We start from the raw sequence: 119,371 nt of genomic DNA, 5'->3' as shown, positions 1-119,371 counted from the left end.
TTATCAGATAACTTTCATATTACTGCTGGCCAAAATGGGCTTTGATGACCCGGCGCCTTCCAGCAATAACATCCGGCCATATAATAAAAGAATTCGCTGTACCAGCTTAAACCTGCCTGATGGTTTGTAATAATAATAACAATAAATGTAATAATGAAAATAATAATAAAAAACAACATAATATAGTACAATGAATTATATAGAGTAGAAGAAAATCGATTTCAAAGTACCACTACTTTTTTTAGTGTAAACTACGATTAAACATGGAAAATCTTCAGAAATGTGTGAAATTGGGTAAGGTTAGGTTTTTTCGGATCAACATTTTTTTAAACAGAAACCAGTGTAATGTTGATTTCTCAAGTACTAGATTGTATAGCGATCGAGTACTATTTATTTTGGATACTGTATTTGTTATTTCCAGACATTTGAAAAATGGTATCAAACCAAGCTTAATGCTCTATTCTGAATAAGCGGGAAATTTCGAAAAATGAACTAAGATCAACATTACCACCTCAGAGTAAAAACTTTTTCTTCAACTTCTACTATGATCTTTCAAATGAATTTGCCCGTTTTCATAAGAAATTGTTGAAAAGGTGGAGTAATTAGAAATTTTCCTACACGCCTAAAAATAGTTACTCAAAAATGAGTAAGATCCCACTCATCTATAGAAAAAGTGGAACAACTCTAATTTAGAGTAACTCCTTTGTTACTCAAATTTGAGTTCTTCCACTGGAAACGATTTTTGGGTAAAATCTACTCATTTACTGAGTAATGCTTTATTTGCCCATGTGCCAAAAATAGAGTAATTAGTTAAATTCTAAATGAAATTTTATTCCACATATACCAAATTTGCGTAAAATTGCTCCTCTTTTAAATTGTATTGTATTAAAATATTTAGTAATTGACACGCAACACATAAAATAATCATACTGTGTTTATTTATTATTCCGTTTACAATTGATTTTTAACTTCGAGATATCATATCAAGTGGCGATCGCTTGGGGTAGTGTGTCAATCGTAGCTTAACACACATGTCAGTACTTCTCAGACAACAAATCAGACACTTGTTCCTCATAAATGCCACACTTGAGCATATTTGTTTCCATTCTGAAGCACAGTACGGATCCCTTCTGGACACAATAACTGCGTCGATGGCACAACCAAGAGGACAGTCTAAAAATTGTGGTTTTTACAGACACAACACCGTTTGTGTTAAGGGACTCTTCAAATACGCGATCTCACTAACAAAAAATAGAACCTGTTGCTACAAATGGTTATTACAACTTTTAGAGTAAGAGTTACTCATTAGTATTGATGGTAACTACTCAATTTTTGACGTTTCCATGTATCATTTGAAAATGAGTAACTAGTACTCAAACTCTGAGTAACTTTTTCTAAGCGTGCACGCTTATTTGTGGCTACCCAAAATTGAGTCAAAAGTTACCCAATTTCGCAAAAACTATACCTACCCAAAATTGAGTAGAATAGGTATTACGCAATTTTGGGTAAATACGTTTTTCGCAAAATTTGAGTAGAAATTACTCGTTTTTGTTGACACTTGTAAGCGAGTGGAAATTACTCATTTTTTCATTGAATATGGATAGATTTTACGTCTCTATGATTTCTCAACAACTAAAAAGAAAACTAATAGTTTTACAAATTTTCATTTAATTTCAGACGCAGTATTGTCTTCAAATTGTTTAGTTTTATGAAATAATTTCTGTTTTCACATAAGTAGAGCTTAAGCACTCCGGCAATTTTATGCACCGTTTTTTGAGCTGTATGTTTTTTTCGTTTTGTAAATTACAATCGTGAAGAATTTTCACTAGTGTTGGAATTTGTATGACGAAGACGGAGAACGTTTTAAAATATATGTCTACAGCATTTCTGATAGAACTGTTTTTTAACACAACAACACCATCAACAATGACACAGTATGATCCAATTTTAAACGTTTCAGCATCACAAACTAGATGCGGGACTCTATTTGCAGATACCAAGTAATCAGTCAGGTTCTGAAAAATCATGTAGTTGATTGAATAGCGCCTAGTGGATTGATAATTTCGTCTTAATACCTGAGTCCACTGTATGACCGGAGAAAATAGTAGCTCCTCTGGAAAATTCCAGGTCTCCGATCCGGATTTGTTGATCCCTTTTTAGACAAACTTGCAAAAATACAGAGAAATCCTCGCAGAAGCTAGCTCTACTTACCAACTAGAGCCTCATACGACTCACTGTCCCCTAGATCTCTGATTTTTTCCATTTTGAGCAACTTTAAGTCTTCAAAATTTCAAACATGAAAATGTCGGATGAAGCTAATTCTACTCAGTGAAAGTTTTATATTTTACTCATTTTTTGACAGCTGGTTACAGTTTTCGAAAATGAGTACTTTTGATTCAGCCACTGAGTACCCACAAGTAAGCGTGTGTACCGATTTGACAGCTCTTGCTAAGAGTACACTCAGAAAAATGTTATGGTACCAGTCACTATATCAGGGATCATTTTGACCATGCGAGTGTAGTGGTTTTCAGCCGACAATTCAATCAGGTGATTTCAACAATGGTCAAGTTCATTTTTACTGTATGAGGCTTTGCCTTTTGAGCAGTAATATTGAACAGAATATTGTCTGAATAACTATTACCAATATGATGGTTAGCGTAACCACAATTGCATTTTTTACATTATTCTTTTTGTTATAACCAGAGCCATGGTATTTTTGACTTTTCACTTCTAGTTATTTCGAAACTCAAAATAATGGTTGATTCGACAATATTGAATGTCAGAAAAATATGCGCAAATGTTTAAATGTTAAATGAATTTAAAATCCTACTAAGTACTAGAAAAATAAAAAAAATTGTTAATGATCTGTTTTATTTTCGAATCAAATTTTATAATATTGCCCATGTTGAAGTAACGTGTTACTGCTTGCGTGGACGCATCGGAGTGACATCGAGCATCGTAGTAGTCATATTGAGGTGTGGATCGGAACGGACCGTCGTACCGCCACCGCACCGCTACTGATTCCACTGCTAATGTTTGCCCAGTTCAGATAGCAAGTTTCCAACGGGATATTTCACTCAGGGTCCTCATCAGGAAGGAATCCTCATGCTGCGATGGCAGGTGCATCGAGTCGTAGTCGGAAACGGTGCGTTTTCACGTCCGCTGGTCGACATAATCTGTCTGGAACTGGGAACTGTCACTTCAGTTCATGTGGTGACATCAGTTCAATGCTGCATCACTCATTACGGCGTTGTCTGTTGAAAGGTTGATGATTGACGTAGAAGCATTACTGGTTGCAGTTGCTGATCCAGGAATCTAGATCACTATCCGGTGAAGTATTTCCCGGAACAAGAATGAGCAGCTAGAACGATATCAACAGCCGAGTCAAGAAGTAAACTTCAATATCTGTTAGATTACCGCACTGAGATATCTTGCTACTTCTCGTGTCATAAAGAGCTTATGTTGTTCCCCCGCGGCCTATAATTGATTAATTTTTCGTATACAAGACGTCCATTTACATAACGATTCGACTTGACTGAAAACAAGTTGAAAAGTTCAATTTCAACGACGGAAACGAGTATGACTATAAAACTTAAAAATGCAATTATGCACAATCACAAAATACAAAAACTTTGCATCCATCACTCCAGTTTTGTTATACACTTACAAAATTTTCAGCCATACTGAAACTTTTTTATGCCGATGAAAAAATAGATGCGTTTATTGACAGTTTGTATAGTCAGTCTCAATAAAATACATAGTCGGTTGAAAAGCACTATACGGTCATGTAGTTATCACATGGATTCTGTTCATATGAACAATATGAATAGTGTTTTCAAACTTCACAATCTTCTAGCCAACTATATATGTACTCATGGTAACATTTGTACATTGTAAAGAAGAACATACTGACATGGTGGCAGTAACTACTTCTCTTCTCAAATTTATCATGAGCGATTTCACCTTCCTTGTGATGGTTATTTTATCTATTTGTTCTTAGTTTTGAGATGACAACCATTGTTAGAATGACCATACCAGAAAAGTCATAAAAACAAATAGTCTTCTCAAGTTGTAGTTTTTGTTATCTAGTACTTTATACAATACAGATAATGAATAATCTCATATCATGGTCGTAGTTACTATTTAAGTATATAGTTGAAATGACCATGATAAACAGGTTACGGCTACTATAGTATTTTTCTCAGTGTATCATCTTTAAGCAAGCAGCGCCTCTACATTTCAGTTTTGCGACAATATGCCAATGTGGTACAGATTAGAGATGCCATTAGCGGCCCTTACACGATCATTAAAAGTGTCATTACTAAAAAGTAATGACACTTTTAATGATCGTGTAAGGTCTACGAGTTCAGTAATGACACGAGTAATGATGGAATTTCGGATTTTCCATCATTACCAACATTATTTCTTCTTCTTATTTTTTTTATGGAAGTGCTGAATATCTTTAGAACTATACGCGAAAAAATGACAAAGTGTAGATTTAAATTGTTGATATTTCATTAATCTTAACGTTTCAATGGCAAATCAAATTTATTTTCAACTAAACGAAAATAAAAATATTGTTATTGCTATTGCTGGAGTAGTTACAAATACTCATCAATAATAATGAACGTGTAATGCTAAAAAGTAATGATGTACACTAATGCAGTAATGACGAGCGTATGAGCAGAAGTGTCATTACTTAGTAATGACACTTTTAATGATCGTGTAAGGGCCGTTATTTATACAGATTTATCTGTATTATACAGATTTTTACATGCGCATACAGATTTAATTCAGAGTACAGATTTTATACAGATTTCCTCAATTTAATACAGATTTATACAGATCTCACAATAAGTAAGAAAGAAAAAAATTTACTTTTCTGTCTGAGCTATCTTTTAGTTTTTGATTCCAGTGACGATATAAAAGTCTATCAATCAAAAGACAAATCATAAATTAATATGATCTGTGAAATCCATTTATATTATAATTTGAAACCATTTTGAACTGATATTCAATTTTTTTTCAATGACTGAGTGGAAACATATATTGGAGAAGCCAAATGAATGAAAAACTAACAGAAAAGATGATTTATTGGAAAAAGATACGCTCAGAGACAGTACTTTATTCAAGGAAGTAATGGCATCATGAAACTTTGTTGTAAAACTGAGAGTTGTATGGACCGACTTGACGTTGCATATTGGGCGTTGAAATTCCATGTCAAATTATAAACTCATCAATTTCAAACTAGATAAATATATGGAATTACAATTCAAGTGTGGATAAAAAAAACTATGAAACTTCGATGTTGAATATTCTTGTCAGCCCGGCAATGACTGATTGAATCTACAACCACAATCTATTGGAATAACATATTTTAGCATCATTTTGTTGTAAGAATTTCATTTTATTAGGGAATACAGATTAATACATGTTTTTTATACAAAGAATACTGATTTTCTATGAAAATATCTGGCATCTCTGGTACAGATAGATTTTTGCGCCGAATACAGATTTTTGGAAAAATGACCTGGCAACGCTGATTGATACAGTCCAATTTGTGCTGTTGAGTATAAAGTTAATGATAAATCATTCAATTTTCATTTTATTAAAGGAAAATGGCATCGACTGTAGAATCTGCTCGCGAGAAAGCATTACAAGAATACCGTAAAAAATTATTAGAGCATAAGGAAGTGGAATCCAGATTAAAAGAATGTAAGTTGTTTATTTTTTGCTTCCAAAATGGAGGTTAGATACAGAAGAATGACTTGCCAGTCACTACAGTTAAGTTGGTTACTTTTTTTTTTAGTGAGAGAATCATTAAAAGAGTTAACGAAGCAATTCGATAAATCGGAAAATGATTTGAAGGCTCTTCAAAGTGTTGGTCAAATTGTAGGCGAGGTTTTGAAACAACTGACCGAAGATAAATTTATTGTGAAAGCCACTAATGGTCCTCGTTATGTCGTAGGATGTCGTCGACAATTGGATAAAACTAAACTAAAATCTGGAACTCGTGTTGCATTGGACATGACAACTTTAACGATAATGAGATATCTACCACGTGAAGTAGATCCTCTTGTTTATAATATGTCTCATGAAGATCCAGGCGAGGTCACATATTCTGCAATTGGTGGTTTATCAGAACAAATTCGAGAACTGCGAGAAGTAATAGAACTTCCTTTACTTAATCCTGAATTATTTTTACGTGTGGGCATCACTCCGCCAAAAGGATGCTTACTTTATGGGCCACCCGGAACTGGGAAAACCCTTCTGGCACGAGCCGTGGCTTCACAATTGGATGCCAACTTTTTAAAAGTAGTATCATCTGCCATCGTAGATAAGTATATTGGAGAATCTGCTCGTTTGATACGAGAAATGTTCAATTACGCTCGAGATCATCAACCATGCATCATTTTTATGGACGAGATTGATGCTATTGGTGGAAGACGTTTCTCTGAGGGTACTTCAGCTGATCGAGAGATCCAACGCACATTAATGGAACTACTTAATCAAATGGATGGATTTGACTCTCTCGGTCAGGTCAAGATGATTATGGCCACTAACAGACCCGATACATTAGATCCAGCTCTATTGCGACCAGGTCGTTTAGATAGAAAAATAGAAATTCCTCTACCCAATGAACAAGCCAGGTGAGCCAATTTTTGATCCAAAATTCTTTCTTCCTCGTAAGCATTTTATTTTGTGAAAATGTTAAGAACAATACATAGAAACCTTTAGCAGAAAAGTATAGCACTGAATGCTTCTTTTTAATCACCCCGATTCTGTATTTCGTTGGAATCGGATTATTTCGATCGAATGTAAAAATTTGTATTCTGTAATTCGATCGAATGATGCTTTTATATGAAAAACTCAAACTCGATCGAGATACAGAATGCAAAATTCCGTATACGAACGGAATAATCCGATTCGAACGAAATACAGGATCGGGGCAAATGTTATTTCTCTTTACTAACTTTTTTTTCCAATAGATTGGAGATTTTGAAAATTCATGCTGCACCGATAGCAAAACACGGGGACATCGACTATGAAGCTGTAGTCAAACTTTCTGATAACTTCAACGGAGCTGATTTGCGTAATGTTTGCACAGAAGCTGGACTATTCGCGATACGGGCCGAACGGGAGTATGTAATTCAGGAGGATTTCATGAAAGCTGTTCGCAAGGTAGCCGATAACAAACGCTTGGAGAGCAAGTTGGATTACAAGCCAGTGTGAATAACTTCTGCAGAAATGAAAATGTTTGATTATATTTCTGCAATACTAATAAAATTATCTTAATCAATTGCGTGTACAACACTCAAAATTTGAGAAAAATTTTGTTAAAATTCTTTATTGGTGTCATCAATTCTCTTTCGTTTACGTTCGAGATAAACCTTAATATTATCAAATTTTTTCTTAAACAGAGAGGAGACTTTATCAGTGTACGGAAAATGTTCCTTGTTTAAATTACTAAGTATATGCTCACTTGAGAAATCATTATTGTCTACGCTGAACTTGTTTTTTTCGCGATCAAATTTATACTTTTTCAGCGACGCTTCAGAAGTGTCTGCATTTATTATCTGTGCAATTAAGTTGTTATGATCATCGAGCGTTAAAGCAGTATAAATATTTTTTTCCGTAGTTTTCAGATCCTGGATAAATTCGCATTGCAAATTGTTTTCAGTGGTTATTCTGTACACGGCTAATGTATTTGGCTTGTAGCAAAGAATGACTACCAATGTATATCCATCGTCTAAATGTTTGGTCGCCAGTCTAATACCTGGTAATTTTAATTGTTTTTGAAGCAATTCCTTCCCTGTTCTATATTCCCATATACGTAGCGTTTCATCTCCTGACAGAGAAAGTAACATTGTATCATTTTGGGTGTCTAGAAACTTCAAATCAGAGACAAATTCGGTGTGTCCAAGACAAAATGTTTGAATAGTATGACATTGAGGATATTTAGTCACACGTATTTTCTCATCTCTTTCGCTGGTTACAATCAGGCTAAAACAAAAGAAATTATTTTAGACAACACTCTATTCAAAATAAAAAATATGTACCTATCATCTGAATTGACAAGTATGGCAAGCACCTGACTCATATGACCTAAGATCCACCGACCTGGTTTGGTTATATTCTCGCAATCATACTCGTAACAATCGCCGCTTTTATCGCATACAATAACAAATCTACCACCGGCTGAAAATTGCATACAACTTGAAGCTCTTGCAACTAGTCGCCGTGATAATAATTTAAGACATTCAGGTCCATCAAAATTTTCAATTTTGTAAAGAAACAATGATTTGTCGCTTGTCACTATAGCCAATAAAGATTTGTTTTCGTGCACTTCCAGCGAGGTAATAATATTCAACCCGCCACTTAATTCGATTTGCTGATCTATATCCTCTCGAGGATGTTTTTCATTATTCCCATCGAAATATTTAAGTGGGCGCCCTTTTTCATACGGAGATGAAAAATCTATCATATGAGACCAACTTGTTGTCTCGTTTAAATAACAAATTTTATCGTTGAAAGCAGATATCAATGAATTTCCAAAAAGTTTCAATAACGACATTATTGTGAAATAAGAGAAGACCTGACAACTGGCTTCTTATTCTTCCTTCCGAATCATCCTTCTCGTCATTTTCGCCCTGTGGAATAAATACCTACGTATCGGCTACAGTGTAGCCATATTTACCGATTTTTTAATAACTATGCTAGGAAAAAAATATTACATTTAAATTTGTAGACTTTAGGTTTTTGATTTGAAAAAACATGAAAAATGTTTTGGTGAATGCATTTCTTTATTATGGACCTTATTACCGTTCTCACTTCCACTTTCACATTCACTTCACTTACATGTCACTTCACTTGATTTTACCTATTACCGGTATCACGCATAGCGAAGTGATCACTGTGGTATAAAAAACTATTTTTTTCAACAAAATGTTGGTGGCGTGATGTTCATAATGACATCAAGTTCATTCAAGTAATTACTTTTATCTCTGAAGCGACTTCCGTAATAAGGACCTACATTCACTTCACTTGATTTCCACCGTGAAGTGATACTCATAATAAGGGTCACAGTCACTTCACTTGGTGTTCACCGTGTGGTGACACCGGTAATAAGGGCCTATATATTAATGCTTAAAAACAATTGTTTGAGTTTTGATGACAAAACCGCAAAATCGAATCCACAGTTGACGTATTACCGGATCTTTTGGAAACCGGAAAAAGTCAGGTTTGGATAGAAATGTTTAGTGCGACCACAGTGTGGAAAACAACAGTTCATTCTTCTCGTAAAACTAAACACACTTTCGAGTTTACACTAATTTAACAAATCTTTTTGGTTACACTTTAATTCACGAAAAGGAAAAACGGCTTGATGTCTATTTTAATTACACAGTGTTATAAACATTTATTACCAATGACATTACCAAACACTATAAACATTTATTACCAATGAGATTGAAAAAAGTGGAACATTCTCCGAAAATTTTCATTTTCATTGGTGAGCTAAAATTATACACGCTGCCAAAAAATTACCTAATTTTAAGTACTTTTCACTCAATAGAGGGGTTGTGTGCAGGAAGCCAATTTTGGGTAAAATGGGTTTTACTTATTTTTGAGTAAAAGCATCAATAGTACTGATTAGGTAGAAACTACGCAAGCGATATAAAAATCAACTTGGGTAATTTGATTTCAGTTTTCGTTCGATGGTTTGAAAAATAAAACACAAACAATAAAGTCAACTATGATTACTTTATTTATTTAATATTTATCTTTTTACATATTTCAACAATGTAATTATGTTCAGATGGTTTGTTACCGTTACATTTACAAAATTCAGAATGAGTAATAAAATTAAATCACACTTATGGGAATTCATATTCATTGTACTTTGCAATTGGAGCTGCAACAGTATTAAATCTACAGACTATATAATTGAGGCTGCTCTATTGTTGACCGATAGTTTCTGCGATGCAACACACAAAATTTTTTCACCCAACAGCAACTTATTGAAGTAAACTACACTGTTGAGTGAAAACTACTCAATCGATACAGTACTTTTCACCCAACAATTAAAAACATGCTTGATTACTTCATGTTAGGTGAATTTAAGTCAACCGTTGGGTTTTTTTTGGCAGCGTGTACATTTTAATAAACTTGTTTCCTGATTTTCTTTATACTTGGCATCATTGCTCGCGTACCCTGCAAAAGTTTTTTCTTTTCACAATGTGCAGGTAGCAACATCAAAATCAGCCAATCAGAAACTGGTCCATTTGAAACAAAAGCAGCCAGATGTCAGGCCTTGTCTTAGATGTAAACAAACGTTGCTTTCGAACATTTTATCGATGCAGTGTTAGAAGAAGTCGATGAAATAAAAAAGACTTCACTTCAAAGTGAACTGCTAACTACACTGAAATGAAAATCTTATTTATATTCATTAGATTTGTCATATAAATCATATGCAGAATATAATTCATAGAAATTATATGGAAACTTATATTCTTTATTTAATGTGTACGTCAAATCTAAATGGACGTTATCATAATGAAAGTTATAAAAATATCCTATATAATTTATATGGAAATCCGATGGAAGTCGTAAATCGTACTGCTTGAAGCTGAAGAAATAGTTGTGTCCCCGATATTCATCAACTGCTCCAGACCATTTTTTTTCAGGAAGTTCCGCATCTCAATGTAATTTCAAATCGCTGACAAGACAGCTCATCCAACTTCGTTCAAGGATATGCGTTAACGGACCATGAAATATATATCCGGTACATTTCATTGCTCTATCTGTGTAGTAAGATTCATTTTTATTTTCAGTCTCGGGATCTCACTTCTCTTTCGCAAATATCATGAGGTGCTCCCTTACCGAACGGAATACTAGTAAAGCTTGAATTCTCAAAGAAAAGTAGTAGTTGGCGATTATCTGCTATTCGTATGAGCTCCATTGAAAGTTATATATATATATATATATATATATATATATATATATATATATATATATATATATATATATATATATATATATATATATATATATATATATATATATATATATATATATATATATATATATATATATATATATATATATATATATATATATATATATATATATATATATATATATATAAATTTTATAAAACTAGTCATATGGTATATATGAACCTATCTAAATAAAATCGAAGTGAATATAATATGCGCTTCATAAATTGTTCCAATGTATGTTGTGCGGATATCTAGTAATGGTTATAAGACGCGCCAATAAATTTGACTCAGACTGGAAATTTCATTCGTTATATGGAAATCCTGTAAAAATAACGTTAAGAAGAGTTTTATGTTTCATAAGATTATCTCATATATGACATGATGTTGAACACATCTTGTAACTATTATTGGAAATGCTAATAGTGCAAAATCATTAGAATATCATATAATGTGAAAAAGAAAATTTAGCTCAGTGTAGAACAGACGTGAGTTTATTGGAACATCCAGCCTCCTGTCACGCCGCCATTTTTATGAGACTGAAATCGGAGCATCAAAAATCCAACAAGTAGGCTGCTTCTATCGTAAATAAACAATCAGTGATCGAACAAATTCCAAATATCCTTGTTAGTTTATTCTAAACTTTGAGTTTTATGGTAGATTTCTCTCAATTTGTCACAAAAGTTTTGTCGTTTTATCGCGAATACAACATGAAGTGCTTTGTTCCATCTTTTGGAAATGATTTTCATTGTAGAAATAAATCAGACACGAACTGTGTATCGAAACATCGTTTTCCAAAAAATCTGTACAGTCGCAATTTGTGGCTACAAGCTATTGGGAAAGCTGAAAATCGAAATTTTATGGTAAAAAATACTAATTTCGAATCAGCTAGAATCTGCTCAAAACATTTTCCTGTGAACTGCTATTATGAAATAAAAAATGGAAAAAGACTGTTGCAATCAGCGATACCTCAAATTTTTGGTGGTAGAATGCATCAACTGTACGCAATCATACTATATAATATTTAGAGTAAAAATATTAATTGTATCTTTTGTTCTAATAAAGTGAGTTTCTCATATCCGACCAAAATTTGGTAGATAATGTTGCGGAGTCAAGAAATTTTCCCCTTGTTCGACCTCGAAGGTGCAAACGAAATGAAGAGGAATCGCAGGCTGTGATTAGAGTAAAGTCTAAACTTCTGAACGCTCGAAAAATTGTGAAACGCCTTAGAGCACAAAACAAGCGTTTACGGGACAAGGTTAATAGCATTGAGGAGCTTCTGAACAACCTTCATTCAAAGCGTCTCGTTTCCGAGACCACAAAATCTAAACTACAGGTTGTTCATTCACAAAACTGTAATTGTCTGAAATAATACTGAACAGTTTGTGCTTTTCAGAATACATTCTCTAACGATTTCTTTCAAGAGTTGAGCCTTCGTAAGGCACGCCAACCATACTCTGAAAAACTTCGAAGGTTTGCAACCACATTGCATTTTTATTCGCCAAAGGCCTACGCCTACGTTCGTCAAACGTTTCGGAACTCGCTACCCCATCCACGATCGATAATTCGATGGTATGCCAACACGGATGGCGAGCCTGGTATTACCGCAGAAGCATTGGCTGCATTAAAAAGAAAATCGGAAGAAATGCTACTGCAAAGTAAACCACTCCTTTGCTGTTTGGTAATGGATGAAATGGCTATCCGACAGCAAGTTCAATGGAACGAACGTTCTGGACAACTCGATGGAATCGTGCAATGTGTTACACGAATCGGAGGTGATGATTCTGCCACAGCCGCTAAAGAAGCTCTAGTGTTTATGGTAACCGGGGTACAAGAAGCGTGGAAAGTACCGATTGGGTATTTTTTCATAGACGGTTTGACCACAGACTAACAGACAAGACACTCAAATTAGATTCTTTAACCATATAAACGGTCATTTCGAATATTCCTTTAGTTGGGACAGTACTCGCATATGTTATGATGGCGCCACGTTACCCTATCAAATACATCGTGTCTGTCATCTAGACTGTGTTTATTTTTTGTCGTGAATACGACTTACTTTACTATGGGGTGCCTTTTCAAAATTAGCCATATGGAAGAATGGGCAGAACTTAATCGTGAATATCTCGACTTGTATTAATGGTAGCAACATAATTCTTTCATTATTTCACCACCATATGATCAGGAATTCAGGATAATATTTTGAACAGTGTGCGATAACCACAAACAACTCAAAAATTAAGTTTTCTTGAAATTTGAAAACAACGCGGAAAACTTTATACTTTCGCTTGGGTTTTTCGCGCAAGGACGACGATTTTGAGATAGTCAGGCACATATCTTCAACTGAATGCGTATAAAAGGGGAACCGTGGTGAAAATCGATCATTTCTTTTCGTGCGTTCGATGGGAGCAGACGTCGTGGGAGTTAAGCCTTCAACCAGCAGCGACGGAGAGAGCGCCTTTTGCGTGGTTAAAACCTCAAACGCTCAGGTAGCAACTTTCATTCGCTTGCTGGCCTTCAAGGCGAGCAGACTGCCATCGCGAGAGTTAAACCATCAACCAGCAGCGACGGAGAGAGCGCCTTTTGCGTGGTTAAAACCTCAAACGCTCAGGTAGCAACTTTCATTCGCTTGCTGGCCTTCAAGGCGAGCAGACTGCCATCGCGAGAGTTAAACCATCAACCAGCAGCGACGGAGAGAGCGCCTTTTGCGTGGTTAAAACCTCAAACGCTCAGGTAGCAGCTTTCATTCGCTTGCTGGCTTTCAAGGCGAGCAGACTGCCATCGCGAGAGTTAAACCATCAACCAGCAGCGAAGGAGAGAGCGCCTTCTGCGTGGTTAAAAGCACAAACGCTCAGGTAGCAACTTTCATTCGCTTGCTGGCCTTCAAGGCGAGCAGACTGCCATCGCGAGAGTTAAACCATCAACCAGCAGCGACGGAGAGAGCGCTTTTTGCGTGGTTAAAACCTCAAACACTCAGGTAGCAACTTTCATTCGCTTGCTGGCCTTCAAGGCGAGCAGACTGCCATCGCGAGAGTTAAACCATCAACCAGCAGCGACGGAGAGAGCGCCTTTTGCGTGGTTAAAACCTCAAACGCTCAGGTAGCAGCTTTCATTCGCTTGCTGGCTTTCAAGGCGAGCAGACTGCCGTCGCGAGAGTTAAACCATCAACCAGCAGCGAAGGAGAGAGCGCCTTTTGCGTGGTTAAAACCTCAAACGCTCAGGTAGCAACTTTCATTCGCTTGCTGGCCTTCAAGGCGAGCAGACTGCCATCGCGAGAGTTAAACCATCAGCGACGGAGAGAGCACCTGCCATCATTTGGTTTTCGGTAGTCGTAACGAGAAGTTCAATTTTCAGATTTTAGCTCCGCAATATAGGTTTAGAATTCAGAGCCTGCGTGCTGAAACTGTATTCCGGAACTAATTTGAGTTTCGAAATTGCAATTCTAGAATTGAAACTGGATTCTGAGTCTGTTATTGGTTCTAAATTTAGTTCTTGAACTCAGGATCCAGTTCTTTATTCCAGACTTCTTCTATTCGGTTCTTTTTAGAACCATAATAATACTCCTAAAGAATTATGCGGAAATTTACTTTACTGTACTCTATAAAACCCATTCTGGTAGTCATGGCAAAAAATCGTCTTCATGTTTTAGAGCTTAGTTCTGGAATATGGGTTTAGAATTCAGAGTCTGCGTGCTGAACTAACTCAAATCGTCACCATTTTTTTATTATAAAGAACTATACTGCTTTTTTCATAGTATTTAAGTGCGTTTCAGAATGTTTAATGTAACTAATCTGTAATTTAGTCTAGGCGCATCGTTTAAATTTCTAGTAATGAAAGAGGGGAAAGTTGCACAATTCAAACAATCGATGAACTACCAATTCGAATTCGGAAGCATAAATAAAGTGTGTCATATTCGTATTCACGACATCCAGTTATGTCTCTGACATTACACACCCGTACTTTTTTCATTTACCAACCGAGTTGCCATTCATACAGAATTACCTGTAATGTATTGATTTGTATACCTCCATGCGAATTTCATGCAGGATACAGATTAATCACATATTATTGCCAAAACTATATACAGAATTGTGCCTTCTTCTCATTCTACAACGCAATACAAAATCGAACCCGTTTTGTTACAATACTTACTTCTGGTCTGCCGTCACTTAATTTCGGGTGAAAATTACCAACACAATCAAAAATAGTCTAGATGAACAACGTTGAGAAAAATAAATGTTTACCTTCCAACATCGCTAAAAAAGTTAAATATATTATCAACGTAATCCAAGAGCGGCCCTTACACGAGCATTAAAAATGTCATTTTAAATGATGTCATTTAAATGATGTAATTCAAATTTGTTAGAAATTTCGTCATTAGTGCACCACTACACGTTCATTAAAATGATTTTTTTTCTACTAATGACAGTTTCAATGACCGCTAATAATTTATTGTGACGATTAGCGACCCTTACACGAGTCATTAAAAATGTCATTACTGAATTATTAATGAACGTGTAATGGTGCAGTAATGACGAGATTTCTAACAAATTTGAAATACATCATTACTTAGTTACATTAAAAATGACATTTTTAATGCTCGTGTAAGGGCCGCTATTCATTATCAAATATTTCGATAAAATCAGGCAACCCTGCAAGCAGCTGATCGGTGTTGACAAACGAGGGGAAACCAACTAGTAAAAAAACTTTTTCGTAACACAAGGGGTGTACCGATAGTAAATAGTTCGCGCAGTACAATATAGGTGGAACTAGTGCATCACGAAAAATGATTTTTATAAGAATTTACTCATACTGTCATGTCTGTTAGTCTGTGGTTTGACTGCAGATCAGAAAAAAGATATCGTAGAACTTGTATTACATCACCTTCACGAAGCTGGAGTCACTATAGTAGCATTTACCTTCGACAGTACAAAGACCAACATAGCGATGGCAAATGCATTGGGCTGCAACCTGCGAACCGATTGGTTAAATTCGTTGACCACTAGTTTCAAACATCCCATTACCGATCGCAACATTTCGGTGTTACTTGATCCTGTTCACATGCTTAAATTAGTGCGAAATACGTTACACAGTAAAGGAAAGTTGATAACCATGAATGGAACGGTAGATTGGAATTTTTTCGAACGGTTAAATGAATACTAAAATAGAATCGGATTGAAATTGGCTCCCAAACTCAGTGATAATCATATATACTTTCAAAATTCCAAAATGAAAGTTATACTTGCGGTACAAGTAATCAGTAGCAGTGTCGCTTCAGCTCTAGAATATGCAGCGCCCTTAGCAAATTTTCCTTCGAATTTGCTAATATTGTAGAAAAAATAGGAAATTATGAAGGAAACTCTCATATCAGCGTAGCTGCAACCTTCAAGTATAAAATTTGTTATTGAAGCGTGCACATTTTTGAGCATTAGTCAGCGCCACGATGTTTAAGAAATTTTGTTATAAAACCATAGACAGTTCCGGGCATTAGTCAGCGCAGCAATGTTGTAAAACAAAAGCTATTGTTATATAACCATAGACAGTTCCGGGCATTAGTCAGCGCGGCAATGTTGTAAAAACAAAGTTATATTTTTACGGACACTGCCTCTGGCCTAGCGACAGTGGTTCCGGCTTTCGGTAGAACTTCGGGAGAAAATCGGATGAACTTCCTACTTGAAATCACAAGCTCGGCTTGTACTAAAATCTTCGGGCTTCACCCGAAAGAAAATGCTAGGAGCTTAAAAACCCATAGTTGGGAAGAGTTATGGAGTCAGTTAAGTTTCAAAAAGTGCGCGGTAAATAGCCGTTGGTCTCGGGCGTCGGCCCGTAGACAAATTAGCAAGCAGTTCAGTTTCACAGAGTGCGGTAGCTAGGCGCGAGTCTCGGGAGTCGACCCGTAGACAGATTAAGTAGTTTTTGCTTCGAGTATTCGGGTTAGTTCAGTTCGGAGTGTAATACAGTAGCCGTAGGAATATGCGTGCATAGGTGAGGTTTGAGTATCAAGTGACATGAAAATCAAGTAAGAAATATTGTTTATAATGGGATATAATAGATTTCGGAAGGCACCTAAAGAATTGAGTGAAAGATTGCTGTAATGAGTGAAGATTTAATAGTTTCATGTGCAGGTTTGATATTCACATGCAAAAGAAAAATAGTTAGACACAACCATTGTTCGTGTTAGGGTAGTGTTGATAATATATGACAACAAAAGTACGTGTTGAAGAATAACTTCTTTTATTAATGTAAACAAGTAAATGTGGAGACATATATCCGACGAGTTCACCATGAAGTGTTGTGAATAGTTGAAACTCAAAAAAGGTGAATTTCGTGATATTAATCTCAAATACGTGGATGAATCAATACAATGACATAAAAGAGAAACCGAATTGGAGAGTGTTACTCCGTATAGAACTGAAAGAAACATCCTCTTCGTTATTCTTCTCCCGCCTCCGCTCGGCCGGGAGATTGCAAGTGGTGACAGCGATACGTGCTATAGTAGCAAGGACACGCCAGGACTACAGGCAAGGATTTCGGAATTAAGGATGTTGGGCGAAGTAGCATTAGTATGGTGAGTCTCCATTATTTTATTTATTTATTTTTCTCTCGTTGTTTTGATTACGTAATGTTGCCACTTATTGTGAGCGCTAAATCATAAAAAAATAAAGATGGCATTAGCGCGAAAATTTTTCTGATTTGTTTAGCTCGCGCTCGCAAGGACCAATATTATTTTTCTAACTACATTACTCACAATCCATCAACTGGTAAACGATATCAGAACTTTTTCTCATGCCTACAGCGGGTTTCTAGAACAGTTATATACATTCCGTTGTTGAGTCATTTGGCAAGCAATAAATTTGTTCAAGTTTCCTTGAAAACTGCGGACGTATAGATTACGCTCACAGTTGATTTGTTTACGTTTTGACCACGGTCAATACGAGCGCATGTGTTGAAGAAAAAAAAAACACAACACCGCGATAATACTTACAAAAGTGGCCACACTAGCATAAAGGCCTAAGAAGTTTTTTTTTGCCTTCGTTGAAAAAACACGAAAATCAGAACCAGCTGAACAGTTAGCACTGGTGTAATGATTATAAGGTCAAGGTGACCAACCGAACCTCACGCGTATGAGCGAAGGAATCGGTAATTTGAATCATCATTTTGCGAATAAGCAAAAGTAGCCGTACTTCGACTGACATAATAAAGCAAGTTAGCAAGCTAAGCACCAGGAGTGCATGCCACGAGGAATATATATATATATATATATTTAAAACGGTGGTGAACCAACCCGTATGGGCGGAGCCTATAGCAAAATGCGTTGCTAGGTATCACACCAAAAACAATCGCGGCCATATTTGCGGGTAAAAGTCTGGCAACCGAAATAAAAACAGAGTACGGTAGCGGTATATGACAATAATAATAATAATAAACCGACAGTGACTTTGAGTCGCGTACGGTAAACTATAATGTTAAACCACGAGTATGGTACGATGTTTATTTTTGCGCACACGGCGGGCATGACAAATTTGAGAGCACCGAGTTGGGCTGGCTCAATAATAAACAAAAAAAAAAAATGCCAATGCGAACGAAATTTGACCACGTAGGGCTCGTAGCAGTTGAAGCTTTGTACGATACAATGACCAGTAATGTGAGACTAGGTCAAGTTTGTTTACGTGAATGAATGTCGACCATAACCACGGTCAAGAATCAAGATTGTAATTATTTACAGCAAAAATGAATATCGTCCAGGGGGATTCATTTCAGAATTTTCTAAACATACGGCAAGTCAAATAATAATTTTGAGGCTTGACAGAGATATCATAGTACGAGAATCAAATTCAAACAAGCATGGAATTTCAATTCCCTAAAGCGGAAGCACTGCAGTGCATTCCAGAGTTCGATGGAACTACCGAACAGTTAGATGCGTTCATCTATCATATTGAACATTTCGAAAAACAATTCCCAGAAGAAACATCTAGAGACGATCTGATCTACGTAATATTATTGAAGTTGAAAAAAGAAGCAGCAGCTAGATTACTGCACATAAAAGCCGAAAATTGGCCTAAAATCAAAGAAAATCTTATACGTGAATTTGGGGAAATCGAAAGAATCGAAGACGTTGTTTTAAAAATAGAAACTTTGCGGCAAGAACCCAATGAACCATTCAAAAATTACAAAAAGCGCATAATGAAAATTAAAGAGCAGTTGGACAATTACAATGAAGGGTGCTTTGCTCGGGAATCGCCAATGGAAGTCAGTCTAAGACTACATTGCTTAGCAGGCTTATACAACGACGAATTGAAACGAATGGCACAAGGCCACAAAAAAAAGACATTGTATGAGTTACTGGAGTATTTAGAAGAAATTGATATAGAACGAAAACATATTAAAATAATGGGTTTGATAAAAAACACTACGAAAATAATGAAGTACAGTTATGGGTAAATTGCATGACTTACGATAATAGAAAAATATTTCGAAGATATGATCATAATATCAGGTCCAGAAATATGCCTGATCAAATGAGATATGGAGCATCAAGAACTCCGAATGCAAATTTAGCCAAGCAAACATGTAAAATACAAAATTGGGATCGATACGGGGAGAATAAAAATGACGATAACCGTAAACCAATGAAGAGTGATGTGTACAAAAAACGTAAAGAAGGGATATGGGTCAAATTACATAAGACGAAAGACAACGAATTTATGATGCTGTTGAGATCGGCAAACGAACCAAATAACGAGATGGGGTTGCTGGTAGACACTGGAGCATCTGGCAACTTGATAAGTAGACGAAGTGCAGAGTACATGGGAGCATATACAATTAATGATAACGAAATCATAGAATATTCCGGGATAACAGGTACTGTTAGAAAAACATTAGGTACCGTAGAACTAAACTTCATCATCGCAGGAAGAATTTTCCAAACGAAGTTCGACGTAGTGCAGAATTTGACTCCAGGGGGCATTTTGGGAATGACATTTATGAATAAGTATGTGACTAGCATACACAATGACCAAGGTTGGATATGCTTACGGAAAATACCTCTAACCTTTGAACCAAAAACAGATTCATATGAAGCTCATAAAAAACAGGAGAAGAGAGTCGCAAAATATGAGGCAGAGAACAATGTCAAAATACAGGAAAAATACCAAGCGTATGATCAATCCAAGCTTAGTCCACAGGGTACGCAGTGTACAGAAACGACAAAAAAATATACGGGGCAATGGTAAGAAGGTATGCCGCCTCACGAAATGTTAAAAATAGATTGTGCTAAAAACAACCAGTTATTTGTAAAAGTTGCTGCTGCAAATAGACCTAACGAAAAAATTAAGTACTTGCTCGATACTGGAGCATTTTATAACGTAATGAGATGGGATACTGTCGCGAGAATAGGATCAGAGAAAATAAACTATAAAGATAATTTATACATTGCAGGCTTTGATGGAACTCAATCACAGACTATTGGGTCAGTAAAAGTCACGTTGGTGATTGGAAAAACTCATTACAGAGTTAGATTTTATATAGTAAAAGATTTGTGTGTTCCTGGAATCATTGGAACAGAGTTTTTAAAGATATACACAATTTATGTCACTCAGAATTTCGAGTACATATGCCTAAGTGTACCAAACGAGCACAAGAATGTGGCAAATACACCAGTAACAGGCAAAGAAAAGGTACACGCAACTGAGCATCATGGGATGCGTGCTGCAGATCAGAATGAGTGCAACATTGAAATAGCCACCCGCATAAATAATGAAAGAAATAATGAAGTAAATGATAATAATGAGAAGCCAAAGATGTCTTCAAACAGTGCAACTGAAGCAAAGAATAATTTTGAAATAAAAAAATCTCCTAGTAGAAATAGGACAACCGAAAAACATATTAAAACTGATGCAAAGAGTGGCAAAAATGAAGTAATTATCGTAAATGCTGAAGTCTTAGAGGGTAGTTTATCAAAGCATAATAAATATGAAGTGAATAAAAAGCACGTGAATAAAAATGATAACAATAATGCATCGTATCAGAGCAATTATGAGTTATACAAAAACGACGATCGTTCAGATAGTATGCTCCCCGGTTGTGGGACTAATATTACTCATGAAGAAGAAAAAGATTTTATAGGTGGAGAATGTGACGAGGAAGACAAATGTTTCCTTGATTTAGATACAAATCAAGACGTAATGCTTACGGAAAATAAAAGATACGGTCAAATAACTGGTCGAGACCGAACGGAAAAAGTATTAGAATCACTAAATATGAATTATCTAAAAATAGAAAATTTTAGAGATATAGAGAAGATTATGGCATCATATAGCGATGTATTCTATCTGAAGGGGGATAAATTAACTATCACTGATGCGGCAGTGCACGAAATTGAGACCACCTCAAACGTGCCTATCAACAAACGGCAATACAGATTTCCAGAAGCTACAAAGAAGCACATTAATGAAGAAATTGAAGAAATGCGTAGACAAGGTATCATAAGGCCTAGCAAAAGTCCGTGGAATGCACCAGTCCTATGTGTTCCCAAGAAGGACGATGAATTTGGTAACAAGAAATACAGAATCGTGGTTGACTTCAGGGCTTTAAATTTAGTTACGAAGCCATTTGTATACCCAATTCCACTAATTGATGAGATTCTAGATAATCTTGGAAACAGTAAATATTTTTCTACCTTGGATTTAAAATCAGGGTTTTACCAAGTACCAATTAACTCAAAAGATGCAGCCAAGACTGCGTTTTCAACTCCAAAAGGCCACTTTGAATTTACAAGAATGCCTATGGGCCTGCGTAACAGCCCGTCGACGTTCCAAAGATTAATGAATACGGTACTTTATGAGATAGAAGAGGTTAAAGCAATCGTCTATCTGGATGACATAATTGTTTTCGGTGTTACTATCGAAGAACACAATGAAAACTTACGCAAAGTTTTAGAGGCTCTCCGTCGACATAATCTAAAAGTCGAGCCAGGTAAATGCCAAATTTTGAAAAATGAAATAAAGTATTTAGGACATGTAATTGACAAAGAAGGAATTCGCCCTATGGAGGACAATATAAAAACGATTAAAGAGATGGCGGCACCAAAAACAGTCAAAGGTGTTCGGTCATTTTTAGGAACAGTAAATTTTTATGGAAAATTCATACCGCACATAACAGAGAAACGTAAACCTTTGAACGATCTCTTGCGGAAGAATGTTAAGTTTACTTGGACAGAAGAGTGTCAAAAATCTTTTGAGGAATTGCGGAATTTTTTAACTTCTGACACACTGTTAGTTAGACCGAACTATAAAGATACGTTCGTGATCACGACAGATGCAAGCGAGTACGCTATTGGAGCAGTACTCTCGAATGAAAAATCGATCGACAGGCCTATTTCATAGCCAAGCAGAGGTCTAGTAGGTGCTGAAAGAAAGTACCATACGATTGAAAAAGAGTTGTTAGCCATCGTATGGGCAGTGAACCGTTTCAAACACTTTATTTATAATCAGAGATTTATTGTATACACTGATCATAGACCGCTAATTTCAATATGGCATTTAAAAGAAACTTCGCCTACGCTAACGCGTTTACGTCTGAAACTTCAAGGGCTGGAAATGGACATTCGCTATAAACAAGGCAAAGACAATGTGGTGGCAGACTTTTTATCCAGACTGCCCGAACAGGCCGAGTCCTTACACCCTATTTCAATAGTCACTAGACAGCAAAAGCGTCGACAACAGCAGCAAGCAGAAAAAAATGAACTTGCGAAGCGGAAAGACGCGGAGAATAAAACAACTTCCCCAAAACAACTGAAAGACGAATCAGGCAGGTTTACGCTATTTAAAAATAAACAAAAGACAGAATGGAATCCGCACATGGACGGATTAGAAAATATCGATTTTGGATGAGACGAAAAGGAAGATTTGGGAGTACTCTCACATTTCGAAGAATATGAAATATGCATAAATAACAATGACATCAAATTTGATCTGCTGAAATTTTCAAAACAAAAAACTAACGAAAGTGATTTTGATGGTACTTTCGTAATAGTAAACAGTAGATCAGCATATAAAGAACTAGCCGAGCTGATACACTTACCACACGGTTTAAAAGACTACCTAAATGGAAGAGTATTTTCAATCCCAGATCGTAAAATATGGGGATTGGTTCTAAATGGCTCGAGTAGATCAATAACCGATACAAGAATTCTAATAGATGGGTTAGTAGATGCATTCACTAACTGCCCTGAAGACCTGAAAAATGCAAAGAACATGCAAATTATCTCTTTTCGAAACATGCAGAAAACCCCTGAGGCAAAGGTGTTGAGATTTATTGCCGAGAAATTTGATAAAATTTTCACACTATATGCACCGGAAAAAGACAGGATGTGGGTGCCGGAAAAAGACCGCGAAACTACATTGAGAGAATTCCACGATGCTCCTCTAGGCGGACATGTTGGAAGTAAACGGATGTTGAAAAGAATGAGTCCACTATTCCATTGGACTAATATGCGGAAGGATATCGAAAATTATGTTAAACAATGTAGCTCGTGCCAGAAAAACAAAATCGGTCGAGCGAACAAAATTCCAATGAGAATTACCACGATATCGTCCGAACCGTTCGAGAAATTGTATATGGACATAGTGGTTTTACCCGAGTCAGAATGGGGGAACAGATACGGACTTGTGATGCAAGACGATCTGACTAGATATCTAATTGTAGCACCGATGGAAAATCAAGAGAGTGCCACGGTTGCGCAAACTTTCGTGAATAATTATATTTGTAAATATGGAACACCCGTCGAATTGGTAACCGATAATGGAACCAATTTCGTTAGTTCTCTTATGAAAAATGTATGTAAAATTTTAAAAATTAAAAAAATTACTACAAGTACATATTATCCACAGGCAAACTTGGTGGAACGATCGAATAGGGAACTGAAAACCTATTTAAGACAATACGTAGGTAACGAACCAAAAACATGGGATCAATTACTCTCATTCTTCAGTTTCGAATATAATACCACTGTAAATTCCTCAACGGGTTATACACCGTTTGAATTATTATACGGAAGACGGGCGAACATCCCAAACTCCGTCTACAAAAACGATAATGATGGTCTCTACTATGAGGACTACGTCAATGAAATGCGATCTACATTTAAACGACTTCATCATCAAGCCCGGGAGAATCTAATTGCGTCTAAACACAAGCGCAAAGAATTATATGATAAAAACTCCAACGAGTGGCAGCCAATGTGGGGAGACTTAGTGTTAGTAAAAGCCAATCCCACAGGCGCGGGACAAAAATTGCAATCACTTTGGAGAGGACCGTATGAAGTAGTTGCCCTTCCTAGTGAGCAAACAAAAATGGGAATAGACTAGAAAAGGTTCACAATAACCGATTGAAAAAGTATACGGATTGAGAAACTGAATCTTACCACAGAATATTGAGATAATTAAGAAATTATCCAAGAAACATTAGAAAAGTAATAAAAAAGATTCAAAATGTATACAAAGTGATACGCGAAAATAAACAGATTGTATTAAGAGTTTCATCAGAAAACTAAATAAAAAGGAATGATATTACAATACATAAGGGAAACTGAAATCCTGAGAGTAATCGAGATACAGTTATAAAAGAAATTAACAGCAAACGTCATACATTATATAGAAATTAATACGTTAAGAGGGTAATAAGAGAGGGTAAATAAGAAATAAAATTTGACTTATGCAATGAAACGAACACAATGAAAACAAATGGACACCAAACGAAGAATGAAAAAACTGGTGAAACTGATGATCATAAACTGATGATGATGAAGATACATCAGAGGGACAATAAAGCAACATTGTCAAAGAAGATATGCAATGGAGGGGAAAACATATAAAAAAAGGAAAAAGAGAGAGTATACTTAAAGAAATTCAAACACATAGTTGAAGAAATACAAAGTGGAAATAAACTATGGGAAAATATGGGATTCTAATGATCCTAGATGAGTCAACCAATCAAGAAAATTCAAATATTTTATAAACATGGGAATCATGTCATACACAGCAATACCGTGCTGGTCATAAGAAAATAAAAAAGTTAAATTCAAGAGGAAGATTATAGATGTGAGCAAAATGTGTTTTTGGGAGGAAGCTATAATGCTACAAATTAAAAATGAACTGGGGAAAAGTTACAATGCGTTTAGAAAAAAAGAAGAGTACATTACACAAGGGAGGTAAACATAATGGTATAGAACACGGAAACAATGTATAAATAAGGAGAATTTCTATGGTGAAATAAAATGGTTTATCATTCAATAGCATAAAACTAACACTGGAAATATACTAAAAGAATACTTCGAATAAAAAAATAAATAAAATAGTGATGAAATATGACTGATACGACAAGAAAAGGATAAGACACAAGCGAACAGACTATCAAAACGACGCTGGCCAGCAAATAATTTTTATATAATGTATGCATTTATGCAATGATACTAGTATGAGTGATCAAGTGTGTGTGGACAAGGGGATCGCGACCCCGGAATGAAAAAAGAAAAGATGCATACAATATGAATGAATTGAGGATTTCTTAAGTGCAAATTACGCACTCAAATCAAAATGTCAATAAAATACATATACGACAATATGGACATGTAAAAGTTACGAAAACACAATGAAAGAAAGATACAACAAATAATTAAAATATTATATACCAATGAATTCATGGGGGATTACAAAACTACATATATACGAAAACTCTGTCACTAACAAACTAATAATACTGGAGTCCTCAAGAAACAGAGAGATAGGAATTGGCAGCATAAATGGGAATAGTTCGGAAACAAAACGGACATCAAAAAGCAGCACATGGGTGATCTAAACATAACAAATATTTTTGATTGAAGACAACACATTCAGAACGGAATTAGATTCTATGTTACTTCATGGGTTATTGTTATTATTGGAAAAATATTAAAACCCAGATTTGAGTTTATTTTTAGAGAGGAAAAACAGGAACACGTGTCGAAAGAACCAGCTCAAGTAGTGGGGGAGAGATGCTGCGGCATGAGCACTACACAACCGACCAGTAGTAGAACGGAAGGACGACTTCTGAAGCTATGGAGGCAAGGATGGTAAGACACCATTAAAATGAATACGGTATAGAAGCTAGTTGCGGGAAAAATTTAGAAAAAAAAGGTTTAGAAAAGATTCATTATAACCTGCAACAAGCATTCGCATGCCGCAACTTTAATAACAATTTTATATCCACAGACAGACGGGTTGTCGATCTGTATCTACAGGTTAAAGGTACCTCAACAAAAAAAAATATATAAGCAAACATAAAAACCTCTCGATTAATGGAAAAGTACACGAGACAACATATAGACAAATAAATATATCGCAGAAACACTTAATGAAAAAAAAAAATTCAACTGATAGAAAGAAGAAATATGATAATGAAAAAAAAAATTACGATGCACAAAGTTATGATAACGAAAAAAGAGAATATGATGCACAATGCGATTATTAAGAGAAAAAATATACATATATACAAATAATAACCATCACAGAATAGACAACAGATCACGTAAGACGTTTATAAAAATAATAACAAGCATAGAATAGAAAAATGTTTACACTAAAAGCACAGAATCATACAAAACGAATAAAAGTTTTTTTTTGGAGTCCCGAACTGTGTGTGTGCCCGAAAATAGTCGTCGCAGAAGGAAGAATGTCAGTAGCTTAGCCAAGCTACCTAAGAGAACGAGAGGGTGTGATCGGATGCGGTGGCAAGTTGAAGACAAAGGGAACCGGGGAATCACCAAGACGTCAGAAGGAAGAACAGCAGAGCTGAAAAATCGAGGCCGAAAAATTGCGGAAAAATTTAACATGGAAGACGTAATAACAAATCAAAATAATGGCAACGTTACAAATTGCTACATCAACAAGTACAAATGATAACAAAACAAGAAGGAAGTAAATGCAGTCAACACAGTTAAAGATGACTTGCGCGGGTATGCAACAGCGTTACAAATTGCTACCCTATAATTTATTCAGTGAGCATCGTCAAAGCTCAGCTGAATACCATAAACAATTATTGGAAAATTAAAGCTTATTAATACGTGAAAAAAATTAAACAGTTGGTTGTTTAAAAATACACTACGAAGAAGATAACCACGAAATCAAATGCAATGCATAAAAGTTGCTAGGAGCCTCAACACATTGTACCAAACGAGAAGCCATGATGAGAAGCAACAATACAGAATACCAATATTACTACTGACAGTAATCCCAATGATGTCCAAAATGCAAAGGAGTCAACGATCAATTTTCAACTATGCCCAATGAAGCGAGTACATAAACAATGAGAAACCCTAATACGTATCACCAACACAGAAGAACGAGCTATTAGGAACGAGAACGACACGGAACCCAGAGTCCGAGACTAGCAACCGCTCGATCACTCCCACAGATAAAGCAACAATAGAAGCATACCATGGAGCAGGATGGCGTCAGAGGAGAACACACACACGCGGACCATCGTAAGGTTAGGAAATTTAACTAACGTATAGCCAACAACGAAAAATAAACCAATTGGCAATTGTAAATACGGAAATTTGTGATCCAGCTACCAACCTCAATGTTATAAACCAACGCATTCGACTTGATGTATACCCTTCAGGTAACATCAAGCTCAGTAAGTAAGGGGGCATGCAGCGCCCTTAGCAAATTTTCCTTCGAATTTGCTAATATTGTAGAAAAAATAGGAAATTATGAAGGAAACTCTCATATCAGCGTAGCTGCAACCTTCAAGTATAAAATTTGTTATTGAAGCGTGCACATTTTTGAGCATTAGTCAGCGCCACGATGTTTAAGAAATTTTGTTATAAAACCATAGACAGTTCCGGGCATTAGTCAGCGCAGCAATGTTGTAAAACAAAAGCTATTGTTATAAAACCATAGACAGTTCCGGGCATTAGTCAGCGCGGCAATGTTGTAAAAACAAAGTTATATTTTTACGGACACTGCCTCTGGCCTAGCGACAGTGGTTCCGGCTTTCGGTAGAACTTCGGGAGAAAATCGGATGAACTTCCTACTTGAAATCACAAGCTCGGCTTGTACTAAAATCTTCGGGCTTCACCCGAAAGAAAATGCTAGGAGCTTAAAAACCCATAGTTGGGAAGAGTTATGGAGTCAGTTAAGTTTCAAAAAGTGCGCGGTAAATAGCCGTTGGTCTCGGGCGTCGGCCCGTAGACAAATTAGCAAGCAGTTCAGTTTCACAGAGTGCGGTAGCTAGGCGCGAGTCTCGGGAGTCGACCCGTAGACAGATTAAGTAGTTTTTGCTTCGAGTATTCGGGTTAGTTCAGTTTAGAGGCGTGCAAAACAGCTCATTTTGGTGAACAGCTCCGAACCGATCAGCTCACCAAAGTGAATCGATTCGATGTATCAGCTCATCAGCTCTTTTATTTTGAACTTAAGGTTCATTTTGTGCGCCGTTTTTCTTATGCACCGATTTTTTTCAAATGCATGATCAAAATTGAATCATTGATTTGCAATGATGCAATGAATGCCATGCGAAATAATTTATCTTTAATTGATGTCGACTAAATTGTATCTCTTGAAGAGCCGAAGATCCGATCAGCTCGTAGCGTGTTCCCTGCGTCATAATGCAGTGAACTGGGTAGCAAAAGAGTGAGCTGGTGAGCTGCGGTTCTTTTGAAAAGAGCTGTGAGCTGTCAGCTCACTTCAATGATTCGATTCACTGGAACAGCTCAGGAGCGAATTGCCCATCTCTAGTTCAGTTCGGAGTGTAATACAGTAGCCGTAGGAATATGCGTGCATAGGTGAGGTTTGAGTATCAAGTGACATGAAAATCAAGTAAGAAATATTGTTTATAATGGGATATAATAGATTTCGGAAGGCACCTAAAGAATTGAGTGAAAGATTGCTGTAATGAGTGAAGATTTAATAGTTTCATGTGCAGGTTTGATATTCACATGCAAAAGAAAAATAGTTAGACACAACCATTGTTCGTGTTAGGGTAGTGTTGATAATATATGACAACAAAAGTACGTGTTGAAGAATAACTTCTTTTATTAATGTAAACAAGTAAATGTGGAGACATATATCCGACGAGTTCACCATGAAGTGTTGTGAATAGTTGAAACTCAAAAAAGGTGAATTTCGTGATATTAATCTCAAATACGTGGATGAATCAATACAATGACATAAAAGAGAAACCGAATTGGAGAGTGTTACTCCGTATAGAACTGAAAGAAACATCCTCTTCGTTATTCTTCTCCCGCCTCCGCTCGGCCGGGAGATTGCAAATATCTGAAAGAAATTGACGAGGATTTCGCAGACTGCTCTGCAACAGTCGAATTTTTGAACCTATTTAACGATTTATTTGACATTTTTAATAGCATGGATTCAACTGCCACTCATTTCAAGGCACATCTTTCGAAGTCAAACTTTGATATATATATATATATATATATATATATATATATATATATATATATATATATATATATATATATATATATATATATATATATATATATATATATATATATATATATATATATATATATATATATATATATATATATATATATATATATATATATATATATATATCCCGGCCTTAAACTATGCACAGTTATACATACGAAATATAAAATTAACGGATGGAACATATATACTGCACTCGCGAAATCAAACTGGATTTCTGGGTTTCCTTGTGGCGATTCACAGCTTCTCTGAGATGTTCAGAACATACTGCATCGATGAGCAAGTAATGGAATCTATTTATACTTATAGGTTCAGCCAAGATCACATCGAAACATTTTTTGGTGCCCTGCGAGCTAAAAGTGGTTCAAATAATAACCCAAATGTGGCTCAGTTCAAAGCAAGCTACAAACGGCTGTGAAAAAACAACGACGTGATTTGTTCAAATGAAGGTAATTGCACTTTGTTTAATAGAACAAGCGCACTGAACATGGAAGAGTCGTTAACGTTAAATCTACGAACAGAGCAATCAACTATTGCAGTATCACCCAAGAGATGCAACTACTCGACTGATTTTCATCTTTTCATGACCGACGAATTGATAAATTTATTCGTCACGAAAGTATCATTTGGAATACGAGATGTGATACAAACTGGTTTAAATTGTGATGCAAGTATCCGAGCCATTAGAGAAGATAATACAGGTTCAGTTCTATCAATATGCAAGACAGTTGAATTCGAGTTTAAGGCAAGACACAAATTAACGCCAACATATTAAAAAAACTCTGATATTTCAGGCCATTGTTGGTGACAAGCATTGCTTGAATATAGCACGGTACTTCCAAAGTATAGTAGCGAATGCTTTGGTTAGATTTTTTATGACATTCCAAAACGTGTTCGAAAATTCTTCGTGTACCGATCATATCGAAAAAACTGAGTTGATCAAGCGTACAATTACCGCATACCTCAACGTACGTTGTAAACACTACGCCGAGAAATTTATTCCGTTCAAGGCCACGAATCGTCAAAAATTGACGAAACTTATATTGTTTGAAGGCAACTAATATGAATAATCAAAACTCTGTTACATTTGAAATGGCACTTTTCATGGTATGTGATTCAGTCCACTGCGCGAAACACGCCTAATAAACAAACTTAATTATTTATTTCAGGTATCATATTTACTCATTTGTTTGTTTAAACACAGTCAGAACAAATTAAATGGATCAGTAATCATATTCAAAGTTTGCTGGTTTTAATTTCAAAACAACTGTTATTCCTCCTTGCACATTGCACTACGCATTAACGTCTTACTACTAAGTAACAGCTTTACTCTAGCCGTTGGCAGTCATACCTATGTGGAATTTATGTTACCATTCGTTGCTGTATTGCTAGAAATTTCAATCAATCCTGAAGTACAATTCAAACTGTTCGTCACCTTCTGTCACAGTCAACCTCCTTCACCGTCACCGTCAAAATTAATTGAATGCATTCTTATGGAGACATTCACACACAATGTCACCGTCACGGAACGTCTTGACGGCAGGATGTTCCAGTAACGAAGACGAGAGACGACGGACCGTCTGAATCGTACATTAAAGTAAATAAGCAGCAACAGTGCTCTTCAGATTCTACATCTTAGTGTAGACAGCTTTCTACTATACGGATTTGTATTTATCATAACCAACCAGACCATGGCCGCAGATTCATCTTCAGCGAATTGCAAACAGTTTTATAGATTCCGTTCGGTAATTTGTCGCAACGATTCACCTAATGTGGCAGCAGATAATAACTTATATCCTCTAGTTACTGTTATGTCAGCAGGACTATAGTTTCCTTCAGATTCCTCTCCAACGATTTGACCTTCTTTTTGTCCACTTCGACGATGGTAAAAACATGCCGAACACCTTTATTTTGAGCACAATTTCAAAGGCAATTTGCTGCAATACAACCTAATTATATTCATGTTATTCATTTCATACATATATATATATATATATATATATATATATATATATATATATATATATATATATATATATATATATATATATATATATATATATATATATATATATATATATATATATATATATATATATATATATATATATATATAAATACAGGGTGATTTTTTAAGAACTTGAGAACTTTTTTAAACAATAAAACGCATAAAATTTGCAAAATCTCATCGGTTCTTTATTTTAAACGTTAGATTGGTACATGACATTTACTTTTTGAAGATAATTTCATTTAAATGTTGACCGCGGCTGCGTCTTAGGTGGTCCATTCGGAAAGTCCGCTTTTTTATCGACAAATTTTGTTCAGCGATGAGGCTCATTTCTGGTTGAATGGCTACGTAAATAAGCAAAATTGCCGCATTTGGAGTGAAGAGCAACCAGAAGCCGTTCAAGAACTGCCCATGCATCCCGAAAAATGCACTGTTTGGTGTGGTTTGTACGCTGGTGGAATCATTGGACCGTATTTTTTCAAAGATGCTGTTGGACGCAACGTTACAGTGAATGGCGATCGCTATCGTTCGATGCTAACAAACTTTTTGTTGCCAAAAATGGAAGAACTGAACTTGGTTGACATGTGGTTTCAACAAGATAGCGCTACATGCCACACAGCTCGCGATTCTATGGCCATTTTGAGGGAAAACTTCGGAGAACAATTCATCTCAAGAAATGGACCGGTAAGTTGGCAACCAAGATCATGCGATTTGACGCCTTTAGACTATTTTTTGTGGGGCTACGTCAAGTCTAAAGTCTACAGAAATAAGCCAGTAACTATTCCAGCTTTGGAAGACAACATTTCCGAAGAAATTCGGGCTATTCCGGCCGAAATGCTCGAAAAAGTTGCCCAAAATTGGACTTTCCGAATGGACCACCTAAGACGCAGCCGCGGTCAACATTTAAATGAAATTATCTTCAAAAAGTAAATGTCATGTACCAATCTAACGTTTAAAATAAAGAACCGATGAGATTTTGCAAATTTTATGCGTTTTATTGTTTAAAAAAGTTCTCAAGCTCTTAAAAAATCACCCTATATATATATATATATATATATATATATATATATATATATATATATATATATATATATATATATATATATATATATATATATATATATATATATATATATATATATATATATATATATATATATATATATATATATATATATATATATATATATATATATATATATTCTATCTTTGTTTTATTCATACCTCAAACTTAGCTTCCAATTGAGTAACTACAACGTAAACGTTCCATAAGAATCACACTCAATATTTCCCATTTTGTATCAACAGATTCGCACTTGATTTGGTTTAGTAAACAAAACAATCTGACAGACTGACACCGGCAATGTTTGGGGCTCGAAAAACGAGGGGCTCAACGTAATCGGTATATTTTCAAATAGCTGGTGCTAGTATACCAGTGTCATATGCCTGGGAACATCAAATTGAGAAAGCTTAATCTCATGTCTCTCATATCGATTACTTATCCGATGCGATATCTTGAATCCGATGGTGATTGAAAACTTCGAAAGGCTTGTCGAGCTCAATTCTCAGACCCGTTTTATGTCCTTGTATTTTGATTATATGGCTCAGAATATTATTCCTTCTTCGTTTGTTTCCAACCGTGCTCATTTCTCGGATACTTCTAATTCTACTGTGTTTTTCGACACATCCATGAGAGAAGAGATTCGTGGAATTCCGGATCACATACGCCCTCAAGTAGCCCCTAATATTTTTAATAATAAATTTAGAACAGTCAACTATGAAAAGGTTACACTGACGGATCGAACATCAACAGGTCCACAGGCTTCGGCATCTTCAATCAGAAAATCACCGCTTCGTACAAACTCAGTAATCCAGCTTCAGTTTACGTCGCAGAATTAGCTGCTATTCAGTACACCCTCGAGATCATTGAAATCTTTCCCAAAGACCATTACTTCATTGTCACGGACAGTCTAAGCTCAATAGAAGCTCTCCGGGCAATGAAGCCAGGAAAGTATCCCCCATATTTCCTGGGGAAAATACGGGAACAATTGCGAATTTTATCTGAACGGTCTTATTATATATTGTTAGTCTGGGTCCCTTGCATTGTTCCATTCCGGGAAATGAAAAGGCAGACTCATTGGCTAAGGTAGGCGCATTAGAAGGTGACATTTATGAAAGACCAATCTGCTTCAATGAATTTTTCAGTATCTCTCGTCAGAAAACTCTCGAAAGTTGGCAAACTTCATGGAGCAATGGCGAACTGGGACGATGGCTACATTCCATTATCCCTAGGGTATCGACGAAACCTTGGTTCAGGGGGATGAACGTGAGTCGCGATTTCATTCGTGTTATGTCGCGGCTCATGTCAAATCACTACACTTTCAACGCATATCTCCGGCGTGTTGGGCTCGCGAAGAGCGGTCTGCACCTGTGGCGACGGTTATCAGGACGCCAGGTCGAAGCTACTGGAATCCCTTAGGGCCCGAGGTTCCGGTTCGGGATGTGTTGGCGAGTCGGGATAGTCCATATATACTTCTCATATACCATTTCCTCAAACACATTAATATTCAAGTGTAATGTGTTATTCCTCGCTTAGAAAGTATAATCTCCACCTACAGGTTCGACACTAACATCCGCCCGATTCTCTCGATCCCCGTCCCTGTCCACCATCTTCATTGGAACTAACAAGATCTTTTTTTTGTCATTAACTATTTCGTTCCCTCTTTCTCCGTCTCTTCACCATCTCGATGGCAACTAATTAAATCTCTGCAGTTTTCAGACATTTTGTTTCCATACCCCCTTTTTATCTCGCTTTCCACAATACTTACTTTTTTTTCTTTGTTCTCTTCCGTAACAACAAAGAGTAAATTTTCTTCGAACAATAACAGAATCTCATCCGGAAGATCTAAAAAAATTGTATCCGACAACGATAATTTCAGTGATGGAATATGGATGCGTTTGCTTTCGTTCCGCTGCAAACTTTCATATTATCAAATTAAAGCGAATTCAGTATCGTTGTTTGCGAATTGCTTTAGGCTGCATGCATTCGACAAATACAGTGAGTCTTGAAGTTCTGGTGGGAATTCTTCCATTGAAAGATCGTTTTTGGGAGCTTTCATCGCGACTGCTAATAAGATGCGAGGTACTGAATCCCCTGGTTTTTAATAACTTCGAAAAGCTAGTTGAGCTTCAATCTCAAACAAGATTCATGACTATATATTTCAACCATATGTCACAGGAAATCAACCCTTCAAGATATATTCCTATCCGTGACACCCTTCTAAATGTCCCTGACAGACCCTGTCAGCTTGGAGCGAAGTCAATCTTCAGTTCAGCAACATCATCGCACGGCATCACATTCAATATATCATGTCAATTGTATGGGTTCGCAACCCTGCTATTTTGGCGCGCACGAATTTGACATTTTTCTCCACTATCTATGTATATAAGATTCGATGTGGGCTCGTCTGGGGGCGACATGCTCTCAAAAAAGGATGTTGCCAATGATTTGTTCGGGAAATGTGAGAGCTGGATATCTTGTTAATATGATGTCTTTGCCCTGACTCAACTCTATTTTTCGACACATCCTAACACCTACGCTCGATGGAAATCCCAAAAATATTTACAAGTAAGTTCAGGCATATTGACTGAGAAAATATTTTACACGGACGGATCACGAATTGAAGAGGCTACTGGGTTTGGTATATTCAACAATAATGTTTCGGTTTCATTTAGGCTTAAAGAACCAGTATCTGTTTATATAGCAGAGTTAGCAGCAGTTCATTATGGTTTGAGTGTAATCGTCACATTATCTCCAAACCATTATATTCTCTTTACAGATAGTCTGAGTGCAATTGAAGCCATTCGGTCAAACACTGCTGGCAAAAATGAACCGTTTTTCTTGGGCAGAGATAGTTTGGGTCCCGGCTAATTGCTCCATTCCAGGCAATGAAAGAGCCGATATTTTAGCCAAACGTGGTACTATTGAGGGTGAAATTTATGAGAGACCGTTTGCTTTCAACGAATTCTATAGCGTGTCTCGCCAAACAACACTTACCAGCTGGCAAGCTTCTTGGGATAAAGATGATCTGGGTCGGTGGATGCACTTAATTATTCCTAAAATATCGACAAAGGCATGGTTCAGGGGACTGGTTGTGTGTAGGGATTTCATTCGTGTGATGTCCAGACTCATGTCCAATCACTACACGTTAGATGCACATCTCCTTCGAATTGGACTTTCCGACACTAATCATTGTGCTTGTGGCGAAGGTTATCGCGATATTGATCATGTCGTTTGGACATGCGTGGAGTATCGTGATGTCAGATCTCAACTAATAAATTCCTTGCGTACTCAAGGTAGACTATCCAATGTCCCAGCTCGCTACATTACATAAATCTTTTTTATCATTTCATTAAGTCCATTGGAGTTCAAATTTAAATTTTATTTTATGTTAGACTGTTTTCTCTTCCAAGAGTTTAACCAGTAGCCAACTATATGATATTGAATAAAAGTGATGAACTGATACAAACAAACCTGAAATAGTTATAAGATCATGTACAAAACAAATGTATTTTATTTAATGTAATTTATAATAGCAATGTTTAGATTAACTAATGAATACCAACATACTAATATGATACTCGAAATGTATTAGGTTTAAAGTACTATGTATTGTGAATGTCACGGCGAAGAAAAACTTATGTATATTGCCTATGAAATAAACGTATTTATGAAAAAAAGACAATACCAATTAAGAAAATCATAAGACGGTTTATAAAAATGTCTACCACTTAATGGAATTGATTTTTACTTGGTTCATACGTCATGGTCTTATGAAACTCTTAATTAATTTTTCGTCAGTGAACAATTCAAAATGTGTGAGTGACCTTTCCCTTCCGGTTTAGTGCCGGTACGGCCTCGGAAACGGACGGTAATATCCTTCCACAGATTTCAATGCGTGAATTCACATTTGTCCGACACACATAATATTATATTATCCGGATCGTGATTAATGTTGCCGTTCTGTGCCGCTGACGGAATGAATGAATCGCACTCCATTGGCTACGCTCTTGGAACTTGTATATTTCGGAAAATTGTAAATTAGAACGTTGCATAGGACGAGATTTATAAGAGGGAAGTAGTTAATAATGAAACCATGGGTGGCATTAAGCAGCCAAGTCGAAACGACTTTTTCACTTGTAGGTACAAATACTTTCCGTTTCCATTTGTATACACCCTTATTCCGCATCACATCGGATTGATTATTACAATTATAGTTTATTACATCTTGTTTTTCCTTACTGTTATTACATTACTTAAAATGACCGTCATTTGTTTCGATCTGCAAATGGAGTAACATATTCCACAATATCGTTTAAAGTATTATTTATTTATATTTCGAAGTACAGTCCACAGTCATAATCATATGTCATGTCTTTATATAATATTCTTTGTTTAAATTACTGATTCGACAAAATAAACTTAAACGTGGGCTATTTTATTATGATGTTCATCATCATTACAAATTTAGTTTTCATCTGCGCTGTCGCTCTCACTGTCTTCATCTGACGAAGATGAAGAACTGCTCTCCATGTGACCTATGTAGTCACTAATATTATTATTCAACTGACGATGAATTCGAAGTGCGTAACGCGTTATTCTGCGGTTTAGATTAGGGCTGATTGCAGATGGAGATCTTATATCACTACTAGTTGTCCCGACTGATGTCGGAGGTGCAGATGTCGCTAGTTGAAATGCAGTTGATGCTGCATTGTCAGAATGGGCATTTCTACCGTTGGTGCTTGTGGACGTATTTTGACTGTTTTGCTGAGAGGTGGTATTTCTGTTCAGTTGTTGTCGAAGGAGCATCTCTTCTTCTCGCATCCTGGTGAATTTCTTTTGTGTTTCTAATATTTTCTCCATCATTCCATGGTGTTCGATAACCTTGTTCATGCATATTTCGCATACTGTTTTTGGAAGTGGGTCAGTTGGTGCAATCTAAAATATATGTTTGATGAGAAAAATATACTAAACATTTCACTTTAATGTATAAGATATATTTTGGAAATGAAACAAATGATTTTTTGACGTGAAAACTTCTTACTTTACTATGGGGCGCCATTCCAGCATTCGCCGTGTGTAAGAATGGGTAGAACTTAACTGTGAATATCTCGATCTGTACTAAACGCAACAACACAATTTTTTCTCCATGTCATCAGAAATAGAATCAGCAATTAATGGTTAGACTTTAGTGATGGACAATACAGCTCTAGACCAGACCCTTATTTATTTATTTATTTATTATATGTTTGATTATAATTGTGATATCGTAATGAAATGTACGGTGCCAAATTGTAATACTAACTCTCACAATCGATGATCGTGCTTTCATTTGGACTTCGATCGTCGAAAGGAGAATTTAGTTTCAAAATTATGTTTCAGGAACTTAGTTCCAGAATACAGGTTAAGAATTCAAAACCTGCATGTTGAAACTGGATTCCGGAACTGAATTCAGTTTCGCAAACTAGTTCAAAAACTAAATTGCAATTGAATTCTGAGCCTGTTCTAAGTTCTGAATGTAGTTCTTGGACTCAGGTCCAGTCCCTAATTTCTGAATTCTTCGAGTCGGTTCTTATTAGAACCATTAGCATATTCCCAAATACCTATGCGAAATTTTACTTTACTGTACTATATACGGTATTTTTTCAACCAGTTGGAGTTCGTAGTTGTTGTAGGAACTTTCTATAATTTGCTATATAAAATGCATGACACCGATTTAGTTTAGGTGCATCTTTTCAAATTCTAGTAGTGAAAAAGGGGAAAGCTGGTATAAATAATGCAAGTGATCAACTTATTGATATTCGAAAGTAAGGAGAAATCGTAAGATGAAATATCAAATACGAATTGAGGTTGGGTACTGTTTCCCTATCTAGAAAATTCTTTGTTTTTATGGTTGGATTTTGAGATTATTTGAGAAATTATGATCAAAAGTTGTATTACTAGTATATTTACTCATGTTTTATTATCTAAATCAAATCTTTATGTGAACTGAAAATTTCACAATTTTGACAACGCGTGAACAATCATGTTTTTACACATATTTGTAAGGTTTTGCCATCTGCATTCGTTCAAACTCAAGTGAATGGTAAAATTCGTCAAAAAATTTTCCAAATACATGGGATATGTCAAAACAATCATGATGATTGGATTGTTCAATTGCTGGTTGCCAGCATGCTGATGCCAGTATACTGACTCGCCAGCAGCTGGTAATGTTTACACTATTGCTGGCAAAATTTTAAAAAATGATTAAAAACAATGAAATATGTCTTAATAATATTTAAATCATCATTCCTGATTTTGATATTGAACTTCTTCATACGAACAAATGCTTTCAACTGGGAAAAATGAAATACGTACGAGATGTTCAATATTTTTATTTCGTCGCCATCTTGAATTTTTTTCACCAGTATTGCTTGCCAGCATGAAATTCAGATGCCCCGTTTACACTTCTGCTGGCTGCCAGCATGCTGGTTAGAGATGGTCGGGTGTCGGGTATTTTACCCGAAACCCGACCCGTACCCGTACCCGACGGGTTTTTGGTCGGGTACGGGTAAAAATTTTTATTTTAATTCGGGTACGGGTCGGGTACGGGTAAAAATTTTTACTGCTCACTCGGGTACGGGTCGGGTACGGGTAAAAAAATTTACTGCTCACTCGGGTAAATTTTTTTTTCTGATCGATTACCCGACCATTTGTAATTCACATAAATATGTTTACAAGTTGACGAGAATTTTTGATTGCAAAACAGTTCTTCCGAAAAATAAACAATTTGATTAAAGGGGTGACATTCGCCCCTAGGACCAGACCTGACAACTGGCATCTTTTTCCAGAAAAAACATTTCTTTTCTTCATTTAAAAAACCTGTTTTAATCCACCTAGTGGTGTAATGATGCCTTTCTCATGTACAAAGAATATTGTGGTATTTTAATTGTACTTCCGGAACCGGCTACTGGGAACCAGTATAGCCGGAATTGGTTTGTTTAGTTGCCAACTGATAATGACTATCAATTTGTGTAGTTTTGAGATCAGTTTAGAAAAATTTTCACGTTTTTTGTCTCGCCGGTTTAAGTGATGGTGTACAATATTGAACACACTTTACCCTATAATTCCGGAACCGGAAGTCGGTTCCGGATGAAATTCAGGAATTCCGTATGGGACCGGAAGACCTTTCATTTGAATCTAAGTTTGTGGAAATCGGTCAAACCATCGTTGAGAAAAGTGAGTGAGATCCATTTTGGTATATATGACCACTATTTCCGGTACTTCCGGAACCGGATACCGGGAACCAGGATAGCCGGAATCGGTTTGTTTAGTTGCCTACTGATAATGACTATCGATTTGTGTAGTTTTGAGACCAGTTTAGAAAAATTTTCACGTTTTTTGTCTCGCCGGTTTAAGTGATGGTGTACAATATTGAACACACTTTACCCTATAATTCCGGAACCGGAAGTCGGTTCCGGATGAAATTCAGGAATTCCGTATGGGACCGGAAGACCTTTCATTTGAATCCTAGTTTGTCAAAATCGGTTCAGCCATCTCCGAGAAAACCTAGTGAGATTATTTGACACATACACACACACACACACACACACACACACACACACACACACACACACACACACACACATACACACACTCATACATTGCTCAGCTCGATGAACTGAGTCGAATGGTATATGACACTAGTCGGTTTTTCAAGTGATTGCATAACCTTTCTATATGAGAATGGCAAAAACGATCAATCATAGTTTCGTGAAAAGTTATGTGAATATTTCCCGCCCTACTTTGTTTATAACATATTTAATAAGACACACTGCCTTAGCTCTAAGATGTTGCAGTCGGAATCTACTTTTCACGTAGGTTTTAATGGACTGCCATTTTAAAGCTGTTTAATGCGCAATCCAGTAAAAAATTTTTTGATTCGTATATAAAATGTAGTGTAGTACTCATATCACATTCAGATACCAGAAAACTTTTATTTTAAATATTGGTTGGAGATTTTCAAAATTTTCATATAAATCATTAAGATTCTTACCATAAAAACATGAACATTTATTTCAGAAAATCTGCATAGAAGTTCTTCCTATTCTTCATTTCTGGGTGGTGTCACCTCACTTTAAATGACACCGATTGATGGCACAGCAAGTTAGGCTATATTGCCAGTTAATTTTCGTTTCTATTCACTGGACTCGATGCGTGAAAACGTGGAGTCGCAAAAGTACGGGTGAAAATCTTTTCTCGTGAAATGCTCAAATTTTCAACGTGTTCACTCGTTTAGGGTTCCACCGGAGGTGGCACAGAAGTTCAATGGCTGTAAAAACCACCAGCTACCGTTAACATCGTGGGTGTGGGCATATTTGACAGATTAATTTAAATCAAAATCATAATTCATTTTGCTTTGTAGTAAAAAATTGCAACCAAAAAAAATTCGAATGTTCAAACTACTTACACTTGAAGGACTCACTGTTCACCATGTTCAAAATTGAATTTTTCACGCCGGGAATACACGTACATTATTTGATGTTTGGTCAATTCACGTAAACGAACTTATGATACTCTATTCATTTTAGGGGATGTTCGCATAACATTCATTTTCGTCACGTATAATATTGAATTTGACATTTGGAACCATTTTACGTGATTTTTCAAGTGATTCGAATGTGAATTTCTATTTGTGTGTCAAGATAATGAGCACGCTTACTTGTGGTTCTAAAGAATTGAATTAAAAGTCGCACTGCTTCGTAAAAACCATACCTACCCAAAATTGAATACAACGGGTATTACGACATTTTGGGTAAATATGCTTCTCGAAAATTAAGTATAAAGTACCAAAGACATTGGAAATCTATTCATGCTCCACAGTGTATTTATATGTTTAAATGTAAACAAGCATTTTAATGTATTTCACTTACCAACTAGAGCCTGATACGGCTCACTATCTAAAACAATTTATTTTTTCCATCCTGAATTTTGGTAAAATTTTTACTACTCATTCGGGTCGGGTACGGGTACGGGTAATTTTTAATCGGGTACGGGTCGGGTCGAGTAAATTTTTTTTATTTTTTATCGGGTACGGGTCGGGTACGGGTAATTTATTTTTATTTTTGTTCGGGTACGGGTCGGGTACGGGTAATTTTTTAAATTTTTGATCGGGTACGGGTCGGGTACGGGTAAATTTGTTTGCTGATCACTCGGGTACGGGTCGGGTTCGGGTATAAGAATTTCTATACCCGACCATCTCTAATGCTGGTGTCAGTGTACTGCCCTCTTAGGAAAAAACGTTCACCTGTGGTCCAATGATCCAAAGTATTAGACCAACGAAGAACCACCGTTGAACGTTTTTTTCCTAAGAGGGCAGTACACTGACACCAGCATGCTGGCAGCCAGCAGAAGTGTAAACGGGGCAAGAACAATCAAAAATTTCCATGGTGGCAATAACCAGCAACTGACAAGCGTTTACATTATGCTGGTAGCGTCCCTCTCAGCAGGCCGTTCTATTTTGTTGGTCTTAGAGCACTTGTTGAATGACATATTGCCCGAAATATTCGTTCAATTTGCTGGAACGGTTTGTTGTTGTTTTTTCTATTTCATAAATAGTGTGATAATTAAGTGTTAACTTTACATAGAAAGAAAATTTGTTGTAATTCTACGTGAAGTAGAAGTGCAGGTAACACATGGATCAATAAGTCCCGAGACTAACCAAGGTTAGTACTTTAGAAAGACGTGGTTACTGGTTTACTACGAGCGCCATCTCTGCTTTAGTCTTGGGACTTATTGATCCATGTGTTATGTAGTGTTAGTTTAAACAAATAAGTGGAAAAAACTTCAGAAATTCTGCATGCTGGCAACCAGCAGAAGTGTAAACGGTGCAGGGCTAATAAAAGGCATTTTCATTGACTCAAAATAGACTCAAATGCCGAGAAATTAATGTCACTCTCAGCTTCGCTTGCAAACTATGAGATCGAAATCGATGTCCAGTCAATCGCCCTTATTCTGAATAACGACGTATTGATTTTTCGATCGAATGTGGTTCGATCGAATCATAGCTACCTTTGATTTTGCTAGCGTTATGGGGAATACAAATGAAATACGAGCGAAAAAACGATACGACGTTATTCAGAATAAGGGCGAATGACATAAGCGGAACAGTAGTTTCAAAATTGTGTTCTACTCTCTCATTTTTTCGATGAGAAACGAAAATGCTTCGTCTCTCTTCGTTTGTTCTGGTGTCGGTCATTTACGAATAAGACAGTAAAACATTGAAAATGAGACTGTTGGAATGGTTTCTTTCATTGAGAATGCGTGACAATTTTAAACTCTACTTCAAATAAATGCCAAGCCATGATGAAATTTCTCTAATTCTTGTGATTAACCACATACGAAACGCTAAACTGTATGTCAGCCAGTTTAGTTTCGAATCATACGTGTATTCAAACTCCATTCGTACGAACAGGCACATGTATTCGAACATCATATTCTCGTTTATATGCGAACAGACGAAATGCCGTAGTTTGAATTCGTCAGTTTAATGTTGCGAATCAACCGTTCGAATACATTGATAACAGTTTAACCGACGACACGACCAGACACTCAGAAGAAAATTTGGAATAAAAAGTGTCCGTGAGCGATTTACCACCAGTTACCACAAATATAGCGACCCCTTGATAATGATGAAAATAAATACAATACTGGCCATGAAATCGGACAATCAAGATACTTCAAATAAATACAAATTATTTGATTCAACAGTTATTTTCAAAGGTATTGGCACGCCTGATGAATCGAAAATCGAGAAATTTCATTTCGTAGCTAACGAAATATTGCTTTCATAGACAACTGGAAAAAGAAATTTCGCCAATGAATGATTTCGCTGTTATCAACCTCGCCAATCCTTGGCATTGTGTATCCTAAACATGTGAATCAAATATTAGTAATATTGAGGAAATAAAATATTATATTAATTGAAACGAAGTTAGTTATGCGTTCTACTCAGTTTTCGAGTAACTGAGAATGTTTTATTTAAATCAAGATAACGAAGGCAAACGATGTTATCCTTGAACTGCAACGAATTTTCAACTGATTTTTTTAATATATTGATCCCAATTTGTTCATATGCTATCTTCTGTAAAGTTTTTCGATGATTGCTCTCGTACAACATTTACAGTGCTGCTTATTGAAACAATCATAATTTAAAATTATGAATATGTCCAGTATGTCCAATATGTCATTTTCAAAGAGAACGCATCAAAATCTTTAAACATAAGTGTTCTCCGGTGCTTATATACATATTTTTAAATATCTGAAGCATATGAAGAACATGCAATAACTTCTTATCTTCCAATTTTCTAGTTCGGTTCAGTCGTGGCATCCCAATAATCAACTGACGATTTTTGTCTACGATAATCACTACCTTTTCTCTCAGTATTGCCCTCATTCTCCAGGTTTTACGAAATATTGTTCAAACATTAAATCATGTTATTCTGTCTGTTCAACGTTCATGGTTTATCTCAACAAAACTATTCTTCGAATTTCGAAAAAAATAATTCGATTTGTTTAAAAACACCAGTTTCTACGGTGCAGGAAACTGTTATTAGAAGTAGAGTTATTCAGGGTGGCAAGTGAATTAGCGATTTCAATTTCCCGGTTTTCCCGGTGCGCGAGACTAAAAATTCCCGGTTTTTTTTACAGGTCCAAAAAAAACATCGAGAGTTGAGAAATAAGTATTTTTCGGGTATCTCCTTGGAACTACGATTAAAACTCTCATCCACAGTTTGTCCAAACGTTTATCTTCTGAACTAACAGTACCATCCAGCCCAATGTATTCCATCTTTATTCTGTATTTTACTTCGCCAGTAACTTCGATGTAACAATAGGATTAAAACAAGAAACATATCTGGCCAACGGTGATAAAAGTGATCAGTCTTGCATTTCACGAATTTTTTTTTTTCATAATTATTGCAATTTTCCTGAAAAATCAACACGCAGCTTTCACATCATATTCGACGATTATAGGTGGTGTTTTGTAGTTTTCCAGAAATATCATCAGTTATTTGAAAGCCTAATGATGAAAAATTAAATTTAAAGTGTTACAATTGAAATAAAATAATTATTTTTCGAACTATTCAATCTTTTTCAAGACTACCACCGAATCAGTCTTTTAAAGGCTATCTGGAAATCAGTCCTTCTTAAAACTTGTGCAAGTTAGGAGTGTATTCTAGAAATGGGCAAAAGCGTTCATTTCAAAGAACTGTTGAAAACTTGATAGTTGTACCGAAAGAATTAGTTCTATTGAACCGTTCTTTCGTTTTTCTGAAACTTTGTATGTTTCTTCGAAAATATGAGAGCTATAAATTAAATTTTGTAGTAAACAAATTCAATAATAATAAAGTCTTTTTGCATGTGTTCCACCAATAATCATTCTCTTTTGTATACATTTTCATAGTTCACGAACTTCTACCAGATTCCTCAAACTAGCAAACGTTTCGAAAGACTATTGTATTGAGAAGAATAGAGAGCTATCGTTCTTTAATAAAGAACTCCAGTACACTCAATCTTCGAGGAAAACTAGGAACTTTTGGACCGTACGCGGACTGACCATCTCTAGTATATTCCAATACTTTTTTAGCCTGGTATAGTATACGGTTAAAAATTAAAAATGAATGAACTAAAGCACAACACTCCTCCCTCAAACCCGATTACTTCTAACAACCAGTGGCGTCTCATGACAAAATTTACGGGTTGTGCACTGCTTATATGGTATGATATCAGAACCGTTTCGACGTTGCAACTGAGACAGCATTTTTTTTCAACTGCCATAAGCATAAGCCACGGAAGCCTCTTCTGAATGTGTGCATACAAGTTCTCACAGAGCCTATTTGGCCAGTTGTGCAGTGCACGAGGTGCACATGAGGACGAAAGGCCATTGCTATAAACATATACGACATAATTTCAGAGTTGGGTTCTGGCGAGAGAACAAAATCCTTCTAGAATTCTTAAAATGTACGCTTGTCACTTTGGAAAAACAACAACAATCTATGCCTCTAGTGACTGAGATGATCTAAATTTGACTCTCCTATCATAGCTTGTTCAGTGCTCTTACGAACTCTGAAAAATCAATTTCAGCTGTTAAAGAAGGAAATCAAATATTCCTTGCAAACGGTGGATAAAATGAAAGTCGACAGCTTTGTCGATTTAGCGAATCCTATTGAAATCAATACCAAGATTACTAAACAAGTATTGTCACAATTTGACATTACTGAGACAAATTTTGGTGAAATTAGTGAGATCATTGGCTGGCAACTAAAAACACGGCTCCTAAAAATTCTTCGAAATATTATTAAACATGTTACCTGATCCTACTTTTACCATTATGCAAACTTATTCTGGAATTTGAAGACAAACACTAAAAAAACCTAAGTACAAATGACAGTTCCTCTTTCTTTACTCTTTCTTCCGATTATTACGGTCCTATCGGCAGTCCTTCTATCTTACACTTTGCAGAGAATAACGACTGAAATTATCCTTATTTTTCATTATGAGCATGGATTATGCTGTTATTGATGACAACTAAGAAAGCTCTTATTGATTTAAAATTTCTGAGGTGTTGGCTCCATTTTCAATGGATTGTGTACCATTGAACCTGTTTCAAAACTAGTACTGAACTTCTAGTTCAAATACAAAATGGCCTTCATCTTTTCATTTGTTGTATCATGAAAATCATGACGCTGAAAATCGTTACTAAGACTAAGACTAGGAAATTTTTCCCCGGATTTGCACAAAAATTCCCGACATTTTCCCGGTTTTTCCCTGTAAAACCAAATTCACGACTTTTTCACGATTTTCCCGGTCACTTGCCACCCTGGTTATTTATTCTTAGTTGCCAGTTTTTAATATTTTTCGAACGATTCAATTTTCACATTACGAGTTACTGGGGGGTAGTTAAATTTGCGATACAGTTTTGATAGACGAGTGGCAGGTCGTGTCGTCGGTTTAACCGATTACCAACAAAAACTATAAGGATCAGCCCCATGGGGTTGTTCGAGCCATCGATGTGGAACAAGGCAACCAAAATTTCTAATGATTGAAATTTTCAATTAATCATCACACTTTTGAATCCGCAAATGCACGAGAGTCTGCTTAGTATTTATTAGGAACCAACACCGAACAGGCGAACTCAGAATATAGACTATATTTGTCGTGATTTGTATTTGTTTTGTAGCCGACGAAATTACATCAATAGCCCAAATGTATGCAATTATATGTTTGGACATGCTTGCGATACAGATATCGATATTTAAGCTTCTTTTTGCCAAGCTTAAGGTAGCGCTTCGCCGTGGTCACGGGAGTTCGCTGCCTATCCCGGGGTTTCACGCACTTTACCCAAAATTGTGAGAAAACGGTAAAGAAAACGGAAATTCCAAGAACATACGATTCTAGATAATAAATTTTTCTATCGATTCGTATATAAACTGTGCCTGATAAACGTTTTTATCGAAAGATTTCGTGCGAGTTTTAAAAATAAATGAGTTTTTCCTTATTTTTTCGCACGCACACAATGTCAACGCATGCATTGGGGTGTGAAAAATGCCACATGCGGTAGACGCTAACAACATTTCTTTTGTTTTCGTTGTCCGTTCTCTCTGTGTAAACGTTGAATAAAGATGAGTAGAAAATGTAAGTAAGTGTTACTACTTTGTAAAATAATTTCTATTCATGTTTCAGTAGAACCAGAAATCAGTAATGATTTTCATCGCTACTAGCTTTGAAGCTTTGTTGAAAACGTAGCACATCCCTACATATGCGAGTTGTTTATAGCGAGAAATGGAAAAAAGAAAACAAAAGGTTTAACAAAACTCGCACGAAATCTCGTGAAAGAAAAGCTTTCTAACTAATATTTTTCGCCAAATGCATAGTAAAATCATTTACCTACAATCGTATGTTTTTGATTTTTCGTGAATCGGGTTAGTATTGGAGAAATTTGCAATTTAGAGTGAAATTTCGGCGACAAAGCAAGAGGAAGCAGTGAGTTGTCTCGCTTCGACTTGACCACGGCGAAGCGCTACCTTAAGTTCAAGTTCTGTATGCAAGCAGTTATTTCTACAGCGTATCTCTACCATTATTATTATCCTGCGATTTCGGTTGAAGCGATAAACCTTTTTCTCATTATCAATCGAGTTCATCTTATATAGATTAGAAATTATTCTTATGCAATCAATATTTACTCTGGGGTAATTGTCAATTTCTCAGGCGAAACGACATAACATGGAATTTCATCCGATCTTGCATGATACAAGATCAGAGCATACCAATTGAAGCTTCAAATCGTTTTATGGCACATTTTGCCTTGCTATCTAGCAACAACATACCTCTAGCATGCTACACGTAGGACTGAAACGTTAGCTATAATCAGAGCGATGCTTTCCCTTTGATATATCGCTTACTCCTTCAAAACCGTGGACTATGGCAGGGAAATCCGGTATGCCGGAGATTTTTTGCAGACAAAATAAGACACGGCTAGCTATTAATCAACATTACAATGATATACAATTAAAAATACATGGCTATGAGCATTCAAATCAATATGTAGAAATATTTCCAATCAAATGGTGACATAATATTAATAATTGATACAAAATTGACTGAGTGTAATTGTTCAAAACCTGACCACATTTCTACGTGTATTTTGCTTGAGTTTCTAATTTGTACTTCTATATAGAAAACAAAAATGTGTTCCACATTATTAAAATTTTCGAATGTGAAGGTGCTTTGCAATCAAATGATTAATTTGTTTTTGCCTTTCTCATATAGAAAGATTATGCAATCACTGTGAAAACCGACTTTTGAACCGAAGCCCGGAGGACCGAGTGTCGTATACCATTCGACTCAGTTCGTCGAGTACGCAAAATGTCTGTGTGTATGTGTGTGTGTATGTGCGTATATGTGTATGTAAAGTTTTTTTTGCACTAACTTTTCTCGGAGATGGCTGAACCGATTTTCACAAACTTAAATTCAAATGAAAAGTCTTGTGGTCCCATACAAAGTTCCTGAATATTATTTGGATTCGGCTTCCGGTTCCGGAATTATGGGGTAAAATGCGAAAAAAAAATTGTGAAAATAAGTGCACTAACTTTTCTCATAGATGGCGCGACCGATTTTCACAAACAAAAATGTGGTCCCATACGTAATTCCTGTATTTTATCCGGATCCGGCAATATACGGTAAGGTGTGTTAGAAATTTTATACCATCACTGAAAAGGGCGAAAAACCATAAGTTTTCTAAATCGACCTGAAAACTTCTCCAATTCATAGTTTTTATCAGTAGACGATCAAACAAAACTGATTTTGGTTATTCTTTTAAAAATCGAAAATTATTTTGACGAATACCACAGTATTATATATGATAGTATGATTGATATGAGAAAAGCATCAAATGTATGATACTTGAGAGAAGAATTGCAATTTGTCGCGCAGAATGACCTTGACAGACTGACTAAAATTATCATCAACTGTAACCTGAACTGTGAAGATGATAATCAAATGAGATACTCCATTGTTCTATGATAAAGTAGAAGTGTACTCAGTCAAACACAAGCGTCTCTTTTTGTTTTATATCTCATTTTCCTATTTCCTATTGAAGTGAAAAATAAAAAAGAGTACATAAATTGATAAAGCTTATTATACTTTGCAAAAAGAGTTCATTGGAGTAAATGAAAAAAAATCAATTTTCATAATGTCCGATTATTTTTAGTTACATCATAATCAAGCAGTGACAGGAGAGATAAAGATAATCACCCTCGTTCTTGTTTACGGCCGTATGCGGTACGTTCAAAAGTATGTCGATTTTTTTTCGCAGATTCTACTGATCGGATTACTATTTTCAATGCTTTTTTTTACTTTGCACGAAGTTAAATATCAAAATTTTATTCACCGACTTGATTGAAATTAAGTACGATATTTATTTATTGTTTGCGATCTTCCTCAAAAACTACCTGCGATGCCGATCCTTATTTCGCACAGGAATCGCATTCGTACACATGCGAGGGAAACAAGAATGGCTTGTTCGCATTTGTTCGAAAGTAAGTGTTCGTCGAATAGTCGATACAACGTAAACAAGCATGATGATAAAAAATCAGCGAGAACACAAACTAAATAACAAATGATATTAAACATTTTTCAACACAACTTAAGTTTGTACCAGAACTGATGATTTAAAGTTGGATTGGCGTTGTTCTTATGCATTTAGGATGTTTGAAAGTGTAATTGATTCGAACGTAAACGTAATACGTAATACGAATGAGACATAATTTTGAACGTTATCACATACGGCCGTAAACAGGAATAAGGGTGATTATCTTCATCTCTCCTGTCACTGCTTGATTATGATGTAACTAAATTATAATCGGACAGTATGAAAATTGAAATTTATTCATTTACTCCAATGAACTTTTTCTGAAAAGTATAAAGAGCTTTATGAATTTATGTTTATTTTAGTACACTTTTTTATTTTCCAGTTTAATGGGAAATTGTAAAATGAGAGAGAAAACAAAAAGAGTCGCTTGTGTTTGACTGAGTACACTTCTACTTTGTCATAGAACCACGGAGTATCTCATTTGATAATCACTTTCACAGTACAGATTAAAAAATTGACTCAATCGGCCATGTAAAGTTTGTAGGCAAATATTCCTGAATAAAATGTTTTATTAATTAAAAAAATTACTTTGAATAAAAAGTCTTGAATTTACTATTTACATTCAACATAGATTTTCATTAACAAAATTCTGCAAAATTAACTGGCATGTTTGGTATAACAATCGAAATTCAAAATATAAATTCTAATATTAATCTTATTGTCGTTTATTTATACCCGGTTATAACCTTCTCGGTCGTTCGCCAGCAAATTCTAACACAAAAATAAGTGTGTTAATGTGTTCCTATGAATTTAAACTCAGGTTCACTATTTTACTTACTTTAACAGGAAGATAATTATTTATTTTTTGTTCCAGTTCGTGCTCGTTCCCTTCTGCTCCGTAGATAAAAATGACTGATCTATGAATTTGCGAGCAAAGGCGACACAGGAAACCGGTGATACACGCTTCTTCAAGGCTTCCCATTGTATCGTAAATAAATGTATATGATAAACTGTTATTTTTTTATGTTCCGGACAAAACTACGATAATAATGTAATTTCACACATTCTTTTATTTCATTTGTTTTGACGACAGAAATTAAATTTCGTGACAGCTATCTCGCTTAAATGCACGATGGTAAATGGACAGGTGGTGAGATTGCTTCACGATGTAAAATACCCTGGTGATTACGTTTTTTATGTGTTAGTGCGGTTGTCATTTTATTTTGGAAGAACAGAGAGACGTGAAGAAGAAAAAACTCAAACAAGTGACGTTGCGGGAGTTGATTTTATGAAAATATTTAGAGTTGATTCTGTTTGCAAAAAATTTGACAGTAAAATGCGTTATTTTGTTTCGGGATGTTTCAATCTCGACGATTCGAGGAAATCATATGGCTATTTCGTATCATCGAGCATTGAAGAACCCGGTTAGTTCCACTTATATTGTACTGCGCGAACTATTTACTATCTGTACATCCCTTGTGTTATATACAAGTTTTTTTACTAGTTGGTTTCCCCTCGTTTGTCAACACCGATCAGCTGCTTGCAGGGATGCCTGATTTCATCCAAATATTTGAAAATGAATAGTCACAATAAATTATTGGATTACGTTGATAATATATTTAACTTTTTTAGCGATGTTGGAAGGTAACCATTTATTTGACTCAGCGTTGTTCATCTAGATTATTTTTTATTGTGTTGGTAGTCTTCACCCGAAATTAAGTGGCGGCAGACCAGAAGCAAGTAAATATTGTAACAAAACGGATTCGATTTTGTATTGCGTTGGCGGATGAGAAGTAGGCACAATTATGTATATAGTTTTGGCAATATGTATTAAATCTGTATCCTGTATGAAATTCGCATGGACGTATACAAAACAATACATTACAGGTAATTCTGTATAATTGGCAACTCTGTAGGTAAATGAAAAAAAGAAATATTAAAAACAATTGAAAAATCGCACAGTCTAGATGACAGACAGGATGTTTTTGATAGGGTAACGTGGCGCCATCATGACACATGTGAGTACTGTCCCAAATAAAGAAATATTCGAAATGACCGTTAAAATGATTGAAGAATCTAATTTGAGTGTCCTGTCCTCGGTCGCTATAACCATTACTAGATATCCACACAACATACATTGAAACAATTTATTGACCCTTCGTTAAGAAGCGTCGATAAACATTTGAAAATGACGGTAACATTCCATAGCAACAATACAAGTTTGGAAGGAAGTAAACATACCGCACAAAATATGTTGCAACATCCATTCGCTTTAATGCTTCTTAAGATAAGAATATTGCAAATTGAATAGATTCTTAGCAATAATTCTAATTGATTTTTGTTTTCCTGTTGCAACATCCACTCGATATGCAGCGGAAAACTGCAATTTCTATCGTTTGCAACTTAAGGTTAATTCTATATAAACAAACACTGTCATAGTTACGACGCATGTAGCGATTCGACGCTTGTTGTTTTGTTTTAAATAATAATTGAAGTACAACTGACGGTGAACCGAAATCATCGAGGGGTCCTATTTGAATGGTACTTGAGAAATCGTAGACTATTCCATCTTGAGTTTATCTTTGATCCCAGTTCTATATAGCAGTTATATATAGATCAAATGATTGCTTTTTGATTGAATAAGTGATACAAATAAGGTTCAAATTAAAAAAATACTGGGACTATGGTGCTTAAGGGAATCAAAAACAACAATAAAAATAATTGTCTTATCAAAAACTTATTGTTATATTTTTCGTATATAAAGAGTTTCATAATAAAATATTATTTTAATATTTCAACTACACTTACTTCTTTGGGACTTGCTGATTTCATCGGATATTTACTGTTACCAGACGAATCAGATGCACTCCGAAAAGTTAATAATCGGAAACTACTCCTTTTTTCGAGGATTCTAGCTAAACTAGTCATCAGTTCTGTAAGGGAGCACCTCCTGATATTTGCGGAGGAGACTTGGGATCCAGAAACTATAAATGAAATATTTAAATCCTCATACTAGACAGACAAAGTAATGAAACGTACCGGATATTTATTTCAGGGGAATATTCTTGAACGAAGTTGAATGAGCTGTCTTGTCATCGATTTCAAATAACAGAACTTCCTAAAAAACTGTCTGGAGCAGTCGACGAATATCGAGGACACAACTCTTTCTTCAGCTTCAAGCAGTACAATTTACAACTATTCTTTTGTAAAAACAAACTCCATTATATGTCTAAGTTAAAATATTATTTTTTGTTATTTTCTTCAGCTGTCTCGTTTTCTTCCATGTTGCAGTGAAAGTTTCCATGTGTTCAACTGGACCGAGTGCCTGCGTGAGTCCGGAAGTTTACCCGCTCCTGCCGAATACTTCAAACAGGCCGTCGGTATGAAGCTAGAGACACTGGAACCATGTAATGCGACTTCAACCTGCATCGGTAGTGTTGTGGGAGTTCTTGGATCTCGACTTCGGCTTCGGTTGGATGGCAGTGACAACAAAAACGATTTCTGGAGGCATGTCGATTTGAGATACCACGACGTTATTAGTTGCTTTTTAAGCCATTGGAATTATATGACAATTTTCTGAAATAAATGTTTTATATTTCATGGCATTTTTCATTTCATAGATTTATATCAAAATCTGGAATCTCCCTTTTGACTTCAACCAATATATGAAATAGTAATTTTCTGGTATCTAAATTTGATATGAACTGATAGATAAATGTGATATGAACAGTACATTACATTTTACCTATGAAACACGTAACTTTTACTGGATTATGCATTAAACAGCTTTTAAATGCCAGTCCATTAAAACCTACGTGAAAAGTAGGGTGGAAAATATTCACATAACTTTTCACATAACTATAATATGATTATTATTTTGAGTGTATATTTGACATGATGCTGAATACACTTTCCCACATTATCGAAATGACGGAATGCGTAATGAATTCTTACTCGACTGCATGATTTTTCAGTGCTCGATCGGTTCAGTGCTAGAATTTTCGCCTGAGTTGGCTGCTCGATCAACCTGATTGACAGTGACATTATAAATGTCATTGAATATTCGCTCGTTTTATGAATGTGTTAGTGTAAAATTTAGGCGACTTAAGCCATTTCATTACACTCCAGCTAGAGGAATGGATGATGCTGACTAAGGTAGGCCGTTTTGTTAATTTCCAGCGAATTTCAACAGTTTATGTTGGAATTCTAAGAAGAACTGGTTATTTACTAGTTCTGTATATCCGAAAAATATGAAGATTTCAATGTGTATAATCAGTTATGTAATGTTTTCATTTAAAAATAAACTGAAAGTCAGCACGAAAACGTGCAAAATCGGGAAAGAAGAAGAAGAAGACAAATTGACAATTCAGTCCGCATCTTCTCACTCAATTCCGACTGATTTCCGAATCAACCGGTTGTAGGCGAAATTCATTCGGAATCGGTTGTTGCACTGGAGTTGGAATTGATTCGGAATTCATTATGATTTCCACATGAAATTCCGAATGAAAATTTCTCGCCGATTCGGAATTGATTCGGAATCCATTTGGAATCCATTCGGATCTGATAATGTGGGTTGTAGCTATCAATGGAAATGCTGATAGTGAAAAATCATTAGAATATCGTATAGTGTGGAAATGAGAATTTAGCTCAGTGTAAGACACCCGCTTGTGAGGAATTCTGGCAACCGTCAGAAGGCTGGCTGCATTCCGGCAGCTTTCAATATTGTCCAGGCGAAATACGTCATTACCTCGCTGCACGTGTCTTGTTTATTTCCCTCTTTCTTCTATGTTCGACTTCATTTGATATTCGTCAATCCCGTATGTCCATACAAAAAACGAATCTTGAGACTAGGTAAATGAGATTGAAATATGGGTATGTTTGGTAGTGAGAAAGCAATGTTATTGACAATAACATTTTACGTAATTAGTATATATGAATGGCAATAACTGATTGTCTTTCATATGTACTTTTTATGGAAAAAATAAAACCAAGACGCTAAAAATGTAGAACCGATTCAAAACGGTTCTGCCAATATTGTATGGCAAGAATCCGACAGAAACAGAACCGATAATAACCGCTAGGCGAAATTCTCTGTCGGAAACGGTTGTTGCATTGTTGCCAGACTTTTGCCGGAATTCTGGCAGAACTCCGGCAAAAATGGCTGGTAGACATAGCCAGTCGTCTGGGGGGAAATCTGTCCGCCGCGTACAAGTGGGCAAGACCTGACAACTGGCTTCTTATTCTTCCTTCCGAACCATCCTTCTCGTCATTTTCGCCCTGTGGAATAAATACCGACGTATCGGCTACAGTGCAGCCATATTTACAGATTTTTTTTTAATAACTATGCTAAGATAAAAATATTTAATTTATATTTTTAAACTCGGTTTTTGATTTGCAATAAACATGAAAAATGTTTTGATGAATGCATTTTTTTAAATTATATATTAACACATAAAAACAATTGATTGAGCTTTGATGACAAAACACGAAATATCTCAGGTTGAATTCAAAATCGAATCCATTATTGACGTATTACCGGATCTTTTGGAAACCGGAAAAGGTCAAGTTTGGATAGAAATGCTTAGTGGGACCGACGACACGACCAGACACTCCGAAGAAAAATCGGAATAAAAAGTGTTCGTGAGCGATTTACCACCAGTTACCATAAATATAGCGACCCCTTGAAAATGACAAAAACTAACTATTCGAGCAACACTGTTTAAGTTGCCATGAACTAGTTACCAAGGAGTACCAGAATAAATAAACAAACAGTTTGAAATAGTTGTGGAACAATTCCACCGATTTGAGTTTTTTTGTCTTTTCCGGTTATTTAGTGAATTAGTGAAATCTAAATAATTTGGTTCTATTATGTCCTTCGTTACATACTGTTTGATTGTTCCTAAAATCCTCAGGACTTTCGGTACTGTTGAAATAAAAGATGTTGCTTGCTTGAACATCAACCGATAAAAAGACCAGCTCTTCATCAGAACACATTATTTAAGCTGTTTATTTTCTGTCCATGATCGTGTCAAAGCATATCTACATTGAAAGAAATTCATTTTCAGAACGCTGACATTACAGCTCTTCCTCCTTAAGGAAAGATATCACAATTATCTTTAACCATGATTTTCTAAAACTGACAAAAAACAATGACACTATTTCATATGAAAAACTCAGATACAATTACACACTATTGCATATACAAATTTAGATACAAAAGCTATTCCTACAATCAATTTTAAATTTTTCTGATATAGTTCTTCTTGTGAATTGCATTTCGTTCTGAACAGATTAAAATCTTGTACACATTATCAATCATTTTCAGATTATTTTAGTGGTGAGTGCACCTCCAGTATATAATGTCATTTTCTTCATATTCGTTCTAGAGAATTCCCAGAAACTGCTATCGTTTTGTATTGTGACCGATAAATTCTGTACCAAAAGCGAAACTATCCACCCTCGGTTGCGTCAATTCACCGTTTTATCGATCACATGGAAAGCCACAAAATTGTTCAATACGACGTTCTTCTTCTCAGAAACTAGCCAATAACTCTCCCAATTTGCGTAACCAATCCTTGTGACAGTGATTGAATTTACCCGCCAATTCCAGACAATCAAATATGTACCCAACCGGAATTGTTCTCAGCCAGTTAGCTGCAAAATATGCTGTACCTAATTGAATTATACAACAAATCACTCGTAATCTCACTTTTCAATGGTCTTATAATTCGTCCGAAGAACCTCGGTACCACTATACTGTTATAAAGTAAATTTATACTTGTTAGAAATAAAACCTTCTGGCCAAAACTAAAAGACGCCACTAAACAAATGGCGTTTTGCGACCACAATAGGAAAATTCGCGACCTGGGAACAAGTGTCCACAATAATAAAAGACGAACAGGCAGTATACATGGCTTAATTACTGGAAGAAAAAATAGTTCCAGTACAACAAAAAGGGGAGGGGGGGGGGGGGGATTTTATTAAAAGCATAAATAAAGTAATATTGTACATTTTTCATATCTTTTTGCAGTTTACGGAATTTATTGATATTGTTCTTATATGGGAATGGGCCAACCGAATTTTCATGAGCAATTATGGTTTAAATTGTAAGGATGCGCTCGATTTAATAAAGCAACAAGAACGAGAGGCGATCGAAAACGGAGAAATTGAAATTCCAGATTTTAGTAGAAATCTTGCATAATTCGCTAAGTCTTCCATAGTAAGATATACTATTTTTTGTATTGTTTCAGTTCTTTAAAAAAAAGATACAAATTAAATAAAAAATGACTCAAAACTCTCAGAAATAATAAATTTAATACCTGCCAGTGGCCCAACCAAATACAAATAATAATACCCCTAAGTCCCATACAAACGAACCGCCAATGTTTGGTTCACAGCCTGAACAAGTAAGCCTAGCAAATTACTCCCTTTCGTTGCGATAGTTTGAAAATGTGGAAGGAGATCGTTTCTGGCAACGCTTTATGCTAGTTGCTACGGCGCAAAACAAGTTTGTTTGTTTATGTTTTCCGTTGTTGTATTGCAACAAATTCAAAGATACACTCCAGCTAATCGATGAATGAAGAATTGCGATATTTTTTGGCAGTGATGGGACTTTATTTCATAGACGGGCCTTGGTGTGGAACATGGGTACGATTCGTATACGTACCACGGAAACAGCGATTAGCGCTCTACACGATAAAATAAAAGTTAAAAGAGAAACAAATGCAAGCTGTGTATGCGTTTTCCCAATATATGCGTGACCCAGACAAATTGATTATAGCTCGAACGGTGGCAGACACAACAGTTTTTCTTTCATGATGGATAAACTTATTAATTGAATTATTTTCTATTAGTATTATGACGTAAAGGTTCTCCGCATTTAGCAGATGTTGGAAAAATTCCTACTCCTCTGACGGGAGTGATTTGCAATGTGAAGAACGGATGGCTACCATAACGATTCGGTGAACAGTGCCGAGACATTCTAACACTTGTTCTAACATATAATACTGAGCAATTTCCGAAAAGCCAAGGAGCAAATGTCTGAAAAGCCAAGGAGGACAAAAAACAAAATCCGATATGGAATAACCATATCTCATACACAACAACATAGTTCAAGTTTATTTTTCACTACAATAAACAGTAACTATGGTGAACTTGTTCTTACCCTTCAGTGTTGCTAGTTTTAAAGAAAACTCGTTAAAGTACATTGTCACTCTGACAGTGTATCATGACAGTGTACCACACGATGCAAAATGTGTCCTTGAAAATTTGTCGAAGTACTCCGTATTATAATTTGTATTTGGCCCAACTACACTCACTGGTTTCGTTTTAAGTGAGAATCTCTTGTTTTTGTTTACATTCCATATGTAGTTACCAAGGCTACTGGTAACTGTTTTTCAAAATCAATATTTTACCAACTTGTGTTGCCAGTTCCAACATTTTTTCAAGCGAATCCGTTTTGACATTACCAGTTACTGAGGGGTAGTTAAATTTTCGATACAGTTTTGATACTCGAGTGGCAGGTCGTGTCGTCGGTGGGACCACAGTGTGAAACACAACAGTTCATTAATCTCGTGAAACTAGCACACTTTCGAGTTTACACTATTTAAAAAAAATTTTTTTGGTTACATTTTGATTTAATAAAAAGAAAAACTTTTTGATGCTGATTTTGCTGATGATCATTGCTCGCGTACCCTGCAAAAGTTTTTTCTTTTCACGATGTGCACGCAGTGAAATGGAGCTTGTTTAAAATAACAAATCAGTTAGTAGATTTTTAAATCTGACTCATGTTAATTTCTACACCATTTTCTCCCTTCAACAACTACAAAGATCTCTTTTCAATGTAAATAAATATTTTGGTCTTACCAAACGAAAAAAATAATTGTTCCAGCTGATTTTATTGTTGAAATAATTCATCAATATATTGCGTATCAACAAAAGCAGAGTTGATTTTATTGGCAATATCTATGTTGATTCAATTCAGGTTTATCTTTATGTTAAGAACAAAATTTATTCATTTTATCTGTTGTCTTATTTGTGTAATGATACAACAAAGTTTATTGTTCAAAAGAACCGTACCAGTCCTATTTTTTATAAACCAGAGCTGTTTTTTCAATCGTGAATGAACAGAAAAGTTTTTTACGTGTTTCAAAAGTAAAATTTCATCTGCTTATATATTTTTTATCGGGCTTTTCATCAGTCCGAGCGTAAGTGTTGATAGTTAATAATATTAAAAACTGCAATAACACGTTTTTTTAACAACATATATTTGATGCAGGTTATCTCTGTCTTCACCGCAAGAGCGCCGGGGCAGGGTACTGAATCATTGGATACTATAAAAAGTAATATTGAATTGATTGTGGTATGTAGATAAATATTATAAATGTATATAAATGTAATTGGAATTCCTTACAAATATATAAATTGAAGAAAAATGTTCCAAAAACAAGCCTTCAAATTATTTCGAAAGAAATCATTTTACTTGTAAAAACAAAACAAAATGAATAATTTCTACAAACAAACAAACATTTCAAGTTGATATCTTATCATTTATTTCAACTGCCAAGTTTAGAAATTCAAAACACTATAAATATTACCTTTATCCAAAATTAGTTCATTTCAAACTGATTTTGATAGTTGAATTTACTATGAAATTGTTTATCAAGAAATTGACAGGAACGCACAAGTAAAATATTTGTTGGTATTACCAAAATAATTATAGAAAGAAACTAATCCACTGAGCAAAATCAAATACCTAGTTTTGTTGTTTCAAGCAACAATATTTGCTACACTGAGCCAAATTATCACTTTCACATTATATGACATTGTAATGATTTTGCACTATTGGAATTCTCAATGATAGCTATGTGGTGTATTCAACATCATGTCAAGTATATATGTTAATGCTATGAAGCATAACATTCTTCTGGAGGTTATTCTCATATGATTTCAATATAGCAAATGAAATTTCTTGTCTGAATCGAATCTATTAGCGTGTTCTATAGTCACAAATAGGCAAATCATATAAGAAATATCGGAAAACCTTTTGAAATGCATTTGGTATTATATTGAAACGTATTTATTCAGGTTAATGTAGTCCATTTTATATGCCATATAAAATAAAACAAAGTCAACGTTCTGTTCATAACAAATTAAAATATTTATTTATATAAACATTACATATTACCGTTTTATTATCATATCACCTAATCATATATCACTTTTATTATAATCCTTTCCGATGTTCGCCAACTCAAATAAACCGATACCACAACCTGATTGAAGTGAAAAAGTGTTATTGAGTACAAAATATATACGAAGTAAAATACATACCACTCAAAACTTCTAGAAAATGTTGCGGAAATCCCAACTCGAATAAAACGCGTTGTTCTCGGGTAGCCATCATTATTTTTTCCGTATTTGTTAAATTTTGTTATATACATGTCATCGAACATTCATACAGCTCATATATGATATTCCCAATATTTTCACTATGGCTATGGATATTTGAAAGTTATTGTATATTATATAAATTTCATATACACTATCAATTATAGTTATATGTTTCCATATGACATCTATAATAAATAAAAACAATTGATTCATATGACACATTTAATGAATAGAAAAAAGATTTTCATTTCAGTGTATATTAAACCAATTTTTTTTGTCACTATTTCAACAAAATAAATCGTTACGTGAAGTCCAGATTTAGTTACATTTACAATATTTTTCTCTGCGTGTGTGAGTAGCAACAGTAAAATCAGCCAATCAGAAACTGGTTCATTTTGGAACAAAAGCAGCCCCCCCAGTTGTCAGGTCTTGTCTTAGGTGGTAACATTTGCATGCCTTTTGAAGATAAACTAACAATTCATTGACTAATCATAAATTGATCTGAGAATATACGATAATTTCTAAACGCGATTTGAAACCAAAGTCGAAACATTCATCGATGATTTTCTCCATTTGCTGTCCATATGAAATAACTTCTCGACTGTCAAATTTTAATTTAAAAAAAAACGCACTGCCAAAACCGCCCTATTTCGCCACCAGTGTCAATTCTACATCATGCTGGGCATGACTGTTAATCAGAGATGCCAGACATTTTCATAGTAAATCAGCATTGTTTTGTAAAATAAATCTGTATTTATCTGTAATTATCTGTTTTCGAGTATTTATCGACCAAATTCAATATCATTTGGGGGTTAACCTAAGTTTGTGCTTAGGGCACATAACCGTTTTTACTTTTCTTTACGTTTCGCCAGTGCAAAGCAGTTCAAATTGAACTGCTTAGTGCAAACTTAAGCAGTTCAAGTTGAATCACCAAGCAGACGTTAAGTTAAAGCTATTTGTAAAACACGTTTTAATTGGCACCGAAGTGTCATGTTTTTGCTGACGTGCCGAACGAAAAACCTCAGTTTGTGCTTAGGGCACATAACCGTTTTTACTTTTCTTTACGTTTCGTCTTAGACTCGTCAGTGCAGAGCAGTTCAAATTGAACAGCTTAGTGCAAACTTAAACAGTTCAACTTGAACCGCTAAGCAGACGTGAAGTTAATGCTATTTGCAAAATTAGTTTTGCAAATAGCATTAACTTAACGTCATAAATTGAAATGAATATCATTTGTGCAGATATTAGATTGTTTTATCTCGTCACTGCGATCAAACTCTAATAAATAGCTTTGCTGGAAAAGTTTATTTAGTTTTCTTCCTTTTTGTAAAATCTTTATTAAATTTAGGAAATCTGTGCTCTGCATTAAATCTGTATGCGTATGTAAAAATCTGTTTAAATGGCATCTCTGGTGTTGATTCTACATAGTGAGTTGTCACAATTTTACATACTTCTGATCCTAGCTTCTGTCCACGTATTGGGTTATCATGGTATATGCAATTTAGTCTGAAGCTTAAGGTTCGATATTTACACCATTTAGTTGTTTTTTCGAAGTATACTGTTTCAATTAAACAAGTTTTGTGCGTTGTTTACTGGAAATGTGAGTGGAGATGCGAATTAGAATTCTATGATTTTTTGTATACGTCATCTATGGAGTGGTGATATTTTCAATAGTTATAAATCATTAAAATCAATTTTCAGTTCATAGGATTAGAAGCATATAATATCAAACAACCAGAAAATGTCTCTTTCGGAGGGATCTTGCTATACTATTATTAACGCTCAAGAAACTGAGCCTTACAATGAAATGCAGCTGAAAATGGATCTTGGTATGTTTATTTTTTTGTTGTCAATGCTTTCAATTTCAATATTTTTTCTTATAGAAAAAGGCGAACTGAATGTCAAAATAGATACTTTAAAAAAAGTTATTCAACTTCTTCTAAATGGGGAACGTCTTCCCAGTTTATTAATGACTATTATTCGGTTTGTTCTACCGCTGCAAAATCACACTATCAAAAAACTGTTACTTATATATTGGGAAATCGTCCCGAAGACATCTTCAGATGGTAAACTGTTACAGGAAATGATTCTGGTTTGTGATGCATATCGAAAAGACTTGCAGCATCCTAATGAATTTCTCAGAGGATCAACATTGCGATTTTTGTGTAAACTGAAAGAACCGGAACTGCTGGAACCACTAATGCCGGCAATACGTGCATGTCTTGAGCATCGTCACTCATACGTCAGAAGAAACGCAGTGTTGGCTATATTTACCATTTACAAAAATTTTGAATGGCTTGTTCCTGATGGTCCTGAGCTGATTGCTAATTTTTTGGACACCCAACAAGACATGTCATGTAAGCGCAACGCTTTTCTCATGCTACTTCATGCTGACCAAGAAAGAGCTTTAAACTATTTGGCTTCGTGTCTCGATCAAGTAAATAATTTTGGAGATATTCTTCAACTTGTAATTGTTGAGCTTATCTACAAGGTGTGTCATGCAAATCCTTCAGAACGATCACGTTTCATTCGTTGCATTTATAATTTGTTGAACTCTAGTTCTAATGCAGTTCGTTATGAAGCTGCTGGAACCTTAGTAACACTATCAACGGCTCCAACAGCAATTAAAGCAGCAGTCAGTTGTTATATCGAGTTAATTATAACTGAAAGCGATAACAATGTAAAATTAATCGTCTTGGATCGTTTAATTGCGCTGAAGGAGAATGAAAATATGGAACGTGTAATCCAGGAGCTTGTGATGGACATTCTAAGAGTTTTATCTGCGACTGATATTGAAGTTCGTCGTAAAACTCTAACACTTGCCATGGAACTAGTTTCTTCTAGAAATATCAAAGAGATGGTGTTGGTGTTGAAGAAGGAAGTTTCCAAAACTCATAACATTGAACACGAAGATACCGGTAAATATCGTCAACTGTTGGTGCGCACTCTACATAACTGTTGCATTAAATTTCCCGACGTTGCTGAAACAGTTATTCCCGTGTTAGTTGAATTCCTGTCTGATTCAAATGAATTAGCGGCTGCAGATGTGCTTATTTTTGTGCGAGAAGCTATTCAAAAATTTCCTCATTTGCAATTACATGTTATTGAAAAACTTTTGGAAGCCTTTCCTGCTATAAAATCCCCTAAAATTCAACGAGCTGCACTATGGATTCTAGGAGAATATTCTAATACAGTAAAAGACATTTTGGATGTGATGAACGTTATTTATCAGACCCTGGGTGAAGTTCCCATTGTTGAGTCAGAGCAGCGTCGTCTTACTGGTGAAGAGAACGAAGTAGACAGAGCCCATAATGAAGTTTCAGCAGGTGTCCCTAATAATAAAGTTACTTCCGATGGAACTTATGCTACACAAAGTGCGTTTAGTGTGGCACCGTAAGTACCATTTCTGTTACAGATAAATTTATTATAATGATAATTTTTAATTGTAGTATATCAAAAAAAGTGGAACGCCCACCTCTACGGCAATATCTAATGGATGGAGACTTTTTCATTGGTGCTACACTTGCCTCCACGTTAACTAAGCTCGTATTACGATATGTTGAACTTGAGCCCAATGAAAAGAAACAAAATCGTCTCTGCACCAGTGCCATGCTAATAATGAGCTCTATCCTGCATCTGGGTAAATCAGGATTGCCTGCAAAAGCCATTACTAACGATGATCGTGATCGTATTTTTCTGTGTCTCAAAACACTTAGTCAACGAACGCCGGAAATTGTACAAATATTTAAACAATCTTGTCGCGTTGCTTTGGCAAATATGTTAATTGCGCAGAATGAAGAAGAGCAACAAATGCAAAAAGAGAAACAACAAGTTGCAACTAAAATTCAGCCCGATGATCCGATTTCTTTTACGCAATTGGCTAACGGAAGAAACGATCAGTTAGGTGAAAATGTTTTCGAATCGAGTTTAAATCAAGCTCTTGCTGGAATCAAAAACACATCTATAACTGGTGTGGCTTCATCTGGTAATAAACTAAACAAAGTTACCCAGTTGACTGGATTTTCGGATCCGGTTTATGCTGAGGCCTATGTCCATGTAAATCAGTACGATATTGTCCTGGATGTGCTGGTTGTCAATCAAACCAATGATACATTACAAAACTGTACCTTGGAGCTTGCAACTGTTGGTGACTTGAAGCTGGTTGAAAGACCACATCCGGTAGTACTAGCCCCACATGATTTTTGTAATATCAAAGCGAATGTGAAAGTATCATCGACAGAAAATGGAATAATTTTTGGCAATATTGGTAAGTTTCTATCATTCACTACTCTTAAATGTATTTCTAACTAGTACACTCAAGTCCTTTGACGTGAATACGACTTTTTTACATTTTCAAAATTTACCCCATGAGAGAGCGATACGTTTTCGATCGTGAATGTCTCTTGTTGTATCTAACGTATCCATTTTTTGCTACACGCCATCGGTAATATGATCTTTATTTTATTTTTATTTGGGAGCAGGAAAAAGCCCGATGGAGATCAAATTTTTCAATCTCTCTCTCCAGCAGACATAAAACCTCCTCATCAGTATCAACAAATTACAATGATCCAACAGATACATTTGGACTTAACACTAACAATTAGAACTAACAATCAAAACTAACAATTAAAGCTAGTAATTAAAACTAAACCTATAACTAGTTGATGACACCAAGCATTAAATGGCAGTAATAGTGCTCTTTCTTAAAAGGTGAGAGAGAGTAGGCGAATGGAGTACGAGGGTTGGTGGAGGAGGTGGTAAAGGAGCGTGAACTAACGACGATGTTAGAATCGGCATGTAGATCTAATTAGTGATCAAAGAAAGCATGGTGGAAGACAGAGAAAAAGAGGAAGGAACGACCGGGTTAATTTCTGCGAGCAAATCTATTTAGTGTCCAATGAAGATGGTGGAGAGACGAAGTGGGGGTTGAACGAAAAAACAATATTGTCGGTAACAAAACAAATACTGATCGTAAGACTAATCTGACAAGTGATCACGAAACAATCGTTTAATCATATTTCGAGATAAATGAAAGTCAAAAACATTGGAACAGTTGTGAAAGTTCGGCACATACTGGAGAATGGTTCATTGTACCCATAATTTGTTCTTGCAATAGGTAATCTGAGAAAGGGGTGGGAACGTAGATTACGTCGATGAATGTCGAGATTAATCAACTGCTAAAGCTCGGGACAGTCAGTGTCTAGACCGATTAGCAATACGCGACTTTCATAGCTCGGTAGTTGATGAGGATTGGTCCAAGGTAAATGGCGAACAGCGAATCGAACGAATCTAAGTGGAATCGACTCGATTCTACAAACGCCATTGAGGTTGTGAGGGTTCCAAACAGCTGGACAATATTCCTGAGTAGAGCGAACGAGTGAACAGTATAGGGATTTCAAGCAGTAAACAACCGTAAAATGCTTAGCCGTTCTCATCGCGAATCCAAGGCAGCGAGAAACTTTAGCCACAATGTAGTTGGTGTGTTGCTTGAATGTTAACTGCTCGCCAAAAAAACACCGAGGTCCTTGATGCTCGTCGATCTACCGATCATGAATCGCTCAATAAAGTATTCGAATTTCAAAGGCACTTTTTTTCCTCGTAAACGTAATGATCGAGCATTTTTTCTGGATTAACGGTCATGTGATTCAATTTGAACCAATCCGAAAAGATTTCCATTTGTCGTTGAAGAAACGTCGCACCCTCTGAGTTGCGAATAACACGGTAGATCTTGAGGTCATCTGCAAAAAATATGCGCAGTCCTTCCAGAGAAAAATTAACGTCGTTAAAGTAAAGCAAGAAGATCAAAGTGTATTAGTTAGTAAGTTAGTATATAAGTTCCTTTTCCCCATTACACAAAACAAGTAGGTTTGAAATTTTCCCTACACAAAAATCTCAGAATTGCGGAAGCAAATGATGTGCTCATGGTAATAACCAAATCATACACACTTAAAACCATTTCTTGAGCTCGGCATAATAAAATGCCGAAACTGATCAGCAACACGTAAATTTGCTGATTGCTCAGTAATCAATACGCATGTTTCTGAACTTCGTTAAATGCATTCACTGATATTTCGGTAAAATGCTAAACTTTGCCGAAATTTGGCATAATTGCTTGCTGAATTTATCAGTAAACAACAGATATGCCGACATCAGCAGAGACGTTTGCCGAGATTTCGGAATATGCGCTAGCTGTTGCCAAGATTCAGCACGACAGCTGTCATTTATTGCCGCGTTACATTTTCGCTTCGCATTATGCGATTATTTTCTAATGAAATTCTCGAGTGAAAAAATGGATAATCTTCGAAGAAGCGTGGAACCACTTGCAAGTATAAATATTGAATAAATATAGTGACATGTTTCGCTTTATAAAAAGCGACTTTATCAGAGCACTCGTCATTATAAGTGAAAAACACCCAACACGGGGCTCAAAGCGTCCTCGAGACAAAACTTTGGGTGATATGCGAAAAAATAACCCAATGCATGGAATAATTCAATAGATCAAAGTAAGTTTATTTTTTGAACAATATCGTATATGCATCATTAAATATTGAACATTTTTGTAAACCAAAAATCAATACATATATTTATTTTCATATTTCCAGCTCGACTCAAGGTGGCCGCATCTGGAAACGCCGCTTTTTTATGCTACATGTTTTCAGGTAGAGGCTTTAAGCACTACTGGCAACAAATTTGTAAGCCTCCTTTAAGTGTTAATAAAATGAATTTTTGATCCTGAATGGCGTGTTTATAATGTTGAGAAATTACAAACAAAATTAATTGACTATATTTTTAATTACTGATGATTCGGTAATTTATTTTTTTTCATTTTTTTCGTTTTATTGGATTGCCGAATATTCAGTGAACGTTTCACTGAGCAAACAGTAAATCTTATGCTGACGATTTCGGCAATATTTGACGTTTGTCAAATTTGAGGGTGCCGAGACGCTCAGTAATTTTATTTTTGCCGAGATGATTGCTGATTACTCGGCTGTGCGAATCTCGGCATTTTTTTGCCGAGATTCAGCTAAAAAATTTAAGTGTGTATATATGCAGAGCCATGCAGAATTCCAGATGTTGGCTCCCCTGCAGAATTCCAGATGTTGCAACCAATTCTTCCGAAACACAATCGTCATTTTTACCCACAAGATGACGATTCCTGAGATATGAGTAGCCATCGTAGGACGATATATATATATATATATATATATATATATATATATATATATATATATATATATATATATATATATATATATATATATATATATATATATATATATATATATATATATATATATATATATATATATATATATATATATATATATATATATATATATATATATATATATATATATATATATATATATATATATATATATATATATATATATATATATATATATATATATATATATATATATATATATATATATATATATATATATATATATATATATATATATATATATATATATATATATATATATATATATATATATATATATATATATATATATATATATATATATATATATATATATATATATATATATATATATATATATATATATATATATATATATATATATATATATATATATATATATATATATATATATATATATATATATATATATATATATATATATATATATATATATATATATATATATATATATATATATATATATATATATATATATATATATATATATATATATATATATATATATATATATATATATATATATATATATATATATATATATATATATATATATATATATATATATATATATATATATATATATATATATATATATATATATATATATATATATATATATATATATATATATATATATATATATATATATATATATATATATATATATATATATATATATATATATATATATATATATGATTTGGTTATTATCATGAGGACATCATTTGCTTACGCAATTCTGAGATTTTTGTGTAAGGAAAATTCTAAACCTACTTGTATTGTGTAATGGGGAAAAGGAACTTATATACTAACTTACTAACTAATACAGAGAGCGAATCGATTCAATTGAAAATTGCATCGATTTTTGTCGGAACTTGGTTATAATATTATGTGACATTACATCTAATGGTTCTTTATTTGTGAGTCTGTGTAACTCATTTGTACTAAACCAGGGAGGACGCTTCAAAATCATTTTCAGAATTTTATTCTGAATCCCTTGAAGCGTTTTCTTCCTGGTGGAACAACTACTTGACCAAATTGTTACTGCATAAAGCATGGCTGGTCTGAAAATTTGTTTATAAATTAACAATTTGTTTTTTAGACAGAGCTTAGAATTTCTGTTCATAAGAGGATATAAACATTTATTATATTTATTACACTTTGCCAGGATTCCTTCAATGTGATCCTTGAAAGTGAGTTTTTTTGTCATACGTTAAACCTAAGTATTTAGCTTGATCAGACCATGTCAATTCCTAGCCATTCAATTTGAGAATGTGATTATTGTTTGGTTTAAGAAAAGAAGCTCTTGGCTTATGAGGAAAGATAATTAATTGCGTTTTTGCTGCATTTGGTTTAATTTTCCATTTTGACAGATAATCACTGAAAATATTTAAACTTCTTTGTAGGCGACTGCAGATCACTCTTAGATTTCTACCTGTGGCTAACAGACTTGTGTCATCACAGAATAGCGATTTCTGACAGCCAACGGGTAGATTTGGAAGATCAGAAGTGAAAATATTATACGAGATTGGAGCTACGCTCGAACCCTGCGGAACTCCGGCTCGTACGGGTAGCAATTCAGATTTACAATTCTGATAGCTAACCTGAAGAGTACGATCAGTTAAATAATTTTGAATCATTTTGATTGAATAAATAGGAAACTGGAAATCAGACATTTTTGCTATTAAACCTTTGTGCCAAATACTGTCGAATGCTTCTTCTATGTCTAGAAGAGCAACTCCAATGGATAACCCAGAAGATTTATTTGCTTTTATCATGTTCGTAGCTCTGACAAGTTGATGAGTAGTTGAATGTTCATGACGAAATCCAAACTGCTCTGGTAAAAAAATTGAGTTCTCATTTATATGAGACATCATTCTCAACAAGATATTTTTTTCAAAAACTTTACTGATAGAAGAAAGTAAGCTAATTGGTCGATAACTTGATGTTTCTGCTGGGTTTTTATCAGGTTTGAGGATAGGAATTACTTTAGCGTTTTTCCATCTTTTTGGGAAGTAAGCTAATGAAAAACACTTGTTGAAAATATTAACCAGGAGTCTCAAGGCAACATCGGGAAGATTTTTAATAAGAATATTAAAAATTCCATCATTACCAGGAGCCTTCATGCAGTGTTGGTGATTGCCGAAAATTTGACAGAAGCTGCTATATTGCTATCTATATTGTATACAACATTTTCAATCCGTTAGAAGATGCTACAAGAACTCGAGTCATTCAATGCATGAACCGCGAAAGAATTTTTCTACATTTCTTCGCTCCATTTTATACTCTGAGTATTTCACGGCCCTTGAAAAAAATACAGTCTGATAATGATCGTTGCTGTGGGGAATTTCCCAAGAGAGGATCGCAAGTTGACAATTATCGCAGAAAATCGAATCGCTGGTTCAACTTGATGTTTCTCATACTAGGTTGCAATATTTCAAAACCCTTGTGTGGAGCATTCACATACATTTTCATAGACACAACTTATACAAAGCTTATATGTACATAGTTAGAATAAGCGGCAATAGTAAAATGATTATATCGCAATTATCCACTACCCATACAGTATCGGATCGCGAAACGAGAATAAGCGACCGTTTTTTGCTTCAGAGAGGATCCCCACAGCAGCGTGCTAACCTTTGATTCTCAGAAATGTCATCGAAAAAAATTCGCTCTCGCACTGGTGTCTATTCTATGTTAAATGAGCCATGCCGGGTGTTTGTTGTTGCGATGATATTAGTCTCTCTTTGATGGCACTGATTCAATCGTGTGAAGAGTGAAGAGTGAGTATTCTTTGATACGATAAAAGCCATCCTTGCCTTCATGTTTTTAAGTTTGCTAATAATTGATTTAATTTCATCAAAATTCGTCTCAATAATGTCATCGTGTGATAACACTTGGGTTGAAATATGATCATATTTCAGTGAGACTTCATTTTCAATAGAACTCACAAGGTTCAAATTAAAATTTTGAACACTCTCGAACTGCTGAGCAAGTTTTTGAGCTTTTTCGTCATTTGTAAGAAGTATTTGATTTCCTTCCTGGAGAGCAGGAATTGGTTTCTGAGGTTTCTTAAGAATCTTAGAAAGTTTCCAGAAAGGTTTAGAATAAGGTTTAATTTGTTCAACTTCTGTAGCGAAATTTTCATTTCGCAGAAGAGTAAATCTATGTTTAATTTCTTTTTGTAAATCCTTAACTATGTTTTCCATAGCAGGATCACGAGAACGTTCATATTGACGTCGACGAACATTCTTCAACCGAATGAGCAGTTGAAGGTTGTCATCGATGATAGGAGAATTTAATTTAGTTTGAGCTTTGGGAACTAAAAGATTTCTAGCTTCGATAATGTAATGATTCAAATTATCAATTGCTGTGTCCGCAGAATTTTCTAAAATAGTTTCATGATCCACATGATTTTCAGTGTGAGATCTGTAATCCAACCAATTAGCTCTATGATAGTTGAATATAGAACTAATTGGATTAATTATAGCTTCGTTGGAAAATCTGAATGTTACAGGAAGATGATCTGAGTCAAAGTCAGCATGTGTAATCGGCTCACTACAAATGTGACTATGATCTGTTAGAACCAGATCAATTGTAGGCGGGTTTTTCACGGAAGAGAAACAAGTCGGATTACTGGGATGAAGAACTGTGAAGTAACCAGATGAGAGTTGATTATGAAGTATTTTACCATTACTGTTGTTACAATTCCACTGGACATGTTTTGCATTTAAGTCCCCTATTACGAAAAATTTCGGTCGATATCTTGTGAGTTTTTGCAAATCGCCTTTAAAGAAAATTAATTGTTCGCCGGTGCATTGGAATGGCAAATATGCTTCAGCGTTGAAATAAATTCCATGAATGGTTTCAACTTCGATTTCCAAGCTTTCAATAACTTTAGTACTGAAAGAAGGTAATATTCGATGTTTAATATGCCGTTGGACAAATTGGCAACTCCACCACCCATTCCAGTAAATCTGTCAAATCGATGAACCACATAATGTGGATTACTTTTCAATTTGACATTTGGTTTAAGAAAATTTTCTGTCACAATGGCAATATGAATTTTGTGAACTTTGAGAAAATTATAAAATTCATCTTCACTCGATTTCAAAGATCGAGCATTCCAATTTAAAATATTCAAATAATTATTTAACATCACTGTTAAATTTTAAATTCAATTTATTATAATTATTTGCGAATTGCCATCCGATTTGGAATGCTTCAAAAAGTGATGGAGTCGAATTCATTCGGATGATCATTTGAAAAAGTTGATCTTGTAAGTAGATCGTTTTATTTTCCGTTATATCACCTAAATCGACTTTGTTTAAAGATGCTAGTGGCATTGAAGGAATATTTGTAGGTAGACTGCCAATAGAACTGCCATTAGAAGAAGATGATTTGGCCGATCAACCTATTAATAAATTGTTTTCGTTAGAAGATGAACTGCACGGCGGTCCTGTGTTTTGATTATTTACATTAGAAGAATTAAGTTGTAGATTTCTACCTGTTACACTGGCGTAACTGACATTAGAAGAAGATGATGACGAGGTCGATCTACCTGTCAATAAATTGTTTCTGTTAGAAGACGAATTGGAAGGCGTACCTGTTTTTTGTTTTAAATTCGAAGAAATCAGTGCCTTAGAAGAATTAGGCGTGGCATTTGTAACGTTTTTTTTTTTGTTTTTAGGTATGTTCTGTAAATTTAAGGTCGTTGATTTAATTTGTTGTCTAAGCGAACGAGCGTTTAAAATTTTTTCCCTGACAGGACATTTCAAATAATTGGATTTATGATTTCCATCGCAATTTGAATGAAAATTTATCAGTGGTTTCATTCATTGGACAAACGTCTTTCGAATGCGATTTACCACAATTCAAACACCGTATATCCATATGACAATTTTTGGTTCCATGGCCGAAGCCTTGGCAACGACGATATTGCGTTAAGTTTGCAATACGATTATGCCATTTATAATGGTCCCAATTAATTTTAATATGGGAAATGAAACGTACTTTTTCTAAAGTTTTCAAATTGTTTACATCAGTTCGATTAAAGTGTATTAAGTAAAGTTCATGGGAAATTCCAGAGCGTGCTTTAGGAGTACCATTCGCTCTTTTTTTAAAGTATTACTTGGGAAGGGGCAAAACCAAGCAATTCTTTTAGTTCATTTTTAATTTCATCAGTACTTTGATCATTTGATATGCCTTTCAAGACATACTTGAAGGGTCTGTCTGATTTTATATCACATGAATAAAATTTATGAAGTTTCTCGAACAAATATCGAATAAGACGTTAGTAATCTTCCAATCCATCAACCAAGACTCGACATTCTCCTCTTCGTCCGATTTGAAATGAGACTTTTACTTCCGGGAGAAAAGTAGGAAGCTCAATCCGGAAAGCTTTGAAGTCGGAAATCGTCACCGTCACTGGTGGCATAGACTGTTGTTTCTTCCCAGAACGACAAGCGTCCATTTTGGGAATTTTTGAAGAATTTTCTTCTATGTCGCTACAATCGGATTCAGGAAGAATCTCGTAAATATTGTTAGATGGTATAGGATCAGCGGAAGGGAAATCCGTCCGTTGTCTTTTATTTTTACATTCAGATTCTATAAGATCGTGAATGTTATTAGAAAACTATTGAATAACGGATTGTGATTTATTCAGTATTGAATTATTTGTAGCCTTAGGCTTGTTGCCTTTCCGGTTGGACGCAGGCTTTTTTGAAATGAATGAAATTTCAAATTTTAAATAAAGACTGATTTTGTGGTAGTCGAAAAAAAGAGTGATTAGCTAGCCTTAAAAAGGCTGATTAATTTCTTAGTCACTCTAATATCACTCTTTGTATCACTTAGTCACTCTAATATCACTTATTGTATAGCCTTGAGAAAGGCTGACTAATTGTTAGTCTTTAAAAAGACTGTTAGAGATTCAGGTAGCCTTGAAAAAGACTGAAGCCTTGAATCAATGAAACTCTAGGTAGACAGAAAAAATTTCCAAGAGTCAGATCTATACGCGAACGACTGTTCAACATCGACGATACTTTATATTTTGTCTTCGACTCGCCAGTACATAACAGTTTATATAGAACTGTTATGTAACCCAGCAGTTCAACATAAACCGCTAGGCAGACATAAAGTTTCTGCTACTTGCAGACCACTTTAAAGATTTTGCACCGAAGATCTTTATTGTCGTGCCGAACGTAAACGAGATTCGTTAAATAATTTCTTAACTTGCCTCAAAACTATTCCAATCGGTGGTCATTGTCAGTAGACGGCAAATTAATTTCGGTTTTCATGTTTCTCGCTTTTCGATTAAAGGCTGGAGATTGTAGCCATAGACTCAAAGATGGATCCCAATCACATTTCTCGAACCGACTTCGATTATACTGGTTCCAGAGGTTCCTGCAATAGTGGAAATCACTCTGTTTTCTTAGAGATGGCCTATCCGACCTCAGTGCTGATTCTTGAAAAAAAGGTTTGTCCATAAACTAGTATAACCTACAGAGTCTAATGTAGGTTATACTATTTTATGGACAAACCGTTTTGTTTTCCAAGAATGTAGTCTTTGTAGACTTTGTTTTCGGGGCGAGCAGATCATTCCGTGGGCACGCGAGCTCTGCATAATTGGTGATGATGTATTTCTCTGGTGGTCTGAATTGTGTTTTTCTCGGTCGTTAAGAACAGCCCTGAGGGGCCAGTCCTTGGCTGATTTCTATAATTGAACATCTTTAGCACACAATTATAAACGGATAATCATAAACTATTTTCATTCAACAGTTTCACTTTTTCTGTACCATTTAATTCCACTATTTCACTGTCACGTTATTACACTTTCACAAAGTCACTCTACTTTAATGAAGCATAACAAACGTTACAATACAGATACGCGTATTTCGGAATGTTACTTACATCCTTCTTCAGTGTATCGGTTTTATAAGTTTGTTAAAAAAAAAAAAAAAAAAAAAACTTATAAAACCGATACACTGAAGAAGGATGTAAGTAACATTCCGAAATACGCGTATCTGTATTGTAACGTTTGTTATGCTTCATTAAAGTAGAGTGACTTTGTGAAAGTGTAATAACGTGACAGTGAAATAGTGGAATTAAATGGTACAGAAAAAGTGAAACTGTTGAATACATTCCACTAAAAGCTACAGGTAAAAAATAGTATTTTCATTCACTTCTTGGCTTATTTTGTCACAATTTACAAAAAATAAATAAAACAAAAATCGCTCATCAACTCCCCACCCCAACCACTAATAAAGCTCTATTAAAATATTTCCGATCCGGTTTAGTACACGCACAGTTCCGTGCACGGATGCAAATAATTTTACACATGATACACTTTGTGTATTCACACTTGTCCGATATTGTTTCGTGTCGGTACTAAATAACAAAATATAAAATAACAGTAAATATAAGCTTTTTGTCTAACATAATTCAATGTGTTTTAATTTCAGTGTACGACACCGTAGCATCAAATGTAGTCGTTCTTAACACAATCCATATTGACATTATGGACTATATTCTGCCCGCAAGTTGTACAGATACTGAGTTTCGTGCAATGTGGGTCGAGTTCGAATGGGAAAATAAGGTATCGGTGAATACAACGTTGACTGATTTGCATGAATATCTGAAAATGTTGGTTAAATCAACTAACATGAAGTGCCTCACACCGGAAAAAGCTCTCTCCGGACAGTGTGGATTTATGGCTGCCAATATGTACGCAAGGTTGGTCTGATAAAATTGTTATTAGTTCTTGACATTTGATATGTGTATTTTGAATTTCAGATCCATTTTTGGAGAGGACGCTTTAGCCAACTTGAGTATTGAGAAACCATCGCGCTCGGACGCCCCAGTTACAGGGCATATAAGAATACGTGCTAAGAGTCAAGTACTTTTCGTTTTATATTGTTCCATTCTTGATATTCAAGTCACTCTTCTCTTTTTTTATTTAGGGAATGGCCCTTAGTTTAGGCGATAAAATCAATCACACACAGAAGTGTCTACAAGAGAAGCTCGTTATTGCTTGAAATTGTTTGCAAAATCAGTTAAAATATATGGATATTCCTATTTAACCCAATTATTAGATTACCAATTCTATAACCATTATATTAATAAGTGTAATAATAAAAAAAATTCTCCGTAGGTGTATTCTTTTTGCTTCTTTTATTAGAAAGGATATAGAATCATATATAGAAAACTACAAGGATCAGCCCCACGGGGGTTGTTCGAGCCATTCATGTGGAACAAGGCAACCAAAATCTCCAATGATCGACATTTTCAATTATTCGTCACACTTTTGAATCCGCAAATGCAAGAGAGTCTTTATTAGGAACCAACACCGAACACGCGAACCCAGAATATTGACTCTATTCGTTGTGATTTGTATTTGTTTTATAGCCGACGAAATTACATCAATAGCCCAAATGTATGCAATTATATTTTAGTACATGCTTGCGATACGGATATCGATATTTAAGCTTCTCTTCGCAAAGCATGTGTTCAAGTTTTGTATGCAAGCAGTTATTTTTATAGCGTTTCTCTACATTACTACCATTCTGTGATTTCGGTTGAAGCGATAAACTTTTTTTATTATCAATTGAGTTCATCTTATATAAATTAGAAATTAATCTTATGCACTCAAAATTTACTCTGGGGTGGTTGTCAATTTCTCAGGCGAAACGACATAACATGGAATTTCATCCGAGCTTGCATGACACTAGATCAGAGCATACCAATTAAAGCTTCAAATCGTTTTATGGCACATTTTGCCCTGCTATCTAGCAACAACCTACCTCTAGCATGCTACGCGTAGGACTGAAACGTTAGCTAGAATTTTGCTTATATTTATAGCTCCGCGTGCTTCCAACAATTCCGCTTTTGCATCGATTGACCAATCAGAGCGATGCTTTCCCTTTGATATATCGCTTACTCCTTCAAAACCGTCAACTCTGGCAGAGAAATCCGGTATACCGGAGATTTTTGCAGACAAAATAGGACACGGCTAGCTATTAATCAACATTTCAATGATATACAATTAAAAATACATGGCTATAAACATTCAAATCAATACGTAGAAATATTTCCAATCAAATGGTGACATGATATTAATAATTGATACGAAATTGACTGAGCTGTAATTGTTCAAAACCTGACCACATTTCTACGTGTATTTTTCCTTGAGTTTCTGATTTGCACGCCTATATAGAAAACAAAAATGTGTTCCACATTAAAAACAATTACTGCTCTGAAAAGTTATTTTTGTCTTTCTCACGTAAAAGAAATTTGCAATCACTGTGAAAATCGACTTGTGAACCGAGGACCGGAGGACCGAGTGTCGATATCTCGTATATTGATTCAATGTATTGGTGCGAGTGCATGTGTTAGTGTTTCTTTTCTCACGCGAAAGAAAACATAATAGCTGCTCTTTTCTCTCTAGAGATGGGTAAAACCGTTCGAAGAATAGAAAACTATCATTCTTTAAACTCTTCTTCTTCTAGAAATTGTTCTTCTGACCTATTCAGAATTCCTAACTATAACTAATTCTTCTTAACCGTTTGCGAACGGAATGCCCATTTCTAGTTGTATCAGTCAAAATAATTGATTGAATAGAAAAGACGTCTGGTTAGAACGGTATAATACATTGGAATTATTTTAATTTGCTTCATACATAATCAAAGGTTACTGAGTTCAACATCCCCCGCGCACATATGCAGAAATGCTCATTGATGTCCCCCCTTTGGAAACTGAAAACGGGTTTTCAAACTTTGAGGAATCTGACTCTGACGAAAATAGTGAAGGTACTTTGTTTGTCACTCCTCAAGGGTCTGTTAAGAGGAATTTTTTTTATTTAAATAATATTTTTTATTCAGGCCTATTTGCGTACAAGCTTTACGTGGCCGATTGAACCGATTTTTTAAATATTTTTTTTTTGAGTTGGATCTCGTTGTCACCTTTTTTTCAAGGGGAGAGGAGCTTCCATTTCCCTCCTGCGAGGATTGAGGGGCACTTCGTTCGTGGTTCGTCTTGTCATCCATTGCCGCATCGATGGTATTGTTGTCGATTTCCGTCTTCTTTTCGTTGCAATTGCTGGTTGGTTGGAGGGTAAGTTGTTAACTGCAGCTGGTGTACTTTGTTCTATAAAGGATGATGATGGATTTGTTGAAGGGGATGCTTCATTGTTTTTGGTGGCTGTCACAGGTGTACTGGGGTTGCTTGGGGTTTGTGTGAAGGAAGCACCGTTGTCCTTTGGTGTAGTTGTCTCCTTGTCCAGTTTATCATATGAATCGCAGTGAACAGCTTTTTGGCAATATTGACATGTGGTCATCTGATTGTCATAGGTAACAAGTGATTTGCACGGAATTCTTGTATCTTGACCGAAAATCACATAAGAAGGTATAGGCCTCTTCATGTGTATGCGTAATAAACGTACGCCATTTAGAATACCGGGGAAAAAATTCTTCCACTTTTCTTTTTCGATAGAGAATCTCACCGTATTGGGACATAGTTTTGCGAATATATGAATCGGTGACGCTTGAGGGAAGATCATGCACACGCACTTCTATAGCACTATCTTCCATATATACTGGAATGTTGCACTTAATGCTCTCGTGCTCCACATAGTGCACATTGTTATTGTCTTTTGCACATTGAATTGCATCCAACTCTTTATAAAACTGGATGTAAACAACATTATTTGTCTTATTGCATTGAAGTAAATGTTCACGTTTAATTTCAAGATGCATTTGCTCCTTAAGCAAACCTTCAAGTTCTTGTATGGAAGGTCAAATTTTGCACTACCTAAAGTCATCTGACTATCTGACTACATTGAGACTATCTTCCACTTCGGGATACGAACATGCGACATCTGGGCTTACGAGATCATTGCATTACACTCTGACCCGAGAATAATAGAAGGTATATAAAACTTTTCGACGCAGTTTCTATAAATATCCTGCCTGAGAAGTTGCATCAGCATGGTCTTCACCAGTTTTGAATAACTTTTTGTATAATCTATTGTCCGAGAAACACATGTATTTCGCGCATGGTGATTTGTCGACAAGACGATTCAGTTACATGGGTCTTCCTCAGGGCTCATGCTTAAGTCAATTTTTACGTGAACAACATTGATGAATGTAATCAATATATCTTACTCGCTAAGACAACTTGCCGACGACAGCGTTGTGTCTGTTATAGGACCCAAAGCTGTAGATCTCCAAGGACCATTGTAAGATACCCTCGACAACTTGTCCACATGGGTATCGAGTTTTCTACGGAGAAAACAGAGCTGGTTGTATTTTCAAAGAAGCGAGAACCAGCACAATTACAGCTTCAACTAGGGGGTGAAACCATAGCTCAGGTCTTCACATTTAAATATCTCGGGGTCTGGTTCGACTCTAAGGGAACCTGGGGATGTCACAGTAGATATCTGTAACTAAAACGCGTTATTCGTACAATAACTGAAAGTTATTCGTACAATAACTGAAACTTGGTGGGGAGCTCACCCAGGAGACTTAATAAGTTTGTACAAAACAACGGTACTGTCTGTAATGGAATATAGATGCTTCTGCTTCCGATCCGCCGCGAACACCCATTTCATTAAACTGGAATTCAGTATCGTTGTTTGCGTATTGCCTTAGGTTGCATGCAGTCGATGGTTCAAAATATGAATCCTTCTTCATATATTCCCAACCGTGCTCATATCTTGGATACTTCTAATTCTACTGTGTTTTTCGACACATCCATGAAAGAAGAGATTAGATCCCCAATATTTTTCACAATAAATTTAGAGCAATAAACTGTGAAAATATATTTCACACTAACAGATCATTTCTCAATGGATCCACTGGCTTTGGAATCTTCAATCAGAACATCACCGTTTCACTAAAACTCAGTGATCCGGCTTCAATTTACGTCGCAGAATTAGCTGCTATTCAGTACACCATCGAAATCATTGAAACCTTACCCAAAGACTATTACTTCATCATCACGGACAGTCTAATCTCAATAGAAGCTCTCCGGGCGATGAAACCAGGAAAGTATCTCCCATATTTCCGGGGGAAAATACGGGAACATTTGAGAGCTTTATCTGAGCCGTCTTATTTAATATCGTTAGTCAGGGTCCCTTTGCATTGCTCTATTCCGGACAATGAAGACTCATTGGCTAAAGTGGGCGCATTAGAGGGTGATATTTACGAAAAACCAATCTGCTACAACGATTTTTTCAGCATTTCTCGTCAGAAGACACTCGAAAGTTGGCAAGCTTCAATGGAGACATAGGACGTTGGCTATACTCTATTTTACCAAAGGTATCGACGAAACTTTGGTTTGAGGGGATGTAAGTGGGTCACGATTTCATTCGTGTGATGTCCCGATCTCTGTCTAATCACTCCGAGATGGGTACGCATCTCTGGCGAATTGGCCTCGCTGAGAATGGTATCTGCGCTTGTGGCAATGGTTACCACGACATCGTGGTCATGTGCCCTGAATCGTTTCGCAAGATTACAGTTAAGAGACTCCCTTTGGGCCCGAGATAGGCTACTCAATGTGCCGGTGCGAGATGTACTAGCAAGTCGCGATTGCACTTATATGTACTAGATTTAAATCTTTCTGAAAACTATTGGTTTATCAATCTAGTTACTGCTTCTCTTCATTAACATCCTTTACAGTTCACCTTTCCCCAAAATGCCATCTTGTGACGTACTGATTGGTTTTTGGTAACCACACATCGGAAATTTTGAGCCAAAATGAAATGGAGATTACACTAAGACTTTGAAGTTATTACATTATTATTATCTGTTTGGCGTTATTGTACAAGGTCCGCCATGTAACTTTTTTTTTAAAACATGCAATAAAACACAAACGGTTCATCCGATTTCAAAATTTATTTTTTCATATTAAAGTACAATCCTTCCGATTAATTGTGGAATATAATTTCATTCAAATGGCTGCCTCGGCTGGCCTTGCAGTACGCCATACGGTCGGTCCAGTTTTTTTAGTACATTTTCGATTGTATGCAGCTTTATTTCAGCTATGGCTGCACGAATGTTGTCCTTCAAGGCTTGAATTGTCTCTGGCTTGTCCACATAACACTTATCTTTGACAGCCCCCCAAAGATAATAGTCTAACGGCGTCAAATCACAGCTCCGAGGCGGCCAAACGACATCCGAATTTCTACTGATAATTCGATCTTCGAAGACTGTGTGGAGAAGATCGATCATAGCGTTGACTGTGTGGCACGGAGCGTCGTCTTGTTGGAACCAAATGGTGTCCAAGTCTTCCTCTTTAAGTAACGGGAAGAACCAATCGCGGTTGCGGCTCCTGCCTCATTTTCGAAGAAAAATGGCCCAATGATGCCGCCAGACCAAAATCCGCACCAAATCGTCACTCTCTGAGGATGCATCGGCTTCTTTATGATAACATGCGGGTTTTCCGTCCCTCAGATGCGACAATTTTGCTTGTTAAGGTGAAATGTAGCGTCATAAAATGCGCGCAAAATTTTATCCGCTTCAGTTGAACGAACATAGACACATAGAAACAAGAACTTTTTTCAATGATTGAGCGCAGTGGGTTTACCTCTCGTTATATTGGCTTGTAAAAAAGACTGAACGTAATGGATTTTTGAATCCTTCACACTTTGAATATATGCTAAATCAATCGTTATTGTTAGTGATTACTCTTACACTAGAGCTATAAATCATGAGTAATTATGAATGACTAACATGAGGTTATATGTATATGTATTGAATAACTTGCTAACTATGTATGTGCCTGAGCTTAGTAGCAAGCACGGATTCTTCTTCAAAAGAACGATTGAAGACAAGAGAACATTCAAGTATTTCCGATATCTTTGCCCGTAGTTGGGCTCAAAATCAAATATAAAGTTATTTCGTAGTTCATTATTATTCAATCGATTTTGGAAGGAAAATCAAGCGTTGATACATTGTAATCATAATAATTGAAAAACTAATAAACTCCAATAAGTTTTCCATGCTGACTGGCTCGAAACTGACTCTCAATTTTTATCACATTGTTTGTATCACAGGTTAATGAACGATAATACTTGGTTTATATTCATTTCATTCAGTAGCTTGTCAATGATGAAGTTATAGTTTTGCTATAAAAATTGCTGCAATCTAAAACAATACCTGTTATACGTTATTACACAACCAAGCATTATTGCTTCAGCAACATCAATGCATTGAACTCAACAGAATTGGACATTATTAGCATTATAAATAACAGTTACTTAAAAAATAAACGATTTCTTACAATACCAATTTTATTGTATTCAACTCGTTTTTATTTCAACACAAAACCCAATGCTGCATAAATTCGCGTCATTATTTTATATGTAATTTTTGCTCACGATATAATGCCACCATGCCCGCCGTGCATTTCTCACACCACCTCAATACGAAACAGCAGCGCGCAAGCAATTAAAAAAATGCGGAAAAGTTTATGTAAACTTTTTCAAATTTCGGTTATTTTAGCTAATCACCCTCATTCTTGTTTACGTCCGTATCCGCTATACGACGAACGGGTACTTTCGAACGAATACGAATAAGCCATTCTTGTTTTCACTCGAATGAATTCGAACGCGACTCGTTTGCCACAAAATATTCAAATATCAGTAAACTTCTTCAAAAAAATGCTAAGCATTGATGAAATCAGTCCAATTCTTGTGATTAACCATATGCGCAACGCTAAAATGTATGCCATTTTAGCTTCAAACGATACGTGTATTCGAACATCATTCGTACGAACGAAAAGTCGCATTCTCGTTTACGGACGAATAGACGAAATGCCGTGGTTTCGATTCGTCAGTTTAATGTTGCGAATCAACCGTTCGAACACATTGAAAAAAGTTTAACCGATTTCTAACAAAATTATTTTCGAATCTAAAGGTGATTTGTAATCAAATCATAAATTTGTGTTTTGCATAAAACATTTAGAAAGCATAGCAGTATAGTAAAATGCTGTTTTTTGGCGTGCCTTTGAAAATATGCAAGGTTCAAAGATTTTACGCATCAATTTTAAATCTATTAAGTACTTTATGGAAAATACGCCATGGGTAAACATGCTTTAGTTTATATTAAATGCATGATTTTACCAATGTAATAAATAAGTAGGCTATCGAAAACATGACAAAATTGCAAGAAAAATGCAACATATGTTTTGCAGATACTACTGATCGGACTGCTATTTTAAATGTTTTTTTCACTTTGCATGAAGTTTAATTTGAAAATTTCATTTACCGACATGAATGAAATTGGTCCTGAGTACGATATTTATTTCTTATGTAGCATTCGTCACTTCCTTGATGCTTGGAATCTTCCTTAAAAAACTACCATGCTTCTTTTGCACAGGAATCGCGTACGTACACGTTCGAGTGAAAACAAGAATGGCTTGTTCGCATTCGTTCAAAAGCATCTGTTCGTCGAATAGTCAATACGGCCGTAAGCGAGCATGATGATACAAAATCAGCGAAAAAAACAAGTCAAATAACAAATGATAGCAAAGATTTTTATTTACAACTCAAATCTGTACCAGAACTGATAATTTAAAGTTGGATGGGCGTTGTTTTTATGCATGTACGATGTTTAAAAGTGTGATTGATTCGAACGTAAACGGGAATACGAATTTGATATACTTTCGAACGTATCGCATACGGTCGTAAACAAGAATGAGGGTAAATATCTTATAATTTTGAGTTACATTTTCAGATTCTTTGTGAAATTCTGCTATAAACACTACTTTTCAGTTCTAAAATCATCCCCGTGGAAAGGAACAGTAACCGTTTATACATTTCAAAAACCAATTACGGCACGGCAAAGCAAAATTTCAAAATTCTAAGAATACTTAGTTATGATAAATTTGATTTCGAAAACTTAAGTGTTTTTGGTTTTTCGAAAATCGGTCTAGTTTTTGAATAATTGATCAAAAACGCGATTTTCGCATTCCGCTACATTTCACCTTAACATACCCGCCGAGATGAAAATGTGCCTCATTCGAGAAGATGAGTTTTTCGCACACATTCCGCAACATTACCATGATTTTCAAAGTAAAACTGCAGTATTTTCACGTGTTCCTCGAGCGTATGCACAGTTATTTTCGTTCAGCGGAAGGATAAAACTAAGTTTCTTTCAAATCAGAAGTGACATTAAGGTTACCAATGTCGAAATAACCGCTAGTTAAAAAAAAGTTAGATGGCGGACCCTGTATATTGTTTGAGTGTGTATGTAACTATTTGTTTTTTCCATACTAACCTGGAGTAAGCGCCACTAATCCGGCTCCCTTTTTTAACACTTACCTTAAATTTTCTATAGCTTGAACATAATTGTATTTCCCACTCTTTAACTCTCCCACCAACCTTGTATGGGTATGTATATATGTTAAATAATAATTGTAATTATATTGTAAGAAAAAATACAATACAGACTTTGGCACCTCTGAGCTGAAGCTATGTGCCATATTAAATAAACGATCTAAAAAAAACAGAATACAAACAAACCCCAATTTTTTATAGCTTGAATGACTAGAGTTTTTTATTTCACTTAAATTCAATCACAGCCAATTTGATAGTTGTCAGTTTACTAAGTTCATCAAAAGGATTTTTATATCACATTAACATCATTCCATGGCCAGTAATAAAAGTATTGCTTTCGTTTGTTGTTCATGTACTTTGCATTTATATTTATAAACTCAGGACGTACAGTACCAACTTCGATGGGAATGATGTTGACTGGTAATTTTGTTGTGAATTGCTGCGAACATAATTTATTTAAATAATTTTAATTGTTTATGGAATAAATCGTCAATTGAATGTTTTACCACTTGAAAATGATTTTCGCCGTATGGTTGTGGGCTTGTGACCTTATTATGGTTGTTGATTACCGCCGGTTCCTCGGAGTTTTCCATACTGCTGTGTTCCATGCAGTACTGGATCAATGTATCATCCGTACAACTTCGTTTGCAACATTCTTCCACGATTCCTCGCTTTGCACGATGATTGCTAGACTGCTGATTGAGTGATGAACTTAATTGTGAATAACCGCCTCGTACCTTGCAAATATCAGAAATTCGATCCGCTAGATACTTTCCGCATGATCTACGAACAGCTCTGCCGCTTACATTATAACATGAAGGTATAGTTGCGAGAATAGTAATGATCAACTCCTGAAATGGAAAACATTGAAACAACAAAAATTATTTTCTGAAGCTTGTCTTCTTACTATACTATATATGAGTTTACGCATTAAATAGAATATATTAAAAATAAATATTAAATCACATTGTTCTTGGGATCGATTTTGTTTCTAAAAAGAACCAAATAATTGAATTTGTTTTTGTTGTGAATACGACTTACTTTACTATAGGGCGCCTTTTCAAAATTTACCCTGTATAAGAGCAGGTAGAACTTTATCGCGAATATCTTTTGCTGTACTTAACCCAACAACATAATTTTTTCTATAAGCTATCGGAAAAATGGTCAAGAATTTGTGAAATCGATTTGGCCATTTTGAAGAAAAGTGAGTGAGACCCTTTTGCAGTTTTTAATCACCATTTCCAATTTTTCCAAAACCGGATTCAGATGACCGAAATAGCCGAAGTTGGTTTGTTTGCCAGCAACAAATATGACCTACAAATGTGAACAGTTTTAAACCTAGACTTACTATCTCATGCTTTATTTCGATTAAACCAATTGTACAAAATCTAACAAACGAAGCGAATTTACGTTTCTGTTACTTCTGCATATGTAAGTCAAGCTAAACAGCATGAATCAGCAGCATAAAACATGTAGAAGGATTATTACTTTAATTTTTATTATTGACATCATTACACCACCGCCACGGTATTACTGCACTATTGGCTGCGAAAATTGCATATTTTTTCAAATAAATTTGAATTCAATGACATTCGTTTATTCTTTCAATCGCAATTATAGAATAGCTAAAATTTGTATCAACAGCAGCACCGTCTTTTACAAATATCACACACCATTAGCAGACATTCGTCACCGTTTCGATTTCTTAATAGCGTGTACGAAATAGAACAAAGCACGCATCGTTTGTTTTGTGTTTTCTTCTTCTTTCTGTATTGTACATATTGTCAATCTATATGGCGATTTGAAAACTTTGACACTCATCGCCCTGTAACTGCGAAACCGGAAGTCGGACCCGGATGAAATTACACAGCATTTTTAAAGATTTTTAGCTTTAATTCAAATCATGATTTGTGAAAATCAGTTCAAGCATCGCAGGGAAAACGAAGTGAGTTTATTTGTGGAGTTATCCTTCACCACTTTAGGTGCTTCCGGAACATGAAAAGGGGGGACCAGTAGTACCAAATTAAGTTTTATGCCCACAAAAAACGGGTGCAAACTAGCATAATTTATCAGACATTTTTATAGGATTTATACCTGTTTTTGACCATCGTTTGTGAAAAACTACTCATAAAATTTGTAATTTTCCACTTATCACGCTTTAGTTCCGGAACCGGAAGTCGGATCCGTATGAAATGTTCTAGAAATTTTTAGGAAACTATAAGACCTTTCATTTGAATCTTAATTTATAAAAATCGGTTGAGCCGTTTCAGAGAAAAATGAGTACACACTGAGAAAAATGAGTGCACATTTCACATATTATCATGTAACTCCGGAACCGGAAGTCGGATCCAAATAAAATCCTATAGCAGGCTATGGGACTGTTAGTCCTTTTATTTGAATCTAAGTTTGTGAAAATCGGTGAAGCCATATCTGAAAAAAGTGAGTGCATATTTTTTCCACACACACACACAGAGACATTTGTGCATATTTTTATTACATACATACACACATACACACACACGCACACACACGCACACACACACACGCACATACACACGCACACACACAGAGACAGTTCGTCAAGCATTCGGCAAAACGTGAAAAAATTCAATTTCATCCAGATCCGACCTCCGGTTCCGAAGTTATAGGTCGATGACTGTCAAAACATTCAAATCGTCATTCAAAATAACGATGCTGGTACGCGTCGGTTCGTGCGGTTTTGCTCCGTTCGCCGCGTGCTTTGTTCAATTTCGTATAGTGTGCAGGGTTGCCACATTTGAGTCTATATTTTTCAGGTGAGAAATATTTAAATTTGTAAATCTTTTATTTAATTTGTACCTGTAATGAACTAAGTTATTCACTGAACTGTATTTACTGTGTACATAGTAGGTTAAATCAAGGTGGGCGTAGAAGATTGATTCCACCTTATATACAAAACGTCAACATTGTAAACTGTGTAAATAGAAGGTTTGCTAGATCGAAAAATAAAATCGTTCGTTCTCTTTAGAACCGACTAGCTAACAGTTAACACCGTCTTTTCGATTCGCTCCGTTCAATCAAAAGTAAAATTAATAAGTTTCAGTGGCGACGAGGATTAATTGGGTTTTTTTTCGCGTGTGGTAGCTGTCCGCGAGTGTTAAGAAAGGTATTTTTTTGCTGCGCTGGAGCGTACAGGCAATATTATCAGCGACATCATCTGGTGCAGGTTCCGGAGGATTTTCTCGATCTGCTTGGATCCGGCAAGGTGACCATTTTTTGGTACCGCGTGGTTTCGCAATTTGGACAAAAATCCAGCGGTGAGTACAAAAGCTATTGTTGCTTATCAATGCAATTGTATATTGGAACTATTGAAATGAAATATTGAGCTATTGAAATGAGATATTGGGCTATTGAAATAAAATATTGAGCTATTGAATTTATTGAAATTTATTTTGAAGAGCTATTGTGTTCTGATTGTTCCACTAATCTTTTTTTTATGGTGTTTTAGCCGGTCGTGAGTGACGTTAAAAAAAAATCATCGGCCAAATTGTGGCGTGAGGAAATTTCGTGGCAAATTGAAGCCATCCGGAAACCGCAAGCGAGTCGCTTGAATCTTGAATCTATTGGCAAGCGTGTTGGTCTGGCAAGTGTTCCATGCCTATTGCGGCGGTTATTGTCATCCGGACGAAAGCAGTTTTATAGAGCAGGAACGTGATTTAGAAACCCTTGGCCGTTGTGCAAGTTTACGGATTATTTGGCGTATTCCGGTACTGAAGGTACGTGAAGCTTATTTTATTTTATTTCACTTTATTATTTTTGTTGTGTCATTTTGCTGATTTTGGTTTGGTGCAGGCATGGCGTTGATTGGCAGTATCGACCCTTATGTCATAGGCACGTCTTTCTCAAATTACGTTGAGCGTTTAGAATATTTCTTTTCTTGTAATGAAATCGCTAATGAACGAAAAAAAGATATTTTTATGAGCTTCTCCGGAATGCAAATTTTCGAAGAATTGAAGTTGCTTTACCCAGGCACAGATTTAAAGACGTTGAGCTACGAGACCATTACCAAGAAGCTCAAAGAAAGATTCGACAAAGTAGAGTCTGACACTGTTTTAAGATTCAAATTCCGCTGCCGGAAGCAGGGTCCGACAGAGTCAGGCGAAAATTTTATTTTGGCAGTAAAACTTTTAGCTGAACAGTGCGACTTTGGGGAATTCCGCGATATGGCAATTAAGGATCAATTGATTTTCGGCGTTTATGATAAAAAATTACAACAGCGCCTTTTAGATGAAGAAGAGTTGAGTGTGCGTACGGCAGAAAAAATAATAAAAAACCGTGAGCTTGCCACATCGAGAGCGCAGCTTTTAAATGCGGATGACAATATAAACTCAATAAAAAATCGTTTGGGAAGGCGAGGTAATAGATTTGAAACTAGAGATAACGATAATTGGAGACGAGGTAGATCGAGAAGTAGGAATGGCCGAGAGAGCAGATTTAATCATTACTCAAGTAGAGGAAGATCGCGGTCAGGGCATAGGCCTTCTAGCCGAGGAAGATATGCCAATTTTGCTTGCAATTTTTGCAAACAAAAAGGCCATATTCAAAAAAGTTGCTATCGTTTTAAAAATCAGCAAAAACATTCGGTTAAGTTCATCGAGGACAATTCCGGGAAGGCAGACGAGGTTCATGACTATTTCAAAAGACTTCGGGTTGACTATAACAGCGAGAGTGAATCGTCAGGTGACTATAATTGTCTTATGATTAAGTCGGTGAATAAGATTAGTGAACCTTGTTTCCTCAATGCTAGTATAGAGGGCAAGATGATAAAAATGGAGATTGATAGTGGATCAGCGGTGTCTGTGATTAGTAAAATTGATTACATGAAATATTTTAAAAATCTGTTGTTGAACATTACTAACCGAAAACTAGTTGTAGTGAATGGTTCATCTTTGCAAATTCTGGGATCACTTCGCGTGATGGTTTTATTAAATGACGAAAAGATTTACTTAGAGTTAATTGTATTGAACTGTGATCATTATTTTATTCCTTTGATGGGTCGCGATTGGCTTGATATATTTTTCGAAGGTTGGAGATGGAAACTTTTCAATGCTTTTACAGTTAATTCTCTAGTCCAGCAGCATTCTACGAGACATATTTTGGATGAAATAAAATCAAAGTATAAAAACATTTTTGACAAAAGCATTTCATCGCCAATTGCGGGCTTTGAGGCTGATTTAGTGCTACGTGAAGACAAACCAATTTTCAAAAAAGCGTATGATGTTCCTTACCGCCTGAAAGAAAAAGTAAATAATTATTTGATAATGTTAGAAAAAGATGGAATAATTTCACCAATCAAAACGAGCTTATGGGCTTCTCCGGTTGTGGTTGTTATGAAGAAAAACGACACCATCAGGCTTGTAATAGACTGCAAAGTCTCAATCAATAAAGTATTGATTCCTAACACTTATCCCCTACCGACAGCCCAGGATTTGTTCGCATCTTTGGCTGATTGCAAAATTTTCTGTTCCTTAGATTTATCTAATGCGTATACACAGTTAAATTTATCGGATAAATCTAGAAAATTTGTTGTGATAAACACAATGCGAGGTCTTTTCACTTACAATAGACTTCCTCAAGGCGCATCTTCAAGTGCTGCCATATTTCAGCAAATTATGGACACGATTCTAAATGGACTGGACTTTGTCTACTGCTATCTTGACGACGTGTTAATAGCTGGAAAAAATATCGAAGATTGCAATAAAAAATTACTTTTAGTATTGGACCGCTTGCATAAAGCTAATATCAAGGTAATCTTTGATAAATGTAAATTTTTTGTGAGTGAATTACCTTATTTAGGACACATTATATCTGAAAATGGTCTTAAACCAAACCCAGACAAGGTGGCAACAATTCAGCAAGCGAAAATACCATAGAATGTAACACAATTAAAAGCATATTTAGGCCTCATAAATTATTACGGCAAATTTCTGCCTAACTTGTCTTCGACTTTAAATCCATTGTATAAATTGTTGGTCAAAAATACTAAATTTCTGTGGAATGTTGAATGTGACAAAGCATTTAATTTTAGCAAACAGCAAATATTGAAAGCAAACATGTTAGTATTATATGATGCTAAGAAACCGATCGTCGTGTGTGCCGATGCTTCATCCTACGGTTTAGGAGGAGTTATTGCACACATCATAAATGGAACAGAAAAACCTATATATTTCACTTCTTTTTCTCTAAACGCAGCGCAAAAATCGTATCCAATCCTACACTTAGAAGCGCTAGCAATCGTTTCGACCGTAAAAAAATTCCATAAATACCTATATGGATAAAAATTCACAATTTATACGGATTATAAACCACTTCTAGGAATCCTGGGAAAAACTGGGCGAAATTCAATATACGTGACGAGACTACAACGCTACATAATGGAGTTATCTATATATGATTTTGAAATTCTTTATAGACCATCGGATAAAATGGGCAATGCAGATTTTTGCTCAGGATTTCCGCTCAACTTTGAAGTGCCAAAAGATTTAGAAAGACAAAATGTAAATAGTTTAAACTTTTCCAATGAATTTCCTCTAGATTTTCAGGAAATTGCACGAGAAACTAAACAGGATCCGTTCCTACAACAAATTTTATCTTTTATGAAACATGGTTGGCCTAAAAGATTGGATAAAAGTTTTAAAAATATATATTCTCAACATCAAGACTTGGAAGAAGTGGATGGAAGTCTTCTGTTTCAGAATCGAGTTGTGATACCGTTTTCTCTGCAACGCAAAATTTTAAAACTACTTCATGCTAATCATATTGGAGTTATTAAAATGAAGCAGCTGGCCAGACGCCATTTTTACTGGTTCGGAATGAATGTTGATATTAATTCCTATGCAAATAAATGTGACGTTTGTTGCAAAATGGCAATTATTCCAGGAAAAAACATAACATATGAATGGGCGCAAACAACCCGTCCTTTCAGTAGGATACATGCCGACTTCTTTTATTTTGAAAGGCACGTTTTCTTACTAATTGTTGACAGTTTTTCGAAGTGGCTTGAGGTGATTTGGATGAAGTTTGGTACAGACGCTGAAAAAGTATTAAAACAGTTTCAAAGTTTTTTCGCACGATTTGGTCTTCCAGACGTAATTGTTACGGTCCACCTTTTAGTTCTCAATGTTTCATAACTTTTCTTGAGAGGCAAGGAATAATAATAATGAAGAGCCCCCCATATCACCCGCAAAGTAATGGACAGGCTGAGCGCTTAGTTCGGGTGGTTAAAGATGTTCTAAAGAAATTTTTCATTGATCCTGAAATGAAACATTTGAACCTTCAAGATAGGATAGATTACTTTCTTTTCAACTACCGCAACAGCTGTTTGACAGATGGAGGGGATTTTCCTTCAGAGAGAGTTTTAAGCTATAAACCAAAAACATTGCTGGATTTAACTAATCCCAAAAATAACTATAAAAAGCAAATTTTATATAGAAACGTAAATGAACAATATGAGTCAATCAAATTTAAAAAGGAAATGATGGATCCTTTTTCTAAGCTTGTTGCAGGAGACAAGGTTTTCTATAGAAATCATAATATTAATGAAACACAAAAATGGTTAGAAGCCAAATATATTAAAAGAATTTCTATGAATGTTTTCCAGATCGCGATCGGCTCAGCATTGATCTCGGCCCACAGGGGGCAGATTAGAATCGCTGACAAAACAGAACACAGGCGCAATGTGGCGCTTCAGATGGAGGGATACACATCTAGGCCTAATCAAGGCAAAAAGAGACAATACGAGGACTCCGAAGACGACGAACCATTCCGGGGATTCTCCGTGGTACCGCCTCCGGCTAGAAGCGAGGCACATCCAGATGTTTTGCGAGAAAAAGACCCTGCGGGATCGAATCATGAAATCAATCCAAATGGTACAACGAGAAATCGCTTGCGAAGATCAACACGAGCAAGAAAAAAGAAGTTTGATGGGAATTATTTGTATTTTAAATAATATGATTGCTTTGTTTGAATTGAGATATTCAGTCGAGAAGTTAAATTAATAGGAAGAAAGTTTCCATTCTGAAAAGTAATAATATTGTAAGAAACAAGAATTACTTAGAAGTTTAGTAGACTGTTCGAATTGCTTAAAGGGAAAGGTATTGTAATGAACTAAGTTATTCACTGAACTGTATTTACTGTGTACATAGTAGGTTAAATCAAGGTGGGCGTAGAAGATTGATTCCACCTTATATACAAAACGTCAACATTGTAAACTGTGTAAATAGAAGGTTTGCTAGATCGAAAAATAAAATCGTTCGTTCTCTTTAGAACCGACTAGCTAACAGTTAACACCGTCTTTTCGATTCGCTCCGTTCAATCAAAAGTAAAATTAATAAGTTTCAGTACCTACTTGTTAGTGTTATTACAAGATCATAATAACGATGCTTTTCTATAGAAGTACACTTATTGCCTTTCTCATATAGAAAGTTTAAGCAATCACTTGAAGAATTGACTCATGAAAATTGAAATAATGTCACTCATAAAATAAAAAATCTCGTAGTCCCATAGGTTGCTATTGAATTTCATCGTGCTTTCATAGGGTAAAGTGTGTTTAAAATTACACACCGTCATTTAAGAGCGACGATGCGAAAAAGGGTAAAATTCATCTAGATTTGGCTTAAAACTGATTCAATTTGTAGGCTATATTAGAAATTTACTAAACGAACCGACTTCGGCTATACTGGTTCCTGGTTCCAGAAGTACCGGAAATAGTGGTCAAAAAGTATAAAACGAGGCTCACTCAATTTTCTCAGAGATTATTTGATCGATTCCTACAGGCTCAAATAAAAGTTTCTATATTCTCATAGGTAGCTGTTTAATTTCATGTGAGTCCGACTTCGTATAATTCCGGAACCAGGTGTCGGATCTGGAAGAAATTTATCAATTCCGTACAAGACCACAGGACTGCCCATTAAAACCTAAGTTTGTGAAAATTGGTGAAACCATCACTGAGAAACGTGAGTGAGATCCATTTGAGAAAATATAACCACTATTTCTTGTGCCTCCGGAATCGGAAACTGGGAACTAGGATAGCTGAAATAAGTTTGTTTGACCGTCTACTAATAATGATTATCGAATTGAGTACTTTTGGGGTCAGCTTCTTTTTTCGTTTTTTGTTTCGCCCCTCTAAGTGATGGTTTTGAAGTTTTTATACACTTTACCCTATAATTCCGGAACCGGAAGTCAGATCCAAATGAAATTCAGAAGTTTTGTATTGGACCATAAGGCCATTCATTTCAATAAAAAAAAATCGGTTGAAATCGGTGACGACATCTCTGAGAAATGCGAGTAAGTAATTTGAAACTGGAATTTTTACACAAATCACCTCATAATTCCGGAACCGGAAGTCGGATAAAGATGAAATTCAGAAACTTGAATCCAATTTTGTGTAAATCGGTCACGCCATCTCTGAGAAAAAATAGTCCAAATATTTTTATTCCTTTTTTGCACATTTTACCCCATAACTCCGAAACCGGAAGTCAAAGCCAAACAAAATTCAGGAATTTTGTATGGGACCGTAAGTGCTTTCATTTGGGGTAAAATGTGCAAAAAAATTCTGAAAATAAGTGCCCCAACATTTTTCGGAGATGATTGAACCGATTTTCACAAACTTAGGTTCAAATGAAATGTCCTGTGGTCCCATACGTAATTCCTGCTTTTCATTCGGATCCGACTTCCAGATCCGGAAATATAGGGTAAAGTGTTTTAAAATTTTTATACCACGTTACTTTTTCACCAATGCAAATGACTGGCAGCTGTAATCGCTCTTGTCGGAAGCGAAACTAGCTTTGCAAACGGCACAAAATATATCTGCTCGCAGTGGTGATAGAATTCAAACTGATCCAATTTTTGCATGCATAATTTTTTTTTGCATAAATATCTGTTTATTAATCTTATTTTTGTGTATTACATCAACATTTTACAGTACAAGTGTTTTAACCTTTGGCCTTTCATCTTTGTTGTTCATAAAAAAGCAAAGCCTTGGTGTTACATTCCTGTGGTGGAATTTGATCTTCTGTTTCAACAGACTTCGCAGCCGATTCAGAGTGTACAGACAGAACCATTGCATGGCTAGTGCTACGATTCTACTGACACTACGAATCCTTCCAGGTCGGGGCTCGAACATACGACAGCTGGCTTGTAAGACCAGCGTCCTATGCATTGAACCGCCAACCCGGGGCGTTCATACGATTCGTTATTAATAATAGGTGTTTTAGTTACTCTTGTTTTACATACTAATGTTTAATCATAATATTTATTTTAATTATTAATAAAATATCTACTTACTTATAACTATCCCTAACCTAATATGTACAAATTTTGAATTATTTGTATTACAGAGATTGAGCACCTCTCTTCAAATTTCGTGCAGTTGGGTAACAGAGGTATTTTGGCCACTTCATATGTTTTGGCCCACCTGAAAAACTTTATCGGTTTTCTCGGATTTTATCGATGTTAAGTAACCCATGTTGCATTAATTTGAAGCTTATCACATTAAATTACCTATTGCGGAAGAGTTTTTCAAAGATATTACAACATTTGGTGGATATTTTTACAAAGTGGGCCAAAATAAAATCAATCCTAAAGTGGGCCAAAATACCTCTGTTACCCTATTGTTCGAATTTTTGTTCGAGTATATCCAGGGAGGCCATCTCATGTACTTCACTAGTCCTTGTCCAAGGGGGTAGATTTAGAATCATCTTTAAGATCTTACTTTGAATGCGCTGAAACCTAAGTTTGTGCGTTCGTGCACAGCCCCGCCAAACAGGGACTGCGTATTTTATTCAATTCCGGGGTAGATGATTTGTTTATAGACAGCCATCTGATTCTTCAGGCACAGTTTAGATGTTCTACAAATCAGCGGATACAGAGACCTTATGAGTATGCTGCCTTTTTGAACGATTTTGTCAACATGTGACCCAAATATCGAATGTCTGTCAAATGTGAGTCCTAGATAGATAACTTCATCGGACCATTGGATGACCTCATCACCGAAACGTATTCGGCATTTGTCTGATGGAACAAGTTTTGAAGATCTTGAATGTGGAAACAAGATGACCTGAGTTTATTCTTCAGATCATTAATGACACGACCTTTGTAAAGAATGGCAGTATCATCAGCAAATTGGGACAGAACATCACCACCCGGAAGAGGTGGGATGTCTGATGTAAAAATGTTGTATAGGATGGGACCTAGGATACTTCCTTGGGGTACACCAGCAGGAATAGTAAATCTTTCTGAAAGTGCATTATTCAGAGAAACCTGGAGTGCTCTGTTCAATCCTCAACACTCAAAACTTTAATTATGTGTATTTTCTGTAGAATGTTTATATTGCTCTAGTACGGAACATGGAGTTACAATTTGGGCCTTGTATCACAATGTTCACATCGATCGGATCGAAAAGGTACGAAAGTTGAAAGTGTTTCGTCCTATTTGATCTTGGCTGAATCACTACGTTACGGGAATCGCTGTGCTCTCAGCAACCAACATACTCTGTAAAATATATAGAAATAGATACATAAAAGATCAGAGCCCTCCCGAAAAGAGAATATTGGGTACGGGTCTGTCTTTTGAACCGTTCTTTCGTTCTTCTGAAACTTTGTATGTTCCTTCGAAAAAAATATGTGAGCCTCTTAATTATATTTGTGTTGAAATTCGTTAAATGTGAGTGCTTATATGCATGTATTTCTATAAATAATCAATCTTTTTTGTGTGTTACTTTAAAGTTCGCTGATGTATGCAACTTTCACCATATTCCCAAGACCTACGATCATTCTGAAATATGCAGTTGATTTGTATACTCTCAAAAAATTTGATTACTTTAATTTATAGTGAAAAGAACTGAGAATTATCAATTTTTAATAAAGAACTGAAATTCACTCATTCTTCTAGAAATACTAGTTCTTTTGAGCCGCTCGCGAACGGATTGCCTATCTCTACCCACTTAGCAAGCGATTATATTTTTTGGTTGTTGAGCGTTGAGCAACATACTGCACGAAATAATCAATTTACAGTTTGCAGTTTGCAGGAACGGTTTGTTGTTGTTTGTAATCCTACAAAAATAGTGTGGAATTTGGGTGTTATCTTCATATAGAAAGAAAATGTGTTGTTATTCTACATAAAGAAAAAGTATTCTACACTAATGTAGAGTTTATTCAAAAATGTGGATAAAAAATTCTCCAGTAAAACTAGTCCAAAGGAGGTCCAACTCCTCATATTGATCTGCCAGATTTGTTAAACGAAAAACATGGCTCGTTTCAATGATCTGTTACAAAATCGGTAAACGAAGATTCCGTGTTGGTCTCCCGTTGAACGATTATTTGGACGTTGATTGGCCCAGGATACAACGTATTAGACCAACGAAAGACCACCGTTGGACGTTTTTTTCTAAGAAGGTAGTTTTAATCAAATCATGTATATAATAGGGCTGAAAAGTCACCACCATTGATTGTACTGCAGAAACAATGATTCACCATCCCATTTTTGGGTTCAACGCAGTTTCTTTGGAACTTTTTTTTACTGTTTTTTACTTTTATTTAAGCTCATTATTAAATTTAATGTATTTATGATTTTTGAATGATATGCAAACTGTACATTTTATTGTTAAAAAATATATGGGAAAATTGGGATATAGCAAAAATTTAGTTAACAATTTAATGAATAGTTTATAACAATATATTCAAGTATATTCCTTTGGTCACTGCGAAATTTTGTTTGGGATTGCGACATTAAAACGTATTGGTTCTCTACAATATACAATTTTATATTCTGCAGAAGTTGCGTATTGTATAATGTGTTCCTCGAAACGATACATATTGAAGTTTTATTTTCTTGTATATATGACATAACTTTCTTTGGACACTGGACATATACAGACCCTGCGACATATTACACAATATGGGAATTGTGTTGCTATAAACTTAAGTTTCTTTTTTAGTTTTTTCTGGTTGATTTGATATTGACTATTATATTTTTTGAAAACATACTAATGCGGTGCACAATCCCGGATGTTACAGAATAAATCAAACTCTACACTTTTATTATCTTGCTATGAATTTATGTTAGATTTTGAACACATAAATATTCCTCCTTGTTGTCGAAAGGGAAACTTCACTCTATCACGTACCAGTTTCATGACTGAAATTTACTTCAGTGTTATCACGGCTTGGCAACAGCATTCACTACAATTATGACAAACCGGAACCGTTCAGTAGACACTTTTAGTAACATTCATTTCGTGTTGTATTTTTTTAAGGAACTCATTATGAGCCACTTGGGTGAATTATCTAATGCACATTTTTCAAATTTGTATACGCTTCAGTGTAAGTCACATTTCTACGTGAAAGATCTTTACCGGTTCGAAATACAATTAATAATAAATCGTTACACTTACGAGTGCACATTTTTATACATATCGCTAACGGCATGTTAACTTCTCGCCGAGGAGGTCAGTATTTGATTAAAATATAGTCAATCGATGTCCTGTAAGTGACTGCACGAGTGTGTGTTCCCTCGTTTCGTCTTTGTATCGAGACAAGCTCATTTGTGTTTTCGAACTGTTTTTCACAAGACTGTTGTGACTTGTTCACTCTAGCGCAAAATAAGGCTATTCGATTATATTAAAAAATGACCGTTACGCTACCAACATACATTTTTACTCATCCTTGATAAGATTTATATCAACGCAATTTTATTAATTTCCCGATTAGGTCTCAGGTCAGATGTCAATTTTTAAATTAATAGAAAAAGCTTGAACTTAGTATTAAACAATACAGAAAACCAAATGCAATTTAAAGCTGTAAAGAATATATTTCAAATGCAGTTTTACATTATGAATTATTATTATTATTATTGAGATTCTAAGATTTATTCATTGTTCATAGTGACGCGTTGTTTTATAACATCTGATCAAAGTGTGTTGTACTCCTTAGATTAGTATGGACGAGTAATTGCATAATTTTATATGCTTATTTTTCAATCAAATACATTTACACGCAGAGACAAATTGACAAAATAAATTTCTGGCAATTCAAATGATTGGACAACAACAGTTTTGGTTTGATTAAACTAATGTTTTATTAATCAACCAACATTTACTTGAATCACTTAAACATTAGTTTGAAACAACCACAATTGTGAAATTTCAGTCATGGCATTTACATTTTTACGACTTTAGTACTATTGAGGTTAAGTTCAAATAATCTGTTCGAAATTATTGATTGTGAGGAGCCCTCCTGCTTTGGGTTTGCTGATCGACCGTATTCTCATCACTACATCCAAAATTGCCACAGAAAGGGGTATCAGTTATAACCTTTCCACTGCCAAAGAATAATAAATAAACGCTGGTATCAAGGATGCTCGCAAGTGTTTTTGAAAAATAATGCTTTCTGTTTAGTGGACTTGCTTACATGCGGTTATACGATATGCGTTCCCATTTAGATCTCAAGATTTATTCCCGGCAGGGAGAACTAATCGTTATATTCTATTCGATTCAGTTCATCGATATTGCAATGAGACTTCTGGTATCTACAATTCAATTTTATTTGAAACCGAGTTCCGGAATTGCGGGAGTTTAAAATGAGCTATCGTTATCGCACACAGCAAAAAAAAAGAATTGTAACAATCTCAATATGATTATTAATCGATGTGAAAAAAAATTAGACGTGCGGAACATCAAATGCAATAATTTTCTATTTTCGATAAATATTGCAAATAAATCAGAAGTTATTATATCGACACAAAGTATTGAGTAGAATACATCAGCTTGACTGAATACTTAGACAATTCGGATAGGAAATTATGCATCTTTTCGTGTAATATTACAACCTTCAGAACGACACCAACATATTTGTAATATTACATCGAAATTGCTGCACATCATTACTCACTACTGATGTGCAGCGATTACGATATAATATCACAAAAATCTCGGTATCGTTCTAAACATTGTAATGTTACACTAAAAGATGCATAATTTCATAACAGATCATATACAGTATTCAGTTTAGGTGATGTAATGTACTGTCTTTTTTCGATGTAATAACAAAATATTAAATATTATATTTGCAATTTATGTTCAGTACGTCTACATTTTTTGCACATCAATTCACAATCACATCGCGATTGTTGCAATTCTTTCTTTGCTGTGTACGGGAAAGAGATCTAGACTTTGCTTGCTGGTTCCAACTTTAAATATCTTCGTAGAGCATTAACTATTAGGCTTTATGAGAGTTCATTTACAACCAGAACTGCAAATGTGGTTTGTTTTCATCAGGGAATGTCAGTATTATCAGGAATCAGAACAAATTGGCTCAAATGGCACGGTACCCTTGATATTTGGAGATTTGTGCCTTAAAAACTTTCTGACCCTATGTGCGGGGTTGGGAATCGAACCCAGGTGGGTTGCATGAAAGGCATCGACTTTCCCATCACGCCGCACCTGTCCCCTAACTCTTATATATTGTTTTGTTTTCATCGCGAAATATATTGGCCACCAATTTCCCTTGGGTCGTATTTTGTCACCGGGAGTAGAAACCTCAATGGAACTATCTTAGAAATCTCGTAGATATTTACAAGCTAAATTAAGTTTAGATGCTAGTTTAGATCACAAAATCTCATAACCAATGTTATTGTATATTTTTGTGCAACTCTAAAGGCAGGTGAATGCTTCGAGTGGTATTAATATTATAATTATAACACAAACTTTTAGAAAAGGTAGGATTATTTTAATTGACGAATTAAATTGTGTTGGTAAGATATACAAGGTTAATATAAATCAGACCCTGTCAGCTTGGAGCGATCTCAATCTTCAGTTCAGCAACGCCATCGCACGGCGTCTCATTTCCCGAACAAATAATAGGCAACATCCTTTTTTGCGAGCATGTCGCCCTCAGGTGAGTCCGCATCGAATCTCATACATAGAAGTAGGGGAGAGAAATGTCAAATTCGTTCGCGCCAAAATAGCAGGGCTGCGCACCCATACAATTGACATGACATGTTGAATGAGACGCCGTGCGATGGCGTTGCTGAACTGAAGATTGAGATCGCTCCAAGCTGACAGGGTCTGCTGATACTCAAACTCTGCCCCTATGAAGCACGATATAAGCGGCGAACGATAGGGGAAGGTGTTCGGTTGCCGGCAGTGTTCGGTTACCGGCACCCCACTGTAACTTTTGACAGAAAGCAGATAGCGTCATTCCGACAAATGTCATGTGAGTGTAACAAAGGCACGTTATTTTTGTGCCGAATACTAAAGCGGACAGACGCTTGTGCTTTTTGCTGCGTTCAAAACAAATTTTAATTGCGTGAAAATCAACACAAAAGTTTTGTCGTGAATACGACTTACTTTACTATGGGGTGCCTTTTCAAAATTTACCCTCGGAGAGAGTGATAAGTTTTTGATCGTGATTTATGATAAAATTTTCAGTTGTGTGACATAATCTCAAATAGTTCAAAATTAAACTTTTCTGAAATGTTTGGTATAAACGAGTATCAAAGAAGATAATTCATAAGGCGCGTTTGCCTTTCTCGTATTTTGAAAGCTCATAGCTCAGTGATCTGTGAAAGGATTTATATAATCTAACTACCAATAGAATCGAAATTTTTTACCTTAAACGTGCATAGCAAAAGCATTGAAGTATTTCACTAGTACTCTATTTAAAAACCTATCTCATTTGACCCATGTCAACACCAGCCAATCAGAACGCGTTCTGAGGAAGAGAAGAAAATATCTGCTGCTGTACAACAAATCGTTCAAGAAAAATGTTCCGAAAAGTGATGAATATCGTAGAGAATTACGCAATTTGACCCTTCTGAATGCTGGAAATAAATCCCTACAGCATATTGATAGTTTTTTTCAAAAAATTATTCAAATCCGAAATAAAATAATCGACATAAAAATTCTGTATGCGGCTATTTTTATAGCCGTTAGGACCGCCCATTAGTGAAAAAGCTACAAACGAAATCACATAAAAGGAAATCTCTTAACAAAAATTGAATCAGTTTGGATTCTATCGCCACTGCGAGCAGATGTGTTTTGTGTCGTTTGCAAAGCTAGTTTCGCTTTCGACAAGAGCGATTACATCACAGCTGCCAGTCATTAGCATTGGGGAAAAAACAACGGTGGAGAGCATTACACAATATCAGCCGTTCTAATGGCTCTAAAATTTTTCTAAAGAACTATTAGGATTTGTTTTTCGCAAATCACAGGTAATTATCCTCAGTTTAGTTCAAATCAAGAACAATTTGGTTAGATTTGTGCACTTTTCGCTGTGTGACATTCACAGTAATCGAGATCAAGTGAAGCCTTTTTTTGCGAAAAATGTTCCAGAGTTTAATATCGTAGAGAATTACGCAATTTGACCCTTCTGAATGCTGGAAATAAACCCCTACAGCATATTGATAGTTTTTTTTTCAAAAAATTATGCAAATCCGAAATGAAATAATCGACATAAAAATTCTGTATGCGGCTATTTTTATAGCCGTTAGGACCGCCCATTAGTGAAAAAGCTACAAACGAAATCACATAATAGGAAATCTCTTAACAAAAATTGAATCAGTTTGGATTCTATCGCCACTGCGAGCAGATGTGTTTTGTGTCGCCTGCACAGCTAGTTTCGCTTCCGACAAGAGCGATTACGTCACAGCTGCCAGTCATTTCGATGGATGAAAAAGCATCGTTGGAAAGCATTATAAAAAATCAGCCGTTCTAATGGCTCTAAAAGTTTTCTGAAAAACTATTAGGATGTGTTGTTCGCAAATCGAAAGAAAATATCCTCAGTTTAGTGCAAATGTAGAACAGTTTGGTTAGATTTTTGCACTTTTCGCTGTGTGAAATTCACAGTAATCGAGATCAAGTGAAGCCTTCTTTGTTTTTGCGAAAAAAGTGGAAAAGGGGAATGCTTGCATAATTCATACAATTGATAAACTAATTGATATTCGGAAGTGTTAAGGAACATGTCATTTGTTTTCGTATTCACGACATCCAATTATGTCTCTGACATTACCCACCCGCCTTTTTTGTGCCGAATACTAAAGCGGACAGACGCTTGTGCTTTTTGCTGCGTTCAAAACAAATTTTAATTGCGTGAAAATCAACACAAAAGTTTTGTCGTGAATACGACTTACTTTACTATGGGGTGCCTTTTCAAAATTTACCCTCGGAGAGAGTGATAAGTTTTTGATCGTGATTTATGATAAAATTTTCAGTTGTGTGACATAATCTCAAATAGTTCAAAATTAAACTTTTCTGAAATGTTTGGTATAAACGAGTATCAAAGAAGATAATTCATAAGGCGCGTTTGCCTTTCTCGTATTTTGAAAGCTCATAGCTCAGTGATCTGTGAAAGGATTTATATAATCTAACTACCAATAGAATCGAAATTTTTTAACTTAAACGTGCATAGCAAAAGCATTGAAGTTTTTCAATAGTACACTATTTTTTTTATTCAATAATATAATATAATATTAAGGCACACTGCTTAAGCTCTAAGATGCCAAGGGTATTTACTAATCTAAATTATCGTCTAACTTAAAACTAGAGTAGTATCATTATGTAATATAGTATCTGGCGATCGGTAGTGGCCGGTGAATTGAATTTAGGATGAAATGATTCCAGATGGCGATGGTAATTTTCTATGTTGGCCGCATTCTTCGGTCCGTGAGGGTCCGCGGGAAACACCCCCAGGCTACGAAGGCCCGGCGGGTGGCCCGCATGCTGGTCATTGACTGGAGCGGTCTTCCGGTGATGGTGATGTTACGGAAGAGAATGAAAAAAAGAAGTAAATATTGTGGGAAACGGGGTAAAAAAGGGGTGTGGGAACAAAATGTTTGAAAACGACAGAGATCTAATTAGTTGCCATCGAGATGGTGAAAAAACAGGGAAAGGGGAACGAAAAAGTTAGTGACAAAAAAAAAAAAGATCTTGTTAATTCCAATGAAGATGGTGGACAGGGACGGGGATCGAGAGAATCGGGCGGATGTTAGTGTCGAACCTGTAGGTGGAGATTATATTTTCTGAGCGAGGAATAACACATTACACTTGTATATCAATGTGTTTAAGGTACTGGTATATGAGAAGCATATATGAACTATCCCGACTCGCCAACACATCCCGAACCGGCACCTCAGGCGGTCTACCTCGGGCCCTGAGGGATTCCAGTAGCTTCGACCTGACGTCACGATACTCTACGCACGACCACACGACATGCTCGATGTCCTGGTAACCGTCGCCACAGGTGCAGAGATTGCTCTCCACGAGCCCAATACGCCGGAGATGTGCGTTGAATGTATAATGATTTGACATGAGCCGCGACATAACACGAATGAAATCGCGACTCACGTTCATCCCCTTGAACCAAGGTTTCGTCGATACCTTAGGGATAATGGAGTGTAGCCATCGTCCCAGTTCGTCATTCGTCCATGAAGTTTGCCAACTTTCGAGAGTTTTCTGACGAGAAATACTGAAAAATTCATTGAAGCAGATTGGTCTTTCATAAATATCACCTTCCAATGCGCCCACTTTAGCCAATAAGTCTGCCTTTTCATTGCCCGGAATGGAACAATGCGAAGGGACCCAGACTAACGATATTAAATAAGACCGTTCAGATAAAGTTCGCAAGTGTTCCCGTATTTTCCCCAGGAAATATGGGGGATACTTTCCTGGCTTCATTGCCCGGAGAGCTTCTATTGAACTTAGACTGTCCGTGACAATGAAGTAATGGTCTTTGGGCAATGTTTCAATGATCTCGAGGGTGTACTGAATAGCAGCTAATTCTGCGACGTAAACTGAAGCCGGATCACTGAGTTTGTAAGAAGCGGTGATGTTTTGATTGAAGATGCCGAAGCCTGTGGACTCGTTGATGTTTGATCCGTCAGTGTAAAACACCTTTTCACAGTTGACTGTTCTAAATTTATTATAAAAAATATTTGGGGCCACTTGAGGGCGCACGTGATCCGGAATTCCACGAATTTCTTCTCTCATGGATGTGTCGAAAAACACAGTAGAATCAGAAGTATCCAAGAAATGAGCACGGTTGGGAACAAACGAAGAAGGATTATTATTCTGAGCCATGTAATCAAAATACAAGGACATAAAACGGGTTTGAGAGTTAAGCTCAACTAACCTTTCGAAGTTTTCAATCACCAGAGGATTCAAAATGTCGCATCGAATGAGCAAACGATATGAGAGATCCCAGAACCGGTTTTTCAGTGGAAGAACGCCCGCCAGCACTTCGAGGCTCATCGTATGAGTCGATTGCATGCAACCCAAGGCAATACGCAAACAACGATACTGAATTCTTTCCAACTTGATGAAATGAGTGTTCGCCACTGATCGGAAGCAGAAGCATCCGTATTCCATCACGGACAATATCGTTGTTTGATACAACTTGATCAGGTCTCCTGGGTGGGCACCCCACCACGATCCGGTTATTGTACGAAGAAAGTTGATTCTCTGCTGGCATTTTTGTTTCAGATACCTAATGTGACATCCCCAGGTGCCTTTGGAGTCGAACCAGACCCCGAGATATTTAAATGTGAAGGCCTGAGCTATGGTTTCACCCCCTAGTTGAAGCTGTAATTGTGCTGGTTCTCGCTTCCTCGAAAATACAACCAGCTCAGTTTTCTCCGTAGAGAACTCGATACCCATTTGAAGAGCCCACGTTGACAAGTTGTCGAGGGTATCTTGCAATGGTCCTTGGAGATCGGCAGCTTTGGGTCCTATAATAGACACAACGCTGTCGTCGGCAAGTTGTCTTAGCGTGCAAGATGTGTTGATACATTCATCGATATTACTTACGTAAAAATTGTATAAAAGGGGGCTTAAGCATGAGCCCTGAGGAAGACCCATGTAGCTGAATCGTATTGTCGACAAATCACCATGCGCAAAGTACATGTGTTTCTCAGACAATAGATTATGTAAAAAGTTGTTCAAAACTGGCGAAAGACCATGCTGATGCAACTTCTCAGATAGGATATTTATAGAAACTGAGTCAAAAGCCCCCTTAATGTCTAGGAAAACTGACGCCATTTGTTCTTTACGAGCAAATGCCATTTGAATTTCTGTTGAGAGCAACGCAAGACAATCGTTCGTTCCTTTGCCCCTGCGGAAACCAAATTGTGTATCTGAAAGTAAACCATTAGTTTCGACCCAATTGTCTAGACGAAACAGAATCATTTTTTCGAACAATTTCCGGATACAGAATCGGCCGATACGAATTGTGATCGGAGGCTGGTTTCCCTGGTTTTTGAATGGCGATAACTCTGACTTGTCTCCAGTCGTGTGGGACAATATTACCCGTGAGGAACTTGTTGAATAAATTCAGCAAGCGCCTTTTGGCGGGGTCAGGCAGATTTTTCAACAAGTTGAATTTTATTCTGTCTAATCCCGGGGCTTTATTGTTACATGACAAAAGTGCAAGTGAGAGCTCTACCATCGAAAACGGTGATTCGTTTGTATTTGGTGTCGCGGCGCGGGTGATCTTCTGTTCCGGAACAGAGTCTGGGCATACTTTTTTAGCGAAATCGAATATCAAGCGGTTGGAGTATTCCTCGCTTTCATTCGTGGTGTTATGATTGCGCATTCGTCGGGCTGTGTTCCAAAGAGTGCTCATAGATGTTTCTTTCGTTAAGCCGTCTATAAACCGACGCCAGTAACCGCGTTTCTTGGCTCTAATCAAGTTCTTAGTTTTTACGTCTAACGCCGCGTAATTCCGGTAATTATCAGGTGTTCCATTTTTTCTGAATTTTTTATACGCGGAGGTTCTCTCCGCGTTTAAATTTGTGCACTCTTTGTCCCACCACGGGTTGGGAGGACGGATGTTAGTTTTCGCGCCGGGTACACGTTTCGTCTGAGCTTGAGTCGCGGTGTCGAGAATCAACCCAGCCAAAAACGTGGACTCTTCCTCCGGAGGAAGTTGTTGAGTTCTTTCAAGTTTCTCAGATATCGAGGTCGCATAGCTATTCCAATCAATATTTCGTGTGAGGTCATACGAAACATTGATTGTCTTCGATGGTTTTAAGCCGCTGGTGATTGATATTACGATCGGTAGATGATCACTACCGTGGGGATCAGGAATTACCTCCCACGTGCAATCCAACCGTAGCGATGTCGAGCAAAGGGATAAATCCAGCGCACTTGGTCTTGCTGGTGGTGCAGGAATCCGTGTCATTTCTCCCGTATTCAAGATTGTCATATTGAAGTTGTCGCAAATATCATGGATCATAGCTGATCTGTTATCGTCGTGAAGACAGCCCCATCCCGTACCGTGTGAGTTAAAGTCTCCTAAAACCAACGTCGGTGCGGGAAGGAGCTCTATGATATTACTGAGCCGCCGATGCCCAACCAAGGCTCTAGGGGGAATGTAGATGGAAGCAATACAAAGGTCCTTACCTTTGATTGTAACATGACATGCGACAACTTCAATACCTGATATCGAGGGGAGGTTAATTCGATAAAAAGAATAGCACTTTTTGATCCCTAAAAGTACTCCTCCATAGGGATCATCTCGATCCAGGCGAATAATGTTAAAATCGTGGAAGTTCAAGGATATTTCAGAAGTTAGCCAAGTTTCGCACAATGCAAATGCGTCACATTTCAGATTATTTACTAGAAATTTAAAAGAATCTAATTTTGGGATGATACTTCTGCAATTCCACTGTAAAACAGTGATTAGATCCGTGACCTCGGTGGATGATTTAGCCATCGAAGGATACAATCGCTGAGAGAAGGGGCCAATTTGCAGTCAACTGCTTCAAATATGTTTTTACTATTGGCATGAAAGCAATTAAAATGCTTCTAAGAGGGTCTGAAATATTGAAAGTTGTAAAAATCCAGTCCACAACATCAGAGAACTTGATAAGTCCAGCACCTAGTTGGTTCTCTGGTAGATTTTCTGGGACGCTTGGGGATTTTGTAGTCCCGGGAAGTCGTGGGAATTCCATCTCGGAATTGAGTTTTCCGAGACCAGAAGCTTTTTGCTTCGGTGTTGTGTCCCGATTCCCGTTAGCTGTAACTTTTCGAAGCCCTTCGGAAGACACCTTCGAACCCTTACTAGGTAGCTTATGAGAAGATTTATTCATTCTTTTCCTATAGCTATGAGGGACCGCCGAAGATGGACCTTCCAAAGGGTCGTCAGAATCGCTCTCGTCAGTTGACAAGCAGGCATATGGGTTCGTTGTCTGTTTAGGAGGGGTGGCACTTTTAAGCATCTCTGCGAAAGAACGCTTGGAGTGCTCCTTTAGGGAACGCTTCATTCGATCACCTCGCAGTTTGTAAGCGGGACAATCAGAGAGGTCATGCGGACCCTCCTTACAGTAGAGACACTTTTCAGCATCCTTACCGCAAGAGCCGTCCGCATGAGCTTCCCCACAGTTAGCACAACGTGGCTTATTGCTGCAATGGGTAGCTGTATGCCCCAGTTGTTTGCAATTAGTACAGTTCATTACTCGGGGTACGAATAGGCGAACAGGCAAACGAACCCGGTCCAAGAGGATGTAGTTGGGCAAAGCAGAACCGGCGAAGGTCACACGATAAGAGTCTGATTGGGGATAGGACTTTGTTCCATCCCCGGCGATCGATACTGAATGCAATCGCTTGCAATCCAGTATCTTGACATTCTTAAGTGAGGGGTCTTTAAAACAACCCGCCCCGTACTTAAGAACGTCCTCGCAAGTCAAACTCGAATCGGTGACCACACCGTCGATTTCTACTTCGCGAGCTGGCACGTAGACGCGGTACTCCCGCGTAAAAGGATCATTTTGAACGAGCTCATTAGCCTGTTTTGAACTGGTAAACAGGACCCTGAGCTTGTCTGGACGTATCTTATCAAAACTTTTTATAGTACAATTGTATCGCGAGGACAGGTCCCGCGATATTTTTAAAATATTTAATTTTTTTTTCTTTCGATTTGGTCCGGAAATAGACCGCATAAGGACCGGCCGGTAGTGCGAGCCCATCCGGATAGCTCTTTATGCGAGACTTTTTATAGTCAAGGGAAGTCTCCATTTGATCATCGGGAACGGGGGGGTCAGAATTTAGACTAGACATGTTGCGGAGCTACCTCCGCACAGAAATAAGTGAATCGGGGAGAAATAGAACAGTCGAATGCAGGAAGGAAAAAAAACTAAATAATGATACTTAACTTAAATCCAACGGGGGCCACCAAGGCCTAGCCCTCGTCGATCGGCGTATCGCCGCTGCTATGGTGTGCAAAAAACCTCCGAGAGGAAAAAGCACACTCTTTTGTAATCCGCACAGTGATATCACGTACACCGCTGGGCCTGTTTTGATCGATCGAACAATCACCGGCTAACGGTACTGTTTCGATCGTCCGCTCACAACAATACACTGCTTCAGTATATAATGTGCATAAAACCTCTCACAGGAAAAAGCACTATTGTCTATTACACAATAGCGATCTAGTTTTGATCGTCCGGTCACTTTATCACACACGGCACTGGTTTTCAACGCTTTCGCAGTAAACACAAAGCACGTCCGTTCACTCGGAAGGTTGAAACGGCAATGCAATAGTACACTATTGAAAAATTTGTCTCATTTGATCCATTTCATCCATGAGAACAAAATATCTGCTGCTGTACAACAAATCGTTCGAGAAAATGTTCCGAACAGTGTTTAATATCGTAGTGAGTTCCACGATTTGGTCCTTCTGAAAGGCAGGAATGAAGCCCGTACAGCATCCGAATAGTTTCTTTTAATGAAATGCAAATCCGAAATGAAATATCGTAATGAAAATTTTATGTGCTGCTATTTTTATAGCCGTTAAGACCGCCCATTAGTGAAAAAGCTACAAACGAAATCAGGTAAAAACAAGCCTCTCAACCAAAATTGGATCAGTTTGGATTCTATCTCCACTGCGAGCAGATGTATTTTGTGTCGTTTGCAAAGCTAGTTTCGCCTCCGACAAGAGCGATTACGTCACAGCTGCCAGTCATTTGTTTGCACTGGTGAAAAAGCAACGGTGGAGAGCATTACACAAAATCAGACGTTCTAATGGCTCTAAAAGTTTTCTAAGGAACTATTAGGATTTGTTGTTCGCAAATCGAAGGTAATTATCCTCAGTTTAGTGCAAATCTAGAACAGTTTTCTTAGATTTGTGCACTTTTCGCTGTGTAAAATTCACAGTAATCTAGATCAACAAGTGAAGCCTTCTTTGTTTTTGCGAAAAATGTGGAAAAGGGGAATGCTTGCATAATAATGCATTCATACAATTGATCAATTAATTGATATTTGGAAATGTTAAGGAACATGTCAGTTGTTTTCGTATTCACGACATCCAGCTATGTCTCTGACATTACCCACCCGTCTTTTTTTCTGACTTTTTTATAGTATCATAAGTTGAAGAGCATCAATCGAAAAGGTGAGTGGATGGAATGATTATGAAGTGAAATCGATCTATTTCGTGATTTAATACCGGATGCTATAAAAATTTTCGCAACCAAAGTTTTTTGTAGTAATTTTTGAAATGTCAACCGATTTCGGTTACCGGCACCCCAAGGTGTTCGGTTACCGACACCCAATTTTTTTGGACAAATCGTGAAAAATTGTCAGTGACATGCAGAGATGGCAAATCTGCAAATTTGTCTGTAAATTATCAAATTTCGTAGTTCACTTGCAAACGTTTTTCATCGTCTGAGGACTTTTTACAGAATTTTGAAACTTTGATTGTTTAGAGTGTACAGACTTTTGAAAGTTGGCGCGATCTTTTTGTTTTTGCTAGCTAAACTTATTGTTTAGCTGGCATCTCAGGGTAGTACCCAGTAGAAATGTTTACGACACTCAGGTGATATACAACACGTGGACAAATTGACAGCTTCAATACATCCGTCATATAAGTAAAAACATTGGTTCTCTGGTTCTCTTCGCAATGGCGACTCCAAACAAATCTTTGACAAAGTCAAGGAAAATGAGCTTTAATGTACTGATTAATGCCATTAATCGTTACTTAGTTGATAAGAAGCCAATAAATTCTGCTGCAGTAACGTATTCAATGCCGCGAAGCCGGTGGAAGACCGGCCTAATCAACACCATAGGCGCCACCATCCAAATCATCGGCTAAGAGAGCCAAGGCGCAGTCACCATCAAGCAATGAAGACTTTTGTCCAAAACGCCTCCGAAAAGAATAAATTCCGTTTTTTCATTTGAATAATTGCAGTCTTTAATTACATTTTTCCATTGTTAGCGAAATTTCTTGGGATGCCGGTAACCGAACACCTTTTTTGAAATGGCCAAAATTTATCACTTTACTAAATTGATAATAAAGTTTTTACAAACAAATAAATGTTAGCTAGGGATTTTAGCTTTCCCCTGATGTATATATGCCTGCATATCGTGCGCTTAGTCAGAAGTTATAAGCTTAAAATAAAGGGTGACGGTAACCCGAATATTCTCCCCTCAACACAGTCCAATATCAAATATGATAAAACACAACGATAGTTTGGGAAATTATTTTTAAATGGGTGATGATACCTCCTTCACAAAAACTTAAGGGCTTTGCCATATGTGTGGTTCTTCGCGATCAGTGGTTTTATAGAAATTCTGTCCCAGAGATAGTAATTACCGATAACGGTAGTCCTTTTGTATCTAAAGAATTTTTAAACTTACTGGAATAACACACTGGTTAAATTCCAAGTATCATTATTAAGCAAACACGGTAGAGAGGGTAAATAGAATTATGAACGCAGCTATTCGATCATACGTGAGGGAAGATCAGCGTCTGTGGGATACTAAACTTTTTGAAATAGAATTGAGTTTAAAAATAAGTAGACATTCATCTACCGGACTAATCCCATACTTCATCACGTATGGTCACGTGCTATTGGAAAAGGACTCTGATCATCGTCTTTTTCGTCGCAGTGTGAATTCTGAGGACGAAAGGAAGCACATCGTAAAATATACGATTTAGTTAGTAGAAACTTAGTTAAATCATTCGAATCATCCCGAACTCAATATAATATCTTTCTCCATAAACGTTTTTCACGAACCTTTACTCCGGGACAGTTTGTTTTTCGGTGGAATACCAAACAATTTAGCGCTGTAAAGTATGAGTGAAATGAAGTGTGTATTTTATGCGAGTGAGAAGAATGAATGATGAAGTTGTAACCTCCGCAGTCAGTTACAGATCGACAGAGACTAAGAAAATATACATACTGTAAATGTCTCGGGTTGGCGGTTCAATGCATAGGACGCTGGTCTTACAAGCCAGCTGTCGTATGTTCGAGCCCCGACCTGGAAGGATTCTTAGTGTCAGTAGGATCCATACACTGAAATGAAAATCTTATTTATATTCATTAGATTTGTCATATGAATCATATGCAGAATATAATTCATAGAAATTATATGGAAACTTATAATCTTTATTTAATGTGTACGTCAAATCTAAATGGACGTTATCATAATTAAAATTATAAAAATATCCCATATAATTTATATGGAAATCCGATGAAAGTCGTGAATAGTTGTGTCCTCGATATTCATCAACTGCTCCAGACCATTTTTTTCAGGAAGTTTCGCATCTCAATGTAATTTAAAATCGCTGACAAGACAGCTCATCCAACTTCGTTCAAGGATATGCGTTAACGGACCATGAAATATATATCCGGTACATTTCATTACTCTATCTGTTTAGTAAGATTCATTTTTTTTATTTTCAGTCTCGGGATCTCACTTCTCTTTCGCAAATATCATGAGGTGCTCCCTTACCGAATGGAATACTAGTATAGCTTGAATCCTCAAAGAAAAGTAGTAGTTGGCGATTATCTGCTATTCGTATGACCTCCATTGAAAGTTATATATATATATATATATATATATATATATATATATATATATATATATATATATATATATATATATATATATATATATACATATGTATATATATATATATATATATATATATATATATATATATATATATATATATATATATATATATATATATATATATATATATATATATATATATATATATATATATATATATATATATATATATATATATATATATATATAAATTTTATAAAACTAGTCATATGGTATATATGAACCTATATAAATAATTTCGAAGTGAATATAATATGCGCTTCATAAATTGTTCCAATGTATGTTGTGCGGATATCTAGTAATGGTTATAAGACGCGCCAATAAATTTGACTTAGACTGGAAATTTCATTCGTTATATGGAAATCTTGTAAAAATAACGTTAAGCAGGGTTTTGTGTTTCATAAGATTATCTTATATATTTGACATGATGTTGAACACATCTTGTAACTATTATTGGAAATGCTAATAGTGCAAAATCATTAGAATATCATATAATGTGAAAAAGAAAATTTAGCTCAGTGTAGTACTAGCCATGCAATGATTCTGTACGCTAAGAATCGGCTGCGAATTCTGTTGCAACAGAAAGGCCAAATTCCACGAAAGGAGTGTAATGCCAAGACTTTGCTACATATTGTAAATACTAATAAATCAAGGGGCGGACGCCTAGAAGAACAATGTGCCAATCACACATTAACACAATGCGTTGTTGCATTTATCAATATTGTCACTTTCGATTTCATTCAGTTTTGACAAGTAGCTGTTTCTACCGCATTGCCTGCACTGCTAAACACTGTTATGCCGATATCTTGATTCTTGACATAAACTAGCTGTGTCAAAACAGTGTTTCCAGCTGTTTCATGGGGCACAGAGTGGCATACTTAGGCTCACAGTATATCCATGAGCCATGTTTCGCACAAAGCAAATGTAACGCATTTTTGACTGTGTAATAAAACTTGGATCGAATCAAGTTTGGGTATGATGTTTCGACAATTCCACTACAGGACAGTGATTAAATCATTTGCGACGGATGATAAATTATTGAGCTGATAACTCCTTCAAAAATGTTCTAGCTATTGAAAGGAATGCTGTTAGAAGGCTTTTCAGTAAATCGGAAATATCAATCTACAATTTCAGAAAACTTTATTAAACCGACTGTAGAATGGGGCCCGTTGGATTATATTTTTGTTTTTAATAGTATCAGGTTTGGATTGGTAATGCGCAAAACAAGGAGGTGTTGAATTGAACTTTTTGCCTTTCTCATATAGAAAGGTTATGCAATCACTTGAGAAACCGACTAGTGAAAATTGTCATATACCATTCGACTCAGTTCATCGAGCTGAGCAATGTCTGTGTGTGTGTGTATGTGTCAAATAATCTCACTAGGTTTTCTCGGAGATGACTGAACCGATTTTGACAAACTTAGATTCAAATGAAAGGTCTCGTGGTCCCATACGAAATTCCTGAATTTCATCCGGATCCGACTTCCGGTTCCGGAATTATAGGGTACAGTGTGTTCAATATTGTACACCGTCACTTAAACCGGCGAAACAAAATACGTAAAAAAATTTCTAAACTGATCTCAAACCTACACAAATCGATAGTCATTATCAGTAGGCAACTAAACAAACCGATTCCGACTATCCTGGTTCCCGGTATCCGGTTCCGGAAGTACCGGAAATAGTGGTCATATATACCAAAATAGATCTCACTCATTTTTCTCAGCGATAGTTTGACCGATTTCCACAAACTTAGATTCAAATGAAAGGTCTTCCGGTCCCATACGGAATTCCTGAATTTCATCTGGATCTGATTTCCGATTCCGGAGTTATAGGGTAAAGTGTGTTCAACATTGTACACCGTCACTTAAAATATTTTCGGATGCAACAAACATTTAAATCGTAATTTAGAGTGCGTACTAGTAGAGCTCGTGTCTCATGTTAGTTGGTGGCCGTACGAACCGACTTTGATTATACCGGTTCTCTGGTTCCGGTGCCGGAAGTGCATATAATAGTGAACCCACTTCGTTTACTTAAGGATGACTTACGCAATCAAAGCACTGTTTTATTCTGTATGTTATGCACAAACAATCTCTTGGTTTCTTTCAAAAATCGAAGAAAAAAAATTTGAAATATTATATGTACATGAGAAAGGCATCATTACACCACTAGGTGGATTAAAACAGGTTTTCTAACATATACGAGGATCATCTGATAAAGATGAAGTTTTTTGTTCTCTGTTGGGTAATTTTGGGAAAGACTGCGTTTCCTTGTCATTGACCCTTCTTGTCATTCACTCCCCAAGTGACAAGCGATAAACCTTCTCCACCTTCATCTGAATCAGTTTCCGCAGGTGCTAAAATGGACGAAGTATTTTCTAGATCGGTTGTAATCTCAGAAATATTTTTAAGCATCTTCACATATGTACATATTTGTTGTCGTATGTTCGAGTCCCGACCTGGAAGGATTCTTAGCACAGACTAACAGACAGGACACTCAAATTAGACTCTTCAATCATTTTAACGGTCATTTCGAATATTTCTTTATTTGGGACAGTACTCACATGTGTCATGATGGCGCCACGTTACCCTATCAAAAACATCCTGTCTGTCATCTATACTGTGTTTATTTTTTTCATTTACCAACAGAGTTGCCATTCATGCAGAATTACCTGTAATGTATTGATTTGTATACGTCCATGCGAATTTCATGCAGGATACAGATTTAATACATATTGCCAAAACTATATACAGAGTTATGCCTACTTCTCATCCTCCAACGCAATACAAAATCGAACCCGTTTTGTTACAATATTTACTTGCTTCTGGTCTGCCACCACTTAATTTCGGGTGAAAACTACCAACACAATAAAAAATAGTCTAGATGAACAACGTTGAGTCTACTAAATGGTTACCTTCCAACATCGCGAAAAAGTGAAATATATTATCAACGTAATCCAATAATTTATTGTGACGATTAATTTTCAAAATTTTTGATGAAATCAGGCATCCCTGCAAGCAGCTGATCGGTGTTGACAAACCAGGGGAAACCAACTAGTAAAAAACTTTTACGTAACACAAGGGGTGCACCGATAGTAAATAGTTCGCGCAGTACAATATAGGTGGAATTAGTGCGTCACAAAAATTTAATTTTATAAGAATTTACTCATACTGTCATGTCTGTTAGTCTGTGTTCTTAGTGTCAGTAGGATCCATAGTACTAGCCATGCAATGATTCTGTACACTAAGAATCGGCTGCGAAGTCTGTTGAAACAGAAAGGCCAAATTCCTCAAAAAGGAAGTAATGCCAAGACTTTGCTTTGCATATGCACGTTGAGACCGTTCTTTCAAAGAACGCTTCACTTTCTTCTTACGTAACCTTCAAGCAGCACATGCTGAGAGATCATGAGGACTCTCTCCGTAATAAACATATTTTTCAATATCTTTATTGCAATCATTATTTAAATGGGACCCTTTACATTTATTACATTAAGTAGCAGTTCGCACAATTCATTACACGTGGAACAAAAAGCCGAACAGAGAGACGATTTTTTCGACATAAACATGGGTCGGTAAAGCAGACCCGGTAAATGTCACTCGAAATTACTCTTCATGAACTACTGGGTTGCACTCGAGTATTTTCATACCCTCAAGCATAGAGTTCTTGAAACGACCAACACCTAACTTGAGTAAATCATTTAAAAAAAGACACGCTTCGGTAACAACACCATCAATTTCGACATCTTTGGAAGGCATGTATGGAGCATTCTACACAAAATCAGCCACCAAAACTTCTTTTCCATCTATTTTTTCGGTTGAGAACTCAAAAATATTCGATACATATTTTATATTTTAATATGATACGTGGAATCTTCGAAAAATGATTTTTTGAAGTTCCGTGTTCAGAAAAAGAGTCTTTTTTCAATAGCCTATACTAAGAAACCTAATGAAGACATGACATGAAATGTGCGTCTTTTCCTTAGGTTTCAAACAAGCGATTCCAAAAAACAACCTTATTATTTATTCAATGAAAAAAATAAATAAAATGTAATAAACAAATAAAAAAAATTAAACTTGGGCCTTTGTTTTTTTTTTGTTTGCCTTGGAGCAAACTCAGCAGCTGGAAGTTTTATATGGGCTATCTAAACTGGAACTAAAATTGAAACAAATGTATTCCCAGTCAGCCGTTCTAGTTTTATTTATTCGAACAGTTCTACTGTCAAATTTAAAACTGGTATATACTGCCGTTCTATTTTTTGTATATTTGAAACACTAGTAAAACGCTGCTGGGGCTGCTACTTTTTCGTCTTATAATTTCCAGAGTTAAATTTTAAAACTGACATAAATTATGCATCTAGAACTGGAACACTCTTGAACATTCCCTTAGGGGTTTGACTTAATCCTGGCAAATTTTCAGAGTAGAAAGATTAATACTTTCGGAGCAGTGAATTTTTCAACCACGACCCGCACTCGCAGATCATACGATAGGGTGACTCGCTCAGACTTGTGCAGTTTTCCATTCCTTAACATTCCGACTGCCAAACCTCAAATACAGTAGGAATATTTTCACAAAATTACGTGTAATTCAGTCAATTTCAGGGTGTTATTACAAAATTTGTTTTGCCTTTCTCATATAGAAAGGTTATGCAATCACTGTGAAAACCGACTTTTTAACCGAGGCCCGGAGGGCCGAGTGTCATATACCATTCGACTCAGTTCGTCGAGTACGCAAAATGTCTGTATGTGTGTATGTGTATGTATGTAACATTTTTTTGTACTCACTTTTCTCGTAGATAGCTGAACCGGTTTTCATGCGCTTAGTTAAATGAAAGGTCTTGTAACCCTACACAAATCTCTTGAATTTTATTCGAATCCGACTTCCGGTTCCGGAATTACAGGGTTATATGCGTAAAAAATTAAAATATATGCACTTACCTTTCTCAGAGACGGCTGAATCGATTCATACAAACTTAGATTCAGATGAAAAGTACAATTGTTCTTTACAAAGCTCCTGAATTTTATTTTGATCCGACTTTTGGTTTCGGGGTTACAGGGAGATTAGTGAAAAAAAATAATTTTACCCTACTTCCTCATTTTTCTCAGAGATTGCGTGACCGATTTCAACAAACTTAGATTCAAATGAAAGGTATCATAGTTTCATACAAAACTGCTGAATTTCATCCGGATCCGACTTCCGGTTCCGGAATTATATGGTGAAGTGTGTTAAAAATTGAATACCGTCACTTGAAGTGGCGGAACAAAACACGTAAAAATTTTTCTTAATTTGACTCGAAACTATTCTAATCGGTAGCCATTGTCAATAGACAACCAAACAACCCGATTCCGGCTATGCTGGTTCTTGGTTTCTGATTCTGGAAGCACTGGAAATAAAAAGAAAAATAATTTCTTAACTTGACTTAAAAATATTCCAATCGGTAGTCATTGTCAGTAGACGGCCAAAAATTAATTTGGCTTTCTTGTTTGTTCTAGGGTTTCTGATGAATGACCGAAGATTGTAGCCATAGACTCAAAAATGGATCCCAGTCACTTTTCTCGAACCAACTTCGATTATACCGGTTCCCAGATTCCGGTTTCGGAAGTATCCCTTTTCGTTCCTCATAGATGGTCCAACCGACCTAACTACTGTTTCACTCTGTTGGTTGTACTAGTTTATGGACAAACCTTTTTGTTTTTTAGAATCAAAGAAAATTATTTTGAAGAATACCACACATTTATATATGAGAATATGTGAGATATGAGAAAGGCATCATTACACCACTAGATGGATAAAAACAGGTTTTTGCCTTTTTTATATAGAAAGGTTATGCAATCACTGTAAAAACCATATACCATTCGACTCAGTTCGTCGAGTATGCAAAATGTCTGTGTGTGTATGTGCGTATGCGTGTATGTAACGTTTTTTTTGCACTAACTTTTTTCGGAGATGACTGAACCGATTTTCGATTAGATTCAAATGAAAAGTCTTGTGGTCCCAAACAAAATTCCTGAATATTATATGGATCCGATTTCCGGTTCCGGAATTATGGGGTAAAATGTGCACAAAATTGTGAAAATAAGTGCACTAACTTTTCTCAGAGATGGCTGAACCGATTCTCACAAACTTAGATTCAAATCAAAGGCCTTGTGGTCCCATACAAAATTCCTGAATATTTTTTGGATCCGACTCCTGGTTCCGGAGTTATGGGGTAAAATGTGCAAAAAATGAAAATATGTGTTCCAACTTTCCTCATAGATGGCTCGACCAATTTTCACAAACTTAGGTTCAAATGAAAGGTCCTGTAGTCCCATACGTAATTCTTAAATTTCATCCGGATCCGGAAATATAGGATAAAGTGTGTTAAAAATTTTATACCAACACTGAAAAGGACGAAACACCGTAAAAAGTTTTCTAAATCGATCTCAAATTTTCTCCAATTGATAGCTTTTATCAGTAGACGGTCAAACAAACCGATTTCGGTTATTCTTTTAAGAATCGAAGAAAATTATTTTGAAGAATACCGCAGTATTATATATAATAGTATGATTGATATGAGAAAGGCATCATTACACCACTAGGTGGATTAAAACAGGGTTTTTCGCTATGACTCACTACTACTGACTAATTTCCATGGTAGAGTCATCTCTAATTTCGTAAAGCGGTAGCAAGTGACAAAAGATTAAGCGCCTCAAAAAAATTCAGGTGTACAACTGGAGCTAAATCGGATGGTTCTGCATGGCAATCAAACTTTAGAAATTTGAATCTTGAAAAATCACCTGATGCAATCGCTCGGTTGGTAAGTTTCGGTTGATTTTTCAGGAGGAGCAAGTAACAGTTTCTCTTTGTTTACTTTGTCTTCTATTAATTATCAAGCGTTTTAAAAGTTTATAACTCAACTAATTGCATAAAATGATACCCGAAACATTTGACTTTCAAACAGAATTGTAAAACCCATAAATGCTTTCTGGACCCATGTTGTTGTTTTAACATGTTATTGCAATTCGGAAAAGATGTTATCATTGTGAGAATTTTGAATGATATATAAAGATTTTATACATATTTTCCATAAAAATACAGGAAGACCAGTAAACGTTTTCATAAAGGCCATATACATTTAGTTTTGCAAACAGTTTTAAGTTCCCGTGGCTAAAACAAGATCAGAGTGGCGAAATGGTAGCGCGTATGCACGGAATGCATAAGAACGCAGGTTCGAGTCCTGTCTCTGAGCGTATCTTTTTCCAAAAAATTCATCTTTTCTGTTAGTTTTTCTTTCACTTGGCTTCTCCAATATATATTTCCGCTCAGTCATTGCAAAAACTGAACATAGTCATGGCGGCTTTACGTCAAACTAAAAATTAATAAATCGTTAAAAACAATTGCGGTTTGATTTTCCGTAACAATCTGCTTCTGGTAGGAAAGGGCAGACAATCAATACAACCTTCATAGGGGTCTGTCGCTGACGATGTCCAGCCAGCGACTGGCACCATTAAGAAGGTGACAAGCGATTATAAATACACTCTCCTACTCAATGCTTGATCGGAGAAATAGGTATAAAGCGAGAGGACTAGTGTTTGATGAACAGAGAAGATGTTTGGATGTGAGATATCGGTCGGGTGAGACGGCCAGGATGTAGACCATGTTCGATGTACGTTGCTATTGTGTCTGTTTCGAGTTTTGCAGTGGCTAAAACAAGATCAGAGTGGCGAAATGGTAGCGCGTATGCACGGAATGCATAAGAACGCAGGTTCGAGTCCTGTCTCTGAGCGTATCTTTTTCCAAAAAATTCATCTTTTCTGTTAGTTTTTCTTTCACTTGGCTTCTCCAATATATATTTCCGCTCAGTCATTGCAAAAACTGAACATAGTCA

General features: G+C 36.0%; 5 protein-coding genes and 1 long non-coding RNA gene across 7 annotated transcripts; 3 read left to right on the top strand and 3 right to left on the bottom strand.

Annotated features, from left to right (window-relative positions):
* The first annotated feature begins 5,520 nt into the window (after positions 1–5,520).
* Positions 5,521–7,300, top strand: LOC131440581 (26S proteasome regulatory subunit 10B). Its single transcript, XM_058611981.1, has 3 exons — positions 5,521–5,715; positions 5,810–6,650; positions 6,990–7,300. Exons 1-3 carry the CDS (start codon positions 5,619–5,621, stop codon positions 7,231–7,233), a joined length of 1,182 nt encoding a protein of 393 aa, XP_058467964.1. The 5' UTR covers positions 5,521–5,618; the 3' UTR covers positions 7,234–7,300.
* LOC131440582 (tRNA (guanine-N(7)-)-methyltransferase non-catalytic subunit wuho) lies at positions 7,250–8,619 on the bottom strand. The gene is made up of 2 exons (XM_058611982.1): positions 8,061–8,619; positions 7,250–8,004 (listed from the first exon to the last, which is right to left on the bottom strand). The coding sequence occupies exons 1-2, from the start codon at positions 8,573–8,575 to the stop codon at positions 7,338–7,340; spliced, it is 1,182 nt and encodes a 393-aa protein (XP_058467965.1). The 5' UTR covers positions 8,576–8,619; the 3' UTR covers positions 7,250–7,337.
* Positions 8,620–36,754: 28,135 nt separating this feature from the next.
* On the bottom strand, positions 36,755–50,829 carry LOC131440589 (uncharacterized). Its single transcript, XM_058611999.1, has 2 exons — positions 50,523–50,829; positions 36,755–37,494 (listed from the first exon to the last, which is right to left on the bottom strand). The coding sequence occupies exons 1-2, from the start codon at positions 50,664–50,666 to the stop codon at positions 37,024–37,026; spliced, it is 615 nt and encodes a 204-aa protein (XP_058467982.1). The 5' UTR covers positions 50,667–50,829; the 3' UTR covers positions 36,755–37,023.
* Positions 50,830–61,500: 10,671 nt separating this feature from the next.
* Positions 61,501–75,452, top strand: LOC131440579 (coatomer subunit beta). 2 transcript variants are annotated; one of them, XM_058611977.1, is made up of 7 exons: positions 61,501–61,673; positions 61,775–61,902; positions 61,957–63,466; positions 63,523–64,340; positions 74,765–75,035; positions 75,096–75,198; positions 75,263–75,452. In XM_058611977.1, the coding sequence occupies exons 2-7, from the start codon at positions 61,815–61,817 to the stop codon at positions 75,335–75,337; spliced, it is 2,865 nt and encodes a 954-aa protein (XP_058467960.1). In that variant the 5' UTR covers positions 61,501–61,673; positions 61,775–61,814; the 3' UTR covers positions 75,338–75,452. The 2 variants fall into 2 exon arrangements, with proteins under 2 accessions (XP_058467960.1, XP_058467961.1); XM_058611978.1 differs by having other exon boundaries at positions 61,501–61,710.
* An 8,373-nt stretch (positions 75,453–83,825) lies between these two features.
* On the bottom strand, positions 83,826–97,050 carry LOC131440591 (bombyxin B-7-like). The gene is made up of 3 exons (XM_058612001.1): positions 96,797–97,050; positions 84,141–84,485; positions 83,826–84,073 (listed from the first exon to the last, which is right to left on the bottom strand). Exons 1-3 carry the CDS (start codon positions 96,803–96,805, stop codon positions 83,924–83,926), a joined length of 504 nt encoding a protein of 167 aa, XP_058467984.1. The 5' UTR covers positions 96,806–97,050; the 3' UTR covers positions 83,826–83,923.
* On the top strand, positions 86,764–91,973 carry LOC131440592 (uncharacterized). The gene is made up of 3 exons (XR_009231411.1): positions 86,764–86,930; positions 87,122–87,389; positions 91,274–91,973. It is a non-coding gene; the product is annotated as an uncharacterized LOC131440592 (long non-coding RNA).
* Positions 97,051–119,371: the final 22,321 nt, after the last annotated feature.

The sequence above is a fragment of the Malaya genurostris genome, chromosome 1, assembly GCF_030247185.1.
Source record: "Malaya genurostris strain Urasoe2022 chromosome 1, Malgen_1.1, whole genome shotgun sequence".
NCBI lineage: Eukaryota > Metazoa > Arthropoda > Insecta > Diptera > Culicidae > Malaya > Malaya genurostris.
This window is presented reverse-complemented; position numbering and strand designations above follow the sequence as displayed.

Excerpts from the sequence above, each read along its gene's own strand:
- LOC131440581 (XM_058611981.1), top strand. The coding sequence starts at position 5,619 with ATGGCATCGACTGTAGAATCTGCTCGCGAGAAAGCATTACAAGAATAC. Across the intron at positions 5,716-5,809 it reads GGAATCCAGATTAAAAGAAT|TGAGAGAATCATTAAAAGAG; the intron begins GTAAGTTGTTTA and ends TTTTTTTTTTAG. Across the intron at positions 6,651-6,989 it reads CTACCCAATGAACAAGCCAG|ATTGGAGATTTTGAAAATTC; the intron begins GTGAGCCAATTT and ends TTTTTCCAATAG.
- LOC131440582 (XM_058611982.1), bottom strand. The coding sequence starts at position 8,575 with ATGTCGTTATTGAAACTTTTTGGAAATTCATTGATATCTGCTTTCAAC. Across the intron at positions 8,005-8,060 it reads CTTGTCAATTCAGATGATAG|CCTGATTGTAACCAGCGAAA; the intron begins GTACATATTTTT and ends CTTTTGTTTTAG.
- LOC131440589 (XM_058611999.1), bottom strand. The coding sequence starts at position 50,666 with ATGGGAAGCCTTGAAGAAGCGTGTATCACCGGTTTCCTGTGTCGCCTT. Across the intron at positions 37,495-50,522 it reads ATAATTATCTTCCTGTTAAA|ATTGCACCAACTGACCCACT; the intron begins GTAAGTAAAATA and ends CATATATTTTAG.
- LOC131440579 (XM_058611977.1), top strand. The coding sequence starts at position 61,815 with ATGTCTCTTTCGGAGGGATCTTGCTATACTATTATTAACGCTCAAGAA. Across the intron at positions 64,341-74,764 it reads AATAATTTTTGGCAATATTG|TGTACGACACCGTAGCATCA; the intron begins GTAAGTTTCTAT and ends TTTTAATTTCAG. Across the intron at positions 75,036-75,095 it reads GCTGCCAATATGTACGCAAG|ATCCATTTTTGGAGAGGACG; the intron begins GTTGGTCTGATA and ends TTTGAATTTCAG.
- LOC131440591 (XM_058612001.1), bottom strand. Across the intron at positions 84,074-84,140 it reads GCGAAAATCATTTTCAAGTG|CAATTCACAACAAAATTACC; the intron begins GTAAAACATTCA and ends TTATGTTCGCAG.